Here is a 101,042-nt window from a genome sequence, read left to right on the forward strand (position 1 = left end):
CCTGCGTTAGCCCAGCTGTATCAGAGCTTACCCAAGAGACCTACTGACCCCACAAGCCTTGTATCATCTTCCTTTTTGCTCAGTTGATAATGTTCAATCAAGATGTTTCGGAAGACAGGAAAGCCTGCAGGTGTGTGTAGCGGTGCCTTCTCCCAGCCCCTCCACAAACGCAGTCAGAGACCAACTGAAGTGCAGCACCCGTGTCCTTTTATTGTTTGCGTCTGTTCCCACCACCACTTATTTACAGCTATTTACAGAGACCAACACTCTGGGAGACTGCTAACTTCCCAGCCAGCAAGGATCTAGAGCCCACGCTCCTCCCTTTCCTGTCTCCCCTGCTTCCTGTCTTTTAGCCAGATTTATAGGGCAGGCTGGCTACCCAGGCCTGCAGGTGGATCCAGTCTGGTAATTGGGCTGGCTGAGGGGCCACACCCTAACTACTACCCTTCTTCCCCTGGAACAGGGCTAACAGGGGCCTGGCTTGGGTCTCCTAGCCAGCACCCTGTTACCGTGTGTTTTACACATTTCCATTCTGACACGTTCCCCATTAGTCATTCTAAGTAAGAAGTCACTCAGCCCAGAGCAATTTCTAGCCATCTTGCTGCCTCTGGATCATTAAGGTCCCTAGCAGAATGGGCCCCCAGTCTTGGTTGCCCTTTGGCACTACCAAAATAATCATGTTTCTTATAACCATTAATCATCATCATCAAAACTGCTATTGATTTCTCCCAAACCGGCCTAGGCACAAAGCTCATAACATTTATTCGGTTCCTCAGAAACGTCCTAATCTTTCAGGGTTTGCTTTAGATCCCACTGATGATAGAACAGGTCTCTCTCCCCCAGCCAATTAGCCTAGAGATGGACGCAGGCATAATTAGGAGCCAGAGCCTGATTTTTAGCTTTCACCTCAAAGTCTGGGGTATTCCTGGGATCTAGACCTGTAGCTCAGCCCTCTCTCTGTCTAGAGCAGTGGTCCCCAACCTTTTCCGGGTGGCAGGCGCCGGACGACAAGCCACCGAGGACCGTGGCCAGCGGACAAGCATCTGCCGAAATGCCACCAAAAATCAGTGGCATTATAGCAGTGATGCCTCTTGGTGACGCTGCTTTTTGGCGGCATTTTGGCAGATGCTTGTCCGCCAGCCAGTACGCGGGCGCACATAGATGCCCCGGCGGGTGCCATGGCACCTGCGGGCACCGCGCTGGGGACCACTAGTCTAGCTCATACAGCCCCCCTCTGGCTGTTTGTGTATCTGTTCAGGATAAAGAGATGCTTCACACTGGGGTGGGGTGAGCACTCTCCCTCTCACATCTATTAGTTGCCTTCATTACTTTGTCAATGGTAAATGAATATTGGGTTGAAATTTTGTTCTCACCAGAGCTGAGTTTCCAGCTGTGGGCAGGGCCAGATTCAGGCAATCCAGGGCCCTGGATACGCTGTAATTTGATCGAGGGCCACCAAAGCTGTGCCTGTGGTTTGCCCCCATGCCTTGGTCCCAGGCGGCATGTGGCTGACATTAGGAAATGGTCTCCCCTGCCCAAGGAGGCGCAGGTGCAGCAGCAGCATGGGGGCCCCCTTCCTCGGAAATGAGCAGCAGAGGTCCTCTTTACCCACCAGAGAGACAGAGACAGCAACACGGGTTCCTTCACCCACCTGCCCCCAGAGACGGATGGACAGTAACAGACAGGCTCTCCATACTTACTTCAACAGCTGGGGTGTGCCTGCTTGAGTGGTGCATCCAGAGTGATGGGCCTTGGTGTTAACACCCTACTGAAGAGCATGAGGCATTTCAGCCCCCTCCGAGCTGTCTTTTCAAGCTGTCTTGAGACCCAGGGAGCCAACGCTGCAGCGAGGACACGGGGGTTAGGGCAGGAGAATCAAGTTTTGAAAAAGTAGCGAAAACTACAGAGTCTGATGTAGTCCTGGGATGGCAAGAGCTGAGGGTGTGACCCAAAGTTTCCCCGTATTCACACCTTGCACGCTAGTGTAATCATCTTTGTACAAAATATGCCTTGTGAGAGATCATATGAAAACAAATAATTCCCTGGTCAATGACATCGTGGTGATATGTACGTAGCAACAGTATGCGTAAAGTTATGGATTTCCCCCGTATGATGTTATTAGCACATGGTCACAACCCATCCAGCCCTGCCTAGGCAAAAGTTATTAAACAGGCCTATCCCAAACACAGAAACATGTGTGTACCGAGCATGGGGCCTCCTTCATCCCGAGACTCCATGAGCCTTCCTCACTGCTTGAATAAACTTGGCTTTGAAGGGTCACCCTCAGAAGAATCCACTTCAAAGATTCTCTGAAGTATAAAAGAAAGGGGGCAGAGACTCGCAAGTTAACTCTTTCACCCAAAAAGATACCAGCACCTTTGGGCCTCTGGGAGAGATCCTGGCTGAGAAGAGGGTCAGTCACTCGAGCCCCCACCCAGTGACCTGGGACAATTACACACCAGCCCCTGGGCACCTCTGAGAGGCAAAACTTCCCCTCTTGCAAGCACAGAGTCTGAGTGTAGCAAAAAAAAAAAAATTAATAATAGGAGGGAAATAACGTGGCATTAATTTGGGAAAACACTGCAAACAGGGTTCATAAACATAAACCATGATCCAAAGACCCACCACCAAGTAAGTTGGGCGGTGTCCTTTTTCCCTCAGGTTCTTAAATCCAGCAACCCAAAAGTCCCTTTAACGTGCCCATCCCTTCTCTGCACCCCACTCACAGTTGCTATCCTGGGACAGTGCAGACCCAGAGGTGCATCTGCAGAGTTCACCTCCCACCCTGGAGGGAGGGTAAGGAGGCATCTTACTCACTCCACTGCTTGGGCACTCACTCACCACCCCTCTCTGTGGGCTCTACTCTGGCATACTCCGCCAGCCACCCTGCTGGCCCCATCTTTCTGCCAGCCACCCTGCTGGCCCCACCTCTCCACCAGCCACCCTTCTGGATACACAAAAATGTTTTCAGGCCCCCCCTAATTAACACAGCTCTCTCTTGCATCAGAGACACTGTCCCAAAGCAGGAATATTTAGACCTAGGTATCAGTGATTTCTGCTCTGCAGCATGTAACAAGACTCTCAATTGAGTCTAAATTAGCTCTGTTATTACAGTGGAGAAAGGTAGGGTGAAGTAGTTCCAAATAGTTCAAACTTTCCCTTCCAACGTGTGTTCCTTTTCATGGATCAGCACTGAACTCCATCTGCCATGGTGCTGCTCATGGACCCAGCTCAGGTCCTCACAGCCCTCCGGGCTTGACTCACTCTGATTCTCGCACTGTCTCTTGGACAACTCCTCTCCTCTTTCACATCTCCCCGTGTAACCAGTTCCTTCTAAGCTTGTTGTGCTCACCAGGCATCTTTCCAGACCTAAAACACTGCCCGGTGCTGTGCCTGGTTTTGATGAGAGTGGAGTGGTCGCAAAGCCATAGTTAAGTCAGAGACTTGTGTTTAATGAGGAAGAAAAACATCTGCTAATTATTTATCTTCAGTAAAAACACCAGATGATCCAAACTAGTGTGTAGGAGGGCTTTGCATTTCCTGCCCAGTGGGGAGCTGTGGGGGAGTCAGGCACTTGCAAATATTTTGGAAACAAAAACAGATGGTTTTGGAAATTGGCTTCCTTGGGTCTCACTTTTTTCCTGAACCCGGGTACAACCAGCTCACGGGGAGACTCGACACAGAGCACACGGGTTAGGGGAGCTCTGGCTCTCTGAGCATGCAGAACACCACGCTGGGAGGTTTCCATTTGGGAATGTCTATGACAAAAATAACTTCACTGCTTTGAGCTGCGCCCTTTGAAAGCGAGGCATTAACAACGTGATTACATTGTTTGTTAGGAGCCAGCCAGAGACTGAGCCCTAGTCTACACCCCCTACTTACATGGGTAGAACGACATCGCTCCGGGGTGTGGAAAAGCCCATCATTATACTGACCTAACCCCAGTGTAGACAGCACTATGTCAATGGGACTGGAAGAGCGTCTCTTGCCAACAGACCTACCGTCTCTGGGGGAGGTGGAGTCCCTACGCTGACAAGAGAAGCTGTCCCGTTGGCACAAGTAGCCGTCTTCACTCTGCTACAGTGGCACAGCTGTGCCGGTCCAGACGAGCCCTCAATCTGCAGAGCAGCGGCAGAAGCGGCTTAGGTCGGACCTGACAGACCCTGATAATACCTTCCGCAGTTTTGCCTGGACTTCCTCTGCCCTGGACTGATTGGCTGTTTGCTGCAACGTCCTTTAGGCCTTTGCCTCGTCCCCTCAGCCTCATGCCACACCTAACCCTGATACCGTCCTCCCGCACCTCTTCTGCCCTGCCCCTCCCCCCCTCGTCTTCCTGTTGAGCTACTCCCCTCCTCACTAGCCTCCCCACCCCCATGGCACTCTGGTATTTGCCATCATTGCTTTGTTCACCCTGCTGGGAGCTCTAACCCTTTCCCCACCCTTCATCTATCCTGTCTATTCAGACGGTAAACTCGTCAGGGCAGGGACTGTCTCCTACACTTTGGTTTTACAGCGCCTGGCACAACAGGGCTCGGCTCTTGGCTGGTCGCTAGGCACTACCGTAATAAACATGATCCTAAGGTCAATGGCCACTTTGAAAATGTTGGCCCTGGTGTTTATATGTGAGGCGTCATCGCCTCTAGTCATGTCAGTAACACCAGCAGCCCCTGAATGCTGCCCTGGCAGCGACTCTAGGCACTACCACACCCCCCCCCCCCGCCCCGAGTTAGGGGCCAGAGACCTGCTTTCAGAGCGCATGAGGGGAGTTGTTCGGCCTGCTCCTCTCTGTACAATGAGCTGACGACAATGGGCCCAGATGCTATGAACCAGACCTTCAGACTCAGGAGGCTGCTTCCCTCCCAGGGGCAGAGCCCCTCACAGGGAGCTGGTGGGGGTGAGGGAGGCCTGAAACAGGCCTGTCTGATAATTGCTGTGTTTCTGCCTGGTGTGCAGGACCAGGGGGCACTTTAAGGTGGGACATCAGGCCTACTACCATCTAGATCACCTTCCAGCTGAAGCCACCCTGCAGCCCCTGAAATCACGCGTGGTCCCCCACGGGCAGAGAAAGCAGCGCCTGGGTTGGATAGCGAGGGTGCACAGGATCAGCCTTACCCTTCAATCTTGGCCCCCTGACCCTTTAAACCTCCTTCTTCTCCTGGCCTCTCGCTTCTGATCCTCCTTAGCAGGCCAGGGCCCATTCTGTGCTCAGCCTATGCCAAAGCTACCTACGTATTCTGGTGCCTCTCTGAAACCTCCGCCCTGGCCTGGCCTCTCAAACCGAGCCCAGTTACCCATCGAAAACTGCCCCGGCCCAGCTCTCTCTCCTGCTCCCAATTCAAATGACTGATTGCAACAGATCAAGCTTTCCAAGGAGACTGTGAATGCCTGTCAATTTGACCGTCCCTGCTTGTTCCTGTGCTATGGGTCCTTGGGCCCTTGTTCTTCCTCCTCCCTCGCAGGCTTAAGAAACGACCATCTTGAGTCCTACGTGGAGAGGAGGAGAATTCCATCTCTACCTCATCCCTCCCCCAGGCTTCTGGCCTTTGACAGTGGAGGACACCCCCTCACCCCCATTGGTCTTTTGTCAGCCCTGGGGGGCTAGAGAATAAATTCTTTACCCCTAGCTCTCGTCCATTGTGGGTTAGGTAATATGGTTAACAGAGGGCAGTGTTATCCAGTGGATAGAGAACTGGGACTCAGCAGACCTGGGTTCTGTGTCTAGCTATCACTTGCCTCCCTAGGGGGAACCCACCCTGTTCTGTCTTGCCTACTAAGGGTACGTCTTCACTACCCCCAGATCGGCGGGTAGCAATCGAATTCTCGGAGTTCGATATATCGCGTCTCATCTAGACGCGATATATCAAACTCCGAACGCACTCCCGTCGACTCCGGAACTCCACCACCGTGAACAGCGGTGGCGGAGTCAACGGGGGAGCCGCGGACGTCGATCCCACGCCGTGAGGACGGGTAAGTAACTCGAACTATTCACGTAGCTGAAGTTGCGTACCTTAGTTCAACCCCACCCCCCAGTGTAGACCTGCCCTTGGTGAATCCATGCTGACTGTTCCTGATCACTTTCCCCTCCTTTAAGTGGTTCAGAATTGATTCCTTGAGGACCTGTTCCATGATTGGAATTGCCCTGTTTACACTGGTAACAATGAAACCAGAATTTGTCTCGCAGAGTTCCCTCGTTTTTGCAATGCTTCTCTCAAGCTGTAAATGGCACTTCACCACTGAAAATGCCATCGGTCCTTGTCCTGCGGCACTTGCAGTCTAAATGGACAAATGACAGGGCAGGGGCCCAGTAGAACATGCATGGCTGATGGTGGGATGAAGCACGTGTATAAGCAGCTCTGCATATATTTGTGGGAACAAGTATCAGAGGGGTAGCCGTGTTAGTCTGGATCTGTAAAAGCAGCAAAGAGTCCTGTGGCACCTTATAGACTAACAGACGTTTTGGAGCATGAGCTTTTGTGGGTGAATACCCACTTCATCAGATGCATCCTATGGAGCATGAGCTTTCATGGGTGAATACTCACTTCATCAGATGCATCCTACGAAGTGGGTATTCACCCACGAAAGCTCATGCTCCAAAATGTCTGTTAGTCTATAAGGTGCCACAGGACTCTCTGCTGCATTTGTGGGAACAGTATCTTGTCTATGTTGATAATGCTCCTCTGAGGAGAGGAGCAGGCCCCCTTCCCCACAGGAGCAGTGTTTAAAGAAGGATTTGATGGAGGCCTGGGGACCGAGGAGGGGCTTCCAGATGTAGCAGGCCTGAGAAGGGGGGCGGGTGGGAATAGGAGGACAGAGAGAAGAGCCGAGAGGTTGACTAGCTAGGTCATGCAGGGCCTCACAGCCCAGAGTAGCATGTTGCCACAAGGAAGCAAGCAGATATATTTGAGCAGCTGTTCAGGGTGGGTTGGAGTATGGGGTGGCAGCGATAAGCGAACAGGAGCCTAACCCTGAGCCAGAGGTCAAGCCTAGTGCCCTGACCGCTATCCTTCCTTCTTCCAGGAGATAATCCTTCCTTCCATCTCCCAGTGAACAGCTGCTAATCTGCTGTCAGGAGACCTTACAATTTACATTCAGGAACTCAGGGCAAAGGATCCCAATCAGTTTTCTCCCTCCTCTGCCCGCACATATGATTGCATCTGATTGGGAAGAAACAAACATCTTTCTACATACAGTGGTTCTGCTCTTTCTTGCTAATCCCAGCCCTTCAGCCCCTAAAGCATTTGTCGCTCCTCTTTAAATGTTTCTCAAAGTCTGTCTCTCTGGTGTTGACCAAAATGCTTCCTGCTAATTCAAGTTCAGCTCATTAAAACTGGTGTGAGAGAGAAGTAGAGGAGAACGCAGATCACAATGAGCAAAAGGATTCTCACTAGACAAGGCTCAGATGTGACGATACTCCTGGATCGCTGCTTTGCTTTTGATCGAGGTGGTAAGCTTTGTACTGATAGCCTTACATTTATTATAGCATTCTGCTCATCCCAAAGGTGACAAGAATAATTTCATCACGAAACATTCAGACACTTCTAGCACTAGCATACTAGGTGCGTTAGCTAATACATATATCAGGGTGGTATACGCCACATTAATATACAAACGTGTTGGGAAGTTATGCTAACAATGTATTACACTCTCCCTACAATTCTGTTCACCCATGTCAAGTATCCCCCAATACTGTGCAAAGCTGAAGTCAGTTTTGGCATCAGAAAACAGGAAACTTGTCCAAGGCAAAACACATCAGTGCTCTGCCCTAGTACAAGTGAGGGAGGTACATTTGCAGACCAGTATCCAGAATGTAGGATCCGAAAGAGATTAGAAAAGTGCAGAACAAAACAAGACAAGGGACTGTTATGAACTGGTGGGTTGGATTTTAGTGAGGTATCAGGAATTTTGTAACTTGTAATTTTGTACCATAAATACCATAACATACCATACCATAACATCCGGAGATGTTAGGAGTAACAAGAAGGGTTTCTTCAGGTATGTTAGCAACAAGAAGAAAGTCAAGGAAAGTGTGGGCCCCTTGCTGAATGAGGGAGGGAACCTAGTGACAGAGGATGTGGAGAAAGCTAGTGTACTCAATGCTTTTTTTTGCCTCTGTCTTCACAGACAAGGTCAGCTCCCAGACAGCTGCACTCTGCAGCACGGTATGGGGAGGAGGTTACCAGCTCTCTGTGGGGAAAGAATTAGTTCGGGACTATTTAGAAAAGCTGGATGAGCACAAGTCCATGGGGCCGGATGCACTGCATCCGAGGGTGCTAAAGGAGTTGGCCGATGAGATTGCAGAGCCATTGGCCATTATCTTTGAAAAATCATGGCGATCGGGGGAGGTCCCGGATGACTGGAAAAAGGCTAATGTAGTGCCCATCTTTAAAAAAGGGAAGAAGGAAGATCCAGGGAACTACAGGCCAGTCTCACCTCAGTCCCTGGAAAAATCATGGAACAGGTCCTCAAGGAATCAATTCTGAACCACTTAAAGGAGGGGAAAGTGATCAGGAACAGTCAGCATGGATTCACCAAGGGCAGGTCATGCCTGACTAATCTAATTGCCTTCTATGATGAAATAACCGGCTCTGTGGATGAGGGGAAAGCAGTGGATGTGCTATTTCTGGACTTTAGCAAAGCTTTTGATACAGTTTCCCACAGTATTCTCACCAGCAAGTTAAAGAAGTATGGGCTGGATGAATGGACGGTAAGGTGGATAGAAAACTGGCTAGATGGTCGGGCTCAATGAATGTAAACCCCTCCTCTCTACACCATCGTCTCATCCACACATTGAGACTCTGAAGCTCTGCCTGCCTACCTGGCCCTGCGCGTGGAACTGGGAGCATTTCTGAGAATGAAACCATAGAGGTCCTGGCTTTCAGTCTCTTCCCTAGCAGCCTAAATTTGGCCTCCAGGACATCTCTCCTACCCTTCCCTATGTCATTGGTACCTACATGTACCACGACCACCAGCTCCTCCCCAGCACTACACATTAGTCTGTCTAGATGCCTCGAGAGATTCGCAACCTTTGCACCAGGCAGGCATGTCACCATACGGTTCTCCCGGTCATCACAAACCCAGCTATCTACGTTTCTAATGATCGAATCTCCCATTACCAACATCTGCCTTTTCCTAGCAACTGGAGTTCCCTCCCCCAGAGAGGAAACCTCAGTGCGAGAGGCAACCCCAGCACCATCTGGAAGGACGGTCCCAACTATGGGAAGGTTTCCCTCTGCTCCCATTGATTGCTCTGCTTCCCTGGGCCTTTCATCCTCAACAGCGCAGGAGCTGTCTGACCGGAGGTGGGACAATTCTTCAGTGTCCCAGAAAGCCTCATCAGCATATCTCTCTGCCTCTCTTAGTTCCTCCAGTTCCGCTACCCTGGCCTCCAAAGTCCATACATGGTCTCTGAGGGCCAGGAGCTCTTTGCATCGAATGCACACATATGCCACCCGCCCACAGGGCAGGTAATCATACATGCTACACTCAGTGCAATAAACTGGATAGCCTCCACTCTGCTGCTGGGCTTCTGCCTGCATTGTCTCCTAGTTAATGGAAGGGTTGTTTAAAGCAAGAGGTTTTGAATGTAGTTTGGTTTATAGGTTTTAAGGGGAATAAAGGGACACAGATAGAACCGGCACGGGATCCTGCTCCCTTCCCACTCCCTTCCAAACTCCCTTGCGAAACTCCCTGTTAGTAGCCCCTGGTCGCAAAGCTCCCTGGTCACTTGTGCACTGCTTTATAAAGCCCTGGCCTGTGTGAACGCCCCGCCCACTGATTAAGGCTCAGCCAATTACCAGAGGCTTCTAGCTTTCCACCCTTCCTTTGAAGCTCACAGCCTCCAACTGCCAGTCACAGCACAGGGTCCTTCAAACAAACCACCAACCAGACTGACAAACAAGCTCAGCACACAGCAAGTAACCCCCAAACACAAATACACACTGTCAAGACTACTAGATAAATCCTTTCCCTGTTCGGTATGTAAGCTCTTTGGGGCAGGGTCTGTTTTCATTGGGTGCATGCAGTGCTTAGCACAATGAAACCTCCTGAATCTTGACTGTATTGCAGTAGTGCCCAGAAGGCCCAAATGAAAACATTTTTTAAGTACTATGGAAAACTACCATCCCAAGACCTCAATTTACAGTCTCTTATGAAATATCCTACTACATTAAACTTCACAGAACAAGTTTTACCTTGATCAGAGAGGAGGATGTGTTGATTAGATCCTGTTGGGATTTGAACCAGTTGATCCTGGGAACCTAAATATTTCAAACCTGATGCTTAAGATCACTAAACCCTCCTCTTGCATTGAGAATAAGGCATTGTGTCAATTTTCCACTGTCTTCCAGTTTAAACTAGAGTCAGAAGGCAGAAATGGAAGAGACCTGCTGGGAAAAGTTTTCAAACATGCCTAAGTCTCACTGAATTTCAATGGGAGTTGGACACAATTTTACCCATCATGCTATCTAATCCAGTTCCCTGTTCCCTATGCTTTTGCAGGGCTTTGTCCAGCCTACCCGTAAAATGACTCAAATAATAGGGGTTTCCACCCAGGGGCGGCTCCAGGCCCCAGCACGCCAAGCGCGTGCTTGGGGCGGCACGCCGCGGGGGGCGCTCTGCCGGTCGCCGGGAAGGCGGCAGGCGGCTCCGGTGGACCTCCCGCAGGCGTGCCTGCGGAGGGTCCGCTGGTCCCGTGGCTTCGGTGGAGCATCCGCAGGCACTTCTGCAGGAGGTCCACCGGAGCCACGGGACCGGTGACCGGCAGAGTGCCCCCCGCGGCGTGCCACCGTGCTTGGGGCAGCAAAATTGCTAGAAAAGGGGTGGAAAAGCGCCCCTGTTTCCACCACTTCACATTACAAGCTATTCCAGTCTTAGATCTGAACCAGGAAATGATAGAGTATGTGCTCTTCATTTCAGCCCACCTTTTTTTTTTCTTTTGGAAAGTCAACTATGTCTGTTATGTACATGTTTGTTTGCTTGGTAACAAGTACCAAAGCTTTTAAAATTACCTCCACTATTACAAAACAGATGCATCGAGACTAAATTCTGTTTTCACCACTGTAAATAATCTTGTATATTGTATCTCAGATTGGAGCTGGTCAAATATTTAGGAATTGTTTACATGACAATTTTCCCCCTTGATCAATTAAAAAGCATTCCTAAATAATACACGATTCAACACTGATTCACACGCAGCGTTAAAGAAACACTAACAAACACCAAAGAATCACACGGAGATTTGCTACTACGAAGAGAATGCTTTATTAATTACAACACTTCATTCAGCTAAATCCACATAGTAATCCATACAGAAATACTTCAGAAAAAAGTGCAAATTCTCAGTCTGTATTTATAATACACCCCGATTTCTTAAAAGAAAAGGCATTTGGAGTAGCAAATGGAACAAGAATAGTTAACAGATCTAAAACGCTTCTGGGTTCTAAATTGAGAGCAATGACTTTAGATATTGTGGGTGCTATCATCTTGGAAGAATCAGCCATTGAGCATTCATGGGAAATAGCTGCTATACTCACACTGGGAATCTGAGGAGCTTGGAATGCCTGGACTTCCCCAGGCAAACAGCACCCATCTCTTCCCTTGGGCGTGGTAAGAAGTGCTCACAAATGTTTGTGCCTTTTAAAAGTTCTAGGTCAAAAAAAAAATATCAATGAAAGAAATGTCCATCAGGAGCGCTGTTTCAAATCCTCACTTGATCTTTATGGATCAATAATTTCCTGAACAATGGCAAAAATCTTCCCCCTTGTGCTGAAGCCAAGTAGCTGGGCTTGGCATGGAGGACTGGGATCCTTCTGTCCCTCATGCTGTGGAGTGACAGCAGACTCCCTACAACCCAGACTTTGCAGTAGCCATCATTGCTTCTGTGCTGCACTCTGGTGTGGGGAGCAGAGAGCCCATTCACAGGCTCCAGGCACCTCCCTGTAGCAGAACACCACTGAGCTTGGGGCCTTTCATGGAGAAAGGGAGACAGGATTTGGCCCTTGATCTAAATGCAAAGGAATTGCTCCTGTGGTAGAAGAGCAGCATCTTGGCAAATGCCTCTGCCATTTCAGGTCAGAGACTGCCTAGATAGAGTTTCAAATACATCTCAAAGCAAGAAGCCGTAAACCCATAGGGCCCTGATCCTACAATGTGTGTGTGGGGGGAGGCGGCTCATCTCACTTTAACGGGGCTGGGGGTGGGAACAGAGGTATGCCCACACACAGCCAGTTTTAGGAGTAGGCCTAAACTTTACTCAGCAGGTTACTTTGTTCATTACTTAGCACTGGGGGCTTTGCCCTGCCTAAAGCTAGCAGCGACCACGGTCTTGCTTTCCATACAAAAGTTTCAAGACAGTTCCTAGAACTCAGGGTGCTTCATAAAACATCCCTCGCCCCCATCTATAGGGAGCAAAAGCCAACACTGGTGGAGAGGCAGAGTTCAGGAATACTAGGGGGGCACTGGCTGAGAGCAGAAGAATTTCAGAGGAGGAGAGGGCATGTTCCCCCAGGTAGACACACGGCAGTTTTCTTTAAAATTTCTAATCTCTTTGACCTCATTTTGTCCCCTTTTATTAAAAAAAAAAAAAGAGAGAACTGAAATTGCTGGTATCCTGGCCTATGTGAGAGTGGGGGATAAAGGTGCTACATGAGCATTGCAGTACCAGGGATAAAATTATTGCTGGCACCTCTGCGGGCAGGCACCCTGCGAATGGATGAATGCAAAGCTTAAGCCCACCCCAGAGCTGCATGTGGCCGGTAAGGGGATGTTGCTGCTGTGTGTTATCATAGACTACCCCAGACTTCAAACCAAAGTTGCCAGCATTTAACCAACCTGCACCAACCACACTGAGGGAGGAAATGCCCTCTTCTCAAGCCACAAGGGGAAACTGGGTATCGCACTAAATACAAACGCAGAGCAATCTTGTCGCTAATGGGTTACAAGATCAACCCAGTATAAGACTGGCTCCCCCTCAGGTTGCTTCGCTTCACTGAAGTCCTCTGTCATATACACAAAAAGACAAAAAGCCCTGAGAGTCCATGATTGGGCTTGCATTCTAAGGGCACATCAGTGTATGCCTTCTCTTGTGGGCTTCCCTCTGCCAAAACCTCAAGTTAATTTGCGTTCAAGTCTTACTGAATCAAAACACGAGCAGTGAACCCTGCAGGTGAACTGTATCAGGTTCAGCCGTCAGCTGAGAAAGATCATTTTAGCGTATTCCATTTATTCAGTCCCATTTTAATGGGAAAACATCCTGACTATAAAGACAGAAGAGGAAGTAATTGTACTTCTAACTACAGTAAGAGGTTCACCTACGTTTTGCTTTAGAACATACCTGTAGTCATTCAGTGCTGCACTGCCAGGAGAGAGGGGAAGCACGCATTAACAGCTTTTGCTATCCACTCCTGCTGCAGCTCCAAGTCTCCTCCAGAGCTATGACAAGCAGTGATGTTACCACTGAGGGAGGTGGATAACAGCTGTTGATTTCCTTTTACTAACTGAACAGCAAGCACTTCACATTCTGAAGAAGGAGGATGGTGCTTATACAAAACACAAATAGAAGAGGTGTATTATAAATAGTGTCAACTTGCCTGGCAAATTTCTTATGCTTTAAAGGATCATATCCTAGTCCCATGGAAGTTCTGCCACAGACTTGAATGGGATAAGATTAGGCCTCTGTATGCAGCAGTGCAAAAAAATAAAATGAATGAAACTATTCAAATGCTAGACACAAATAATCACTGGCTCTATCATACCTGATGAATCGCTCCACACCAACCTTTACAAATGCATCTTATCAACAGGAAGCGCTGTAAGTCAGTAAACATCCAGACAAAAAAGAACTGGTTCGGTTTAGAATTAGTCCCCTCCCCACACACAGTTTAAATATTTCTACAATACAAACAAAACTATTAAAAACGCCCATAACTGAAACCAGATTGTGCACAAGTTCAAAGTGCTGAGGCAGTAGGTACAGCAAAAAGTTACTCAGCAGTGAGGTAACAAGATGATCATCTTTCACAGTAACAAAAAATAGGGGAGGGAATGCAGAGAAAGGAAAGAAAACAACTTCTCCAAATGGAATAGTAGGGATAATTCAAGCATTAGACATCAATGGAAAACAATGGTAGCAGCAGATTAAACAGCAGTAATTATTATACCCTTCAAATACAGTCGTTCTGGTGCCCCATTTACCCACCTTCCAAAAGCATTTCCTCCATGATGTACTGCTTAAGAACAAAGGGCCTAATCATCAGTTTAAGAAAACCACTGATGCTCAGCTCCGCCAGATTCAGCCAGTCTCAAAAGCATTTTAAAACCTGCATCTTGTACGTGTTCAATGGCCTGGTGCACATGTTAAGATTTACCTAATACTGGATGAGAGTCAGACTAGGGATGTAAATAACGTGTAAAAAAAAAGTAACCGTGTAACCTATTAAAATTCTATTGGTTAAACGTTTAACCAGGGAACTAGAGATGCGGAGGGTGCTGTAGCAACCCCATGTTTTATGTGGGGTCCTGGCTGCCGCTGGTGCCCAGCATTTGCGGTGTGTGGGGTGGCAGCCGGGACCTTGGGGAGGCAGCCAGGACCCCAGGCATGTGAGGCAGCAGCAGAGTTTAATCGTTAACTGAAACCGATAAGCATCAAGCTTATCGGTTATCCGGTTAAACTTTTGCATCCCTAATTCAGACCAGGAAAGCAGATCTCAAAGCCTTACACAATTCTATGTGCTACACCATACCCAAAGCTGACCTATCCACATACACAACTTCATACACCTTTAATGTTTAGCTTTGTTCAAACCACGCAAACAAAAAATTAATTGTTCTCTTCTGAATAAAAAAAAAAGATTCAAAACCCCAAGGACTTGATCCTGCTGCCAATGTAATTAATGGCAATGCTTCCACTCACTTTAGTGGGACCAGAATCAGGTCTGAAGTTTAACCTCCATCAGAAAAAAAAAAATGCAAAGTCCAAGCAGCAACTTAAGAAGACTTGCCCCACATATCTTTGGATACCTTCCAATTCTGTGCAATATTGTGAAAGCAGTAAAGCTTCATTGCTTTCACCCATTTCTCCCTCCCCCCAACTATCGTGCTCACAAATATACAATAATCAAGGGAAAGAACCCTTTTTGGCATAAGAGAAATTTCACTCAATTGTGTGGACAACTTGGAAATATCACTTAAAATAAAAAAATAAATAAACATTGCTTGAAAATAAGAATCTGTGCGACAACTTCCTGCAGTACATGTACATTCATATATAGCTAAAATATGTATTTATGGTCATAGTGCAAAGCCTCTGTCAGCATAACATATCCAATATCTGCACAGAAACAGAAAACATGATGTCCTTTATATCTGCCTAGCTGAGATATGTACAGCATCGTTCTGCACTGTCCTACAGAACCTAGCTATAAGGGTATAATAGAGGACAAATTCAAAGGTTTAACAATAGTGGCAAACAATGATTTAAACAAGTGCCTCTTGGGATTTATGAACTCAGCTAATCACTGATTTAGAGCTGATTAATCAAAAAAGATATTACTAGAGTCCTATAACTATGTTTGGGCATTAGACACCATACTATGTAGTTATGTGTTCAATTGTTCCACTTAGTCTATTTTAGTACCATAGTGGCTAAATGTCCAGAGCATCAGAGTTTTATTTTAGAGATTTCTATCACCAGTTTAGAAAGACAGTGTCAAGCATTAGTCTGCACCCCAGGGACATGAGCATCCAGAGGAGGCCAAACAGGGAAGCAGTATGCTTTTTAAAATGCACTTTTCCCAGACCAGGTGCTCATAGCAACCTTCCGAAGACTTTCCACATTAAGAAAACCAGGTTCTAGTCAAAGCAGAGTAAGGGACTAGTTAGGAATTATATAATTAGGAATAATAGCTGAACATTTACACAAACAGATACTTAAAGTGAGTTTAGAGGAAGGATTGAATATTTGCAGGCAGGCAATATCAGGAGCTAAATTTGTAGATACAACTGTAAGTGAAGAAAAGTGAGAGTAAAGGGGTGAATACACAGAGCCCATGTTTCACCTCCATTAGCTTCCTCTCTCATAAGTGAGCAGAAAACATGGACACTGTAGTTTCAAGATGTTAGAGAAATATTAACTGGATTTTCACATAGTCCTCCCAAAACTGCATTCACAAGGCACCTGCTTTTAGATACCGTAGAATGAGATCCAGAATATTTTGGGAGAGTTTTATAAAATGAAAGAAAGCTAACTGATTAAACTATGCTCAATGGGCCTCTGGTGGTTAGAATCACTAATTTAAACAAGACACAGAGATTATTTCCCCTGATTAGGACATCCTGGAAAGGCGCCGTTTGATCAGTCAAAAACCAAGCTGTGAATCAAATTGCATGGAGTTGCCACTATTGTTTCACCGTTAAGTAAACATCAGTATTTTAAGATACACAGGAAAAAATACAATGCACCAAGAGCCTCTCTAATACTAGGATATTTAAATGGCTGAAAACCGTATAACAACCTGTCTATACTAGACAGTTTAAATACTAAACTCTATTTTAACATACGTGTAAATTAAGACCTGTAACAGTAAATGATACCTACACACTCCACAGCAATGAAGAAGCTGGCTCATTTTGTCAGTCTTATGTGATTGCTAATTCCCTTCAAATACACTTATGACTAACAGAACTTTTTGAATTCAAGTCTTTTCAAATCAAAAGGTGCTAGGTATTAATTCATTCACCGTGAAACTCGGTGACTTACGCTACAGCAGAGTTTAGCAGTCTTAACCCTCTGGAGTGCTACATTTTGAACTACAGGAGTTGACTTCATTATGCTAATGTACACATGTCTTTTGGTCAAAAGAACATGAAACTGTAGATATTAACTCCACCAAATCAATTTGCCAGCCATAGCTTTTTGCTGGAAAACTGACAAAAAGATGCTGCCTCTTTATTGGTTTTAAGAATTTAGCCAGTTAGGTAACTGACACACACACGTACACACAATTAATGCTAAATGGAGTTCTGATCTTGGTTCCTTTGTTCCACATGATACAGCACAAGGAGAGTCACTTCTACAACAAACTGTTGGAGGAGATCTACACGGAACGCCAGATCAGTCCATTCTTACTGGGCTCCAAAAAATTCTCAATCAAAGCTTCAATGACTTTCTGTAGTTGGTCTTCCAGAAAGGTTGTGTCACTAGAGTGAGAAATCAAATGTTAGAGTAATATCAAGTGATCTATCCCAAAAAAGGCAGCTCTAAACACTTTAACAAACTGAGTTTGATTAGATTTCAAAAACCTCAAAAAGTGCCTTAGAAGTCTTCTTGCCCTTCAGCTAATTGTAATGTTCCTACTTCTGAGCTTCCAGACTTAGAGTCAATCTGTTTACTTTACAAAAAAGAGGATTGAGAGGTGACCTTGATTACAGTATACAAGCACCTTCCTAGGCAGAAAATATTGTGTGCTAAAGGGCTCTTTAATCTAGCAAGGAAAGACATAATAAGAACTAATGGCTGGAAACTGAAGCCAGAGAAATTCAAAATGGGCAGAAATCTGAAACACTGAGAGGGATTAATCATTGGAACAAACTACCAGGGAAGTGGTGAATTCTCAGTGTCTTGGAGTCTTCAAATCAAGAAGGCCGTCTGGAAGATATGCTTTAGTTAGTCCAACAAGTTACTGGGCTCAACATAGTGAAATTTAAGGGCCTACGATAACAAATGGTCAGAATAGATGATGTAATGATCCCCTTCTGGCCTTAACTCTTATGAAATCTAATTAATGAAAGCAGCAAGGGAAGAAAATCAAGACCAAATCCATTAAAAAGAACAGCATGTCTCTCCTGCTACTCCCTGTTGTACAGTATATTTCCACTGGATGCAAGAGGAACTGACTCACTCAATCGGATATTAAGTAGAAATAGGTCAAATTAGTTTCTGTCCTGTTTAGATCAGTTTTGGCCATTTTGACCGTGCCCAGGAACCCAAAAGAGACTGGTTGCTCTTTAACCCTTGAAAACTTAAAATATAAACTAACACTGAAACAGAAGAGCACATCTAGCGTAGTATAGTACTCAGTTCCTGATAGAGACCAAAGAATAATGCTTCAGAGGGAAGCATTCAACCTCTACCATTCACCTAGCTGAGCAGTGCTATTACATCAGGGGAGGAAGTGCCTTTCTGATCAGCAGCTGCTGATCATCTTATGCTCTAGAGTAGAAGGGCTTGATAGTATAATTTCTATCCTGGAAAGTAAATGCAGATATTCTTCCTATCCATTTCAATCTCTAATCCTTTATAGAAAATTGGTTACTAAAACAAAACAAACCAGCAAGATGTGCACACACTTTAGGGGTCTGAGCCAAAGCCCAAACAAGCCAATGGAGTCTTGCCATTAACTGCAGTGGTGTTTAAATCAGGCCTTTTACTGAGTAACTGGTTTATTGTCGTTCCTCTCTACGCTGTTCTTGTCCATTTATGACCCTCATTGGCACCATGTCTGTCAGTATGCTCTCCAGGGCAGGCACAGTGCCTTTGCTGGCAGATTACTGGGCATACAAAGAGAGTTTGCCTCAGTTATTTTCTGCACCTTCCTCTCTTGAGCAGTTAAAACCGATCAGAAGTATAACAAAAGTCAGCCTGTTGACCCAGTTCCAGATTTAAAGAAAAACAGTCTTAAATGGATTGAGAACTCCCAAACTGACATGCATTAAGAGAAAGCATCCACATGAGTACATAGAAAGAGATCACATGCACCAATCAAATAAAGAACTGGCAAGAACTGACATTCAGAAAATTAGTGTTCATAATGTCTGCCACTTCGAGTTGCTATTGCCCCAGCCCTAGTTAAACAGAAAATCTATTCAAGGACCTCAATAAGATAAACAGCTGCTAACCGCAATGTGTAAACTGGAAGTTAAATATATTCAAACTTGGAGACCAAAAAGTACCTGCATAAATATGAATGTAGGTGCCTAAGTAACTGACCCGACTTTCCCAACGGCAAAACATCCATTGCTCTGATTGACTGTGTGGAATGAGCATGCTTGGTACCCTGAAAATAAGGCCACTTGAAGTGTCTGTCTTTAAGACCCTCCCAAGTTTGAAAAGTAAAATCTAGGTGTGAGAGTGGCTCTCACTTGAGAGTAGCGTGGCCACCCTAAACTCCTTCCCCTTCCAAGAGCAATAAACACGATGATATAGATGGTATGTGGTGGTATAAAATGCTTCTCCCCCAAAAAGGCACTTGGGACACTAAAAAGGAGGGGGGGGCTTGTCTGTTTTTTAAAAGAAGTGGGAAGGGGAGAACCAGATTGGCTATCAGAGGGAGGAGAGTTTCATATACGCAACTTACCGAAGATTTCATCGCCAGATAACGTGAGGTGCAATAGTGTGATCCCTAAAAGGCAGGTGGGTGGGTGTCTACTACAGTTCATGGATCTTTCCGATGAGCAGAGCTTGACCAGGAGTCAAAGAAAAGCCTTTGCTCTAGGATGAAAGGTTTTTTTTTTGGGGGGGGGGGGGGGGGAAGGGGTTTTGCAGCAGCAGCAAACTTAAATTCAACTCTTGTCCATTTTATCCACTGCTAACACAGTGCTAGCATTAAGCCTCATGAGCTGATCTATGCATGCCAGTGGCTGGGGAGGCAGCTTAACAGCCCGAAACCCTCAACATCTGTCCATCAAGTCATGTGCATTACACCCAGCAACTAGGGTGGGGAAGCTTTTATCTTTGGAGAACGCGTCTCTAATGCCTATTCACTTACAGGCCTGTGGAAATATTTTGAATGAGATGGGTGCAGCTCCAATACTCACCATGCAAAAGTACTGGCCGGTCAAGCAAAAGGAATAAAGATTGTACAGAAAAAAGACAGCGATTCAGCAAACCAAGTGTTGACACAACGTGGAAAGTGGAAACCCTCACCTCTGCTCAGGCCGCGCACACATCTCTGCATAGTACTTGATCTTTGGCTCAGTTCCACTTGTCCGGAGGGTGGCAACACACCCATTTTGAAAAGTGAAGGTGATCATTTGACTGTTTTTACTCGTAGGCAACACCTAATGGAACATCATCATCAATCATCATCATTTTAATCTGTACAAACAACATGCATCTCCCCTCCCTGCTATACTAAGTATTATGCACTGCATACAAACTGACACAATGTGAACAAGTGATCAATAAGAAAATTAGTTTCTGACGACCTAGTGCTGTCTACATGGGGACTTAAGCCAATTTAACAACACTGCTCCGGAGTGTGGATTTTTCACATGCCTCTGACTGATGTAGTTAAACCAATCTAATTTTCTAATACAGACCAGGCCTTAATTATCCAGATGTAAAACTATTTTAATTAAATTGTGGCTATGTTAGTGGAAATTTAAAAATTAGTGAATAATTCCATTGTTTAAATAATATTAAAGATTTTATCCACTGATGGTAGCCTTTAAATCAAAGGTGTTTAAATTACCTTGAAGCTACTGAGCTTTTCTGTAACTTAAATGAGTTTCCTTTAATCAGCATCTTGAATAAAAACATGGTTGTAAATCTCTGTGTTTCATTTACAGCTATTTGCTTTTAAAAGTTTGATTGGGAACATAGCTAAAAAACTTCACAGGATGGACGCTTGTTCATATCTCACCAAACATGGTTCAGTTACATTATAATGAAATCAGTACTTATGTGGAAAGGGCATTGGGCAGACTTTAATTAATGTGATAGATTTAAATTGTCTGCATCACTGTATTTTCAAGAAAACATACAATATATAAGAATTCTTCCATGGACGTAGCTACCGCCTCGCGGGGAGGTGGATTACTTCCACTGATGGGAGAATCCCTCCTGTCCAGAGGTAGTGTCTACAACAGAGGTGGGCAAACTACAGCCCGTGGGACCATCCTGCCCAGCCCCTGAGCTCCCAGCTACGGAGGCTACCCCCCAGCCCTTCCCCCGCTCTCTCCCGCAGTCACGCCACCACACGGGCGGTGCTCTAGGCGGCGGAGCTGTGCACTCCTGCCGATCAGAGCGGCAGCAGTCTAGCTCTGGGTGGCGCGGCAGCCAGACATGCAACTCTGCATGGCAAGTGGGCCAGGGCCAGGGCCGGAGGGTTGTATAAGGAGCGCGGGGTTTGGGGAGGCACAGCCTTCCCTACCCAGCCCTCCATACAGTTTTGCAACCCCAATGTGGCCCTTGAGCCAAAAAGGTTTGCCCACCCCTGGTCTACACTGAAGTGCTACAGCCGTGTCACTGTGGTTTAAGCGTAGACAAGCCCTACGTTTATATCCCAAATACTGGATGTTTGGCATCATTCTGTATCATAAAAATCAACTTAATGTATTCATGCACAGGCTCGGAAAACATCTTGTCAAAGGGTTAAAACGTTAGTCACTAGACTAATTTTTTCCTCAAAGTATCGTGTAACTCACCGATTTCTTATTAAGCTGGCTGCTATCATAGCCAGTGGTAACATCTCGTACGTGTAATATACCATAAGCGCCACAAGACTTTGGATAAGATTTTGGGGAATCAAAATTCCGAAGCTTTTCAAATACTCTTTTGATAGTAGGAGGTTCATAGCACAAGAAATAGGAGGTCTTTGAAATGTGATATCCATACCTACAAGGAAAATTATTATTTTAATTACAAGAGTCACAGTCTTCTGCACACTTTAAGTCTACAGAGTGATCAGCTATTCAGAACAGTGACCATGATTCTCCATATTCATGAGGATGCACACAGTATTATGCAGACACTGGATCTTTCAAGCAGATTTCACTGCATTTTTTGAAAACCAAGCTTACTTTAGAATATTTCAAGGCCTTTGGATTTTAAAAAAGATAGCCTAGACCAGTGGTCTCCAAAGTGGAGTGCACGCAAGAGGATCCTTGGGGGTGTGCGGCAGCAGGAGCAATTTTTTTTGGGGGGGGCTGCACTTCAGCAGTTCAGGTGGGAGTCCAAGTGGCCTTTTTTGCACTTCGGCAAAAATGGTAGAGCCGGCGTGGCAAGGGGTGCGTGCTCAAAATTTTTTTACTGATAGGGGTATGTGATGTGATCAAAAAAGTTTGGAGACCACTGGCCTAGACAATGTAAAATGATGCACGATGGTCTCAGCCTGTTTGCAGGCCCAAAGCCACTGAACTTCACCAATTCACCCTAAAGTGAGGGTCGGTAATGAAGGACAATAACCCTTCATAGTCACAGAAATGGACTGAATCCAGTTGAGAGAAGAACTTGAAATTCATGCCACTAAAAATATAGGATCTCTGTTTGGAGCCTGAAAAATTGTGCCTGGGGCAGAGACCTGATCCAACACTTACCTCCATGTTGCTATTCCTGGTCTGGATCCATAAGCCTTCTCTATTCCTTGGGACCCCAAGCCTGCACACACTCCTCTAACTGCTCCTTTCTGGACCCACAGAAGCCTAATTCTTGCCACATCGCTCCTTCCTCACCTTCTACTACATTCTCCTCCATTTTTCCCCACTGTGCCTTAGGAAAGGCACTGTAAATTTCCTACCTCTGCGTTGCCCCTTGCCGGTATTCTCCAAACCTGCTCTGCACTGAGTTAGTCCTGCCACAATCCACACGTGACAGAGTGAACTCAGTTCAGCAGCAGTCAGAACAGTGGCCAGAAGCAGCACTGTGATGGGAGATATTTAAAAAACAAAGGCCAATCCACAGGCCATAGCAAAGACAGCAACTTGATTTTCAAATTAAACAGGTGACTACCACTTCCTTTTTAGAAGCTAAGCTCTCTAGGGACCAATGTGTTTATATAGCACCTAACATAACAGAGCCTCAAGCAGTATTGAGTATAGGGGGAAAGTAAGATACATGTGAAAACTTATAGTGAACCAAATATTGATACAAACCCAGAATTTCAGATCTTGAAACAAAAATGCATCAGTTTCCCTGAGATTTAACTGCAAATTCAATTATTCCGTTAAGTGGTTACTGTATGTGATAAACCTTAGCTCGCCATAGGGTACAGCCTAACTAATCCAAATCAAGCTGTTTCAATCTAAACTAGCACACACTTCACATAAAGAGGTATTTTCTTAGTACCCTCCAGAGTATTTTTACATGTATATAGCATCTTTAAACCCTGACAGGATTGGAAATTATGGAACAAAATGGAGATGGAGAGGATACACAAGGAGGAAAGAACCAAACAACATAGCAAGACAGATGCTGGACTGGAATCCCAAGGGCAAAAAGACGATGAGGTAAACCAAGGACAACTTAGAAAATCACAATGAAGGAGAACCAAAAGCTATTAAAGTGACATGAGCAGAAGCTATGCCTGCAGCAAGAGACTGTCAAAGATGGAAGGCAGCAATGAAGGTCCTGTGGTCCGCATGGAATAAAGAGGCATAAGTCAAGTTAGTTTACACTCCAAGCAGTTTACAAGGAGATACGCAGAGCGCCACTAAAATACAGAAGGGAGGATAACCAACACATAACCTAACAGTGAGAGAAGAAATCATTTTTTCCCTCAGGACAGACCCAGGGCAAACCTCTATTCTTACACAATCTTTTAAGATGCCAATTCAGAGCTGACTAGGCTTCCTCCATTCTTAAGGACTATCCTCTAATGTGACCTGTATGCAATTCTGTATCTACCTCAAGGACAGGAAGTGTTGAAGTGATCCAGAGAGGTTTTTAAACTGATTCCAGCAAGTCAAGGCATTTTATGTCTAATGCTTTTCACTAAAACCATCCTTCAGTAAGGTTAAAGGAACTCACTCTGTAAAGACTAATCAGATCTAATTACAAGTAGTTAACTTTAAAAAAAATAATAAAAAAAAGCACGTGTCCCCAAAACACTTATTTTCAGATGCAGAGCTCATTGTTAATTTTAAAAACCTTGTGGTTTTCTGAAAATCATGAATATACTCTAAATATGCCATTGTATTTAGTTCCTCCACACCTCTTGATTCTGCTTGGACTTCTATACTTCATTTGCCCTCCCTCTTTAAACACAATATGAAAAGAACCTCAACAAGAGGTCAGACCTTCTCTCGCAAGATGTTTAAACAAGCAAAAATTAGTAGGTAGAAATGTATAATTTAACTCATTTAATAGTAGATTGACTAAGATGACAATTAACTAAAAAACAAAGACTCTTTCTGATATTTATTCTAGCAGCCAAGTTTTTAATATCCTCCCCTCTTCCCCATCCTAATCACCATGTTATCTGTATCAAACACAGTTGACAGGCATCATATTTCTCTGAATACACGTACATTAAATGTACATTAATCCAGTTTACATTTATATGGTATTAAGGTTTTATTTTGACTTATTTTGTACAGAAGAAAATGTGTCCTATTAGCAAGTGACAGATACTGTTCTGATTTTGATAGTGTTTAGGAGATTGTTTGATTACGCAAAGCTCAGGAAAAAAATCATAAAAGGAAAGTAGAGCATGTTAAAAAACAGAACTTACATTTCATATATTTCAGTTAGTTGCTGTGCCAATGTTAGGTTCTTGGTTTCCAGATAAGATGCCATTTCAGCTATAACCACAGCTGCACTCACGCCATCCTTATCCAACACTGCTGTGCCACACATGAAACCTGACAATCACAAGACTAGTGTTCAGAGCAGTTCTCTCCATAGATTTCCATTTGTTTTACTCGGGTTGAGTGTTAAACTTCAGATGCCCTTTGTGCACACAAGACTAAACACGTGTCCAGCTGCTGCCACTCTTCCTATGCATATGCTACACCCATCTACCCAGTATGCTAGCCAGCCTAGGAGTTATGGGGGTGGGAAGATGTATGGAACAACCTATTGGTTTCAGGTAGACAGAAGCCTATAGTCTTACCACGCTATGCTACAATCCCCCTCAGATCTCGCACACTAAGCAGGGTTAGTTTGAGCAAGTAAACTTGTGTGCTGCAGGGAGTGTTGCCAGTGATTTCATAAGCAGAACTAGTCCCACAAGTCAATCATGAATCGATGCCCCACAGTGCTGCCAGATGTGTAATCTTTTGGAGGACATCTTAAAATCAAGGTCTTGACTCTTTGCAGTTGTTAAAGATCTGTCTACATTTTATGTAAAATCAGGGATGTTCAATCCAATTTGGATAATTGCCATCTGCTTCCTCCACTTTCACTTTTAATTGGATCTACTTCCTGTGCTAAACTGATATGTTACTATGTGCTGCTAATCAATTGCCATGCTCCATCTAACAGGTGAATGAATTTCCACAGCAGAAGTGCACCCTATATAGTCCTTACCTACCTCTAAGGGTTGTCAACAGGCTTTGTTTGTGAAGTGCTCAGAGAGCCTCAGATGAAAGGTACTATAGAAGAATTGCCAACTATGAAGGTATTACAAGTTACCTAACAGAAAATTAACAGTGTTTTACAGATGTTGTAGCTGTGTTGGCCCCAGGATATTAGAGAGAAAAGATGAAAGAAGTATTCGAGTTACACAGACTCTTCTTCAGGTCCAACTCCATGTAGCTTCTCTCTCTTTCACCAACAGAAGTTTGTCCAGTAAAAGATATTTTCTCACCCACCTCGTGTCTCTAGTATTTCCATGGAGATTAGGTCCATCAATGGCTATTAGCCAGGATTGACAGGGATGGTGTCCCAACCTCTGTTTGCCAGAAGCTGAGAATGAGTAACAGGGGATGGCTCACTTGATGGGATTACCTGTTCTGTTCATTCCCTCTGGGGCATCTGTCAGAAGACAGAGTACTGGGATAGATGGACCTTTGGTCTGACCCAATATGGCCATTCTTATTTTTATGTTTGAAAGAGTACTTTACAAACATCTGTTACTCTGCAGTCTGCTATTCACCGGAACCTTAGATAAGATAGAAGCAGTTTTTGGAAGGAATACTCCCTTCAGCTTATTTGAAAATACCAGGCATTAACCAAACACTAAACGATTACTGTGTAGAAAAAAAAATAAGCCACCTCCCCACCCGATTACCACGAGCAGGCTACTTCATAACTGTACTCTATTGGATTTCTCGCACATTGCTCTGAAGCACTTGGTACTGGCCACTGTTGGAGACGGGATACTAGAATACATGGATCATTAATATGATTCCTATGTTCATGATGTACAAAGTAAAGTGGACCCTGCTTTGGGAGACAGGAACTTAACACAAGGATGCACTGGTATGGAGCTTTAGTTGAGCTGGCAGTTAGTTATGTACTGTTGGGTACAGTTAGTTCTGGGAGGATACATCAACTGTCAGACACTACAAATTTCTAAAGACCTCTCAAAGGACTGTGTTAAGTGACAGTATCTGAACATATCTGGCAAGTAGATTAATTTACTTTTCAGTAAGGTGATCAAAAATAGAGTCATTAAGTGGTTTGGGAAGCAAAAAGTTTAAAAAAAATCAAAGCAAAGTAAAAATTCAACATCCATTACAGAGAATGTTATCAAGTGAACTGAAGACTGGACATTAGCTCAATCTGGTCCATCAAGATTCTGTATGGATGCTACAGATCTTCTGATTGTCTTGTTAGAAGTTTAAACAGTTACACAGTCCTCCACTGTGACTTAAGCAGCAGCATCCACACAACATTTGATATGACAGTGACTGCCATTTTGTTAACTAATGTTGACAACAACATGCAGTTCAACAAAATGCAACGAGGAAAACTAAAGAGAAACAAATCCTACGGGATTCCTTGTCATAACCAAGGTACATTAGAACAGAAAATATTGTTTACTAGCATTCCACATTAAGATATTTTAGAATATATTATTGTACATACCAATAGACTCTTCAAACGCAAAAAGAACTTCTTTCCCATTGTCTAGGAGATCTTTTACTCTGCTTCCAATCCATTTAAAACCAGGCAGTGTTTCCTGAAAAATGAAAAGGCCACCTGTAAAAGCTACTTTTTTCAATACAACAGTATCATGGAACAAGAGGAACATTTGCTGCTTTCACATAAAAATAACACCTTTCACCCCCATTTGATTTCTTGTATGAAGTCTTAAGTACAAGGCCTGGAATGTCAGAAAACCGGAAAAGGTAAAATGATGCAAAAAAGACCTCATGAGCACAGGACTGAAGAATGCTGGTCAATCAAATAAACATAAGAATGGCCATACTGGGTCAGACCAATGGTCCATCTAGCCCAGTGCCAGAGGCTTCAGAGGGAATGAATAGAACAGGGCAATTTATCAAGTGATCCATCCTGTTGACCAGTCCCAGCTTCTGGCTATCAGAGATTTAGGGACAACCAGAGCATGGGGTTGCATCCCTTACCACCTTGGCTAATAGCCATTAATGGACCTATCCACCAGGAACTTGTTTAATTCTTGTTTGAATCTTGTTATACTTTTGGCCTTCACAAAATCTCTTGGCAACAAGTTCCAGTTGACTGTGCGTTGTGTGAAGAAGTACTTCCTTATGTTTGTTTTAAGCCTGCAGCCAATTAATTTCCACTGGGTGACCCCTAGGTTCTTGTGTTGTATACAACTAACACTTCCTTATTCACTTTGCCACACCATTCATGATTTTATAGACCTCTAGCATACCTGCACCCTTAGTCATTGTTTTTATAAGATGAACAGTCCCAGTCTTTTTAATCTTCCTTCATACAGAAGCTCTTCCATACACCTAATCATTTTGGTTGCCTCTCTCTCTCTCCCCCTTTTCCAATTCCAATATATCTTTTTTGAGATGGGGTGACCACAACTGCATGCAAAATTCAAGGTGTGGATGTACCATGGATTTGTATGGAGGCAATAGTATATTTTCTCTTATTATCTATCCCTTTCCTAATGATTCCCATCATCGTTTGCTTTTTTGACTCCTGCTACACATTGAGTGGATGTTTTCAGAGTACTGTGCACAATGACTCCTAGATCTCTTGAGTGGTAACAACTAATCCAGATCCCATCATTTTGTATGTATAGTTGGGATTATGATGTTTTCCAATATGCATTACATTGCATTTATCAACACTGAATTTCATCTGTAATTTTTTTCACCTAGTCACCCATTTTAGTGAGATTACTTCGTAACCCTTAGCAGTCAGCTTTGGATTTAATTTTTTTAAATAATTTTGTATATTCTGCAAGCTTTGCCAACTCACTCTTTACCTCTTTTTTCAGCTCATAATTATGAATACCGTATATACTCGATCATAAGCCAGTTCATTCATAAGCCCTTCCCCCCACCCCCCAAGCTGCATAAGTAAAAATGGAAAAATTTGTAGAACCCATTCATAAGTCAACCCTATAATTCAGGTGTCGGCAAACTTTGGCTCCCGGGCCATCTTACCTTGAGTGTCCGCAGGCACGGAGGTAAACCTAAGTAAACAAAGCTGCTTACCCTGACAGGCCGGGACAGCAACTGGTGGGGACTTTTTGGGGGGGGGGGGGGAAGATGGGGGGAGGAAGGGAGGTGGAGTCAGGAGAGTAACCCGTGACCAGCCCCCACCCCTACCCTGGGACCTCCACATTCTCCCTATCCCATCCCTTCCCACCTTATTTGGGGAGGGCCAGGGGAAGATGTCTCTGACCTGGCCGCAGCCTGCTCCGGCGGGCCAGACTGGGCGGTGTGGGTGCTGTGTGCTCCGGCAGGCTGGGCGGCCACAGCCTGCTCTGGGGGGCGGGGCCGAGCAGCATGGCTACAGCCTGCCAGCTCTGGAGCTGCAGCTGTTTCGGAGGCTGTGGGGAGAGCAGCACGGCCAGAAGCAGAGACTCTGGCCCCGCTTCTTCCCTTCTGGCTCTACTGGCTGTGCTGTGTTTCCTTGCTCCCTCTGTTGGGGGGAGGGGCTGTGTCCCTCCTCTCCTGCTCTATACCCGTTCATAAGCCGACCCCCGTCTCTGGTGCTTCCCTTTTTTACTAAAAAAATTCGGCTTATGAACAAGTATATACGGTATATTGACTGGCACTGGTCCCCGTATAGATTGTTGGGGGACCCCGCTGTTTACCTCCCTCCATTGTGAAACATGACCATTTATTCCCACCTACTCCTTCCTACCTTTTAACCAGTTACTGATCCATGAGAAGAGACTTTCCCTTTTATCCTAGGACTGCCTACTTTGCTTAAGAGCCTTGGTGAAGGACCCTGTCAAACACTTTCTGAAAGTCCAAATACATTATATCCACTGAATCACCCTTGTCCATGTTTGTTGACCCCTTCAAAGAATTCTAATAGATTGGTGAGGCATGATTTCCCTTTACAAAAGCTGTGCTGACTCTTCCAACATATCTGACACATAGGTGAACACAATAATTCTGTTCTTTACTATAGTTTAAACCAATTTGCCTGGTATGGAATTTAGGCTTATTGGCTCATAATTGTCAGGATCACCTCTGGAGCTTTTTTAAAATTCAGTGTTACATTAGCTTGCCTTTCAGCATCTGGTAGAGAGCCTGATTTAAGCAATAGGTTACATACCAGTTAGTAGTTCTGCAATTTCATATCTGAGTTCCTTCAGAACTCTTGGGTAAGCCATCTGGTCCTGGTGACTGTTTAATTTATCAATTTGTTCCAAAACCCACTCTACGGACACCTCAATCTGGAACAGTTCCTCAGACTTATCACCTAAAAAGAATGGCTGAGGTGTGGGAATCTCCCTCATATCTCTGGCCTTAACTGCAGGTGCAAATAATTCATTTAGCTTCTCCGCAACAGCCTTGTTTTCTCTGAGTGCTCCTTTAGCACCTCCATCAACCAATGGCCCCACTGACTGGCAAGATTCCTGCTGTACTTAAAGTTTTTGCTCTTAGTTTTTGACCTTATCTAGTTGCTCTTCAAATTCTTTCTTGGCCTGCCTTATTATACTTTTATACTTTATTTGCCAGTGTTTATGCTCCTTTCTAAAGCTAAGATTAAGCTCAATAAGAGACCACAATCCAAGCTGTTATGTCAATTAACCACGCTTAAACCCAGCAAAATCTGTTTAGACCCAGCAAATAAAGAGGTCAACACACTCAGTTTAGACTACGAATCTAAGGCACAGTGTTTCAGAATAGCATTCACTACTGCATATGTAAACAAACACAAAAATAAATATTTGTAATAGCCCCCCCAAAAAAGAAAGATTTAGCTCTTATGAGGAGCCTGGTGGAACAGGAGCTGGCAAACATGCACAGTAGAAAGCTAAAATCTCCTTTTTAAGAGCTCTGACAGAAGTATAAAGATTAACAGAAGGACCAGTGGTAATGGTATAGTAGCCGTCCTGGGTGAGAGAAATATTACTCTCTACCTACAGAATTTTCCCTTTTTGTATCATGACTGATATTTAAGGATAAAAATTTCAAACCAGATTAGTATTTTTAAACTCTTGAAAGAAATCATAAAGACTGGTCATAGACATTTCTATAATCAATATTTTCCAACTCAAAATACAGTATTTAGTAATAGACTCCAGAATTTTCACTAGAGGGCAACAACACTTAAGTTGATTAATAGCACAATAGTAGTATCGTTTTATATATTTTTTAGGATTTTTTTTTTTGCTCTTCATTGTTTGGAAAAATTGATAGAAAAAACCTTCCAGGGTTTTCATATGGTCTCAACTGATAACTATATTAAACAAGACCTGAATCTTATTTAAATATATTATGTCAAACATGGTTTTTATGTGCTTGCATCACCTGCTGATATTCACAGAGCTCTAGGAATCTGAGCAAGATCCACTGTTAGTGTAGGGTCTACAAGAAAAGTTGTTCCCTTCAAAGCGCCCCCACATTTTTTTTTATTTAGTCCTTGAGAAAGTGACACAAAATAAAAGGTATTTACAGCATAGAAGATTTCTGATCAAGTTATGACAATTTTTAACTAAAATCTAGTTCAAAAATCTCACGTGCCAAATTAAAATACAAGTACTATTCAAGTCAATTTAAACCCCACTGAGTAGGTTTCATGTCATAGATCTAAGGAAACAGTTTTTGCAGTATGCACTCTGGAAATGCCACAGCTTCTCTCCTTCACCCGACACAATCAAAAGGGATTCCCCTCCTCAAGGCAAAGCTTTAAGTTTAGACCCATTTTAGGATACTGGACCTAAAAATTAACCTTGCAATTCTTTAAGGCTAGGGGGCACCACACTGCCTCACAAGACCACCTCCCAGCTCTTCACAGACAGACATTACACAGTCTGCATACTCTGCAACATGGATTAGCAGGCACAGCACATGCTAATCTGCAAGGTAGACAAATGAGATCTAATGGGTAAACTGGCAGTGCCAAAAGAAACATTGAGTAAAAATCCTCAGTCAACAGTAGCAAAGAGTAATTTGTGTCTGGACTTTTCTGGAGGTGGGGGTAATGAGGTGACACAAAAACCTGTGGCAATCAATCAATTATGATAGCAATGGCTATTATATTCTTCCTGAATACAACACCTAGGGATTATAACACACACAAGCCACCCTTACTTCAAAGTGAAATCCTTCTTTAAGTGCAATCGCCTTCAGAATTTTAGAGGAGACTGTGGTTGCTAACATGTAAACGTTCTTCACATCAGCTTCTTTGGAACTCTTCACCTTCCAGCTCCTGAACATCCACCACCCAAACAAAGCTGCCAGCTCGTTGCCGGTGAACACTTTCCAATGACCACTGCAAACAGGATGGAAACAACAAACAGTTCCTTCAAGTTTCTCAGGAGCATGTATTAAGATTCAAAGACTGTACAACACATTCTGCAACCAGTGGAACAGTGAACAATTGAATAGGTCATTCTACCCTGAAAAGCAGCTCCATGAACAGCACACCATCAGGACTCTGTTACCTTGTCTCAGTGGTTCCAGACAAAATTTGCTGTTTACAAGTAAAAAAGTGTTGTCTCTGTTACCAGCCCTTCAAGCAAGATAAATGAACCAGAAAGAACCTACCACCAATAATAATGTATTGGCAATTCACACTCCACCCTCAATTACACCTGTGCAATCCCTTTGTCTTCAATGGCGTATCACAAGTGAAGGGGTGGCCCAGGATTTGGCCCCGCTGTTGGAACAAAGTTCCCAATTCTCTGTTGAGAATTCAAGCGTGTTGAATAGCATCCAGCTCACTCTCCCATTGCTGTATTGATTCAGCAGGGCATGCAGGAGTCAAGAGGTAGTAAAAGTATATGGTCATCAAAGGTGCTATGCTTACAATCACTTTTCATGACAGATCTCTAGTGAAAGGATTTAATTAATCTTGCTTAAAATGCATCACAGATAAAAATGTAAGAAAAAAGATGAAGACTAAAAAAATCTCAATATGATCAAGTGTCACATTGTTAGGGATGGTGGAATAAAAGTGGCAAATCTAAGTGAGTCAACATCAGAGGATGGAGGAGTTAGTTCCCCTTCCCCCTCTTCTCTCAAAGGCAAGGTTAAAAAGAAAGGTCCCGTTTCTTACTTCTCTTGTAGTTCTGCCACCGCCAATCTGTCTGCATCAGGATCAGTGGCCACCACCACCCTAGCGCCTTCTTTCTCTGCAAGCCTCAGAGACAACTCCTGAAAAAGGTGATTGAGCCATTATATGCAGATAGTCAAATTCATTTGTAGTCCTCAAGTGTATTAACTCTGCTGAAATTCCACACACCTAGGTCTCTGACTTTATTACATTAACATTTCAAAACAAGTGGAAACCCAACTGAAAAAACAGTGACTGAACTAAAGAAATAAATACCAGCACAGATTCTCCTTCTTCAGGATTTGGACATTTAACGGTAGAAAAATCTGGATCTGGATCCTTTTGTTCAGGTACTGGAATGGGAGGCTTAAAGCCAAATGCTTTAAAAGCCAACTGGACATAGTCATGTCCAACGCCATGGAAAGATGTATGGATGAACTTCAAGTTGGTCTTTGTGTTCAGTTCCCTGAAAAAGAAAAAGCAGCCTTCAATTAACATTATAGGTTATTTCACAAAATGCTGCAACATGATGAAATGCCAAGACAATGTGACTGAAGTTTACAATAAAGCTGCCTTTCTGCAGATGTCTAATGTGTCTTCAAAGAAAGGGTGAAAAAGGAACAGTTTCAACTGTAGGCATTCAATAAAGATTGCTGGCTCAATTCTTCCTCACTCTGGAAACCTGGATCTTTACTCTACCTCTGCTGCTTGGAAGTTCCTAAAAATGAGACCTTTACTTCCCTCTGGATCAGACTCATACCTCTTTATCGGAAAGAGTGATCAGCCTGCTGTGCATGGCAAAAGCAGAAGGCAAGGGCTAAATCACCTAGTTTAAGGTAATGAAATCACCTACATATGGGGCATAAAAATGTATCACACAAAAGATGTATAAAATCCCCTTAATTTGGTCCATCCTTTACCCCCACTCCAAGTTGATTGCATATAGTACTTTTCCAACCCTTATTTTTAAAGTTTGACCTACATTTGTCATTGCTGGTCAGAAACCATTACACTTTGACAAGTTTGTGAAGTGAACCCTACATTAGAGTGTGGGAGTTGTGTTATATTCTTCTCATACAGCACCTGTGATAGCAGATCTTTTTCAGGTCTTCCATATAGATTTTAGAAATTTCCTCCAGAGGATCTTGTGTAAGAGGACTGGTGTCTACTAGATTCTCATTCCAGGAACCATTCCATGGTTCAACACATTCTTCTATACATTTCAGGATCTCTTTGTCATGGGGAGATGTGATCTGAGCTCCATTTTCCCAATAAACCTGGCATACAAAAACCTGACACTTAGAACTGCATGTTACATGGATGAGATTGACGCTTTATAAAGCCACATGATCTTATGTTTACATAAGGTCCTATAGTAAGCAAGAAACTTGTAGCAAAGCACACTATCAGACTGGTTTAGCTCTCCGGAACTTTTTTGGGATCACTCATGCCAAAGTTTTCAAGTATCTAACTTTAGATATGTAAATTTATAGTTAGGTGACCTGATTTCAGAGTTGTTGAGCACCCAGGCCCCCCACTGAAATCAGACTATGGATGCCTAAAGTCAGGTACCTATGTTTTAAAATATTAACCTCAAAGTCCTACATGAAGAAAACCAACTACCACTTTTATAAAATCCTAATTCCTTTAAAAAAAAGCAACCTCTCCAAACCCCCCCCCCCGCCTCATTTTTAGATTAGAAATGAATGAGAACAAGATAGACAAGCAACATGCAAGATGTGATGCTTTGTTCCATAACTGCGTCCAGCTGAAGGGTCACACTGTCATCCAAGCAAGTCAAATCCTCAAAAATTACTGACACAAGTAGCTGCTCTTTGTACCACACATGTGAATGCAGTGGGAGCGTAAAACACAAAGCAACTGGGAAACCCAAGGACAAGGAGCCTGGGTGATGAGATAAATACAATGCAGGTGTACTTCTTTTGGAAAAAAAGCAAATCAAGGACTTCACATGGACAGCAGCACTGAGGCCAACACCCCAATGCTGACTTCAAAATAAGAGCTGAATTGCTCCATGTAACCCCTGTTCACTATCTTGTGTATTAATTTTTTCAAAGATTAAATGCATATTTTTAAAAGTACAGTCAAGTTCAAACCTTCACACGTTGGACAGGCTTCCATAAAGAATTACAAAAAGAGGAAATACAGCATGCGTTGTTTAAGCAATATGTATTATTGTGGCTGATTACAGTGCTCCAAATTAAATCAAAAGATGGAAGTGACAAATGGAGCCACCATTTAAACAGAACAGAATCTCAAAGTAACTCCAGTATACAAGGTATTTAAGTAATTCCTCATGGTACTGATTTTTTTTATGACTACATTCTAGACAAATTTCCCTAAGAAAGGTTGGGCTCAGTTCTAACCTCATTTTCAGACTACTAGCTTGGGGAGGGAAGGTACTGTCCTTCAGACGTTACTTCAGATGCTTGATTAGTCTATGTGTAATGAATGGCATAGGAACAGAGTTGCAAACTTCCCCCTCATCTGTATTCAAGACCTATAGTGGACTTGAAATGGAAACTTCCTTGCTTCTGTTCTCAGAAAACTGGGGGTATACTTCAGAAGCCAATAAAATAGAGCAAACAATTTTGTGAAACTATTTTTCATTCTAATGGGTATAGATATATGGCTTCTCCTGGAGTTTTTCTAATTTTTATGATAGATTAGAGAGATAGATATGGTGTTTACAAAGTGCCAGTTGCTGTAGCATCTCAGTATTTCTCAAAACCAGGGCCTTTTCTTGCAGCCTGGGCTGTGAGAGGGGCACAAAGCAGTGGCCCTGGTCCCAGGGCCGCCAGCAGCGGTTGGGGCCTGCCCCCATCCAGAGACACAAACGCTGGAGGTGCAGGCAGCTGGTGACTTCCCCACTTTCCTGGGGGTAGGGGAGGCAGGCTTCGGCCAGGGGCTTCAGGCTCCCTCCATGCACTGGCAGGCTCTGGTTCCAGGCTCTGTCCCCAGGCTAACCACCCTGCCATCGTCCCTGGGCCCCATTGCCTCCCTGCCCACCTCCCTATCCAGGGCTTAATTTGTCCCAGGGCTTGCCGGGGCTGAGTAAGTCTGCTGTGAAAAGTGATATTAACAAACGTACAAAGATCACTTTTCACAGCAGAAGACTTGCCAGCTAGCAAGTCTTAGAAGAAGAAAAAAAAGTGCAACCTAAAAAGCAAAAGAAACAACAATAAAAAGACAAGAACATGCAAAGCACCTTATTTGTGTTTCGATTCTGTGTAGGTCCGTAAAGAAGAGACAACTGTAAATTATTTTTACTACTGAATCTGAAAAAAACCCTACATAAATAAGTTACAATGATTTGGACATGGGCATATTTATTTGTTTTCCTAAAGTTAATTAAGAATTTTAGGAAAAATTGTCAGCGTGGCCACCAGCAAGAGTTGGTGGCCACACTCTGAGGCCATCAAAAATGTGTTGTGAGAACCCTTGATAAAGGGGACATACAGTGTATACTTGGTAAATCAACTTATCTGTCTCAAATTTGAAGGGGGGAGGGGAGAAAAGCAGCACAGGCTTACCTTGTATCCATTGTCCTCCTTACGGTTATGGGATGCTGTGATCATCACACCAGCTGCAGCTTTGAGCTGCCGAACGGCATAGGGCTAAAAGACGAAAGTAATTTAACTTCACTACTTCTGAGCTGACATACATACATACATAAAGGTGTAAAGTCAGTTAAGGGGTAAGTAATACAGGTTCTTAAAATTTCACAAGCTGATTTCAAAGGTATCATTTGAACAGTCAGACAGCCAGCACACTGTGTCCTATCATCAGCAATGGGTTGTGCGAGAGAAAGCATGATCAGAGTTACTCTGCTAAATTAACATTCCCATAATAAACTTCCGAAACAGATAATCTCCCAGAGGTACTCCCAGGCACAAAACTTTTTAATGTCTTATGGTGAAGAAAAGCCTCCACTTAGATTGCACATATTGGAGGAGGACAGAAAAAACTTGAGCAACTATCAAGAAGTCAAAAACCATTTGTATCCATGAAGGACTTCACCAAAATATTTGGTAAGCTAATAAATACAGCTAAAAGGAGATTTTAGAAGTTATAGAAATAAATCACGATCCAGAAGGCAGAGAAGCCATCCATCATGGATCAATAGTAATTTTGTTCTTCAATATGGAGGAATTAATTCAGAGGTGCTCAAACTGTGGTCCGCAGTATTCAGGTGGTCCGTGGATAGTTCCCTTTCAGGTGTGCACCTGGGTAGCTGCACATGAGAGAATAAAGGACCACCCACCTAATTAGTGGAGCTGCGCAGGCGTGGCTGCGCTAATTAGATGCCTGCACCCTGCAGAAGATGCACATGTAAGGTGAGGTGGTGGCCTTGGGGGAATAGAGAATAGGTGGGAGGGGGCAGTGGGGTGAGAAAGGGGGGGTGGGGGGAATTTGGGACATGCAGGGATGCGGCCACCAGAGAAAGAGGCGACTTTCCCCAGCTCCAGGGCTGCGGCTGCCGGGGAAGAGACCCCCTCCTTCCCAGCCCCAGCTTGGGGGCTGCCATGGCTGAGGAGAGAGGGCACATCCACTGCATTAGAAAGGTAAGCCTACTGATATTAAAATATGAGTTGTGTGCTTTTATTTGTAAAATAAAAAAAAACTTCATTATTCCTTTTTTTAATATAGCACTTTTATCCAAAGCGCTTTATAATAGTTAGTGATTTTTTTTCCAAATGTTGTTTGTACCATTAGCTAAGTGGTCCTCTAAGACCCTCAGCAATTTTCAAGTGGTCCAGGGGAAAAAAAGTTTGAGAACCACTGAATTAATTGATAATACCAAGGTTGTAGATGCTTGTGGTTGCAACCACCTGTGTAACCTAAATTCAATATATTAGGAATGGTGTTCATAAAAACACACTTGCAAAATTCAGGAAACTGAGAAACCTAATGGGAATATTTCTTTCCATAGTACCAGTCATACCCACAAACTGGGGCCCAGTCCCTAAAACAACGGGCACATTACAAATGCTGATCCAAGTGGAAGCCCCAGTGCAGAAGATATTTAGAAGTTTAAAATGAAGGATTGTTCTCTGCAGTGTATTTTTCATTTCCTCTACCAACCCCTGGGAAGAGTTTACAGGTCCCAATCCTGCGAATGCTCAAACACAAGTAGATCCATTGATCTCACAGAACTACTTACGTGTGCAATAATTTGTACAATAAAGGTATAAGGGCCCTGTTTTCCCATCTTGAATTCTGGGCCAAGTTTTGCTCAGTTATAAATCTCTCACTGCAGTAACTCTACTTAAATCAATGGCGTTTACTATGGACTGAATACTAGTGTAACAAAACCGAATTCAGCCCTATGATTTCTTAAGTCTTCCTAAGGAGTGTTTAGGCTTGAAATTAGACAAAGGTTTCTAACCATCAGAGGAGTGAAGTTCTGGAACAGCTTTCCAAAGGGAGCAGTGGGGGCAAAAAAAGACATCTGGCTTTAAGACTAAGCTTGATAAGTTTATGGAAGGGATGGTATAGCCGAATTTTGGCAATTAATTGATCTTTGACTATTAGCAGTAAATATGCCCAATGGCTGTGATGAGATGTTAGATGGGGTGGGATCTGAGTTACTATGGAGAATTCTTTCCTGGGTGTCTGGCTGGTGAGTCTTGCCCACATGCTCAGGGTTTAGCTGATCACCATATTTGGGGTCAGGAAGGAATTTTCCTCCAGGGCAGATTGGCAGAGGCCCTGGGAGTTTTTTGCCTTCCTCTGCAGCGTGGGCACTTGGAGGATTCTCTGCACCTTGAAGTCTTTAAACCATGATTTGAGGACTTCAATAGGGACTTGTTACAGGAGTGGGTGGGTGAGATTCTGTGGCCTGCGTTGTGCAGGTGGTCAGACTAGACGATCATAATGGTCCCTTCTGACCTTAAAATCTAGGATTCTATGAAATGTTCCACCTCTAGTCTATTCTTCTATATACATTCTGGCATTCTTACAAGAAAAATATACAGCTAAAATTAAGATGACAGCCTTGATGAAATGCTAAAAATATTAGCTGTGATAGAATCAAGTGTCAAAGACTTACCACAAAGGGCGTAGGAACGTATTTTGAAAACAAGTACACAGGTACACCTTTCGCAAGCAGGACTGCTGCGGTAAGCTTTGCAAGTCTATTGAACAGGAAAAATATTCAGTGAATCCTATTATCCACAATACTGTTCTAAAAGCCCCAATCCAAAGAACAAGTTCTTTTTCTGCCTTCTCTCAAGATGCTCTTATTATAGAATGTAGGGGTGGAAGGGACTTTGAAAGGTCATCTAGTCCAGCCCCCTGCACTGGGGCAGGGCCAAATATACCTAGCTAACCCTGACAGGTGCTTTGTCTAACCTGTTCTTAAAAAGCTCGAATGACAGTGAGTGTCTAAGGAGCTGCTAGAGACAGGGCAGGTGGGGTAATAGATCTTTTATCGGACCAACTTCTGCTGGTGAAAGAGACCAGCTTTTGAGCTTATACAGAGCTCAAGGTAGAACAGATTGTTTCACATAAGGAGTTAGGGTGAAGTGGGTAAACACCTCAAAAAAAAAGAAAAAAAAAAGAAGTTGGTTAGTAGGTTACAGATTGTAGTAATAAACCATTCATCCGGTGTCTTTATTCAGTCCATGATTATTCTTGTCTAGCAAAGTTATGAATTTAAGCTCCCAGGCTTAAATTTTGAAGGTGTTGTGAAGGTTTATTTTGAGGACGACGACTGACAGGTCAGATACAGAGTGATCATTTTCTGACAATTGTTCACACACAGGTGATATGGTGTTTTCGAAAAAGTACTTGTCTGGTTTCACCCATGTAGTTGCTGTTGGGGCATTTAGTGCACTGGATGAGATATACCATGTTGTGAAAGACATGTGAAGGGCTCATGGATCTTGAAAGGTGTGTTGGGGGCGGGGGGAGGAGAATTGATTGTTGTAGGAATGGAGAGATGTCTACAGGTTTTGCATCTGTTCTGTCACTGTCTAATGCAACTTTGAGATGATGTGTCTTGGTCTGTGGGGAGCTTGCTTCTGATGATCTTAGCAAGGTGTGTGGGGTGGTTGATTGAAGGCCACAAAAGGGAGTTTGAGAAAGATTTCTTTCAGGATGTGGTCATTACCAAGTATGGGCTGCAACTCTTTGATGCCACCCTGTATGTGTTCCTGTGTGGGGTGGTAGGTGACAACTCAGAGCATAGGCGCTGGCTCCGTGGGTGCTCCGGGGCTGGAGCACCCACAGGAAAAAATTAGTGGGTGCTCTGCACCCACCAGCAGCCAAGCTCCCCGCTGCCGTGCCCCATCTTCCCCTCCTCCCCTGGGTACACCATAACCCCGCTCCTCCGCCTACTTCCCAGCGCTTCCTGCCTTGCTACTGCCAAACAGCTGTTTGGCGGTGTTCTAGGAGGCAGGGGGAGGAGCAGGAATGTGGCACGCTCAGGGGAGGAGGCGGGAAAGAGATGGGTCTGGGGCGGGGATTTGGGGAAAGTGTTGGAATGGGGGTGAGGCAGGGATAGGAGGAGGCAGGGGCAGAGAGGGGTTGAGCACCCACCAGCAGGAGCAGAAGTCGGTGCGTATGACTCAGAGGGATGTGGTCTGAGGTTCCTATAGACTATTTGGTTGGCCTGTTCCATGATGCTGCCATCTACTTCTCTGGTGGGGTGTCCTCATGTGATGGGGTCCTGGGGTGCAACCTTGATTGCAGGACCACGGATGCCCTCCAAACCCACCAAGCTGGGTTGTCCCTCTCACTGTGATGCTGATGTCAAGCTACAAACTTCTGAAAGGCACTGCACTTACACAGACATCCACAGGCAGAGACACACCCAACTACTGTGTTACACAAATGATCTCACAGCCACTCATGAACCAATAGAGAGGCACCAGCTAATTCTCCCCAGCTCCAGCCCTACACTCCAGAACCGTACCGTCAGCAATTAGTTCGCCACTTCTTCATAGGAAAGTGGACATGCACCAGCCTTTGTAACCCAAGACAATTTCCCAAGCACTTTAGACAAATTCATTGGTAAGGATAAAACATTAAGTTTATTAACTACAGAACGATAGCTTTTAAGTGATTATAGCAGTAGGCATAAAGGTGAGAAATAATTACCTTAAAAAATAAACATGCTTTCTAAATCCTCGACTTTTAGTCTAAGCAAGTGTTGAAGCAAACAGCTTTTCTCACCCTGACAGATGGTACAAGCAGGTTACAGTTCCTCAATACACAGGCTGGGACTACCTTCCAGCCTGGAACCAAATTTCCCCAGTTCCAAGTCTTTGTCCTTCAGACGTTCTTCCAGGTGTTGAGTTGGGAAGGGGGAGAGGAGAGAAAGAGGCCAAGTGATGTCGTCACTGTCTCTCTTTTATACTTTCTTCCAGCTTGCTGGAATGATCTTTGCTGTGACCTGGGTTAGTCCACCCCCATGGCATACATGACTTCTCCACGAAGTCTTAGGATAACGGATTGTGTGTTGATGAGCCATTAATGCTGTCTGGCTATTGATGGCTTCCTTTATTATAACAAAGGCTGGCTGTGGGTGTTCCCAACCTCACAACATATGTCAGTAACATATATAGTAATACTTCATAAATTCACATACAATGATAGTACATACAACCCAACAGTTATTATTCAACAGATCAAGACTTACAAAATGATACCTCACAAGGTATACTTTGTACAAACACATAATATCACATTGGTGAATATGGGGGTTCCAGGGTGATAACTTTGAGGTACACAGAGTGTCATATCTTGTTTGAAGAAGGTGGTTTAAGGGTGTGTCTTGGACTTTCTCCTTGGAGCATATGCTGGGGTACCTGAGTACCTGGCTATAGATAACGTTTCTTGGTGTGGGGGGGATGGTTATTAGATCTGTGAAGATAAAAGTGTGGTGATCCATAGGTTTCTTGTATATAGCGTTTGTAGGGTTCCATTGCTGAAGTTGATCATGGTGTCCAGGAAGTTGATGCTGCTTTGGAGCATTGTAGAGAGTTTGATAGATGGTTATTGAAGTTATGGTAAAAATTTAGATCATCCGTCCAGAGGATGAACACATCATCAATGTATATCATTGGTTTCATGGTGCATTTGTCCAGAAATTCTTCCTCGAGGTGACCCATTAAGTGGCTGGCATATTTGGGAGCCATTCCAGTACCCATGGTTTGAACAAAGTGTCTGTTGAATGTAAAATGATTGTAAGTTAGGATGAAATGGATAAGTTTGGCAATGTGTTTGAGGTGGATATTTGAGAGTTGTTCATTGGTCTTGTAGATATTTGAGGCAGGCAGCAATGCAATCAGGGTTACAGATGTTGATGGATAGGGAGGTGACATCCAGGGTGACATGGACAGTGTTCTGAAGGAGGCTGTTAATGTTATGGAGCTTCTGGTGGAAGTTGGCGTGTCCTGGATAAAACCAGCCCTTTGTGTGGTGAACTGTTTGAGGATGTTTTTTGTGAGTCCTGATATTCCTTCAGTAAGAGTGTTGTAGCCAGATAAGGTGGATCTGCCTGGTTTTCCTTATTTGTGTATCTTGGGAAACATGTACTAGGTCCCTGGAGGGGAAAGGGTTCACAAAGAGTGAGGTTGTAGAGATTCTCTTGGAGCTGTTTAAGGATATCATCAAATCCTTCCTTCCCCAAACTCCTGGGTGAATAGTACTGTGCAATCTTCTTTGATTTCTTTATAATAGATGGTGTCAGAGTTGTCGGTTGGCCTTGTTGATGTAGTCATTGAGGTTGAGAACTACGATAGCACCTCTTATCTGCTGGTTTGATCACTATCTTGTGGTTGGATTTCATGGACTGTATAGCTATCCTCTCAGCAGTGAAGAGATTATGGTGGATGTGATGTTGATTGCTTCAGGAAAAAAATTGACTGAAATCATTAACATAATGATCAAGTGTGTGGTTTTGTTCTCTGAGAGAAGTCCAGTCAGATGTTTCTTTTTTCTTATGACTATCGGTGGGGATGTGGTAGTTGTGGATGGTGTAGTCTTTGTTGTGAAAGAATTCTTCTAGTTCTCCACATTAGTATGGTATCAGGTTCTGTGATGGAGCAGAAGATCAGTCCCTTGGCAAGTACAGAGAATGTGGCTCTAGTTAGGGGTTCTCAATAAGTTGATGATGATAGGGTGTCGCTTAGCATCCATGTTGTGAGTCCTGGTGTCTCTCGGAGATGGTGTTCTGTGGGTTGTGGAGTTGTTGTAGTTGGCTCCCCCTTTTTGTGCTGGATGACTCATCAGGTTTTTTGATATTTTGGGTTTCTTGCATGATCTCCAGGCAGGTTTCCTTGGTCATCCTTACAGTGTGTGGGAAGCATGTGATGATTTCTTGTTTGAGGTAGTTCCTTCTCAAGATGAGAGGTACAGGAGATGGTTCCTCAGTTTTTTCTGAAGTCCTTCTGCTGAGCTGTTCAGCATATTTGAAGTTTTTTGTAGGGATCAGAGGGTTATAGATGGTGACTCCTCTAGAGATGATGTTTTGTTTCTTGCATTTGCTCAAGAATTCAATGTCACTGGGAAGTTTGGTTTCCTTTTCCTTCATGTTGTGGAAGAGTTGTGATATACAGCATACATAATTTACATCATCTTGGAATGGATAAAGTGTTTTCCATGCATGTTGATTTCTAATTCCCTCTAATCTCATTCATGTGTGTATTATAACATACATACATCATTCATTAAATCAGCCCTATTTATATATTCACCTTTGAATCTAACATAACATTAATACAACACACAACAAAACCATCAATAAGTCCACATAACAAACCTAAGTCATCATATGACATTATTGTAACCCTCACTTCACTGGTCTCCCATTTCCGTCCACTGTTTGATCTTTTCATTAACTGCAACATGCCTACAATTAGATTGTAAACTCTTTACAAGCAAATAAAATGACAAAGCACTGCTTCAAAGCGCCTTACAATCAACATCACAATCAAAAGACATACAAAGGTTCAAAGCCTCCGGTTGTTTGAGAACCATATCTGATCACAGAAGCACAAATCTAAGCTCCACGGTACATGTTTCAAAAATGCCAAATTCCTACAACAAAAGCCTTTCAAGGGGGTAAAAATAGATCTTGGTAACCAACAGAGGTTGGCGGTTTTTAATGCTGTTCAGCAGTTTCAGATGATTCTGATAAAGTAGATCAATATACTATTCCTAAAATAAACTTCAATAGGCCAGCAATCTCCCTTATTCCCATCAGTCTAAAAAACAGCTACAGAAATTCACACAGTCATTAGCTTTACTGCCAGACAGACGGAATTTACTTTAAAATAATCCTTAGGGCTAGAGGGAACTTTAGTTCAATTTCATCAAACAGTTTCTGGTCTTTGAAACAACAATTTCACAGGTATTTAGAACCAGAAAATGATTTGCACTTTGATCATTAAAAATGATTGGGGGGAGGGTCATTATAAGTGAACAAGCAAGCTATGAAAATTAATACCATATTTACTTTGTTCACTTTGACAGTGAAGTGCAATTTAATTTTTTAATCACATGATAGTGTAATAGTAAGTGTACTGTAACATACTGTAAAGCAAGAGTCTCAGTAATATGATCAACTGAGAATTAATGATGTTACAGGAATTCTCTCTGCATTTCAAACCATATATTACCCAAGTGAAAAAAAAGGCAAGGATAGTAAATCAGTTTTTTAAAAAGTAATCTACCAGACTGGCTGAGCTCTTTTAGTAAAATCAGCAGCATTAAGCACCTTTATGTTTGTAGAAGTTTGGATTTTTTTAAGCATGAAATTAGGAAAAAAAAGACTCATAGTTTGTGTGACTGTGTTAATGCCTGCATACTGCTGAGACAAATCAGTGTATGATGCTACAAGAGGTATCGCAATAGTTACATAGGGTTGAAGGAGGAATTACTCTCTTTTCCACTGTGAAAGTTTAAATCAGATGTGTAGTTTGACAGAGTTAGGACTACAGTTTTGCAATAAAACAATATAGACACACTGATAACCAGTCGTGCAGTTTTTTGATGTATTCAAGTTAAGGGCTTAGCATTTTCAGTTTCCTTTCACACTTAAGTCTCTCACACACAGTGATTTCTGCATCATGTGACTGTCTTGCTGTTTAGAGTGCTTGTGCATTTAGATGGTATACTCTTTGGGGGCAAGGACTGTTTTTGTTATGGGTCTGTACAGCACCTAGCACTAGGGGTCCATGACTAGGACTCTTAGCACTATGGAAATATAAATAGATAATACACTAAGTTCCTGATAAATTCCCCATATGAAGAGAAACATTCTAAGCCACACTTAAAATTCTAGTCTTTCAAATGGAATCAATCCTCATACCTCTTACTGCTGCAGCTGCTGGTCACCTGGCCTCGCGTGTCATATCCAACAACGAAGCCTCTCTGCTTGAAGTCTGAAAAACACCTCTCAAGGTACTTGTACATTCCCTGCAGCAAAACAGATGAAGAGTTAGCTCCATTATAGTGCACACAGCTCAAAGATCACTCTGTTCAGAATTCATTGTGCCACAATAACGGGAATAAGACTTTTGCTTAACTAGAACTAGGTTAATGATAAAAAATGAGTATGACTAAGCAGTGGTTCAAATAGACAGAAAATCTACTTTAATGGCGTTTGAAGTATACGTACATTTTTGTTCCTAGAGTGTTCAGAGAGAAAGGTTGCAAATACCCATGAGAATATAGTCAGGGAGCAGAAACAGAGGACCAGACAGAAAATTAGGTAACAAATCCTTGAAGCAGCAAATACTTGCAATTAATCCACAGGATAAAACATGCTCAAACCATCTGTCAGGTAATTGTAAATAATGAACCAATTCATAAAAGAAAAATCTGAATAATTCACACACACACAATAGGGCTACCTTTGTTATATAAGTAGTTCACTTAAGTCTTCATGCATGTATTTAGAGTACAATCTATGGAACAGAATATTTTCTAGTTCTCACTTATCTTAAGTAAATTATCCTTTCAACACTGCACATTACTTTAGAAAATGTGACTCCGTATACAACAGACTTTCATGACAAGTGAATTTACACACCTATCCCAATGGTGAAGCAGTTATCCCATAAGTGTATTTAGTTCACTCTGTTTATCTTTAACAGGATATTTACTACTGATAATGCTAAAATTAAAAATATATGTCTAGCATGGTCTGAATATTAAGTTATTTACTATTTAGCTATTAGAAGTTGTTTATGGCAATTATTGCTATGTAGCAAAGGTATCTAGGAGCACTAATGCATCCAGTAAGCACCATTTTGAATCCCAGTGGTGAGAGGCCCTCTCTTGGAATGAAAATGTGAAGCTACCAATTCCAAAGTGTTTTCTATAACGTCACCATCTTATTGGATCTAGCTTGAACCAATTGCTTTTCTCAAAATTCCAGTTTCCTTCAGACAGTGGAGGATATGGGAGATGGCACTGTCTGCACTAGAAGACAGAATGGTTACTTACCTTATAGTAACTGTGGTTCTTCAAGAGGTCAGCTAAGATGCATCTCCAATTCTAAATGACTGATAAGCAGAGGCCCATTTGGAAGATGGGATTGAGGAGTCCTGCTTGCCACTAACTGCCTTACAAAATTCAGGTATGTGGAGGTTTCTAAAGCACAGAAGAGGATGTTTCTAAAGCACACTCTAGCGGAATAAGCTTTGATACCAGCCAAGTGATAGCAGCTGAAATGCACAGTAATCCATTTAGGTTCAGATATTATCTTGGAAACTACTTGTCCTTTAGAAGCACGAGAAATGGCAACCAAAAAGGACAGGACAGAGCCCTTCGGACACTTCCTATCACAGGCCTAAAAACATCTAAAGTGGGGAAATTTCTTGTCCACTGGAGAGAATGGGCTTTTGGAATGAAGACAGGTAAATTCGTTCAAATAAGTGTGACAAGTTCAGAAATAAATTTGGGACGAGGTCTCAACAACCACCTTATCTTTAAGGAATATTGTGTGAAGGGTCAGCCATGACAGCTTGTACAGGTCTGTCGCATCTTAGGCACATTTAACATAGGCGATTTCAGCTTTACATGGTCAGCAAAAAACAAGAAAAAAAAACGAGAAAAAACAACAATTTAAATACTGTTTCTGTAGTGCGGGCAATGTCGCCCGCCATTACGCTCAATGTAATTTTGACTATATGCGATTTTCGCTTTACGCGCTGACTGCAGAACGTAACCCCAGCGTAAGATGAGACAGACCTGTAATTTGGTGGCGGAGGTGGGGGAGTTAATTTGAAGGATCAGCAGTTGAATCCTTGAGAGAGGGAGAGAAGATTCTTTGGGTGGCTTCTGTGAGGAGAGGAAGCTCCACTAGGTTCTCAAAAGCGTAGAATGTCCTTATCAGCATAAGAACTAGAAAGGTTACTGACCATTGTTTTGTTTGTATTATGTCTAGTCGGGTTAAATAAATGTACTGTTATCAAACCAAGCAGTTGGAAGTGTCATCAGTTGGTGGGTTTTGAAAGGGAGCTGCAGGGCCCTCGAAAACAGAATTAGGAAAAGCAGCCAAGATAACCTAATATTTATAGGCACGTATCCTAAGAAGATTAGGGAGGTAAAAAAGGCGGCACTAGTGATCCACAGACCCTGATAAATACGGTGTGTGCTCAGAAAGGGGCAGGTCATGATAAGAAGGTTTCATGTGTAGCCTCATGCCCTTTTGGGACGCAGGTCCTTGTATATGGAGGTGGTCCAGGTATGCACTGCACCGTTCCTAATGCATCTGTGGTCAACATCTTTGTAGGCAGTAGTGTGGAGAAGGGTACCAGCTGGTTTGACCACCTGTTCGGTACTGACAGACTGGGAGCTCGGAGTAGAACTGGCATGCCTATTTGAGGTTTTGCAGTGTGGTACATTGACCTTAGCCAGCCTTTAATTCACATAGATGAAGTCTGCTTAGTAATGTCACATATGTGCAAGCTAACACGTGACTCAGAAGTTTGTGGCAGGTTTTTTCTGTGGTGTCAATCATCTGGATAGAGCAAAATCTGTACTTGGGAAAATATTTTTGCTGATTTTGAATAGACTGACGTTTCTAAAAACTGATACGTAGAGAGATTTTTTCAGTTTACCATGTGGCTCAGCTGTCTGAATTCAGCCAGTCATCCAGATATGGCAAATGTGAATGCCATCTCTCCTTACATGTGCTGCCCACAACAATTAGGCATTTTATTTAAAAAAAATTTACTGTGGAGAGACCAAATGGCAGCACTTTGTATTGGGAATGACTGGGCCCCACTGTGAATTGTAGATGATCTACCATGGCTTGGATTGATTGAGATATGGAAGTGAATGTCATGGAGGAAGAGAGCCACAAGCCAGTCTTGAGTATGAAGAGAACATATGATGGCAAACATCATCATTGTGAATCTCAAAACTGGATCAGACAAGGCTCCTCTTTCTTCTTTGGAATAAGGAGATATCAAGAACAGAAAACGTCCACTCAATTCCAAAAAGATTCTTCTAGGAGCCCTAGGAGAGGTATCAGAGAAGCCACTTTTAGTTTATTTTCATCAGAAGGGTCCCTGAAGAGGGACGGGTAGGAGGCAAGGACCAAACTGGATGGAATAGTCCTCTGAGAACTTTCAGCACTTCTTTTACTGCAGACCAAGCCTGATGGAAGAAAGCAAGCTAGTATCCAAAAGGAAGGATTTGGGGATTACTTGTCTGATCGGTATCAAACCTGCTGTCTGAAGAGCAGATGAAAGTTAATCAGAAACTGAGAAAGACAGAGCTTCTCTTGGAGGAGACAATTTCTTTCCAGGTGGGTATGCAGAAAACCATCGCTGAGGGTATGCAGGTGTCTTCTGTATGGATTGCCCTTGGTATTTAAAAGCTTGCAATTTGGGGTAGAGATGTAGATACCCAATGAGCAAAGTGTAGCCCTGGTGCCTTTTAAAGAATGTAACTTCATCTGTATGTACACACATAAGGGTCCGTGCTCTTAAATGGGTAATTCCTCAACTGTGTTTTGCAGCTCCCAAGGGATTCCAGAGGCCTGTAACCATGATTCTCTGCACATATAGTTTCCACCATGGTCAGGGATCTATGGCTGCCTGTACATATGCTTTTGCCACAAGCTGGCCTTCAGCAATGATGGCTTTTAACTCTGGATTCCTGAAGTTCAGCCAAGAAGCAGATACAGTTATCTGATTTAGGATACGGTATTTTGTAAATAAGGCTTCATAACTGATGAGCAAGTTGAGTGTTGCTGACAAATAAGCCTCTCTTTCAATGACAGCTAATTTCTTTGGGTGCTTGCACACTGGTCTTGTCCTGAACTGCAGAGACCTCTAAAGAATCTAGTGTTGGACTGATGCTCCAACCATTCTGTAGTATTTGATACTTCATTTCTGCTCTTAGTTGTCGGTGGTAAGGTTGCTGGTATGTGCCACAGGGGTCTAGGTTGGTTCTAAGATGCCCTCATTAATTCACAGTGCTATTCTTGAAGGAGTGGAAGAATACAGTATTTCAAAAAGCTCAAGTTTTTGCTCCAATTACTGGGTCTCTATTTTGAGCGTCTCTGCAACATGAGAGTAGCAGCTTCATGGAATGCTCTAAAGTCATCAGAAGTCCAGGAGTTGAAGAAACTTGTCAGGAGAGGACAGCGACAGGCCTCTGGGAGAAGATTAAGAAGGGTGTTGCTCAGGATGCTTTAGACCTGTCTGTTCCTCCAGCAGAAAGGGAGTGTGACCTCTATTTCCTGACATGGTAGGAAGGAGATTGCCTCCCGGCTGCTCTAGATTGAGATCCCCAGTATATGTCTATGGCTAAGGTGGAGCATTGTAGGGCTAAAGCTGGTTCTGGTAAGGCTGACCAAGCCATTACCATGGCTAAGGCAGATGAGTCGAGGCTCTGGAGTGTCCCTGTATTTAGGCAGAGACCTTCCCTTGTGCTTTAGGATTGAAGAGAAGACTCCCTGCTAGACAGCAGAGAGAAGGTATGTTCCTGGTGATGGAAATGAGTGATAAGCTTCCTCCAGAGGTGGTGCCAATCTTTGAGGTGACTTCTGTATCATAATGTTGGACAGGCAAGTGTAGTATCATCGGTGCTAAGGGCAATGTCAGAGACATGACAAACGTCCTCTAACACTGAATTAGCTGCTACCATTAATGCTTCCATTGTCTGTACTGGTGACAGTACAGTGTCTATGCAGGTGCCGATGGCTAATTGCCACTAGTATTGTCAAGTGTAGGCACCAAGTAACTTGTGCCTCTTCAATGGTGAGCTGGAGATAGAGCCAGCATCCTCTGCCCCTATTGAACAAGCGGGATTAGTGCTCTGTATCTGGGAGGAGAGCAAGGGTTTGAACTCCTTGTGGGAAGAAGGGGGGTGGGGAATCAGTGCAAGGGAGCCATATCTATCCAATGTTCAGATTTCCCTTGCCTCGGTGAGGTGGTGGTACTGGTCCTCTATGCTCGAGTGGCTGTTGGTACCAAGGTGGTCTTCAGAGGTCCCATATCAGGGGCACAGAAGAGATCAGATCCATTTGGAGGTTGATCCTTGCTCGTGTCTGAATTCCCTTATTGATTGATTGAGAAAGCATAGCTTAAGCTGAGTGTCCCGGAACTTTGCTGCTCGGTATAACACTGTTTCTTTTCAACTAGGACAATCTGGCACATGGCTCTCACCAAGACAATCTGGCACATGGCTCTCACCACAATCAGTTGCTGTGGCAGTCTGTAACAGGAATGAGTCCCTGGCAGAACAGACACTGTTTGAAACCAAAGGATTTTGAATGTACCATTTTAGGCCCAGACAGGGATGCAAAGAGCTGAGGAAAAGTTTTAAATTTAAATCTTTTGTGGGTTTTTTTGGTAGCTCAAATCAAAGAGGGAGCTATTTGAAGGGAATTAATCCCAAATTATGAGAGTAATTCTGCTAAGGGGTTTTGGGCTGACACAACTTGTTCCATCTTACTGCCACAGGTGGTAAGAGAAGAGAGGGATGGTTGCAGCTGCTCTGCCCTTAAAGTAACATTCATGGCCAGGCATGGCCCAACTGACACTGCTATTCACAGATCCCAATCTCGCGCACATAATGTGCAGGTGCACCTAGACTGGGATTCACACAAACACACACGCTAAGAAGAAAGTTATGTTCTTTCTGCATACTGATGGAATCGTAGGCCACAACATCTCAGAGTCACCCTCTGAAGCTTCACAAATGCTGAATAGAAGCAATGTCAAGATTGAGCCCCATTCGACTTCCGTAAAGGATTTTCACTTAGCTGTGAAGGGGGTGTTCATGACCCACTGCAAATTGTCAAAGAGAAATGAGCAAAGCTAACTTAAACCTGACTCCATCCACTCAAGCTAGATCGCATAGTCAGGTCAGCAGCACCATGTATTTTATTGCCTGCATTATATTAAAACAGCTCCTAGAGGCCCCAACAGATTGGAAGACTAATACAAAGACAATGTCTAATATTTATTTTAGTCAAACTCAGGAGGTAAAAGGCCCATCTTTGCATAACCAACACAATGATACATAATTTCCATTTCACACTTATAAACCTTGAGATCCTTGCCTCTGCAGTCTTTGGACTGAGATTTTCCTTGAACTCTTCAAAAACCTTGATATGTTCAGGGTTCTGTATATCAGCTTCCCTCCCTCCCCCATGCAGAAACTGGCACAGCACAGATGCTGACAAGCTCAGGATAGTTCAGCCAGCACAAATTTCAGTCATGGGATTTCTGACTGGCTAGTTAATATGCTTATCTGATGCTCAGTATGTTCTGTTCACACAGTTTTTACATTTCTTATCCTCTTGACTGCACTATGAATTTATGTTCTCTTACAAAGGGGGGTTCATTTTTTAAATCGCTTTGGTTAAGGGACAATTGAATTCATCTATTTGCTGCCAACTCTTGTGATTTTATGATGAACCTCCACATTCTGGGTTTTCTTAAAGCCCCAGCTCCTGGAGTCATGGGATTGTGAGAATCTCAGCTTCCATGCAAGTAACAGTTTTAAAAAGTGAACCCTACAGTTGCAAAAGCCCAGAAAGCAGTTTTTTTCTTATGATTTTGGGGAATTGATTCATTTTTGAATGCTTGGGATTGACAGTGCTGCTACTCTAGACGACTGGGAGAATATATATTAGGCAATTTCTTGGCCACTATCAGAAGTGGTGCAACTGCTCACTTCCATTTAGGTAATCTCTAAATTAATTGAATTTGCCATTAACAATTGCACTTAGGCCACATCTACACTAGCAAGCTTACAGCGGCACAGCTGTACCAATGCAGCTGTGCCACTGTAAAATCGTTCGTGTAGCTGCTCTTTGCTGACAGGAGAGAGCTCTCCCATCACCATAATAAAACCACTTCCACAAGTTGCAGTAACTATGTTGGCTGGAGAAGCTCTCCTGCCGACATAGCGCTGTGCATGCTACCATTTACACTGGTGAAACTTGTCATTCAGGGCAGTGTTCCCCCCCCACACACACACTCACACTCCTGAGTGACATAGGTTTTGCTGACATAAGCGGTAGCCTAGACTTGGCCTAAATTCCCTTCCCTATCCTTCATGCCACCATTTATCCCTTTTGCTTCCTTCCACACAGCAATGCCCAGCTCCAGCATCCTTAGGCCACTCCTGGCTTTCAAATCCTTCTTTGCACATAGATGAGCAGTTAATGGCTCATTCTTGTGGCAGAATGATGGGGGCCTATCACTAGCCTGGTATGTTCTATCCCCTCTCCCACATCTGCCTTAGGCTGTGTCTACATAACCAAGTTTTTTCACCAAAAGTTAGACCACTTTTATTAAACCACTTTAATTAAACTGCTGTTGCATATCCACACTGTGCTCCTTGTGTTGCTGGAGCCAGAGTCGACCCTTGAGTAGGGCAAATCGGGGCAACGGCCCCGGGCCCTGCATTTTGCCCCCCCCCCCCCATGCGCCGATAAAATAGGGACTGTCCCACTATTTAGCCCTTTGTCCCACATCCTGACCAATGTATGATCGGGATGCCATTTGTCCCAATAGTCGGATGAGGTGGGAGGGTGAGCGGGGTGAGGAGGCGAGCTGGGAGGTGAGTGGCAGGCAGACAGGTGGAAGGATGGGCGGACGGACGGCAAGGAGGAGAGTGGCAGATGAGTGGAGTGCTGGACAGGTGGCGAGGAGATAAAGGGGAGGCGAGAGGCAGCCAGGTGGGTGAGGAGGCGAGTGGCATGCGGGTGTGCTGACAGCGAGGAGGAGAGCAGTGGGTGAGGAGGCGAAGGACGGCCCGGCGGCCAGCAAGGAGGCTGATTTGTCCTAGGCCCCGCACCCCCCTAGGGACGGCCCTGGCTGGAGCGCCTCCACACAAGCAGTTCTTGCAATGACAAAGAAAGTAGTGCACTGTGGTAGCTATCTCACTGAGCAACTGGCTGCAGGGTGCTTTGGGAATGGTTTGCAATGCCTCATGGGGCAAGTACAGCATCTCATGATGCAGGTTTCTCAAACCCATTGTTCCATGGGCATTCTACTAGATTGCCAGCCACTTTTTAACTGAAGGGGGGGGGGGGGAAGAGTGTATGACGGAGTGTGTGTGTAAGAAGGGGGAGAGACAGACAGTGTGTGTTGGGGGAGAGTGAGTGTGTTGGCATATTGTGTCCACAGGTGCCGACTTCGTGGGTGCTCCAGGGCTGTCCTGTCCCGCCCCAGTTTACCTCCACTCCACCTCCTCCCCTGAGCATGCTGCAGCTCCACTTCTCCCCGCTCCCTCCCAGTGCTTCCTACCACAAAACAGCTGATTCACGGCAGCAAGCGCTGGGAGGGAAGGGGAACGCGGCATGCTCAGGGAAGAGATGGGGCTGGGGAGGGGATTGGGATGGGGGCGGGGCAAGCACCCATCAGCGCCTGGAAAAGTTGGCGCCTATGGTTGTGTCCTAAGTTCAGACAGCTGCCAAAAGCAAACTGTCCTGAGGCAGGGGGAAACACCTGACACCAGCTCCTGGCTCCCTCTCTGGCTCTGCACAGCAGAGAGTGAGTCTGTCTGTCTGTCTCTCTCCCACACACACACACACCTCTGCGTTCGTAGCGTAGGAGACAGCAGAAACATTCCATGTTCAAGATTTGCTCTATGATTCCAGGAGCAGCACAGCACGCCAGCTGTCAGAAGGGCGCTTTGAAAGGGAAGAGGCACATGCCTGCAAGGCTACAGGAGTTCAAAACAATGAGCAGCGGAGTCACTGCAGGACAGCTCCAGAGGCCAATGACAGCAATAAAAGCAAACAAGGTGTTTACACTGGCACTTTGGCAATAAAACCTTTGCGTAAAAAGCCTTATCACTCTCATGGAGGTGGTTTGATTACAGTGCTGCAACAGAGGAGTTTCCTCGCAAAAGGTGGCTTTGCAGCATGTACACCTCTGCTGTTTCATCACCAAAAGCTGCCTTTTAGCCAAAAATCTTAGCCTTAGTCTTTGCAGAATATGAACTCTCTAGGGCAGAGAGCTCATCTCTGTCTGTGTTTGGAAAGTCCCTGGCACGGCTGGGTGCTACCACAATCTAAATGATAACACTCTCCTCTAAAGTGTGGCAGGTTTTTCATACTGCACCTACTTCTACAGACTAGGGATTCAACAACCTACAAGAATGTTTACCTACTAGAACTTTTCATATGGAGCATATTCACTGTGCAGTAAAAAACAGTTGGTTTATATCTTTACAAGTCAGGTGGGAGTTTTACCTGCCACTTATGACATGTTACAATATCCACTATAAGGGAAGTCTTTTCACAACCTCATTTAAATATCATTTAGCCAGTAAGACACTCCAAGTCTGAGATCTGAGTTGACTGAATCACTCCCACCTTGTCAACATTTGTACTTTGTGCCAGTGCTACAGGAAAAAGCCAACAGGGAGAGCCCAGAGTATCGCCAATATTTAAAACTACAAGAACTATTTGAAATCCCATTCCCTGTTGGAACTTCTCTCCGCTTTCCATTCCCAGCATCCCCACTGACTGCTTTCAAAACACTCCCATAATAATTCTATGGACCATTAACCATTTAGTTATGATACTATAGTTCTCAGCAGGGGCGGCTTTAGGCCTATTCCACCAATTCCCCCGAATCGGGCCCTGCACCCAGTGAGAATCCCTTCCCTGGCTAGAGGTGCCTTTTTAATTTGTATTCACCTGGAGGTGCTTCGGGTCTTCAGCGGCACTTCGGCGGTGGGTCCTTCAGGTCTTTGGTGGCACTGAAGGACCCGCCGCTGAAGTGCCACTGAAGACTCGGAGCACCACCGGTGAGTACAAGCCCCACATGTTTTTTTTTTTTTTTTTTTTTTTTTAACATGTGGGGTTTTTTTGTTTGTTTTTTTTTAGTCATCCCTGCCGGGGCCCCGTCAAAACTGTTCGAATTGGGCCCTGCACTTCCTAAAGCCGGCCCTGGTTCTCAGTGTACCACAGAGTGGTGTAAGATCAGAGACCACTGAAGCCCTTAGAGCACCAAAGCCATTTGATCATACATGAGGGCAGGTCGCTTTGAAAATATCAATTTGCTGAATATCTAATGTTTATCCAGACATACACAGGCTAGAATTTTCTCCTACTCTGACCCAACCCTAATTTGGCTCAGCATTTTGTGTTTCTGATATTAGTTTTAAAAGAGCAATCGTGTTATAGCACTTTTGGAAGAGTCTTTGGATGTAGATTTCAGTAACATACTAAACATAATCAATGCCTAGAAACTAATGCTTGTTGCGGATTTATACTGCATTCCTGGGCCTAATTCAGAAAAGTGCTAAACATTCACAATCCCCCAAGAGAGCGAATAGTAGTGGGTGCTGGGAACCTCTCTGGATCAGGCCTTTGTGTGATTATATGACCTCCAGTTCAATCTCAAAACCTCAGTGCCAAGGACTACAGGGTATACTTAGAACAAAGTCTTCAATGGAACACCTTAAAAGGAAACAAATTTAATTACACTAAAGGCCATTTAAAGTACTGCTATGGGAATGAAGAAGTTAAAAATTTTTAGTAAAATCAGGATTACCCATTTAACATACTCCCATTATACCTTATCTCTAATGTACTGTAGTTAAAATCCCAAAGCAAAGAACATTGAAAATACTCCGCAAACAGATTAAATCAAAAGCCTTTCTGCTTCAGAAGTAAGTTTTAGCTGGCTCCTCGAGATCATCACAGTAGCATACCTAACCACAGAAAGTAAACAACCAAAACTAGAGTCTTTACAGAGTAAATACCAACCAGTTTGACTTTCAATAACCCACACAATACAGCACTAGAAAAGACTGATTCCCTAGTGCATAAAATGAAACTTTACACTTCCTGCCAAGAACATTTATTCTGTCAGCCAATCCAAGCTCACTCACGCTTTCAGCAGACCAAAACACAAAAGCAGCATGCAGTTTTCAGGCCTTTGGAGCGTGAACAGCGTCAACTACACAGGTCAAAAAGTGAAGTGACTAATTAACTTCCTTTACATCAGCAAGACCTTTATTTAGCAAACAAGGCCACTAGACTTTCTTCCTTCAGAAATTCCATCATCCCTATCACTACTGTAGCTAAACCAAGTGCCAACACTGATTCTGCTCTACAGAAGTTTTTATACTGCGCTCATTGCCATAGTATCTGAGCATCTTCCAGTAGTCATGTTGCTTAACACGCTTCTACATCTGTCATGTGTTCGTTCGCTCTTCCTCTCCCCAGAAGAAAGAGTGTTCAGTGGAGTGTTTTGGTAGGAGTTTTTTTTAATTAACCAAATATACCTCTTGCTATATATTTACATCAGAGACGGCAAGGTCAAGAAATGCACCTGGCACTTCACGCAGAAAGCTGTGCAGTTTGTGATGGTTCTTAGTTCCTGGGGGAGCTCATTTCCCAGTCTTGGACCACTCCTGGAGAAGATTCTGTCTCCCGTACAGATAATCTTTATACTCTTACGATTGAGAATTCCAGTGTGCCACAGAAGAGTAGTTGTCAACCATAGCCTTTGGCCTAGAGCTTTAGACAATCTTTTCGATACCCTGGGCCCAGACTGTGTAACACTTTCAAGGGTCAATGGCAAAAAAATGTTAATACAGAGTTAAGATTGCTTGGCAGTATATCATCCCCTTGCAGAATACTGAAATGAGTGAAACTAAAACTTCTGTGAACCAGGAAATGCACAGTTAAGATTCAAAGGGAGGTCCCATTAATTTTGTTAGGCCCTGGTTAGGATCCAATGAGAAAACAAATACTTGCACCTGAGAATATAATCTGTCCAACCCTTTTAGAAATCTGATAGTTATGGGGATGGAAAAAAGTGAGCACCCACTGGAGGGTGGAATGCTGAAATGGCTGCCAAATGTACTTTAATGGAACTAACTGACAGGCCTTGATGTTTTAGGTGCAACAAATAATCCAAAACGTGGTTAATGGAAGCATGCACTGGAGACCTATTTCTCTGCTGAGATCAAATAGAGAAACATTTCCATTTGGCCAGGTAAGCATGCCTAATTGAAGCTTCCTACTATTCACAAGAACCTCCTTCATATGTTTCAAGCAAGTCATTTCTACTAGTGTTAGCCACAAAGCATCTCTGCTGTTAAGTGGAGGGTCTGCAGATCTCTTCCTTTGAATGTGTAAAACTGCTGCCATCCTTTTAAGCAGTTCTTAGTGAGCCTTGTAATCTTCTTGTGGTCAAGAAAAGTTCACCATCTCTGATCACCTCATCTGGTGATGAGGAACACTACATACCAGGACACTGAGGCAATGGCTAGTCTGCCTCTTGTAGCGGAGGAGCTGTCTGAACATCTTCCAGTTGGCTCGGTCCTGGTCATCAGAGAATGTTGTCTGCGGTGCAGATGATCTTAGTGCACCTTTGATGATGAAGCCAGCTCAGACAGGTGAGGAGAGGTCCTAGCAGCAGGAGAGACATCCAACCATGTCCAGAACAGCCACTGACATAGTGATGGATAGCCCCATGGTTACACAGGCCATTGCCCCTTGAGATGTGCCCACTGCTGGGACATCCACAGACCCCACAGCTCTGATGCAGGGAAAGCTTCCACCAGGTATGGCACACAATAGGACCCATTTCCAAATCCAGTGAAGATGACTCAATCATGCAATAAAGGTGGAGCAGAACCCTGTGGACAGGAGATCAGTAAGCCAAACCCAGATATGGTTGCAACAGGGATATTAATGGTGGCAAGCCCCTAGAATGTACAGGCCTCCTAGGCACCAGAAGTGGCATCAGTACTGCATGCTCTTGCGGAGGTGGTGTAGGGACCACAGTTTCCAGTGTGGGCTGAAACCCTTCCTGAACCACAAGGAACACTGGTACCAAGAGGTTCGGTAATTCTCTAGTTGCGGTGTACCCTTCTGGTGTCGTCAATATTGAAATTGGATCTTGGGTCTGACAAAGACACTTCAGGAATTGGCCTCAAGAGATCTGGCGCAGGTTCTAGGCTTGACAACCCCCACTTTGCAGCAGATGAGCATGCTGGAGAATGCTTCCCTTCAGAGTCCCTCCTTTTAGATGGCCTGGGTTCTGAAGGTCTTTCTGGACAACATACCATGTCCTTGGCAGATCTGGGTCTCATCAGTTCTAGAGATACAGAACACAGTGCCAAGATACACTCTGTACAGATGGTGCTGCACTTGGAGTGCACTCTGAACCTAACAGCTCCAATGGAGGGCCAAGTGCTGCCTCCATAAGGAAATATTTAAGTCTCACAACTCTATCTTTTTTTGAGTGAGGTTTAAACCATCTATCTATATCTATATATATCACTGATGTGAAACGTCCAACATTTTAGGAAGCTGGGGTATGGGTCACTGACCGGCACTGGCCTTGCACACGGCTAGCAGGACTTAAAACAGGAGGTTTAAAAACAAACAAAAGGAACTATTTCTTCACACAACACACAGTCAAACTGTGAAACTCTTTGCCAGGGGATGTTGTGAAGGCCAAGACTATAACAGGGTTCAAAAAAAGAACTAGATAAATTCATGGAGGCTAGGTCCATCAATAGCTATTAGCCAAGATGGGCAGGGATGGTGTCCCTGGCCTTTGTTTGCCAGAGTCTGGGAAATGGGCAACAGGGGATGGATCACTTGATGATTACCTGTTCTGTCATTCCATCTGAAGCGCCTGGCATTGGCCACTTTCGGAAGACAGGAACCTGGGTTAGATGGACCTATGGTCTGACCCAGTATGGCCATTTTTATGTTTTTATGACTTAAACCAGAGAGAGAGAGAGACAGAGAGACAGAGAGACAAACTCTCTACCAGTCCCGGACCAGAGAATCAAATTTGGTCCAAAAGAGACCAAAAACTAAAATGTATCACTAACTACTGAACAAGAAACTGACTTTATGCAAAGAGTGAGGGAAATAAACTGACAATATCAAGACTTACAATACCATCACTGATGGTAAGAAGAAACTGGGAAGGGTCAGGGCAGTTCCGCCCTCTTATACTAGCATGCAGTGGCGTGCAGCAACAGAACACTCAAACCGCTTCAACCGGTACCAGGGAGGGGAAATGTTCTCCAACAGCCATGCACGAGGCATGCACGGATCTAAAGTGCAATGGATGTGTGCAATGAAATTATAAACAAAAAAAGTCTGCCTGTAGAGTGCTACCCAGGTTACCTGTGTTGACTGGATCACTGTAAGGTCATTAATGTAGCAAAAGCCTGCCCCCATGGCAGAACGAAGTCCAGCAGTCCCAAAGGTCAGCCTGCAACAGAGGCGATCCCGCAGCTCCTTGTTCATCCCATTCCGTACCAGGTTTTCAATCTGCTCTTTTGTTTTAGGGTTCTGCAAAAGAAAAAACAAAGGTTCTGTTCCCACTGCTCAAGGAGGATCTGATGGAACAATTACTGCTGCAGTGCAGTTTGTGTTAAAATAATTCTCTAATTCACAGGATAGGAAGAAGTGGTCTCCGTATCCACAAGCCAAGCTCTTTTATAATACAATTTCTATGTTGGTGGAAGAAAGGATCACTCTTCGCTCTAACCTTTGTCACTTCTAACATGTTCTCTATTCAAACATATTCAATTATGCATATCAACACAAATATTCTCATCTATAATAATCGGAATTTACATATAGCCAAATAAAGAAAAATGCTGCTTGAAAGCTTGCTAGAATTTAATCAAGGCTCAAATATACTTTGTATATTTTGACAAGTGATGTTAACTAGTTGTGTTTTAGCAGTTACAAAGCTTTAACTTTCTGAATCTCAATAGCTAATAATAATTATTCTCCAGCCTTCCTATTATCTGAAATACCCCATAATTTCCTGCAGCTGTGAAAAGTTGAATAGATAAAAGTCAGAAAAACGCTTAAAAACAAACTTTTTATATTATCCATCAAACTGATAAAGTCAAAGTCTAATTATGCATGACTTAATAATTAAGGAAGTGAATTGTACTCCAGAAGATGTTCCTTTCCAAAGTTCAGACCCAGAACCAGATAGCTTAGAGTAGTTTATATTTCAAAGAGTTGCAACAAAATTGCTTGTCAGCTGTACCAGGAATTGGGAATTTAAAAAGACTTACGGGTAAATTTTCAAAGGCACCGTTACTCAGAGGGAGTTGGGCTCCAAGGGTGCCTTTCAAAACACTATCCCCTACAGCATTAGGTAATCTTATTTGTTTCTAGCAGCTAATGCAGAACCACTCTCTAGTGCTTTGTCCAGTTTAGCGTTAAGTTACTCAAGCAGAGGATATGCTGTGTTGTTGTAGCTGTGTTGGTCCCAGGATATTAGAGAGACAAGGTGGGTGAAATAAAATCGTTTATTGGATCAACTTCTGTTGGTGAGAGAGACAAGCGGAGGAATCAAGCAACAATTGAGTTGGTGTCACAGTCAGGACATGTGCAGGATATTCAAGTTACACTCAGCCTCAAATGTGTTTTCAATCTGTGAGTACCCACAGTAGTTAAAAAAAGGTTAGTACAAGATTTGTTATGTATGGGAATGTAAATATGAATGCACACGCAGCTTCAGTGTCTCTAAGCAGTGACAAAATTACTGTGGTGTACCAATAATTTAAACAGAATTGTAAAAAATATTTTAAAATATAAAACCCAGCATTCATGCAATGTGAAGATTGCACAGTTCATTATAAAGTCTGGCAATGCAAAGCAGAAACTGCAGTTCCAAAAGCAACTTTTATTGCTTGATTTGAAGCAAGGCTGACTTATATAAATTAGAGGTTTATCCAGAAGAATACAAGAGTGTGGTTCTCAAACTATTTTAGTGGTGACCCCTTTCACATAGCAAGCCTCTGAGTGTGACCCCCCCCTTATAAATTAAAAACACTTGTTTATATAACACCATTATAAATGCTAGAGGCAAAGCAAAGTTTGGGGGTGGAGGCTGACACCTCGTGACTCTGAGGGGTCCTGACCCCCAGTTTGAGAACCCCTGGTGCACACTGTATTTATACTACATGGTACATATGAACCATTTACTATTCCTCTTTGGGGTAAAGTATTACTGCTTATTACAAAAGGCACATCTCTATGTCTTATGCTGCACAACAGCTAATTAACATTGAAGTTGGACCCTTTTTATTTCCAACTGTGCAACCTCAGAATGTTTTCTGCATTATTTTCCTGGTGTTTTCTGGGGGAAGCTGGAAGTGTGGAGGCTGGTTTTAGAAAACATTTCCCCCACCCATGGAAAAATCTATATATTCTATTATAATTGATTGGCAGTGTTTCTGAGCCTAATAAGCAAGGTGACACTCCGCCAGCGCTGTGTGTAATAAACGCCTATGCTAACTGGCTATTTGTTCCAATGCTTCCCCTCCCCACGTTTTCATCTCAGCCTTACACAGGCCTTTCTTGACCTTCACTTCTCCCCTGCAACACACATCACCATTTGTTCTTTCAAGTTATTCTATGCACAAGGTAAATATGGATGGTCCCATTTTCAGAGCTGCTACAACTGACTTCAGTGGGAGCTGCAGGTGCTTGGAACACCTTTAAAAACGTACACCAAGAAGCTACTTCCTCGGTGAACCTTGATGTAAAATGTGGGCCCCTTTAACAGACTTTTAAAGAACATCAATAAGGCATTCTGAATACACTGCAGCTGAAAAAGTAGCTGCTCTATTTCCTTGACATTTCCCAAGACTTTCTTAAAGACTTCTCCCCACCTCCTGAGGTTTGGCATCAAAGACACTGCAGAAATACCAGGGTTGGTGAATAAGGAAAATTCTTTGGGGTTGCCCCCTTTCTCTCTCTCTCCCTCCCTCCAAGAGAAGAGTTTAAACAGTCACCTCTCCCCACAAGGTCATATGCTCTACAAGATCATCAGGATCTTGTCCATTGCAGATTTCCTCTCGGTCACTAGGATATAGCAGTATCTGAATTCGCATTTGTCCACTTCAGGGACAGTATGAAAGGGTGTGAGGATTGGACAGTTTCAGCTTTGTTATCTATATCAGACAAACTAAGAAGACAAAGTCACATTCATCCCCATTATGCTATCTTGGACAGACTGCAGATAAAAATATTACATACACAAAGTGAAGGAAACAGGTGAATAAAATGGGTTAAAAGGAAAAAATAGCAGGGAGCCATGGACAAAACCAAAGAGGTCAATGAACACTATTAGAAGGGCAGTTCCAGTGCTGTGAAAGGGTGGAAGTCAGAATGGAAGTGATCCAAGTACAGTAGGTTATTTTGGAAGAAGTGGCTGGATAAAAATAACTGATGTGCTTCAGAGCCCACCTATACTGAAGGTTCTACAAAGATGTCGTGAGTATCAGGAAATGCGGTACCGTACATCTATTTCTGATTTTTGGACAACAGGGTTAAATCCATCCCAGTTGTAAGTACACTGAAATCAGTAGTGCTGGTCCAAGGATGAATTCACACCAAGGAGCTTCTGGGCTTACCCCTGAATAATGTTACATCAGTATTGGATTTCACCTGCCAGCACTAGTCTCACCCTCTTTACCACCACCTTTCAGGATACCAGATAAATCACCAGAGAGTACAGAATTGTCAGGGTTCAGCCCTGCTGAGTGTAACATATACAAAGACCAGCTTCCAGAGGAGACAAGTTTAATACAGAGCCCATGGCTAGAAGGCGGTTCCATTTTGTCTCAGTATGGCTGCGGTCAACACACCATGGTGAATCTCAGTATAAAATTTCAGCTAAACAGTTAGCGAGTCTAGCCACCATGTGTGACATCTTAATAATTGCTGTTTAACTCTAGACACCAGTTGGCAGACTAGACCTGGCATAACTCCAACACTGGTTTTAACTGACCTCTGGTTAGTGCTCACCCAAGCTGTAGCATTGCAAAGCCTCCTTAAAATGTGACGTTACCCTGGTGTTATCCGGACCAGTGATCTGCTAGGTCACTCCAATCCTTGACTCTGGGAACCAGCCTGACCTTGCTCTGCTGTGAACCCCCACTCCTGGGCTGTTCACACACAGCCTCTGGCATGTAAACTGCTCCTTGGATTGTGCAACCGAATGACACTAGCCAATATCTCCGGTCCCAGACACAACCCTAGAAACCATTGTCTTGCAGTGTCCACTTATATATAAGCTTGCAGTGTCCAGCGGGCATGAGTTCGTCAACAAATAAATTGATATGTACCAGGCTTGTTATCCCAAGGGGACTGACATGGTTCAAACCAAACACACTGCTTCAGGTAGAACAAACAGATTAACTACAAAGATAAAATTTAAGTGATAAGTCAAAACATAAGTCGGATTTGGTCAAATGAAATAAAAGCAAAACGCATTCTAAGCTGATCTGAACACTTTCGGTGTCCTTACAAACTTAGATGCTTCTCACCAGAGGCTGGCTGGTTGGTCTTCAGCCAGGCTCTCCCCTTTGATCAGCGCTATAGTATCCCCGATAATATCACGGCTAACCTGGTGGCTGAACTTTGTGACTTTGTCCTCACCCACAACTATTTCACATTTGGGGACAATATACATCTTCAAGTCAGTGGCACTGCTATGGGTACCCGCCTGGCCCCTCAGTATGCCAACATCTTTATGGCTGACTTAGAACAACGCTTCCTTAGCTCTCGTTCCCTAACGCCCCTGCTCTACTTGCGCTACATTGATGACATCTTCATCATCTGGACTCATGGAAAAGAAGCCCTTGAGGAATTCCACGGTGATTTTAATACTTTCCATCCCACCATCAACCTCAGCCTAGACCAATCCACACAAGCGGTCCATTTCCTAGACACTACTGTGCTAATAAGCGATGGTCACATAAACACCACCCTATGCCGGAAACCCACTGACGGCTATACTTACCTACATGCCTCCAGCTTCCATCCCAGACACACCACACGATCCATTGTCTACAGCCAAGCTCTAAGATACAACCATATTTGCTCCAATCCCTCAGACAAAGATAAACACCTACAAGATCTCTATCAAGCATTCTTAAAACTACAATACCCACCTGCTGAAGTGAAAAAACAGATTGACAGAGCCAGAAGAGTACCTAGAAGCCACCTACTACAGGACAGGCCTAACAAAGAAAATAACAGAATGCCACTAGCCATCACCTACAGCCCCCAACTAAAACCTCTCCAGCGCATCAAAGAACTACAGCCTATCCTTAAAGATGATCCCTCACTCTCACAGATCTTGGGAGACAGGCCAGTCCTCGCTTATAGACAGCCTCCCAACCTGAAGCAAATACTCACCAGCAACCGCACACCATACAACATAAACACTAACCCAGGAACCTATCCTTGCAATAAAGCCCGATGCCAGCTCTGTCCACATATCCATTCAAGTGACACCATCATAGGACCTAATCACATCAGACACGCCATCAGGGGCTCGTACACCTGCACATCTACCAACGTGATATATGCCATCATGTGCCAGCAATGCCCCTCTGCCATGTACATTGGCCAAACCGGACAGTCTCTACGCAAAAGAATAAATGGACACAAATTTGACATCAGGAATCATAACATTCAAAAGCCAGTGGGAGAACACTTCAACCTCTCTAACCACTCAGTGACAGACTTGAAGGTGGCAATTTTGCAACAAAAAAAACTTCAAAAACAGACTCCAAAGAGAAACTGCTGAACTCAAAGTAATATGCAAATTAGAGACAATTAACTCTGGCCTAAACAGAGACTGGGAATGGTTGGGTCATTACACTAATTGAATCTATTTCCCTATGTTAAGTTCTCCTCACACCTTCTATGGGTCATCTTAATTATCACTTCAAAAGGTTTTTTTCCCTCCTGCTGATGATAGCTCATCTCAATTGATTAGACTTTTCCTGTTGGTATGCGTACTTCCACCTTTTCATGTTCTCTGTATGTATAAATATCTCCTGTCTGTGTGTTCCATTCTATGCATCCGAAGAAGTGAGCTGTAGCTCACGAAAGCTCATGCTAAAATAAATTTGTTAGTCTCTAAGGTGCCACAAGTACTCCTGCTCTTTTTGCGGATACAGACTAACACAGCTGCTACTCTGAAATCAGCGCTTCAGTCGCTTGGGGGGGATGTCTGTAGATGGAAGTGGAAGAGAGAAGGAGCATGGCAAATGTCTCTCCCTTTTATCATGTTCTTTCTTCCCTCTTGGCTTTGCCACCCCCCCCTCCCCCGGTCAGAGTCAGGTGAGCATTACTTCATCACAGTCTCAAACTGACCAAGGGAAGGGCAGATCCTTTCTTGCTGCCTAGGCCAGTATCCTTTGTTCCTGTGACACTGGGCTGGGTTTGTCCCATACGTGCCCTGATGAGGTATGAACTGCCTCTCTGCTCTTGGAGAGTTTGTGTCTGGGCTTGTTTTAAGCTATGAGGACACATTTTCAGTCTCATAACTATACACATAAAATTACAACCTATAACATTACTATAACAACAATGCTCAGTGCATCATAAGCCTTCCAAAGACACCCAACATGACAAACTTTGCATACCACACAATCATATAAGGATGAACATGCGGGTGCAGGGTGTTCCCTCAAGGTACAGAATGTCACATGTATTCAAGAATTTGAGATATCTGGGTGTGCATGCAGTGCAGAGTACATTTTTAAATGTAAAAACTTTTTAATTTGCTGCAATTATATTGACCAGTTTAAATGAAATGTAATGGCCCTCCCCTATCCTCCCTTGATGACATTAAGCTAGGCAATCTAAGCCCTCGTTATTTCACTGATCACTATTAAGAATTTTGACTCCTCTGGCTGTCCATCCACTGTGGCCCCCACACGGAGATCAGTGGACAAGTACCTTGAAAGAAGAGTTGAACATTCTTGAAGGCTGAATCTTTTGATACATGGAGGACTCTGCAAGTTTTTTGGGTATAGAACGGGTATGTGATGGGGGAGGGTGGGAGAGCAGATGATATGGAAAGCCCTCAACTTGCTTAGAATACCTACAGTAGAACCTCAGAGTTACAGATACCTTTTGGGAATGGAGGTTGTCCGTAACTTTGAAATGTTTGTAACTCTGAATAAAGCACAGTTCGGGCTCCAGATCCACCAGCTGACACTCCAGGCCATACTTCAGCAGCAGCTGAGCTGCTCCCTACTCAGCCCCTGCATGAGTTTGCAAGCTTGTCCCCCTATCTGCAGAGGTGTGTCTGAAAACACCTTGGGTGGGAGGTGGGGTGAAAGCAATGCAGACCCCAGTGCTGCTTCTGCTCTGCTGGCTGGCTCCGGCTGCCTTGGACTGGCAACCCCAGTGTCTTCCTGTAAGTGACTGCCCCACGCGTGGGGTGTGGGAGTGGGGTGGAGTGGAGACAGATGGCCCAGATGTGCCTACCTTTAAGATGCAATACAGGTATTTGTTGTTTGTTTTGGGTTTTTTTGGGGGGGGGGGGGGCACGGCATGTCTCTGCTGCTGCTTGATTGGTTATTTACAGCTTCACTTGGTGTCCGGTTGACCAGTCAGTCTGTAACTCTGGTGTTCGTATCTTTGAGATTCTACTGTATTTAAAAGTCCAGTGACATGTTCTGTTCTATGAAATGAGATACTGTATATAGAGTATGTTGGCAGGACAGCCAGAGGTCTACTTCAGGGGGGCCTTTTGCCTGAAGTATGGAAGCGTGCTTGCTTGTAATTTATTATTTTAGTTATTACAGAAAGTTGGTTGGGAGGGGGATTTTTTTTTTAAATGCTGCTTCTCCAGCCCTCTGCAAACACTGCAGGTAACAAGGAATGGTCAGAGCCGTTGGAGGTGCCCCATCCATTCAGAAACTCAGCACAAGGACAGCGTTGAGGCAGATGATCAAAGAAGAGGCAAAGGATATGATCCTCAAGCCCTCCTCCTCCTCCTCCTCCCCACACACCCCCAACATGTTCATGTGTATGTATTAACAGCCCTGTCCCACAAAACTCATTCAGCAGCAGCAAGAGGCAAAATCTGCCGCCATTTCCCTTGGTACTACTCCCTCTTTTACATCAGCAGGGGACAAAGCTATCTGAAAAAAGTAAAAGCTCAGTTAGAGAAATATGCTGAAGGGAAAGTTGAAGGACAAAATGATCACAGAGCATTCTCACCCAGAGTGTCCTTGGATTAACAGGATATGAAGAGTCAGGACAGAAAGAAGGTTGAAAACATTTTTTAAATTAACTGTTTAAAATTCTGTGTTTCCTACTGTTGTAAACGTGGATATAGTGACAAATACAGGAAGCAGATCTGTGGAGTAAGAAGATGAGACTCTGAAAAGGACACCTGCCCATTTACTTAGGGCAGAATTGCCCCATACATGAGAATAGCCTCCATAAACTATAGGAAACTGAGTTTGTACTTCCAGTTTTCACCTACTCATATGCCAGGGCAAGGAGAGGGCAGGACTGTCCTCCTTGAGAGTCTGGAATGGGGCTCAGTCCTTTAATCTACAGATTTTATGAATGGCAGCAAGGAGGCTCAGTACCTGTGTACTGCCTCCTAGAGCTCACTACAGGAGCCATGCCACCACAGTGGTTCTTACTAGTGCTAAACATCCACTCAGAAGTAGTGCCTCACATCGCACTGGGGAACTCCTAGTTTGCTATTACTAATTATGTACTGTTTAATAGTTTATAAAGTTATATTGATTATAGCACCATCCATTTGTATGGTACTACCTAGAAAAGGTTCTACCCCCTGGAGTCTAGCATTTACCCAAACAAAACTACAGATCATCAGACCCTTAGATAATAAAATACTTCAAGTAGAAAACTGGTCATCTTACTTTCAGACTTCTTAGTTTATACAGTGTTGTGAGGATCCTTCTATTTTATGAGGCACCTTGCAAAGCTTTTTAGCCCTCAAATACAGAGGAGAAACAGTTCAAGAGACAGAAATGGAAGTTCCTTCCAGGCATCTTGTAAAGACAGCATGGAGTAATGAAACCTTTTCAACACAGTTGAGCAGAGAACACCCTGAACTGGATGTGGTGGTGTAATTTTTGATAGTTATTTCTCTCAAGCTGTAAGAAAACAATAGTCACTGAAAATTTGCAGATGGTAAACAATGAAGAGGACAGGTCACTGATACAGAGTGATCTGGATTGCTTGGTAAACTGGGTGCAAGCAAACAGTGTTTTTAATATGGCTAAACCTGGGAAGCAGTGATTGTCCACCACAACCTCCAAATCATTTTTCAGTCAGCTGAACATGAGCTCCCACTGTGATGCTGTGGCCAGAAGGGCTAATGCAATCCTGGGATGCACAAACAGGGGAATCTCAAGTAGGAGTAGAGAGGTTATTTTATCTCTATAGCTGGCAATAGTGCAACCACTCCTAGAATACGGTGTCCAGTTCTGATGCCTGCGATTCTAGGATATTGATACACTGGAGAGGTTTCAGAGACTTGATTACAGACTACAAGAATCTACATGGGGAATAAATATTTAATAAAGGGCTCCTCAACCTATCAGAGAACGATATAACATGATCCAATGGCTAGATTAGAAGTTGAAGATAGATAAATACAGACTGAAAATAAGGCATACTTTTAATGGTTGGAGCAATTAACCACTGGAACAACTTACTAAGAATTGTGGTGGATTCGCCATCACTGATGATTTTTAAATCACAATTGGATGTTTTTCTAAAAAATCTGCTCTAGGAATTATTTTGGGGAAGTTCTATGGTCTGTATTATTCGTAGACTCAGACTTTAAGGTCAGAAAGGACCATTATGATCATCTAGTCTGACCTCCTGCACAATGCAGGCCACAGAATCTCACCCACCCAGGTCAGATTAGATGATTACAGTGGTCCATTCTGGCTTGGAAATCTATCAATCTATGAAAGCTGTAACCAAGGTCTGGTTTACCTAAAAACTTCAGTCAGTCAATCTAGCTATATTGCTTAGGGGATGTGAAAAAGTCACACCCAAGAGACATAGTTAAGCCAACCTTAGTCATGGTGCAGACACTGCTAGGTTGATGGAAAAAGTTCTTCCATCAACCTAGCTACCACTTCTCAAGAGGTACTTGAGGGTACTCGTTAGTACTGCAATGGAAGGGGTTTTCCCAATGTCTACACTACAGTAATACAGCAGCATAGCTGCGCCACTGCAGCATTTGTAGTGTAGACACAACCCAAGACTCAAAGCTGACTCACCAACAATGCAGATTGAACTGTAATACAATACATACACAGCTATAACACAATTAAGTCTTGTGATAATCAGATAGCCCAACTGTACATATACACTGGGTACAGTATGGCTTAGACTAGAAAAGCGGTTCTTCAGAGAGTAGCTTAAGGCAGTGTCCTAAGCACAGGTTAAAAAAAGGCAACTGGAATTTGAAAGATTGAGTGAGCACCGCTGACATTTACCACACAAAGGTCAGCCAGTTGCTAGAGCTAGCACTGCCTGGCACTGCTCAGCTTCTGCTACACTTAAGAGAAACGCTGTAGAGAGGATTAACATAATAGCCTAACATTTTTCTCCAATCAAAACTTCATTAGAAAAAGAATAATATAAAGCAATTTAGGCCCAAAAGTCTGATCCACTTTAAAAAAAACTCTTCAACCAATGGGAAATAAGCCCTGAACGGTAGAGAACGATGTAACGTCTAGTTTAAATGCACAAAGACAAATACCACAGTGCGCGAGTTCTCTCAGCTGACTGTGCAGCAACAGCTAGTTCCCCTCAAAAGTATGCTAACACCAATAATGCTAGTTTAGATTCATTTTTCCTGTTTGAACTGGTTGCCGGGACAAAGCCAATACTGGCCAAACAGCAGGTGTACCGAAGATGAGGGTTTTACTTTTGAGTTAAGAGAATTTCATTTCATGCTAATTGAAAGATTCATTGCAGATTACCACATTTTTGCTTGCTTAAGGTTCTGCAAGCCAGCCAACCCTAAGAAGATGAAAGACGCTACATCACATAATACTATTTAGTCATTTATTCTGATAAATACTTTAGTTTTATCATAAAACTTTACAGTATGCTAGTAAATGTACTGTAGGACTGACACAGTTTGGGAGTTCACCCCAACCAGTAAGAGGTTTTGTCCTGCCTGCCCTCTAACTCTGGGTGCCTCTGGGCTGCGCAGCTTTGGCTCAGAATCCTGACACAAGCAGCACGCTCACAGCACAATGTTTTCACCCCTGCTTCCACCAGACCAGCTACTCCTTGCAGGGTGACCCCAACACCTGCTCCGGTGCCAATTTGCCCCAAAACTGTTGCCCCTGCAGCGTCCAGTCCCTCTTACCTCTGAGTGCTCAGTAACACCAATTTCACTACCTCCAAAAAGCCAGGACACACACCAACTTGTTAGCTCAGCTGGAGTTACATACTCTACCCCAATACACAGCACTGAGATGGTTTGTAGTAAAACTAAGAATAGATTAACAAACATATTTAAATTATTTTTTAAAAGTGCAAGAGATATGAAATGATTTATAAACAAAAAAAGTTTTAAACACTAGAAACATTAAACTCTAGCATCATACATCTTTGCCTAACCTAGTTTCTTACTCACATCAAGGGGTCAGCATTCTCCAGCTGGATTAGCAGGAGAACCCATCTTTCATAGGTCAAAGAAAGTTTTTGCTTCTCTCAGTTGGTAGATTCCCCAAAGTCTTTCAAGCAGATCTTTATATCCCTAAAGTTTTTGTCTTCAAAGTCAGAAAGCCCGCCTGGAGGCTCAGCTTCCCATATCCACTAGGGAGCAGACACCACCTTACTTTTGCAATCTCCTGTGGCTTACAGTGCAAATGATCTTCCTGCAATCTCCCAAACAAGTGAACAGCCCATTGTTCCAGTCCCTGGTCACACCTGGCTCTGTTTGCAATTGAGACAAAAAGGTTTTTGCCCTTCTCCTTTGTCTGGAAAAAAGCCTGGTTTGCCTCCTTTGTCTGTTTACAGTCTCCAAAACACAGTATTAAAGCATCCATAATTTCACACACAGATGTTATTAACATACATTTCTTAGTGATATCAGCAACCAATGTGTTATTAGTTTTCAAATGACATGTTACAAGACAACTTTTAAATGAATATCATTGCAACATTGTGAGGTGCACTGAGCTGGTCAGGCCAACTGAGATTTACTGTTACATACCAGAGAGCCCTTTGCTATCTGGCACTGGGGTGCTCTTACAGTCACAAGTACATTCTGCAAAAATAATTAGGTATTAGTATTGCAACTTAAACAATAGCACGAATACATATCTAACCAATACAAGTGTGCCATTCCCACAAAGTCTGCTAACACCAACAACACTGGTGCACCAAAAAGGAATTATCCGATGTGTATTACACAGGAAGAAAAGCAGTCAAGAATTTCCAAAATGAATTCTAATTCATTAGGGTCTTGTTCAATAGCTAGGTGATTACTAGAATCTTTTTTAATTTACCAGTTATGAGCCAAAAACCTGTAAATCCCAAAGCTTTCAACAGATGTTTATCGTAGCCCTAGGGGGGGCATGGGGCCCAGGATATAGGCCCTGAGTTTCTATCTGCCAGGGGGTGCTCCCACCTGGATCCACCCAAGGACCCACCCCAACGCCACCTCTTCCCCGCCGAGTTCTGCCCCCTCCCCCTCACACGCTGCACCCTCTCTCCTTCCCCACCCCGCCCCCACCATGCGCCTCCAGACACTGCGAAACAGTTGATTGGAAGTAGGTGCTGGGAGGCAAGGAGGGGGAGGCGCCGAATGGCTGGGCCGCAGGCAGGAGGCACTGGGGAGAGGAGGAGGTTGGTAGGGGGGCTCCTCCTCGCACACACCCCCGCTCTCCTGTGCCCTGCCTCCTCCTCACAAAGGATGGGGCCCCTCAAAGCGCAGGGCCCGGGGCAGTTACCCCAATTTGCCATACCCTAGGGATGGCTATGGCTGGAAGGGACCTGAAGAGCTTATCTAATCCAGTCCCTTGCCCTGAGGCAGGGCCAAGTAAACCGTTCTACACCATTCCTGACAGGTGTTTGTCCAAGCTGTTCTTTAAAACCTCCAATGATGAGGATTCCATAGCCTCCCTTCATAACCTATTCCAGTGCTTAACTACCCTTATAATGACACAATTTTTCGTAATATCTAATCTAAACCTCCCTTACCGCAGATTAAGCCTTAGTTCTTGTTCTACCCACAGTGGACATGATCAATCACTGTCCTCTTTATAACGTATTTGAAAACTTATCAAGTCCCCCCTCAGCCTTCTTTTCTTGAGACTAAACATGCCCAGGTGGGTTTTTTGTGTTTCAAACTTTCCTCGTATGTCAGGTTTTCTAAACCTTTTACCATCTCTTCTGGGCTCTCTCCACTTTGTCCACATCTTTCTTGATGTCTGGTGCCTCAAACTGGCCACAGTGCGCCAGCTGAGACCTCACCAATGCCTAGCAGAGGGGGACCATTACCTCCCATATCTTACAGACACTTACTATATTCCTGAATTATATTAACCTTTCTTGTAACTGCATCATCATTGTTGGCTCATGTTCAGTTTCTGATCCACTATAGGTCCCCAGATCCTTCTCTGCAGAAGTACCTTGACAATTATTCCCCATTTTGTTGTTGTGTATTTGATTTTTCCTTCCTATGTATAGTGCTTTGCGCTTGTCTTTATTGAATTTCATCTTGTTGATTTCAGACCAATTCTCTAATTTGTCAAGGTCATTTTGAATTCTGATCCTGTCCTTCAAAGTGCAGCTCCTCAGAGCTTAGTGTCATTTGCAACGGTTATAACCATAATCTCCGCTCCATTATTCAAGTCATTAATGAAAATACTGACCAGTACCAGACCCAGGACAGACCCCCAGGGAAGCCCAGTAGGTAAGTCCTATTAATAACTACTCTGAATCTGATTCTTCAGAGAGTTATGTGCCCACCTTACAGTAATTTCATCTAGATCACATTTCCCCAGATTGCTTATGAGAATGTCATGTAGGAATGTATCAAAAGCCTATTAAAACCAAGATAGATCACATCTACTGCTTTCTCCCATCCACTAGACCAGCGTATTGTGGTTTAAAAATTGAAAGATTTGTTATATTAGTGAGTCATCTAAATCAATTTATCCAAAGGCAATTAAAGCTGTGATTTTATGGTCAACATTACACATACCTTGAAGCTAAAAACCATTACACCATTGTACGCACAGCTACCGTTATGCCAGCACAGCTGGCAACATTTTAACTCTAAGGACTTGTCTACACTTAAACTGCTACAGTGGCCCAGCTGCAGCTATGCTGCTGTGGTGTGTCAGCATAGACACTATCTATGCCAATGAAAGAGGTTCTCCAGTTGGGGGAGGCGGATTACTTATGCCAAGAGGTACACCTCTACCTCGATATAATACTGTCCTCCAGAGCCAAAAAAAATCTAACCGTGTTATATTGAACTTGCTTTGATCCACCGGAGCGCGCAGCCCCGTCCCTCCCCGGAATGCTGCTTTACCGTGTTATATCTGAATTCGTGTTATCTCGGGTGGCATTATATCCGGGTAGTGGTGTAGTAGCTAGGTCAACAGAAGAAGAATTCTTCCATCGAATTAACTCTGTCTACATCGAGGGATAGGTCACTGTAGCTATGTCTCTTAAGGGTGTGGATTTTTCACATCCCGGAGAGATGTAGCTATGCCCATTTAAGTTCCCACTGTTGACTAGCCCTGAATCTTTTTCAGGGATCTCTGACTGCTATAAAATTTTGGCCTGGGATTGGAACTTTTCAAAATCTGGTTAGCCATGTTTAATTCCTTGTGCTCAGTGTTGGCACCATGGGGCACTACTACCCCTGAAATGGATCTTTAATGGCTCCCATTGGAGCAGATTACTGTGATACCAGTGATCCACAATAATTATCTTGCACGCACAACAGTTTATTGAAAAGGAATTACACAAGTGGTAAAGGGTTACATTATGCACATAACTCCTATGTTAGACATTAAGAACTATACGTTAAGAGCTATACATTCCTCTTAGCGAGCCTCTCTTTCACAAACATACACAAACAGGCCCTGTGCTAGCTTCACGCAGTCCCTGCTTCGCAGAGAAGGTGGTCACCAACTCTGTGGACGGCTTCTTCTCTCCAGGTCTGGTCTCCTCAGCCCTCTGGTCTGTCTCGGATTCCCTCGAGGCAAGGCCTTGGCTGCCTGGAAACCCCTCTGGTCACAATCCTACTCAAGCTCATGGAGCAGAGTTTTGGCTACTCTGTCTAGCAGCTCCTTCAAGCGTCAATTAAGGAATCCCCAAAAGAATTTAATTTGTTTGATTTTTATACTTTTTCCTCAAAAGGATTCACGTCTTAAAAGCATGCCCAATGGGAATGTGGTTATTAATTTTTACCTAATACTTTAGGAGGAGACTGCAGAGTGGTGCCAACTGAACATTACCCCACATTCACTCCGTGATGAATCATTCACTTCAGCCCTTGCATGATGTCCTTCTACAGGGTCGAGATACCCCAGTCAGCCCATGCTCCACTCAAGATGTTCTACACATGTTGTTTGCTTTCAAGTGGACACATTTGCTAATGCAAAGATCAGTACTGATCATACACATAGCATGGAGCCAGTCAGTTTCACTTCTGGCATCTGCCTGAAGCTAAGAAAAGGAGTCTTCACCCAGAATCCTCTTTCACAGTTCAGTTGTGTCAAGCCATGTTCTCATCGTTCATTCAGTTGGGTCACACCAGTTTGGCACCATCCCAACACTCAAAACTGTACTGTACACGATATTCAAAAAAAATATACACACAAGTGTATTTTGTAAGAGCAGAGTCTTACATTAATCAATCAATCCCTCACCACAGCTTGTGTTATTATAGTTTCACTGAGAAGTGGACTGAGACCACCAGGTTTTTGTTGTTTGTTGTTTTTTTAAAGAGATATTTGTATTAAATAAATTCTACTGTGCTCAGTTTTTCAAGTGTGCAGTGGCTCACTTATAAAGGTTCAGTTCTTAGATCCATAAGACAAACAGGAACCAACAATCGGCATACTCATTGAATATTAAGATTTGTGTGGCATGGATTTAATACTGCAGACCAGGAGTGCATGAAGTAAAGGAAAAAACTGACACACCCTATTTCAAAGAGACTATTGTGCAGGAAAGCTTTCAGCATCACTGCACCATTACGCTTCCCACTGAGAGTAACTTTAGCACTGGCTGAAAATGAATATAGGGCTCAGGAAAGATGCAGGGGATTAGTAAAACTATGCAGCATTCCATTGTATTGCTGGGGTACAAGTAAACCTTAACTCAGACTAGACACACAGCTGAGAGATCCTTGTACAAAGGGTTTGGTTCTCATATAACAGACTTTTTTAAATAACAACCTTTATTAAGTTTATTTAATTTAGACAATACCTTTTACTGAACTAACCAAAAGCACAGAGGATGTTGCTACTTAGAATCATGCTCTTCAGGCTACAGAAAACAAGCATTGTAGAAACAGACACAGGCATGAATTCAGACCAAATTTGATTAATATAAAACAGAAGGGTCAGAAGAGAATAGTTAAAATAAATCAAATACAGATGTAGACTTACATGCCTCCTCTTGACAGCTGCCAGAATTACTATGACAGGAGGCTTTACTGAAACCCTTTAAGGTGAAAAAACCTAGGTTGTTTTGATATAAAAATCATTGAGGAGCAACTGCTATAATTTTCCTTGTTTTATAAAACAGATGCTCCAGGACGCTCTAGCATCCTTAAAGGCCCCAGAGCTGGCTCTGTTCACATATTTACTCAAGTGACACCATCATAGGACCTAATCACATCAGCCACGCCATCAAGGGCTCATTCACCTGCACATCTACCAACATGATATTTGCCATCATGTGCCTGCAATGCCCCTCTGCCATGTACATTGGCCAAACTGGACAGTCTCTACGCAAAAGAATAAATGGACACAAATCTGACATCAGGAATCATAACATTCAAAAACCAGTGGGAGAACACTTCAACCCCTCTAACCACTCAGTGACAGACTTGAAGGTGGCAATTTTGCAACAAAAAAACTTCAAAAACAGACTCCAAAGAGAGACTGCTGAACTCAAATTAATATGCAAATTAGATACAATTAACTCAGGCTTAAACAGAGACTGGGAATGGTTGGGTCATTACACTAATTGAATCTATTTCCCTATGTTAAGTTCTCCTCACACCTTCTATGGGTCATCTTAATTATCATTCAAAAGGTTTTTTTTTCCTCCTGCTGATGATACCTCATCTCAATTGATTAGACTCTTCCTGTTGGTATGCATACTTCCACCTTTTCATGTTCTCTGTATGTATAAATATCTCCTGTCTGTGTGTTCCAATCTATGCATCCAAAGAAGTGAGCTGTAGCTCACGAAAGCTCATCCTGAAATAAATTTGTTAGTCTCCAAGGTGCCACAAGTACTCCTGTTCTTTTTGCGGATACAGACTAACACGGCTGCTACTCTGAAACCTGTCCTAGAATCATTTGCTTTCACTGCTGCACTGAACTAGCTGAACTTTAAAATAAAAAATTTTTTTTAAAAAAAAAGAGAAGGATCTCGTCGCAAATTGTTTTCTAAACCAGATTTGAGAGGTTTTTTAACTGGACAAGACAGATAAGGTGTCTTAAGCCCATTTTAACTAAACCTAATTTGAATTGAATTTTAAATTTAATTCAGCTTGCATGGCACTTTCTAGTTCAAATGACATTACTGGTCTTATCAGACACTGACAAAGATTTAATATCAAAAGTCAAAAAAGTTGTTACAAGAGCAGGTATTCTGAGAGCAAAAGCAAAGAAAATAATTCAACCACCGTTAGAATCTACAAAGTTTTACCCCTTCCAAAACAATTTTCAGGTCTACTGACATCAGGATCCTTTGCAAATTTCATCAGAGTCTCTCCCTGATGTCTGCAAATTCATGATTCTGGCCTATTATTCCACCTCACTGACTAAGCAATAGTGTTTTTAATATCTCGTTTCAAGTGGACTCTGCTAAGGATGCTCAGAAAAATCTTCCAACATCAACTTCAGAAAGAGAAGCATTTTGCACTTTCATCAAGCTTGCTACTTGACAATGTAAAAAAGGCTGCAGAAGTTTCCTTTCCACAGACCATCATTAATTTCAGGTCTTTTGTAAACAGAAGAATGAATTAGTAGATGAAATGGTGGGGGGGGGGGGAACATGGGCATGAGGATCATTGACAGAATACAACCTCATCCCTGGATTTGAAGAAGGTACACCTCTACCCGGATCTAACATGACCCGATCTAACACGAATTTGGATACGACGTAGTAAAGCAGCGCTCGGGGTGGTGGTGGGGGTGAGAGAGGCAGGACTGCGCACTTCAGTGGATCAAAGCAAGTTCGATATAATGTGGTTTCACCTATAACACAGAAAGATTTTTTGGCTCCCGAGGACAGCTTTATATCGAGGTAGAGGTGTATTACAAAAAGAAAAATATCTTTTACCTGAAAGTGTTCTCTAGTAGGAAGCTATTAAATCCTTTGTACCCTCTACACATCCAGATTTTGTCCAGGGAAGTTAGAACATTTGCAGAAAACATACTGCTATAGCCTGACATTCTGAAGCACTATTCCACTAAGACTGATGATCAGGAGGAGCAGACTTACTGTTTTCATTCTTCAATACAAAATTACTTTTGCTTACACTGTAGGTATTGTGGAACTAATTTTGAAGTGTTACTCTAGAATTGACAGTAGATGTATAGATTCCTTCTCCCTCCTGACACACGTATCAGGTTTGAGTGCCCACTTATGAAACTCCTCAAGCAGAGTCACATATTCCATGGCAAAACCACAGAACCCTGAGACATTCCAGGGTTGGAAGTTCTGTGACATCTTCAACTAGATTAACAAATTAAGATTTTACTGAATATCAAATTGATTGTACAATCAGAATATAGCTTCAGTTGAATTCAGTTTTCTGCTACTCCATTTTTTTTAATTTTCAATGTGCTGCACAATCTGTACTGAAGACAAATAGATGAAAGTATAAAAATGAGGGGAAACCTGGAAGTTTTGGCAGCAGAGGAGACAGTTGGGACTTTTGGCACCTGAGAAAGTGAGTGATGCCAACATCAGCAGTGAAAGTTGCATTTTTAACTGCCATAATTAGGTTTCAAAACAAACAAACACTAATTGAGATAATAGGACAGTTCACACCTCAGAACTATTGTTCCTATCTTTCTGCAAACATTGCACTAGATACACTGTTCACATTTATGTTTTCTTCTCATCCATAAGGACTAGAAGCTTTTTGTTTTTTAAATAAAAAACACTCATTCTGGAACACAATTCTACAATAAATTCCACAGCCACAGAATTGCAGAGTACACAAATCCATGGCCACCAGCCTATACAAAACTTAAAATTCCTGCTATGAAGATAGTGCCAAATCCTGCAATTATTGCAGGTCAGTGGATGTTTTATTAATGTTTTCAAATGGAAGCAGGATCAGCCCCTAAAAATCCAATAGGACTCTAGTATGGAAAGTATTTTATAAATGTTCCTGAGCAACACGGAATTTAGAATTTTCTGTGACACAACTAATTCATCTCTAACATATAGTTTAAAAGCATTATCACCCTGATAGTACCACTTATACCATGTTCTTGATTTTTAAATTCTATTGAACAAACAAGTCTTTGGATTTTTTTCTACATTATTAATTATCTCAACTTACTAGCATTTGCACCTGCACAATAATACAAGATCTAAAGTTACATTTTTAGCCTATTAAAGTTTTGTTTAAAACAGCTTATCTCATGAATGCAAAAAGTACTGTTCTTTTTGCTTCCTCAGCGAAAGAAAACAAAGTGACTTCGTGCATTTCCCAAAACTCATTGTTTTTGTCCCCATGGTCAGGATGACCCCCAGTGATTCCGTTCCTGGTGTGCTGACTTTAAGCTGTTTTCACATCCTCCTGTTGACACCATATACAAAACAGAGCTTCCAAGGCTTAATCTACATATGAATCAAGGCCCATAGGTGAATCTACATCCATTTGTCTGGCAAAACCTGTTTGCCTGCAGGTTTTAAAGCTTTTTTGAATACATATACACAACTCAAATATCCCATGTACCTACATCATGCAATGAATATGAGAATCAGTATGACAAACTTTTATTAGATGCCTCACACTTTACCTTCTTTGGAAAAATATTATGAGAGCAATATGTTGGGTGTAGTGAGTTTGTCAGACAGGTACTGTTACAGAACAATTAATCTTTTACCAGAGAGATTCTTAGGATCTCAGCAAAACCTATAAACATTGCTGTATTGAGAACCCGGAAGTGAAATTAACAATGAAAGGGAAATTCAGTGCAAATCAATGAAATTAAAGAGCTGAAGGAAATGAAAAAGGAAGTTGCATGAAGACTTAAAAGCAAATAAGATATTTAAAATGTTTGGCTTTTTCTAATATTTTCACCTGTTAGAAAGAATATTTTAGTTTTGATCGACTTTTAAACTGTGTATCCCAACTCCTATGTTTACCTCAAATTACTCTAAGCAGTTTGATACATCCATTTCTTCCTTATTCTGTTTAAGCTAAATTATTCTACTCTTTTTAGTTTCTCCTTGTACACAAGATCTTTATAGACCTTTTCTATTTCTGTTACAAGATGGCCTCAGAGATGAAGTGCTATTTAGTTCTCAACATCAATTTTAGTTCACTACATCACCTGAATCTACACAGAACAGCAGTTCTTTTAACCAGGGATCCTTATGGACACTGTTACATATCATTTGACATTTGTCCTCTTTACCTCAGAAATAATTCAAAGCATCAACACGTTTGCCTAAGTTGACATGGCAGACATCTCTAGACTTGTACACTCCAGTGTGCAATAGACCATGGTAATGCATTTTTCAAGCCTCTCCACAAGTCTGGCTTAACATAGCACCAAGGACTCTTCACTAACAAATACTAACGGTGTAGCGGTTTTAATTTTTTGAAGGCTTGGTTGCCAGTACATCTTAGGTTCAGTTTTAAGAAACTAATACCAAAGTATTGCCTTACCATACAGCCTCTTATTTAGTTGAGCTGCTAGTTCCCTATGGCCTTATTTGCACTTTGAGATACTTTTGCTATCCCCAAAATCCACCTGCAGTGAGTTATGGCTACGATTTTCACTTTTGTCCTTCAACTTTATAATAATCTTCCTTTGGCTACTGAAATGCATATGGAGTGGTTTCAGAATATTTCTTCTCTTTAGCTTCTGACAATTAATTGTGCTCAATTTGTCATTGTTGGTTGGAGAAGCGTGCTTTAAAGGTTTTGTAAGGAGAAAGATCTTATATTAGTTATACTGTCAGCCTTTAGAAGACAGTTTCATCAATGCACCTATTTTAGTTTTATCTTTAAATGTAACTTTACAACAGCAAAAATATGAAAACTACAGTACAGATGCACTGCAGCATCTTTTCAAAGTGAAACATCTCATCTGTCATAATCCTCCGTGTATACATAGCCACCACTACCAGTCCACATCAAGGATCATAGCCACCAACCAAGGCCTGAGTCTGCAATAAGCTCTGTGCAAGTGCACCACTGTGCTGGCAGAGCCCCGCTGAAATCAATGAGACTCCTCACAGGGGTCTGCACATCCAGAATTACTGCAGTACCACAAGTCAGGCTTTTGCCACTTGGTGTTCAGATAGAAACTTTGCAGTCTTCTGCTGCTTGACATCAGCATAATAATCCTTCTTCTCAGGAAAAGAGCAACATTAATAATCCCATTATGAAGACTCTCCACTTACCCAACCCCAGAACTTAATATTACATATAGTCAACACTGATAAAGTTAGGACTCCTCCACTGAGCATGCTCAAGTAATCAGACATCCATTAGAGCAGGGGTGGGCAAACTTTTTGGCCCTAGGGCCACATCTGGGTATGAAAATCGTATGGCAGGCCATGACTGCGCACGCAATTAGGGGTTGGGGTGCAGGAGGGGTGAAGGCATTGGCTGGGGGTGCAGGTTCTGGAATGGGGCTAGGGATGAGGGTGCAGGAGGGCTGGAGACGGATCAGGGCTGGGGCTTGGGGTGCAGGAGGGGATCTGGGTGCAGGCTCCAGGCATCACTTATCTGAAGCAGCTCCCAGAAGCAGCAGCATGTCCTTCTCCAACTCCTATGCGGAGGCGCACCCAGGCGGCTCTGCATGCTGTACTGTCTGCAGGCACTGCCCCTGCAGCACCCATTGGCCGTGGTTGCCGGCCAATGGAGGCAGTGTGCGGAGCCCCCTGGCTGTCCTTACATGTAGTAGGTGGAGGGGGGGATGTGCTGCTGCTTCCAGGAGCTGCACGGAGCCCTAGCATGCGTGGAGCAGGGCAAGCCCCCAAACCCACTCCCCGGCTGGAGCAGGGCAAGCCCCAGACCCTGCTCCCCAGCTTGATCTTGAGGGCCAGATTAAAATACCTGAAGGGCCGGATGCGGCTCCCTGGCCATATTTTGCCCACCTCTGCATTAGAGAGCGTACGATCTGCAGGAGCTAACTAGCAACAAACCTGCAGCTGGCCAATAAGAGCATAAGAATTTATTTTTAAAATGTTGATTAAGAACTTACCTCTCAGACAGATACCTCCTCATTATGCACATTACTACATCTTTCCAGACAGAGATATAAATCCCTCCCTTTAGGCTCATTTTTTATTTAGTTGCTCCAAACCTTAACTAGATATACTGTTGCCCTGGAAAATTCCTCAGGTGTGAAACCAGTATTTGATCCTCCAGGTTCATATTAAATGCCTTCTGCATTGCTCTCCACAACAGGTTCTCAGACACTATGTTGACAAGGGCCTTATAAAAAGATATCAGATCTTTAATGAAATAATCTTGTTTTCATGCCACTCGAGAAGCATAGTCCGGCACTATATAAAGTCATCTAATGAAAACAGAGTCCACCTACTCACAATTGAGGTTGGGACCCTACAGTGAGCTCCATGTGGGAGATGTTCTGCTAAAAAATACCTTGTCCTGGGACCCCTTTCTGAGAAGTCTGTACATGCCCAAACTCAATCTTGGGAGAGCAAAGGGAAAATAAAAAGAATTCAGACATGAAAAATGGGACCAAGGAGAGGGGGAAATGCTCATAGCAGAATAAGATAGTGTTTCATTTGGTCAAGTATGTGGTCTACAGATGAGGAGGACTGATGATGTGGCGGAGGGGGGAGAAAAACAGGATGCTGTTGTATCTTGTAAACTTGAAAGAGCTAATTTCTCAGCATAGAAAAATGAGACAGGGATCAACAACAACAAAAAACTGACAATAAGAGAGGAAATTAAGAAAAAGTAAATCAGCAGAAAAGGAAACAAATGGAAAAACCGTGATGGAAACAAAATTTAGATTAGTGAAAGTTTCCTTTGTACAAACGCCTACTTATGTTATTCTTTGGAAAGCATCCTACAGCTCTTAATCTGAGAGGAAAAAGGAAAAGCCAGCATTAGCAAGCTAGTGCTATTTAGCCTGGAGTCAAATGGTTTCCTATTGTTCCTCTTGGGCACTGCAGATGAATGGCTAAAGTGGGTGTTTCTGTTAGCCACAGGCAGTTGCAGGTACATTAAAACCTAAAATGATAACAGTCCAAAAGGCTGAGGGTTGTGTATTAATTAGGCTCCAAGAAACTGGTTTTAAAATGGAGACAAGTAGTATCTGTTTACAATGGCAATGCTATGGGATGAAAGCTTCGCAGAAGTAAATCAATCATGTATGTTCAAGGCACTTGCTTTGTCTTTGGCCAAAGGAAAGTTATCATAATTAAGGAGTTTAAAATCAAAACAAACAACACAAAAGACCATACATATAAAGATTCTGATTAATTACAAAAATCTAATTCACTATATTCATTTTGATAAAGATGTCATACTACACATGTTTTGCTTTTGCAGCTCTTATTAAAATTTAGTGTTTAAGAAACCTGTTTTTAATGTTCTATTCAGCATCATTTCAGGAGACCAAAACAAAAAAAAAAAAAAACAAAAAAAAAAACAGAAATCCTGCTCATTTTACCTTCATGCTTATCTCACTGAATGAATGTATTTGAACAGTTTGCTGAATGAGGCCTGGTGTTTGGAGTTGAAGATGTTGCACTTTAGGCTGCAGTTCTGGAAATCAGGCACTAGCACAAAGTGAAACTGACTTAAAAGCAAGCGTAAACAAAGTGATTTTGACACTTTTAATTATAGACAATGGGAATAAAGTGTAAACTTTGTGAATTAGATGTTTTAAAAATTCATTAATCTTAGGTGTTTAGTAACACAGGTCAGGAAGTTTTTTAAAAAGCAAACAAACAATTTTTAACCTGACAATGTATCTAGGAATTACTTTGTGGAAGTTCTATGCCCTGTGTTATACAGGAGGTCAGATTACATAACCACAATGGTCCCTTTTGGTTTTAGAATTGATGAATTTTTACATGAAAAATTATTAGCCAGATAATCCACAATATTGGATCCTGATTACATCCTAGAATTAAATGTTAGTGTTTTGTGAAAACTGGTATAGTTGTGCAGGCCTTTTGGTGCCTCGTTCTATTTTTAAAATAGCATGCCAGAACTCCAATCTCTATGTTTAATGTGGAAGAAATGACATAAGTCTATGTTTACACATTAGTTTTCCAGATTCAGAAAGTCAAGACAAAAATACAAAGTCATAATGGCCTCACATAATTCAGTGTAAATATACTTTATCCCGGTAATTATCCATGTTCCCATTGTTTTTAAACTCCTTTAATGTCAATACAACGTATTCTTCACTTCCTGTCCCAAGCAGCTGTACATGTGTTATTAAGCAGTTGCTAGGTTTCAGGTGACTGCATTCAGTACTAGCCAAAATATTCTCTTTACAAAGAGTTCTAACAATCAATGAAATTTATAAGAGCTTTGATATCCTAAAATGAGCCAAATCCTGCAAAATCTTATCACATGTAAGCAATTTTGGCTTCAGCGGGAGACAGGTCTTTGCAGGATCAAGCCTAACAATGGAATTCTCATATCAAAACAAATTAATAAGCCATCTAGTCTGTTATCAGGGACAACAGCTAATACTCAATGCTTCAGATGAAAGCATTCCAACACCATAATGCATCTAATTATGTAATACCATTGGATACTCTGGCTCACTGACCCCAGCTGGTGGTGAGCTTGTGCCATGAAGTATTATAGCCTTTTTTTTTTAGGCTAGACAGAGCAAGTGTAAATGCTATCCCTATTTATACGGACGCCTAATCCTTTTTAGTATTTACAACACAATATTCTACAGTAGTGTATTCCTTTAGGTTAGTTACACATTGCATTAAAAATATGTTTGCCCATTTAATTTTTTTGCCTTTTTCATATTGAACACCCCCCACAGAACCTGTCAAAGCACCACAAAGAATTTCTTATGTTGCTCTTCTATATTAGGGCCAGATTAATTCTCTCTGGGGATTTATTTGAAAAAAGAGAAACCACTGAAGTGTTTGCTTCACCACATAAAGCAATGCATTCAGTAATTTATCTGCCAATCAATGCATCTCCCCCTTTATATTTTCTTACAGGCTGCATTATGTGCTAAACAGATTACAACACAACATAGCGTTTACTCCCATCTGTGATTCCAGGATCTTCACATGCCACATTCCTCCCCACATATATTTTTCAAACGATTGCTCTCACCCTTCTCCCTTGTTGCATGAGAGCTCAGCCCGTCACCGCCTGAGCAGTCGGACAACCTCATAAAAGGAGCATCAGTTACCGGGCAAAGGAGAAGGAGAACTGGAATGAGACGTCAGGAGACCAGATTGACACTTCTTGACAAAAAACAAGAGAGACGACGAGGAAGATAAACGCATTACCAAGGGCAAAGCCAACTAACGCCAAATTAATGTGTCCTCAGAGGGAACAAAGACACCCCCCCACACACACACACACAGTGGTCATGTTTGTTTGTTTTTTAAACGTCTTAAGACAGCAGTGTCTAGTGGTGACTCAAATACCCTTTTTAAGGAACAGCAAAGTGCACCTTAGTGGGATAAACCTGCAGAGGGTGGGGGAATGCAGCCTTCCATGGCAGAGCTCTCGGCCAATACTGCCAGGGACCCGATAACCCCGCAGGATGCCCTTTTGCGCAATCCAGTCACTCCCGAAGGCAGACACGCCCGCTACCCCTGCGGGCTGTCCTGCGTGAGTCTCATTCCGGGTGGCGGGTTTAGTGCAGGGCTAACGGGTGGGCTCGGGGGCTTCTGAATTACAGGGGATCAGACGAGATGATCTGGTCCTGCCTTCAGGCATGAACCGCCCGCAGCTCCCAGACACGCACACCCAGGCAGGCAGGCAGCAGCTCCCAGACACACGCACCCAGCGGCTCGGCCCCGGCCGCTCCCGGGCAGGGCACACGCTCGCAGACACCCGCAGGCCGGCGGGGCGGGTACCCACCTTGTCCCAGCTGAGCCACTGCCCGACCGCCTTGTCCAGCTGCGCGTCCCCGGTGCTGCGGGCGATGAGCAGGTTGGAGTTGACGTCCCCGTCCCCCATGGCGGCGGCGGGCGGATCGCACGAGCGGCGGACGCTGGGGAATCACCGGCCGGCGCCCAGCACGGCCAAGGGCATCGCCCGGGGAGGGGGGGGCGCTGCTCGGTGCCTCAGCCGGGGACAAGGGGCGACGGCGAAGGGGGCGTCCCCGCCTCGGGAGAGGGACCCCGGCGCGAGCCGGGCTCACGCGGCGGACACTGCGGAGGGGGGAGGGAAGTTGTGCGGGTGCGAGCACAGACCCCTCAGGCGCCCTCCCGCCGCCAAGCTGCGTCGCCTCAGAGTAACGGTCCCTCCGCTGCGCACTCCGCGAGCCGAACACTATCAACAACACCACCAGCCGCAGCCCCGCCCCTTCGCCGGCCCCGCCCCAACGGCCGCCGCGGTCGCGTTCCAGGCCACGCCCACCCAGGGCCAGCGGCACCACCCCGGCACGCGCGCTCCTGGCCCCGCGCCCCGCCCGCCACCGCCTCCGGCCGGCGCTGCTGCGTACCCGTCCCTGTACGGCCCCTCTCGCGGTGCCCCACGGGAAATGTAGTTCTCCCTCCCTTCGTGGGTCGAGATCTGGGAGGAGAATCGGGAGAGTAAGGGACTCCAGTTCCCGGCAGTCCCTGCTCTCTCTCTCTCTCTCTCTCTCTCGGGGTTGGAAGCTGCCAGTATGGAGGCGGCTAGAGCTGAACCACTGTGGGTGCCCGCCAAGTGTTCCCCTCTCGGGCGGAGACCATCTCTCCAGGGCCCTGAGGTCCCTCACGCAGCCATGGCCCACTGTGGCTCCCAGTGATGCCAGTGGGAAACCCCACCTTGATGGCAGCAGGATGGGGCCTCCAGCCTAATGACTCCTAGAATATCAGGAGGGACCTCAGGAGGTATCCAGTCCAACCCCCTGCTCAAAGCAGGACCAATCCCAACTAAATCAAGTGCACACACCACCAATGATGTGCAGCCACCTCTGGGGCGGGGAGCAGCTGCTGAGCGCTAGCCAAGAGGTTAGGGCGGGAAGTGCAGGTCACAGCGCAGCTGAGTGGGCTCAGCACTTGGCAGGCAGGATTCCAAGAGCCCATCCCACTTAAGGAAAGCAGAAGGGTTTGCCATAAGTAAAGCATAGCTGTTCTCACAAGCATGCCTGCCCAACAGGTGCCCTTAGCCTGGGTCTCAAGGTGGTGGTGGGGGTTATAATAGAGGTGTATGAAATCATAAATGATGTAGAGAAAGTGAATAGGAAAGTTATGTACCCCTTGGCATAACACAAGACCCAGGGGTCACCCAATGAAGTTAATAGGCAGCAGGTTTAAAACTAACATAAGGAAGTAACATAAGAACGGCTGTACCGGATCAGACCAAAGGTCCATCTAGCCCAGTATCTGTCTAGCGATAGTGGCCAATGCCAGGTGCCCCAGAGGGAGTGAACCTAACAGGCAATGATCAAGTGATCTCTCTCCTGCCATCCATCTCCATCCTCTGATAAACAGAGGCTAGGGACACCATTCCTTACCCATCCTACCTAATAGCCATTTATGGACTTAACCACCATGAATTTATCCAGTTCTCTTTTAAACGCTGTTATAGTCCTAGCCTTCACAACCTCCTCAGGTAAGGAGTTCCACAAGTTGATTGTGCGCTGCCTGAAGAAGAACTTCCTTTTATTTGTTTTAAACCTGCTGCCTATTATGTCATTTGGTGACCCCTAGTTCTTGTATTATGGGAATAAGTAAATAACTTTTCCTTATCCACTTTCTCCATATCACTCATGATTTTATATACCTCTATCAGATCCCCCCTTAGTCTCTTTTTTTCCAAGCTGAAGAGTCCTAGCCTCTTTAATCTTTCCTTATATGGGACCCTCTCCAAACCCTAATCATTTTAGTTGCCCTTTTCTGAACCTTTTCTAGTGCCAGTATATCTTTTTTGAGGTGAGGAGACCACATCTGTACACAGTATTCGAGATGTGGGCGTACCATGGATTTATATAAGGGCAATAATATAGTCTCAGTCTTATTCTCTATCCCCTTTTTAATGATTCCTAACATCCTGTTTGCTTTTTTGACCTCTTTTCCACTGCATGGACATCTTCAGAGAACTATCCACGATGACTCCAAGATCTTTTTCCTGACTCGTTGTAGCTAAATTAGCCCCCGACATATTGTATGTATAGATGGGGTTATTTTTTCCAAGTATTTCATACAATGCACAGTCCAACTGTGGAACTCATCAGGGGATGTTGTGAAAGCCAAAAGGATAACCAGGTTCAAAAAAGAATTCGATAAATTTCTGGAGAATAGAGCCTTCAATGGCTATTAGCCAAAATAGTCAGGGATGTAACCCCACGCTATGGGTGCTCCTAAACCTTCAACTGCCAGAAGCTGGGCCTGGACAATGGGTTGGATCACTTGATAAATTGCCCTGTTCTGTTCATTACTTTTGGACCATCCAGCACCAGCAACTGTTGGAAGACAGGATACAGGACCATGGATGTGACCCAGTAGGTCATTCTTATGTCCGGAAAAGCCACATCTATGAGCAAAGAAAATCCTCTCCAGTTGCTTCATCATTCCTTCCTTTTATGTTGGCTCAGAACACTTAGTAGCCAGTTGCTAGTTAAAGAAAATGAGCATTTATTGTCAGTTACACTGTCATCTGTAAATTGCAAATCCCTGGAACATTTCTGTGATTCAAATAGACTGTTCTCATCCGCCTCCCAGCAAGTGAGGAAAAAGCCCTTTAATCTAAGGAATAAACCCTTTGTTCAGCAGCATTTCCAGCTGTGCCTCAGCTGGAGTTAAACCACCACAAAAAGAAAATTATAACTGATGTCCCCTCCACCCCCCCGCTCAGATTGAATTTGCTCACATGCCCTATCAGTTCCCCACTAAGCCATTGTAATGATCACATCTCTGCAGCACATCCTTGCTTCTGTTTCCATAGCGATAGGAGGCACTGACTGCAGAGAAATGTGATGGTTTCAGTCTCTGGCCAAACCATCAGTGCAGGAGGCGGTGATTGCGGTTTATGAGCTGTGCAGGGAACCAAAACCTGACCTGGTAATGTCAGTCTAGGGACTGGTTGAAATCAAGGGAGATAAAAAAGAACGGGGATATCACAGTTGTGGGTGTAAGAAATTCATGGGGCGGGGGAGGCGCGTGGGGCTAGAGAATGAGAGGAATAGGGAGGAGAGACAAAGAAGGGATACAGTGTGGGTGGAAGAAGGGAACAGGACCAAAAAAATGTGGGAGACAACTCAAATGGGAGGCAGGCAGCTTCAGTTAAATAATATGTACCAGGATAACAACAAAAGCTATTTAAAAGCTTGAGCTATAGGAGGGAGCTATCCATCCCATGGAAAATGTTGATCTAATTTTACAGTGGTTTGGACCAGTCTCAAGGATTTTGAGTCAGCTTCCCGAGACACTCTGTTTTCTGTCTGCAGGATACAACTGATTCCCATTCAAGGCAATGGGAGTTGGTACCCTGTGGCAACAGAGTCAGGCCTGAGGATTTGGGTCAGCTGAAGTTATAAATCCTGGGGGAAGCCACCACACACACCCCCTACAACTAACTTGACAACAGTTAGGGTGCTGGTGTGCTGAGAACATTGCCAGTCATTCTGACTTCTTGTGCTTCTCATCTGTTTATATCTGTCTGTTGTCTCTTGGTTTGTACTTAGACTGTAAGCTCCTTGGGGCAGGGACCGTCTTTTTGTTCTGCGTAATACAACGGGGCCCTGGTATATGACTAGGCCTTCTAGATGCTACAGTAATATAAATAATAATAATAAAACATACCACTGTAGGAAACTCCAGAAATGTAGACCATCCCTTTCCCTTGATTTCTTGCTCACAGAGTCTGGGGTGACACACCTGCACATGACAATCACCTGGAAAGCAGAATGCCATTTATAAATAAAACAACTCAATGGAAGAGGAAAACTCCAGTTTATTTTTAGTTGCTCCGTGGACATCTGGGTCTCACAGCACTTACCCACAGCACTGGCCACAACATCTAGGGTCATGTTTGGAACTCATGGGAGCCGTCCAAGTGTCTCCAATACTAGAGAATGGCCCTCGGCGTTGTTAATGAAGCAATGGTTTCTTTTTCGAGAGCTTTGGATGTGAAGTACCATGCACAGTTTGAGGCTCGCTGTTAGAAAACAGATGAAAGCCATCTGGAGGGACTCCAAAGCAGGGCAATAAAATAAAAGGATTTCAGGCTGTAGCTCTTGGAAGGGATTAAGGGGATTTTATATGTTCATCCTAGAGAGAAGAAGACAATGTGGGATATGACAACTGGCCCGATATATGTCAGGGTTAATAGCACCAAAAGAGGGAGGAATTGCTGAAGCTGGTTAAGAGGAGTAATGCAAAGAAGCTATCCTAAGGCCAGATTGCATCTGTCCCTGTGTAGATGTGCAAGAGAGACAGAGGATGTAGCATTTCCACTGTCTGACTTGCCCTGCATAGGGGCCAGACACAATCACAGTCCTTGCACTCAAACAGGAGAAGGGCTGCCTCAGGCTAGTGACCACATTGGTATTAGCCTCCCCAAGCAGGGAAGAGATGGCCCCTGATCCTTCTCCACGCTAGCCAGGGACTGACCCCATTCAGGGCACAGCGTATGCTGCACCCTGTAAAAAGGTGTAATAGAGGCAGCCTGGAAGCCCTGGAAGAATTAGTCCTATAAGAGGGGGAGGGGTCAGCCAGAGGGGACTGGTGCTGCCCAAAAAGGGCAATGCTGGTCAGGTAGGGTGGCCGAGGGGGCTGGGATTATGCTGAGTCAGTATATCACAGCTACAGCCTCCACCAATGGAGCTTCAGCCATAGAAACACCCCCTGCCCCTCCCCACAGACACCTCCCCCAGTGTGGTGGGTGAGGTCAGTGGTGCAGAGAGATGCAACTGACTCTCATTTTAACCCAGTGCTGCAAACTCTCATGGTTTTAGCTGGAAAAAGTGAACACTAAATGCTCAGAAACCAAAAGGGAAGTAAAAAGACCCCAGCTTTTATTATTTTTGTAAATTTGACGATTTTTAACCTAATCTCACAATTTTTGGAGTCAGACACATGGTTCTGAATGTTGGAGAGTGGCAATACGATAAACTTGTAGAGCTGAATCCAGCCATGAGGGGAAAATGTAACAGTAAAGTCAATTGTCCAATGGGACAATTAACTGAGAAAGGCCAAGGAAGCAACATCCCTAGAGACAAACATGAACAGACTAATTGGTGTGAAAAGGTATGTGCAGCCTGCCTGGGTAGTTGGGAAAGTAAAGGTTAATTGACGCTCTGTCCCAGAGCAGAATATACAGCTGCCAACTCTCATTCACCAGGAATTGCCAATGAGCAAAGCCACAGGGACTGTAAAAAGAGAGTGTGAGTGAAGTCTTGCTTTCTGTGGGTTTGGATCACTCTGGTACCAGGCACCCTATTGCTAGCTACTCTGATGCAAAGGGAGACTAGCTGGCTGAAAGGAACCTTGTATGGATGTTCAGCGCCTCTAAAGCTTCTCCTTCCGCTTGAGTGGCAAGGGGCTTGCATTTTCGCAATAGGAGGATGTGAGGTCTGGCCTTGTTGTCATGAAGCTAGGAGTGGCCATGGTGTGTAGCATAATGGCAGCTGCAAAGAGGTAGGTGACCATCGTTTAGGCCAAAAAAGGTGTTTGTTTTAAAATGCAGAGAAAATAATATCTTTGAAAAACGAAAGCGAACATATTGCTTAAAATAATAAACTTCAGGATTTGCAAGTATATGATCTAGTGAACAAGCGCTTACTGCTGTTCCTCAGTCAATGGGAATTTTATCACGACTTCACTGGGACTACAGTTAGGCCAAAGGGTAGCAGTATCATATAACTAACCATCCTGAATAGTGATGCATCATTTTTTAACTTTTTAAAATATATTTTACTTTTCGATAAGTGTAATACATATTAACAACACAGTGATATGGTCATTAGTCAAAATTCAGTTGTACATGCAAAATCAGTTAGTGTAATCCAGGAAATCATTATTATGGGCTGGATCCCTACATCATCTGGTGTAAATTGGGATAGCACCATTGACTTTAATGAAGCTGCTCTGATTTACATTTACAGCTGAAAATCTGGTCCTGAATTTACTAGGTACTTTTTTTTAATTATGGCCAGTGTTTTCATTATAATCACTCTGTATATTGTTTATTCCAGATTCTTTAAATCCTATTCAGTACTGGTCTCCCATAATGTTTCTATTTACTTCCCTTCCCACCTTCAGATTTTCTTAGCAATCAAGATCATGCAAGATAAGCACAGTGGGTCTCTTGAGAGATTACATGCCAGCAGAGTCAGCAGTACTGTACCTACCCATGCCCTTGCGCTGCAGTGCTCCTTTTGTGTCTCATCATTATTTATTTAACCTGCACGCCCCATGCTCATTCTGTGCCTCTCAGTTTACACGGTAATGGTACTGTGGTAACCCAGTTCCTTTCTTTGTCTCTCTAACAGTAATCAGAGTAGCAGCCGTGTTAGTCTGTATCCGCAAAAAGAACAGGAGTAGTTGTGGCACCTTAGAGACTAACAAATTTATTTCAGCATAAGCTTTCGTGAGCTACAGCTCCGAAGAAGTGCGCTGTAGCTCACAAAAGCTTATGCTGAAATAAATTCGGTAGTCTCTAAGGTGCCTCAAGTACTCCTGTTCTTCTAACAGTAATGTTTCCAGAAACCCAGTGCAACCTTAAACCCAGACTGTAACAGCATCTCAGCCAAATGACTAGCATGCTGCAGGGAAGACTGATGTCACTTGGTTTCTGAATGAATCTTCCAATCTGATCTGGGGTCAGATCATCTGTGCTTTGTCTCAATGAACCAGCAAAGGCCTGGAGGGTGCATCACAAACAAAAAGAAGAGGCAGGGAAATGTGAAGGACTCTATAGTAATGGGCAGAGGGATTAGGAAACAGCTTTAGAATTCTGCAGCTTAATTCTGATGGGCTATTGATGTCAGCCTAGTAAAGAACTAATCCTGCCCCCATACTGCAGCTAATGACAAAATACCCACTGACCTTGCTGAAAGCAGGATTGGGCCCTAAATACACAGATCCAACAGAATATATGAGGTCCTGTTTGAATCCACCCCAGTTAATATTCTGCCACCAGATTGCAAGGAAGGTTAGAATGATTTCCCAGCCTCTGAGTCAGTCGCATCCGCTTTCTAGATACTGGTAATCATCCTGCCAGAAGAAAGAACAGGAGTCCTTGTGGCACCTTGGAGACTAACACATTTATTAGAGCATAAGCTTTTGTGGGCTACAGCCCACTTCATCGGATGCATAGAATGGAACATAGAAGAAGAGTATATATATACATACAGAGAAGATGCCATACCAACTCTAAGAGGCTAATTAATTAAGATGGCCTGTTATCAGCAGAAAAAAAAACTTTTGAAGTGATAATCAAGATGGTCAATTACAGACAGTTGACAAGAGGTGTAAGGATAGTTATCATAAGGAAATAGATTCAAGTAGTGTAATGACTCCGCCATTCCCAGTCTCTATTCAAGCCAGAGTTAACGGTATCTAATTTGCAAATCAATTCAAGCCAGAGAGGATGTCTCCTGACAGCTCATACCAATACTTCTCAGGAGAACTGGGGTTTTTTGCTTCTTGCTTAATACCGTGAGTTACATTCTGCTCTCGCGTACAGACCTGCAACCCTGCCAGTAATAGAATGTGACCCTGACTCCTCAGGTTAAGGAAAGTAAGGACTCAGGATCTCCCTGCCTCCTAATCCTGTGCTCTAGCCATTAGAGTAAATGGCATTTTATAGGTTAGTGTGACTGAGTATTTAATCTAGGCTTTAATCGGCGGCCACATACGTGGACTAAAAGTATTTACAGGTGTTGGTGCCACTAGGCCTGAGTAAACCAAAGTTGTGACTTTGGGCCTATGTGACCCAAAGTATCTTTATGTAAAGTGCTTTTGTTAGCCTTACTAAACTTTTGTAACCTTTTGTGTTATGTGCTAATTACTGGCAGTGGCAAGGTTGCTTGATACTAGATGTAGCCAATACTAAATAAGATAGGCGGAAAGCAGGTGCTGTAATTAAAGTTATATGCATGAGAATGTAGCCCCCACGGTGGGAAAGTACAGATAACTGATCACAGAAGAGTTGCTAACGAGCTAAGGTGGTTTTTTTGCCAAGTATGACTTAACTGCTTCATGTGATTGCTATTGCAAAGTGTATTTGCTGCATGGGAATGAAAGGTGGGGGGAGAGGAGGAGTGTGGGGGTAATGGGAATGCTTAGCTAAAGTTCTGTATAAAGAGAAAAAAACCGCTTGTATCGGGGTGCAGGATTTGAAAATGCTTTTCTCCCTGGCACCTTTCTTTGGGCTTAAATAAACCTGGTTTTGCTTCTCCACCCTGGTGTGATAATTAGTGCGACGCACACCGGGCAACGAACCCTGCTGTTGCTCCGCCTTGGGCTCTTTGAGCCGGCAACACAGGGAGCTAAATAGTGCAGTAGGATAGTGTGCAAGGGTCATTGAGTCCAGCCCCCTGCTTTCACTAGCAGGACCAAGTACTGATTTTGCCCTAGATCTCTAAGTGGCCCCCTTAAGGACTGAACTTATAACCCTGGGTTTAGCAGGTCAGTGCCCAAACCACTGGACATTTTGTCTGCATCACAAATACCACACAGTTCAGCATGAGGCCCAGTCTCTGCTGAAGAGGCCTAGGAGTGGAATGGTGGGGGGAGGGGTAATGTAGGTTATAGGACCGAGGTGCATAGACAGAGCAAGGTGGAGATTCAGAGCTGGTTGTTACAGATCATGGCACAGTGATGTGGAAAGGTGATACAATCCTTTTTTCCTTCCTGTTCCGTTTATCTTCTTCCCCTCACTCTTTGCACTGTGCCTTTTGTCAGACTGCCCCTGTGCACAGAGCAGTCTCCTTGGAGTCATCTGACTAGAAATCTCTTTCCTTCTGCAAATTCCTCCTTAAAACCCAGCTCGCCACGTAATCCCTCCCATCTCCTTGTCATCACCAATAACTCTCACACCTTCCCTCACCTAAATTGTTGCCCAACGTCTTCCCCTCTCCCAGGGCAATCAGATGAGGTGGGGAGGCAGAAGGCGCTCCCTCCTGGGATTCTCCGCAATCCCCCGCTTATAGGAAGTGTGCTGGGTTCCATAGCGAGGCTCCTCTTTTTGTCACTGGAGGAGATGAGGTAAAGGAGAAAAGAAACCACCCAGGTGGTAAGAGATTCACATAGAGGGGTGTATGAGGGGGCTGAGCTGCACCGCTGGAATAGTGGCAATGCATAATGGCTTGGAACCAAATACTTTCCCAAGCCAAGAAGGGCAAGAAAGGCTACTGAGAAAGCACAGTCAGCTTCAGTGTAGCCACTCCGTGCATCGACTCCCTGGGGAAGCCTGCTCCACTAAGTATCTTTGACAGCTTTAGATGCCAGAAGGAATGCTCTGTCCGGCATTTCCAGCGTCACTGATTTCCCAGTGCAGGCTATTGCATGGACAAGCTTCTGGCAATATTACGCACCGCAGGGCGGGGGAGAGAGACCACTTACATCCAGGCATAGAAAGCTTAGTTTTCATAATTATATTTTCCATCATGCATTTAGAAACACTTTGACAGCCCTGGCTGTGATGTGGCTTGAGCAGATTAGTGCAAGATTGTGCCCTAGATTAGAGGTGGGTCAGAGGAAGGTGCGGAGAAGGACCAAGGACCTGGAAAAACTCTCATATGAAGACAGATTGAAAACACTGGGCTTGGTACCGTAGAAAGGAGATTACTATGAGTGGACATGATAAAAGTCTATTAAACAATGAATGGCCTAGTGAAGGTAGATCAGGAACTTCTTTCCTCTATCTTCATAACACAAGGACAAGGGGGACATTCAATGAAATTAAAAGATGGGAAATCTAAAGCTGATAAAAGGAAACACTTTGGCACACACTGTGTAATTAGACTGTGGAACTCCTTGGCACAGGAAGTCACTGAGGCCAAGAACTTAACAGGATTCAAAAAAGGATTTGGACATTTATATGGATAACAAGAATAGCCAGAGTTATCTTGATTAATAATAATTTTTGGAGGGGATAGCAAACTTCATGATTCAGGGTTTAAAGCAATCTCTAACTATTAAAGACCAAGACAAAGCCTAATTTTGGATAGGGCCCTACCAAATTCACAGGCCATTATTGTCAATTTCATGGTCATAGGATTTCAAAATTTGTAAATTTTATGATCTCAGCTATTTAAATCTGAAATTTCATGGGGTTATAATTGTAGGGGTCCTGACCCACAAAAGATTTGTTGGGGGGGGTGGTTGCATGGTTATTGTAGTGGGACTGTGGTACTGCTACTCTTACTTCTGCACTGCTGCTGGCGGCGGTGCTGCCTTCAGAGCTGGGTAGCTGGAGAGCAGCAGCTGCTGGCCACAAGCCCAGCTCTGAAGGCAGAGCTGCTGCTAGCAGCAACACAGAAGAAAGTGTGGCATGGTATGGTATTGCCACCCTTACTTCTGCACTGCTGCTGGCAGAGGCACTACTTTCAGAGCTGGGTGCCTGGCCAACAGCTGCCACTCTCCGGCCATCCAGTTCTAAAGGCAGCTCAGAAGCATGGGTGGCAATACCACGACCCCTCTAAAATAACTTTGTGACCCCCCTGCAACTCCCTTTTTGGCAGGACCCCCAATTTGAGAAACGCTGGTCTCCCCCATGGAAACTGTATAGTATAGGGTAAAAGCACACAAAAGACTAGATTTCACAGGGGGAGACCAGATTTTACGGTCCGTGACATGTTTTTCAGGGCCATGAATTTGGTAGGACCCTAAATATGGGGAAAAGATTATTCCACATATGCCTAATGTGGGGTTCTTACACCTTCCCCTGAGACAAGGTATTCGATGGGCCTTGAGTCTGCTCCAGTCTGGCATTCCTGTGTAACATAGGTTCCTACTGAGCTAATGAACAAGAGCAGCTAACGGGAGTTTTGCGAGGGAGTTTAGAGGGGGCATGGGAGAGTGGGGGCGTACTTACACTTAATATTCTTTAAACTTACTTAAGGCCAAAAACACCATCCGATAAAAAAAAACCAACAACAAAGGGATGAGCTGCAGGAGTAGAAAGAGAATGCAGGCAGAAGTCCAGCAACAGAGTGGGGGCTATCCAGTTTATTGCACTCAATGCAGCATGTATGATTACCTTCCCTATGGGCCAGTGGCATATGTGTGCATTTGGTGCAAGGAGCTCCTGGCCCTCAGAGACCATGTACAGGCTTTAGAAACCAGAGTGGCTGAACTGGAGGGACTAAGGGAGACAGAGAAGTACATAGATGAGACTTTCCGGGACACAGTAGAACAGTCCCGTCCTGCCCCACCTCTGTCTGACAGCCTCTGTGCTGTTGAGGAAGATGGAAGTCTCAGGGAAGGAGAACATACAACTGGAGCAGAGGGAAATGATCCCATAGTTGGGACCCTCCTTCCAGATGATGTCATGGTATCCTCTCGCACTGAGGCTACCTCTCCAGGGAAGGGAACTTCAGTTATTAGGAATAGACCGGTAATAGTAACGCAGGATTCGATCATTAGAAACATAGACAGCTGGGTTTGCGATGACCGGGAGAACCGCATGGTGACTTGCCTGCCTGGCGCGAAGGTTGACAATTTCTCAAGACATCTAGATAGACTTATGTGTAGTGCTGGGGAGGAGATGGTGGTCGTGGTACATGTAGGTACCAATGACATAGAGAAGAATAGGAGAGAGGTCCTGGAGGCCAAATAGGCTGCTAGTGTAAGAGATTGAAGTCCAGGACCTCCATGGTAGCATTCTCTGAAATGCTTCCAGTTCCACGCACAGGGCCAGTTAGACAGGCAGAACTGCAGAGTCTCAATGTGTGGATGAGATGATGGTATAGGGAGGAGAGGTTTAGATTTATTAGGAACTGGGGAAACTTTTGGGAAAGGGGGAGCCTACACAGGAAGGATGGGTTCCCACCTAAACCAAAATGAAACCAGATTGCTGGCACTTAGTTTAAAAATTGCTCTATGACCTTTTTAATTTTAAGGGCTGGGGAAAAGCCAACAGGTGCGGAGGAACATGTGGTTCGGACAGAGACATTCCTTAGGGGAGGATCTATTAATGGAGATTCTCTATGTCTGAGTAAGGAGGAGAGGATGGAAGATGATAAAATACAGGTAGGATCTGATAAGAAACAGTCAATTGAAAAAGAGTCCCATTCAATGACATCGTGTAATGGCAGACAGCTAAAAAATGACAATTTTTTTAAAGTGCTTATATACAAATGCTAGAAGCCTAAATAATAAGATGAGAGAACTAGAGTGCCTCATGTATGAGGATAGTGATATAACAGGCATCACAGAAACTTGGTGGAATGAGGATAATTAATGGGACACAGTGATACCAGGGTACAAAATATATCAGAAGGACAGAACAGGTCGTGCTGATTGGGGTGTGGCACTATATGTGCAAGAAAGCATAGTCAAATGAAGTAAAAAAAAAATGAACCAAACTGTACCATAGAATCTCTTTTGGATAGAAATTCCATGCTCTAATAATAAGAATCTAGCAGTAGGGATATATTACTGACCACCTGACCAGGATGGTGATAGTGACTGAAATGCTTAGGGAGATTAGAGAGGCTATACAAATAAAAAAACCTCAATAATAATGGGGCATTTCAACTATCCCATATTGACTGGGTACATGTCACCTCAGGACTGGATGCAGAGATAAAGTTTCTTGACACTTTAAATGACTGCTTCTTGGAGCAGCTAGTCCTGGCACCCAGAAAAGGAGAGGTAATTCTTCATTTAGTCCTAAGTGGAGCACAGGACCTGGTCCAAGACATGAATATAGCTGGATCACTTGGTAATAGTGACCATAATATAATTAAATTTAACATCCCTTTGGCGGGGAAAATACCACAGCATCCCAACACAGTAGCATTTAATTTCAGAAAAGGGCACTATGCAAAAATGAAGACGTTAATTAAACAGAAATTAAAAGGTACACTGCCAAACGTGAAATCACTGCAAGCTGCATGGAAACATTTTAAAGACATCATAATAGAGGCTCAACATAAATGTATAACCCAAATTAAAAAACATACTAAGAGACCCAAAAAAGTTCCACAGTGGCTAAATAACAAAGTAAAAGAAGCAGTGAGAGCTGAGAGGCAACAAGGTATCCTTTAAAAAGTGGAAGTTAAATCCTAGTGAGAAAAATAGAAAGACGCATAAACTCTGTCAAGTGAAGTATAAAAATATAATTAGGAAGGCCAAAAAAGAATTTGAAGAACAGCTAGACAAAGTCTCAAAAAGTAATAGCAAAAAAAAAATGTAAGTATATCAGAGGCAGGAAGCCTGCTAAACAACCAGAGGGGCCACTGGACGATCGAGGTGCTAAAGGAGCACTCAAGGACTATAAGGTCATTGTAGAGAAACTAAATGAATTCTTTGCATTGGTCTTCACACCTGAGGATGTGAAGGAGATTCCCAATCCTGAGCCATTCTTTTTAGGTGACAAATCTGAGGAACTGTCCCAGATTGAGGTGTCATTAGAGGAGGTTTTGGAACAAATTGATAAATTAAACAGTAATAAGTCACCGGGACCAGATGGTATTCACCCAAGAGTTCTGAAGAAACTCAAATATGAAATTGCAGAACTACTAACTGTCGTCTGTAACCTATCACTTAAATCAGCTTCTGTACCAGATTAGTGGAGGATAACTAATGGACACCAATTTTTAAAAAGGTCTTCAGAGGTGATCCTGGCACCTGGGAGGCCAGTAAGCCTGAGTTCAGTACCGGGCAAACTGGTGGAAACTATAGTAAAGAACAGAATTGTCAGACAAATAGATGAACATAATTTGTTGGGGAAGAGTCAACATGATTTTGGAGTCTTTCCAGTTACTTTGAATCAGGCCCTCCAGGGCTCTTGCAGAGTAATTTACTACTTAATGTAGTAAATTAATGTGACAGATGTAGGCATAATTGGGCTCTTTGTGAGGATAGGAGATGATGAAAGCCCTGATATGAGCAGAAAATGATACACGAGGAAAATACATATGAAACAGAAATAAAATAATAATAATGGGCCACATCTTCAGCTTCAGTGGAGCAGCACTGATCTGAAGGTATGAGTCATAATCTCCTAGGCAGGAGCATGCCTTTTTTGCAGGTGTTTGTACAGTGTCTGGTACATTGAGGGGGCTACTAGACATGTAATGTCAGACATACCCATATGCCCTGAGCGTTGTACCATTCCAGCCGCACACAGCAGCTGTAAACCTAGTGTAACCAGCCACTTGAGGGTTCTCCATGTCTAGGGGAACACTTGGGTCATGCAGATGGACCATGGTGGCTGATAGTCCTATGCTTGGTGTACTGGAACAGGCTGCCTCACTAAGAACCACCCCCCGCTGGGTGAACAGGCTGATCCTCCCACAGCGGGTTTGATAAACCCCAAGTTTGTTGACCCTCCAGGCACACTGCAAGCCCCATCTGTTTTCAATTGCAGACTTATTTGCTGGACGTGATGGTGATCAGAGGAAAGGATGTTTATTGTGGGTGCAGATTTTATTGAGACATTTACTGGATTTTTAGATCAGTCCTTTAGCTAACATTGGATCAATTTGTTATTTGCTACTTTAGCCTATGTGTTTCAGTTTTGTACTCTCAGAAGTCTGAGTGCATTTGATCAACCTATAAAAATAAACAAAAGGACAAGACGTTGGGATGAATTCATCGCAACAAAGGAAAAATGGGTATTATTAACATTGTTCCACCATCTGTGTGTCTGGCACTTTCTAGAGTTGGAGTGCTGATTTAAAGGGCCAGCCAGACAAGCTGGCATCATAACCAGCTCATCCAAGATAAAGTATCAGCCAACATCAAGAAACACGAGGGCAGGCACCTCATCGATAATGGACATCGGCCTGGGAGACTTCAGAAAAACAGCAAGAGTGCGTGGCAGGGGAAAGGATGAGAAGCAAGGGCCATGACTGATGAGAAATATTAATCTTGACCATTAACATGACTCCACCTGAGATCTGTGAGGATGGGTCTGAGCAAGGAGTTAAAAATATGAAACAATTGCACTTAGCTAAGATCTGAACTCTCAGCCAAAGACAAATAAAACTGCGATGAGGAGACCAGTTGTGCCGCCCTTACTCACAGTGATAGTGTCGTACTAAACAAGTATCAGAGCGGTAGCCGTTTTAGTCTGTATCCATAAAAACAATGAGGAGTCCAGTGGCACCTTAAAGACTAACAGATTAATTTTATTTTTTAACCACAAAAGCTTATGCCCAAATAAATCTGTTAGTCTTTAAGGTGCCACCGAACTCCTCATTGTTTTTGTACTAAATGAGTTGTCATGTTGAAACAAGTGGGACTCTGCGTAGTGAGGTACTAATCCAGAGACTCCATGATGTCTTCTAGGGACTCTGCAGTTGCTATTGATTTTACATGGAAGCTACTCAGATACTATGGTGATGGGCAGTAGTGTAAAACCAGTAGTTAGCTAGATAATCAGCGTGAGTGAAGGTTATACAATTAGACCATAGTTAAGGCCAAACTTTCCTTACAGCGGATGCTGGAAACTTCTGGTGGAAAATGAAAGATCAGATTTAAAACCAAACAACTGGCCTGAAGACCAGCTAGGATTTTCACTACTAAGCCCCCTCCTGAATCGCCCCTCTGATATATGGCCTGTATTGCCATAGATCTCCAGAGGTGTGTGGAGGGTCTTCTATATTTTCAAGGAAAACCCAGCTATATAGAGATGCTTAACACTGTGAGTCCATTAAC

The 101,042-nt window shown here is 43.6% G+C and overlaps 1 protein-coding gene across 2 annotated transcripts; it reads right to left on the reverse strand.

The window, feature by feature from the left end:
- Window positions 1-11,240: 11,240 nt before the first annotated feature.
- Window positions 11,241-85,518, reverse strand: PGM2L1 (phosphoglucomutase 2 like 1). 2 transcript variants are annotated; one of them, XM_039533113.1, is made up of 14 exons: window positions 85,138-85,518; window positions 58,959-59,126; window positions 44,679-44,785; window positions 38,412-38,496; window positions 35,893-35,976; window positions 33,422-33,615; window positions 32,615-32,804; window positions 32,342-32,439; window positions 31,375-31,555; window positions 26,744-26,837; window positions 24,444-24,573; window positions 21,421-21,610; window positions 19,919-20,052; window positions 11,241-17,193 (listed from the first exon to the last, which is right to left on the reverse strand). In XM_039533113.1, the coding sequence occupies exons 1-14, from the start codon at window positions 85,234-85,236 to the stop codon at window positions 17,091-17,093; spliced, it is 1,857 nt and encodes a 618-aa protein (XP_039389047.1). In that variant the 5' UTR covers window positions 85,237-85,518; the 3' UTR covers window positions 11,241-17,090. The 2 variants fall into 2 exon arrangements, with proteins under 2 accessions (XP_039389047.1, XP_039389052.1); XM_039533118.1 differs by lacking the exon at window positions 85,138-85,518 and adding an exon at window positions 84,379-84,476.
- Between the last annotated feature and the right edge of the window lie 15,524 nt (window positions 85,519-101,042).

This window comes from Mauremys reevesii, linkage group 1, assembly GCF_016161935.1.
Source record: "Mauremys reevesii isolate NIE-2019 linkage group 1, ASM1616193v1, whole genome shotgun sequence".
In the NCBI taxonomy this organism is placed as follows: Eukaryota; Metazoa; Chordata; order Testudines; family Geoemydidae; genus Mauremys; species Mauremys reevesii.

Coding starts and splice junctions, on each gene's coding strand:
- PGM2L1 (XM_039533113.1), bottom strand. CDS start 85,236: ATGGGGGACGGGGACGTCAACTCCAACCTGCTCATCGCCCGCAGCACC. Junction 59,127..85,137: donor AGTGGCTCAGCTGGGACAAG/GTGGGTACCCGC, acceptor TTTCTTTTGCAG/AACCCTAAAACAAAAGAGCA. Junction 24,574..26,743: donor TGCGTTTGAAGAGTCTATTG/GTATGTACAATA, acceptor TGTGATTGTCAG/GTTTCATGTGTGGCACAGCA.